The sequence below is a fragment of the Cynocephalus volans genome, chromosome 6 (assembly GCF_027409185.1).
Source record: "Cynocephalus volans isolate mCynVol1 chromosome 6, mCynVol1.pri, whole genome shotgun sequence".
In the NCBI taxonomy this organism is placed as follows: Eukaryota; Metazoa; Chordata; class Mammalia; order Dermoptera; family Cynocephalidae; genus Cynocephalus; species Cynocephalus volans.
The window spans coordinates 86,100,929-86,245,107 of NC_084465.1; the positions used below are offsets into that span (position 1 = coordinate 86,100,929).

A 144,179-nucleotide genomic window follows, 5' to 3' on the forward strand; every position below is an offset into this window, starting at 1 on the left:
CTTGTCTAGTTCCTGTTCTTAAAGGAAAAGCTTTCAGCTTTTCCCCATTCAGGATGATATTGGCAGTGGGTTTGTCATATATGGCTTTAATTATGTTGAGATACTTTCCATCTATACCTAACTTATAGAGGGTCTTTGTCATGAATGAGTGCTGAATTTTATCAAATGCTTTTTCAGCATCTATAGAGATGATCATATGGTCCTTGTGTTTGAGTTTATTAATATGGTGTATCACATTTATTGATTTGCATATGTTGAACCGACCTTGCATCCCTTGAATCCCACTTGATCGTGGTGAATAATTTTATGTATGTGTTGCTGTATTCTGTTAGCTAGTATTTTAGTGAGGATTTTTGCATCTATATTCATCAAGGATATCGGCCTGTAGTTTTCTTTTTTGGTTATATCTTTACCTGGTTTTGGTATCAGGATGATGTTTGCTTCATAGAAAGAGTTTGGGAGATTTGCGTCTGTTTCAATCTTTTGGAATAGTTTGTAAAGAATTGGTTTCAATTCCTCTTTGAATGTTTGGTAAACTTCTGCTGTGAATCCATCTGGTCCTGGGCTTTTCTTTGTTGGGAGCTTTCTGATAACAGCTTCAATCTCCTTTATTGTTATTGGTCTGTTCAGATTTTCTACGTCTTCATGGTTCAGTTTTGGGAGCTTGGGTGTGTCCAGAAATTTATCCATTTCCTCCAGATTTTCAAACTTTATAGTAGTCTCGAATGATTCCTTGTATTTCAGATGAATCAGTTGTAATATCACCTTTTTCATTTCTAATTTTTTTATTTGAATTTTCTCTCTTCTTTTTTTCTTAGCCATGCTAATGGATTGTCAGTTTTATTTATCTTTTCAAAAAACCAACTTTTTGATTCATTGATCTTTTGTATTGTTTTTTGGGTGTCAATTTCATTCAGTTCTGTTCTGATCTTAATGATTTCTTTCCATCTGCTAACTTTAGGTTTGGATTGTTCTTGTTTTTCTAGTTCTTTAAGGTGAAGTGTTAGGTTATTCACTTACCATCTTTCCATTCTTCTGAGGTGAGCATTTAATGCAATAAATTTCCCCCTTAATACTGCTTTTGCAGTATCCCACAGGTTTTGGTATGATGTATCATTATTTTCATTAGTTTCCATAAATTTTTTGATTTCCCGCTTGATTTCTTATTGGATCCATATGTCATTAAGTAGAATGCTGTTTAATTTCCATGTGTTTGTATAGCTTCCAGAATTTCGTTTGTTTTTGATTTCTAGTTTTAATCCATTGTGGTCTGAGAAGATACATGGGATAATTCCAATTTTTTTGAATTTATTGAGACTTGATTTGTGACCTAATATGTGATCTATCCTGGAGAATGATCCATGTGCTGATGAGAAGAGTGAATATTCTGAGGTTGTTGGTTGGAATGTTCTGTAGATATCTGCCAAGTCCAATTGGTCTAGAGTATTGTTTAGATCTTGTGTTTCTCTGCTGATTCTTTGCCTAGATGATCTGTCCAATATTGACAGTGGGGTGTTCAGGTCCCCTGCTATTATGGTATTAGTGTCTATTTCCTTCTTTAGGTCTAATAGAGTTTGTTTTATAAATCTGGCTGCTCCAACATTGGGTGCATACATATTTATGATTGTTATGTCTTCTTGATGGATCAGTCCTTTTCTCATTATGTAGTGTCCCTCATTGTCTCTTTTTATGGTTTTTAGTTTAAAGTCTATTTTGTCAGATATAAGAATAGCTACTCCAGCTCGTTTTTCTTTTCTGTTTGCATGGTAAATCTTTTTCCATCCTTTCACTCTTAGTCTATGTGAGTCTTTATGGGTGAGGTGGGTCTCTTGAAGGCAGCATACAGTTGGGTCCTCCTTTTTAATCCAGTCAGCCAGTCTGTGTCTTTTGATTGGGGAATTTAAGCCTTTTACATTAAGAGTTGTTATTGAAAGGTGTTGATTTATTCCTAGCATTTTATTGGTTGTTTGGTTGTCTTAGGTGTCTTTTGTTCCTTGCTTTCTGATTTACTGTTTGGTATCTGTGTTTGTTGGTTCCTTAGGTTGTAGATAGCGTTTTTGTTTGTTTGTTTTCTCTTCATCAATGCCATTTTTATTATACTAGTGGGTTTTGATTTTTCTTGGGTTTTTAGTGCAGTGGTAGTTATTTTTCAGGAACCAAACCGAGTACTCCCTTGAGAATTTCTTGTAAGGGTGGTCGTGTGGTGGTGAACTCCCACAGTTTTTGTTTGTCTGAGAAATATACTATTTGCCCTTCATTTCAGAAGAATAGCCTTGCAGTGTAGAGTATTCTTGGCTGACAATCTCTGTCTTTTAGTATTTTGAATATATCATCCCATTCCTTTCTGGCTTTTAGGGTTAGTGATGAAAAGTCTGATGTTAGCCTGATTGGGGCTCCCTTATAGGTGATTTCATGCTTTTCTCTTGCAGCTTTTAAGATTCTCTCTTTGTCTTTGAGTTTTGCCAATTTGACTATAACATGTCTTGGAGAAGACCTTTTTGGGTTGAATACATTTGGAGATCGTTGAGCTTCCTGGATCTGAAGATCTGTGATTTTTCCTATACCTGGGAAGTTTTCTGCCACTATTTTGTTGAATATGTTTTCAATGCAATCTCCTTTTTCCTCCCCTTCTGGAATACCCATGACTCGGATATTTGAGCGCTTAAGGTTATCTGATATCTCTCTCAGATTTTCTTCAATGCCTTTGATTCTTTTTTCTTTTTTTTGTTTTTGTTTTTTTTTTTTTTTTTTGTCTGCTTCTGTTATTTCAAACAGCCCATCTTCAAGTTCAGAGGTTCTGTCTTCAACTTCCACAAGCCTGCTGGTTAAACTCTCTGTTGTGTTTTTTATTTCACTGAATAACTTCTTCAGTTCAGCCAGTTCTTCTACATTTTTTTTCAGGGCATTGATTTCCTTGTACATTTCCTCTTTCAGGTCCTGTATACTTTTCCTCATTTCATCATGATGTCTAGCTGAGTTTTCTTGTATCTCATTCAGTTTCCTTAGAATTATCACTCGAAATTCTTTGTCAGTCATTTCAAGGGCTTCTTGTTCTATAGGATCTAGAGCTTGAGATTTATTATCTTTTGGTGGTGTACTTTCTTGATTTTTTGTATTTCTGGTATCTTTTCTTTGATGTTTATTCATTGTGGCAGGGGGTTTCACAGTCCACAGGTTTGACACTATTGACTGACTAAGATGTTGCTGTGGTTGCCAATTTGGTATGGCTACCTCAGTGACTCCCTGTTCCCTGCGCTCTGGCCCGGGCTTCTGGGATGCACTGAGGCACCACAGAGCGTGTGGTCTCTGCAGCGCTTCCCCTTCCCCTGCAGGATGTCTCCCTGCTCTGTGCGCACTAGGCCGGGCTTGGGATTGAGCCAGGTGGCAGCGGTGAAGCCTACCTGCTGCTGGATTGCACGGCAGCAGCGTGGACCCTGTGGATTTCCCGCCTCCCCTGCCGGACGACTCCCTGCTCTGTGTGCACTGGGCTGGGCTGGGAATGAAGCCGGGTGGCGGCGGTGAAGCCTACCTGTTGGATCAGGCAGTGGCGGCCTGCAGGGCGCGTGGTCTCTGCAGAGCTTCTGCCTCTCCCACTGGACGTCTCCCTGTCTCGGCTGCCGGTTGATTTGCTTCCAGCTCCAGGGATGGCAGGTGGGGGCGGGGGGTCAGAAGCCGCGGTCACCGTTGCAGCCTGGGGTGACACACGCCGGCTCAGGCCTCCATGTTTCCACGTCTGCAGCTGCGGCTGGGACACGGGCCGTGGCACACCAGAGGGTCGCGCGCACGGGTTGGGGGAAGATTCCCCGTTCTCGGCAGGGTAAAGACACCCTTTCGAAGCTGTTCCTTTGCGCCGATTCTGCTACAGCTGCATCTGGCACCGGCCTCAGGCTGCTTCTACTCGTGGCAGAAAAGCGGCAAGCAGCTCTCCGATTCCGCCATCTTGACCTCCACAAGGATTTTCTATATTTGTTTGTTTAATAACTTTCCTGGACTGTTACTTACAGTCTAAATTCTTTGCCATGTGTGACCACTGATGTCACTGCTCAGTTAGCTTAGTAATCATCCACTAATGTTTCGACAGAACTTTCCTCAAATGACTTAAAACAATAACTCTCCCACTCTGCCAAGGGGCTGTATGTGTGTGTTGAGTTACATCTACAAGGCTCCAGGAGGCAGTTTACAACTCTGCCTTACCTATCACTTGCTGCTTGCTCAGAGCCTCATTAGTCAACCATTGGTGAGAGTTTAAGGCCTTCCCAGGTTTTTCCTGGGTATGCACATGGCCTTCTAGATCCAAGGAATGGCATAGTTTTCAAAGCCTCCTATGTGTGATGGTTAATTTTAGGTATCAACTTGAGTGTTTTAGGGGATACTCAGATGGATGGTTTCTGGGTAGGTCTGTGAGGATGTTTCCAGAAGAAATAAGGATTTGAATCAGCAGGCTGAGTAAAGAAGATCCACCCTCATCAATATGGGCAGGTATCATCCAATCTTTTGAAGGCCCATGTAGATCAAAAAGGTGAAGGAAAGGCAAATTTGCTCTCTCTTCTGGAGCTGTGACATGCATCTTTTCTTACCCTTGGGCATCAGAACTCCAGATTCTCAGGCCTTTGAACTCTGGGACTTATACCAGTACAACCACTCCAACCTCCATCCCCACCCCCCACTCCCAGCTGCCAACCCCAAGTTTCTCAGGCCTTTGACCTCAGGCTGAGAGTTACACCATTGGCTCCCTAGTTACTAGGCCTTTAGAAACAGACTGACTTACACCACCAGCTTTTCTGGTTCTCCAGCTTGCAAACAATATGTCATGGGATGTCTTGGCCTCCATAATTGTGTGAGCCAATCCCCATAATGAATCCCCTCTTATGTATGTATGTATGTATATACGTGTGTGTCTATCAATTACCTATCTATCCTATTGGTTCTGTTTCTCTGGAAAACACCCAGTTTTTCCTTTCAAGTGTTTAAGTCAGCCTTTTGCTAGCCCCAATTGGTAATGCTGCATCAGGCAGCTGCAATATTAAACGACTGCCACTTACAGTTTTTGTCAAATGCCCTGTTGGCAGGGCTGTTTGTACAAATCAAGCTGAGTCAGGTCAGATAAAGACAAGTCCTGAGAATGGAGCTTTTCAACAAGCTGCCAGACAGGACAAATACTGAAAATTCTCTGGGGATGGACCTTTGGGGGAGCTCTTAACTGGTTCTGCTCCTCCAATGACTGCTACATTGGTAGTTTTCGCAGCTACCATAGTTGTGAGGCTGTTGGCTGTCAAGGTTATCAAAACCCTGGGGAGAAGGAGAAGATATTAGGGAATGTTAAAACACCACAAGTCTCATTTTCTTACTGAAATTCAACCATTTTTCTTGAATGAATTCTCCTTGGATTGTCGCAAGCCTTTAGTTAATTTCCGGAATTCTGAAAAAATTGGTTTTTATAATTCCCAGTGTTTTTGTTGTTTTTATGGAGGAGTAGATTTGGAGAGGTCCTTACTCTGCCATTCTGGAAGTTGAGGTTACACTTATAATTCATATGCTGTATTATAAAATATATTTCTTCCGTTTTTGACTAGAAGTCAATGGGTATCAAATCTTCTACTTACAATTATTCTTCATATCTGATGATTGGGAGAATTCTCCACAGACCAGCTTCTGGTTTGGCCAACCAACTTTGTTTCATACTTGTTTCTACTCCACTACTTACGTACTTCCAGGGCTGAGCACTGGAAGACATATTGTGACAAGATCTCTGGCCCTGCATCTTTGTGTTAAAAGACAGAGTTGGCACAGTGGGCACAGAGACTATTCCTGGAGGCCATTTTTACATTAGAAGGGCTGAAAATAGCTAAATTATGTGGAAGTAACTGTGATCTACAAAAATATATACTGCTAGACACCAGCAAAATGTATCCCCAACTCAATTTGTCCTTAGATCCCAAAAATACCCATGGCCACTTTAACATCACCTGATAGTAAAAGAAATATGATAGAAATCAGAGTGGGAAGGAGATAACAGATTCAACCTACTGTGGTTAAAATATCTTACTTTCATAAATTTTACAGAGCCAAATGAACATGTGAACACACTGCTAGGCCTGCAGCCTTGAAAGGAGCCTATTCAAGTTAGAAAGCCTGAATTTTAAGCTTAGTTAATATCACCCCTTCCCCCCCACACACATACCCCACCTGGTCTTTCCTCTGATTTCTGTATTTCTGATTTTTTTTTCCTTCTGAAGTCTCTGCAGACTGTCTTTCTCTGCTTATCTGCACACATGGTCCAAAGATGGCTTGTTGAACCCTTTGTACATATTCCTGGTAGAATTGCCACACACCAGCTCTCCAACACCCATCTGTCCAGTTTCCATACAGAACCTGATGCTTATTACCCCAGCTTATTAATTGGCTTTCTTTGGTTGAGATGTTTAACCTTGATCCAATAAGCTGAGACCAGGCAGAAGTAAAGTCCCATAGAACAAGTACAGCTTCAGGGATCTATCCTATGAGCAGACAGAGGAATGAGTAACTCATGGAAAATGGGGATGGGCTGAGTTGACACTTCAAAAGTCAGTAGATTACAGCAATGTTGAATAAATTCAAGCAATAAGTACAGCAAATCTTCTCCAAACACTTACTATGAAAATATATTTCAGGATTTTCTTTAAAATGGCATACTTTACATACTTCCCTAAGTTGTTGTAAAAGTTCTCTATCACTTGTATGATTCTGCTAAGCCAGGCAAAGTAGGTTTATCACTCACAGATAGGCAGCAAAGATAAACAGAAGCCTAAGATCCATGGTGAACCTGTCCTCCAAGGCTCAGGAAAGCTGCCCAGGGCAGATGGAATCTCATCTGTATGTGCCCCACATCCCACTGCAGCTGAGAGACCCTGAAAGCACTCTGCTCTAGGTTTTATACCATAAGCACCACTGGGATTGCTGAGACTAAGCACTGTTCTGAGAAGAACAAGACACAACCCAGATTGTTCTAAACATTGCCTCCCTATCTCAGGATGTTGCATTCTATGGTTATTATGAAAACTACATGCAGGAGTAAGAGCTGGATTGGCCCAGACCATTGAGGGATCTGTCCTCCTGCAGGTATATTCCCAGGAAACCAATTTGGGGCAGAGGGTGCTATGGTTTAAATGTCCCCCAGGTTCATGGGGGAGCTTAATTCCCAATACTGTACTTGAAAGATGGGGCCTTTAAGAGGTGATTGGATCGCGATGGCTATGTGTTCATGAATGGTTTAATCCATTTTTTGATTAATTGGTTAATGGATAAATGGTTTTCACCAGAGTGGCACTGGGGGCTTCATAGGAGAGCAAGTGAGCACATTAGAAGCACCCTTGCCCAGACCATGCCATGTGATACCCTGCGTTGCCACAGGACTCTGTAGATAGTTCCAACCAACAAGAAGGCCCTAATCAGATGTGCTCCCTGGACCCTGGACCTCCCAGTCTTCAAAATTGTAAGAAATAAATTTCATTTCTTCATAAATTACTCAGTTTCAGATATTCTGTTGTCAGTGACAGAAAACAGACTAATACAGGGGGTTAGTTCATAAGATTAGTATTTTGAGGAACATATTTTAGGAAATGCTGGATTATACTAATACTACTGATATCTAATATTGTTAACTCAGTAAAGTAATATTGTTTGTGCTGACATGAGTCTAAGCACTTTTGTAATCCTTATACCAGTTCCATATGGTAGGTTCTATTTTTACAAACAAGGAGACTAAGGTATAAAAGAAGTTAAGCAATTTGCCCAAAGTTGCACAACTAGAAAATCAGAGTGCTTGACTTTGCATCCAGACAAAGCCTAATGCTTAACTCTAGTAATCTCCATTGCTCCTTTGAGCTCTGAACCCTATAGCTCTTCCATGAACTTTGATGTTTTATATTCTGCAGAATGTGAAAGGACTGTTCCAACATCAAGTACTAAAGATGCTGTTTCTTGTTTTGTTTTGCCTTGTTACAGAAAAGCACTCTATCTCATCACCTACATTTTTGCCTTTGAATCATGGATACTTAGTGTCTCCCAAGGCCTTAGAGTTCGAATTCAGATTTCTACTTCTTTTCAATTAAAAAACGTTTTAATTATGCTTTTATTCTTCAGTGTTCTGGGTAATTTAATACATTTTTTTTCTCATTTTTAATTTCATTAACAATAAATGATTCCTATTGCCAGGGTTCACTCTAAATCCTCAAATTATCAACTAGATAAAATAAAAGACATCTGAGAGCTTCTAGTTTAAAAGAAAAAAGATAAAGTGTGCACAGGCATAAATGTCCTATTCTTTTGTAAAACCGAAGGCTTTTATGCTGCTTGCTCTTTCATTTGAGTTATACTACATTGTTTGTCCTCATCAAGATAAAGTATATTTCAATACTCTAAATTATTTTACATAAAACATGTCTCTATGTAGTCATATAGACCTAGGTAGAAAATTAAGGGGATATTTAGAAAGCTTTCAGAACATAATGCACAATTTCAAATAACCCTATTACTATATACTAGAAAGAATAAATGACAATAGTTACAAAAAGCATTTCCATGAGTGCTGTGATTGAGTTCCGTGTTCCCACAGAACACTCGCAGAAGCCTTACTGAAGATTTCTGGAGCTGACACCTGATCTCAGTTTTAAACAGAGAAAGTAGTAGGCAGGCCCTGCACACAAAGGAGACACCAACGGTACTGGCTTCTTGCTTTATGAATCCCAAGCAAATATATCTTGTGCTCCGTGTAATAAGTTTTTAATTTGATATTCTTTCATCACTTAATAAATATTTATTGAGCTTCAACAATATGCCAGGCTCCGGTACTGCAGTGAAGAAAACATCAACCCTGTTCCCATGGAGCTTACACTAATGGAAAGCACTTCAGTGTGTTCTACCACCCTATTATCCAGAAAAAAAAAACAACCTGTAATTTACACCCTAAAAATCTATCTGTCTTGGGTAGACCTAAGGGCACACACAACCTTGGCCCAGCTCCCAGGCAGACCTCAGCCCGCATCGGGAGGCAACAAGGGTACCCAAAGACAGCGGCGGCGCCCGGCTGTGACGCAAGGCCCCGCCCCCTGCTCCCTTCATAGGGTCCCCGCCCCCTTGAGCGAAGTGCGCAGGCTCGGCAGCCCGGCTCCGGTTCTTCCCGGGACGCAGCCGAGCTGACAACGCCGTCTTCCCGGGAGCTCCTGAAGGGGTCGTCAGGGCCTTGTGTTTCCGCAGTGGCCGAGCCACAGCCGCTGGCCGCCCGCTGGCGAGCTGGGCGCTGCAGCCACAGTCCCGGCCGCCGTGTTCGGTACACAGAAGCCCCAGGGTGCCTGCCGGAGAGTGCAACCCCTCGCCCGGCCCGGCGAGCCCTCGGCGTGAACCCGGCCGAGGGAAGATGGCAGCCTCCGGGGTAGAGAAGAGCATCAAGAAGAAGACTGAAAAGAAACTTGCTGCTCGAGAAGAAGCTAAATTGTTGGCGGGTTTCATGGGTGTCATGAATAACATGCGGAAACAGGTACTGCCTCTGTGGGAGTGACGGACGGCAGCGGGGAGGTGGTCTGGGACTCGGGCCCCTTGCGCCCTGGGCACAAACCCGCGCCCTGTGGTTGCGACCCTCGTCCTCTGTCCTCGCCGGTCCTTGCATTTTCGCACGCAAGTGAATCAGCAGTTAGTAGAAGGTCGCGTTAAACAGTTCTCGAGCAAAAGTGCCTGCTGGTCTGCCGATGATGTAGCTCCCAAATCAGACTCTGGGGGGACTCGTCGGGCTGGCATTGGGCGTCGGGTATTGGTTGTATAACAGCTGTGCCCTAGTTATCTCTTTGTGCGGGGAGGATCCTTCCATTGGCGAGCCGTTTTAAGGTGTCGTGAGATCTCGTGTGAGGAAGCCCATTGGCACAGCCCAATCCGAAGCTCCCAAAGGGAGAGGTGTTGCCGGCCTGCAATCAACTGCTCTTAAGTAAGGATCCCCGCCCCATCCTGTGTTACTCGGGTGGAGCTAGTTGAAGACAAATCCTCCTGTACGTGTTAATTTAGAGCAGAAACAGTCATCCATAAGTACCGTGCCGTCTTCTAAGGGCACTGTGCGCCGTGTTATTAAGAGGAGCTCTTTGTTCTGTCTTTGATGGGTGGTGCACTCATGAAAGTCTGCAGCACGTCGGCCAAAGGTGGGTTATGAAAAGAACGATTTTAACGGTGGATAAGGTAGACTAGAGAGGTTTTATTTATTCTTTTTAATTCCATAACACCTAATATACCAATAAGAATAGAAGAGTCTCTTGGATATTTATTTATTTAGTTTTTGATCCTGTAAGCTTTATTTATAGAAAATACGCATCTAAGGAAATTTGTGGGAATGTTTCTGTTTTGTTGACTGTGGTCCTGTTTTTCAAGAGGACAAAGCAGGACGTGAGTGACAGTAACTACAAAACCTAGTTCACTTATCTAGTGGTTCTGCTGGGTATATGGACAACAGTACAGGAATTGAAGATTTTTATGAAGATATTAAATTCTGGTTTCTTTAAGCAAACACTGACCGCAGGGATCTTGTCCTTGTTCACCAGCTCCTGGCACAGTGCATGCATGCAGTAGATACCTTTGGGAGTGCCTTTAAGTTTTTCCTGGCATATGCCTTAGTAGCTGTGAATGCATTCGTTATTTTATGTAACTTACTTTCGTATCTATTTTCACATTCATATTTCCTTCATGTAAACCTTTTTGTGTTTGCAATACCACTGACTTCAAGTTGCTGGTTCATTTAACTAGTATTTGCCTGGAATGGTAGTTGAACACAGTTCACCAGTGCCAAACTTGTTGAGGACTCATGCTCCCCCTTACTCCCCCAAAATTTATCTGTTTTCATCCGTGGATGATAACATTATAAAGCGTTGCCTCATTCCTTAAATAGATAGGGTACATCTGGGTTGCAGCATCAGATGTTTACTTGATGAGGAAGAGATTGTCTGAGACTAGCTCTTGGAGTTTAAAACTTGATTCAGATACATTTCTCCGACTTAGCTTTAGACTACATTAATATCTGTTTATTTACTGTTAAAATAGAAATACAGTTACTGAAACGTCAGACTTCTGTTGCAGAGCAAGTAGGAAGAGCAAAATGGATACTTGGTGAGCAACCAGGGATCTCTTCTACGATGGTTGATTGACATTCTGTCCAATTCCCCTTTCATCCGTGGCTTTGCATGTGCTTTAGACAGTTCTCCAATACACTTTTATCAATTTCAAGGAATCCTGCATCTTTTGCAAGATATGCATTTTTACTTTGCTGTTGATTTACATTATGTTTATATTGTATTGCTCTGTTTATCATTATAGCACAGGAAAGACTTCACCAAGAATGACTGACAAGGGCAGTTGATGGGAATTGGCAGAAACAGAAGCTGGTCTGAGCCAGAGGAGGAATGTTTGAGTGAGGACCAATTTTATAAATGTTCTTGCTCTCTAGTAAATATTTTTGTGTTAAGACTATTTTTGCTTCCCTTTATGACCTCATTGCCTTGGGGATCAGGATGAGTGCCTGGATGAAAAGGATCCCTCTGTATACTCCCAGAAACATTCCTTGAAGAATTTGAGACCAGTGTGAAATTAGCGTATGTCAATTCCAATCTCTGCTTTACCATTAATTTGTTTTATGACCTTAGATAACATGATTTAGGTCATTTCATCCCTCTGTAGCATAGTGGCCGATCCTATACAAAGAGGCAAAAGGGGGTTCTGCATAGCCAGCAGCTTCAGCTTCTTGTGGAGCCTTTTCCTACATTTTTTTTTTTTTTTTTTTTGTCATTTCTAGCCTTTTGTTGTAAATAAGCTTCCAATGAAGTATAGGATACACAGTAAGAGGGCAGAAATCATAAATGTGCAGCTCAATGAATTATTACAAAGTGAACACACCACCACCAAGAACAGAACATGACCAGTACACCAGAGGTCTCCCGTTATGCCCTTCTTAGTTGATACCCCCCAATGGTAACCACTGTTCTAACTTCTATCACCATAGCTTTGTTTTTTCCTGTTTTTGAACTTTTATAAATGATATTATACTCTTGTATACTCTTAATTTCTTAAAGCGAACATTATGTTTGTGAGATTCATCTGTTGTGTGTAGCACTAGTTCATCCTTGTGGTATATAGTATTCTATTGTATGAATATATCACAGTTTATATATTCTGTCATTATGGACATTTGGGTTATTTCCAGTTTGGGACTATTAAGAATAGTACCACTTTGAACATTTTTGTATGTTTTGCACATGTCTTTTGGTGTGCTCGTGTGTGCTTTTCTGTTGGGAAATAACAAGGTGGGGAGTTTTTGAGTCATAAGGTATACTGAATTCAACTTTAATAGATATTGTCATATAGTTTTCCAAAGTGATTGTACCATCTGCCAGCTGTGAGAAAGACTTTTTGCTCTACATCCTTGCTATCACTTGGTATTGTCAGTCTTTAATACTTTAGCCATTTTAATGGGTGTATAGTGGCATCTTATTTAATTGTGTTGAGTATCTTTTCATTTATCTCCTGTTTGTTCAGATTAGTTTTATTACCTGATACACTAGAGGGTGGCTCCACAGGGCAGGGTTGGATCCTAATCACTATTGCATATATGCAGTTGTTGCTGTACTTTTCTTTTGTATTAATGAAGTCCAGGAGTCCCTGAACATTTGAGGGATGTATCTTCCTGAGTACCTTCCTTCCTGAGTACTGCTGTAGTTTGCAATTTCCCCATGTTAAATGAATTAAAGCATAATTGGAATTTAAAAGTTTCAGTTAAAGTCCTTATTGAATTATGTGAGAAAACCACAAGCTGATTTGAGGATTCAACACTTGGCAGTCAATTGGGATCACTTACTAGCTAAGATGACTTTACTTCTTCACTCACCTGTCTCTGTAAATTTCTTCACGTTGTTATCTTTCGCGTCTCTTGGGAAAAATCTAAACCTTCAGTGTAAAACCCTCAATAATGGTAACACTTCTTGAGCATTTACTCTGTACTTTGTATTCTACAGACTTTGTCTCATTTAATTGTCATAAATCCTGTCTTCCAGACTTTCCTATTCTTAACTCTCTTCTGTCTTCTCTTTTTGTCTTTCCAGCTTAGGAGCTATTGTCTGTTTCTCTACTTCCTTTCCAATGCCCCAGCTTTCTTGATCCTCTGTCCTTTTTTTAATGTCCATCTGGCAAAACTTCAGCTTTGATGATTAATTACCTTCTTTATGCAAAGGCTTCCAAGCACAGCCGGAGAATATCCCATTATTGGGCAATCTTCTGCCAGGTAAGTCCTTGGCCACTGAGTTCAACTGGGTGGTCAGTATTGGTGGGCAGTCCTACTTTACGTTTATTTTACTATTCCCTTCTCTGGATCCTCGCTTTCAGCAAATAACCCCTCTTTTGACATCAGAGATAAATTCCATCAGTCTGGAACTATCTAACTTTGAACTTTCTACCACCAGATGTTTTTATTTTGTTTTGTTTTGTTTGGCAGCTGGCCACTAAGGGGATCTAAACCCTTGTCCTTGGTGTTATCAGTACTGTGTTCTTACCAACTGAGTTAACCGGACCAGCCTTCTCTCACAAAATCTATCAACCTATTTTGGCTCTTTCCCTTTTCTCTTTTTATCCTACTGCAGTGGAAAAGCTGCCTCTTTTTCTGTCTAAGGCCAGTACTTTTACCTAGGTTTTGGCTTCCTCAACTAGCTTTCTCAAAAAAGTTATACTGTTGGTTATTCCATCTTCATTGAGTATCTTTAACTTCTCCTTCCCTGCTGGATACTTGCCATCAGCATTTAAGCATGTTTTAACCTCTCCAGCTTTTGAACCAACCAACCAACAAACAAATCCATTCACCCATTCTTAGTCTCAGTGTTCTCCTCTAAGTAATACCTTTCTCCCAGCTGTTAAAACCAAGAGTTGGGTAAATTCACTGCCTTTCTTTATTTGACATTTATTTATTGTCCCATCTATTTCAGTTTGGCTTCCTAGCTCTTTCATTCAAATGAATACTTAAGAACCCACTGTGTGCAAGGTGTTTTGCTAGATTCTAGGGTTGCAATGGTAAGCAAAACCTGACAGTCCTATCCTCCTGCAGTTTATAGTCTAGTAGAAGAGTGAGACATTAGTTAAGGAACACACAAATATAAATTTAAAATTGCAACAGTGGTAGGTATTATTAAGGAGAACATGGCACAATGAGGGTATTTGGATGGGTGATTTGACCATCAGGAAGTTTTCCCTGAGGAAGTGGTAATTGAGAGCTGAAATAAGATTAGGTGTTAACTAGGGAAAGAGGAGAGGGAAGAGCAGAAGGTAAAACAAGTGCAGAGGCTCTGAGATGGAGACCTTCATTACTGTAGAATGGAAAGTTCAGGAGCCTGATTAAAGGCCAGTGTGACTACAGAACAAGACATAAAGGAGAACATGGTACAAGATGAAACTGGTAAAGTAGCTTCACCAGTGGGACCTGCCCATGCATAGCTTCCTAAATCAAGTTAGGGGGTTTGACCCTTATTCTAAAATCCTCGTGTGTGGGGGCCGAGCCCGTGGCGCACTCGGGAGAGTGCTGCACTGGGAGCGCAGCGACGCTCCTGCTGCGGGTTCGGATCCTATATGGGAATGGCCAGTGCACTCACTGGCTGAGTGCCGGTCATGAAAAAGACAAAAAAATAAAAATAAAAATAAAAATAAATAAAATAAAATAAAATCCTCGTGTGTGTGTGTGTGTGTGTGTGTAAGAGGAGAGGTGGGTGAGTAATATCTGTTTTACTTTTGAAAAAGAGGACTTACTGCTCTGTGGTGAATGAAAGAGGACTTACTGCTCTGTGGTGAATGAATGAGAGAACTCTCAGTGGTTGCTAGCAGACCAAATAGGAAATTGTTGTAATGGTTCAGAGACATGATGGTCCTTTGGACTGAGGTGGTGATGGTGGCAACAGCAATATCACTGAGGAAAAGATGACATATTCAAGATTTAGGAGGTAAAATTTAACAGGACTTGGTGATAACTACCATAAGTGGTTATGATAACTAAATTAGATTAAAAAATCAAGATAGCTTAAAACAGGACCTGATAGCGAGTAAGTTCTCAATAAATGTTAGCTATTTTTATTGCTGTTATGATGCTGGTAGTTGATTGGATGCTGAGGGATTCAATACAGGGTTTCACTTATGACCTCTAGCGTTCCGGAGTGTGTAGCTAGATGGACATTGACACTATTTACTGAGAGAGGAGGTTCTGGGAAAGGACTATAATTTGAGTTTTAGATATGTTCAGTTTGTGATGCCATTGAAGTATATATGAAGAGCTGATAGATCTGAAGAGTTGTGGGTTAGAAGTGCAAATTTGTGAGTTATCTCTATATGGAAGATAACTTCTATAGGATAAAACCTACTTGAAAAAAGTTTAAAAAAAAAAAAAAAAAAGATCTTCACTGAAGCTGTGGAGAGTCAAGAGTCTAGGATAAAGGCTAGGAAATGAGCCTGTAAAGCAGATGAAAAAGGAATGACTACAAGAGTGGGAGAAAAATGAGAGTTTTGCAAATCACAGAAGAAATTGTTTTAGAAGTAGGATGATAAATTTTGAAGCTGATAAGAGGTCAGAATAAGATTTAAACTGAAAATGCTCATAGGATGTAGCAACACAGAGGAGTTGGTTGGCTGCAGTGAGAATTATTTTGATAGGGAGACAGATGGGAATGATTGGTGTGAGCTGATGTGAGTAGGATATGAGGAAATTGAGACAGTTTTTTGTTTTTGTTTTTTAGAAATTTGGCCCTGAAGGGAGTGAGGGAGTCAAATGAAGTTTGCTTGATTTTATTTGTTTAAGTAGGAGAGATATAGTATGCTTAAAAACTAGTAGGAAGAACTCATTTGAGACATAGAGGTTGAATATATATGAGACAGAATGGGTAACTGATAGATAATTCCTGAAATGAGATACAAAGTAAATGTGATTAATCTCAGATGTGGGTGGAGAGTGGAGGGGGATAGTTCCTCTTCCCTAATAGCAAGTGGGAAGGAGGACAGGATTGGTAGGTAGGTATGTTTGGAATCAGAAGAATTAAGGAGTTTCAATCCATAGAATTCTGTTTCTTCTGAAAAATAGGAGATGAGATCCATCTGCTAAAATGAAAGAGGAAGGTGAAGCTGGAGACTGAGGAAAGTAGTCTTTGTGAAGAGTAAAAATGGTACAATGGCTGGCAGTGTTTTTGAAGATTCTTTTGAGGTTTCCTTGAATTTATAATGAACGTTTATCCTTAGCCTAGCCTTCAAAGCCCTATCTGATCTGATCCCAACCTACTTCTACAGTCATATCTCATACCACTTTTAGCCATTTCACTTCAAGCCCCTGTCTTCATTTCAGAGCCTAAAATGTTGTAGCGGTGTCTGAAATGCTCTTCCCTTACAATTCAAGCTTCAGTTCCTACCTTAAATGCCACTTCCTCCCTGACTGTCCAGGATTATGTTAAGGCCCTATGTTATATACTCTTAGAGCATTCTGTTCCTTTCCTTCATGCACTTATCTCTCTAGAAATGCTGTAATCATTTTTTAGTTTAATGTGTATCTTTGCTACTTGGTCTGAGCTCCACGAGGGCAGGGACTGTGTCTTATTCAGTGCTATATGCCAACATCTATCATATAGGTGATCAACTATTTGTTAAATAAATAGTTGATGGGGCCGAGCCCGTGGCGCACTCGGGAGAGTGTGGCACTGGGAGCGTGGCGACGCTCCCGCCGTAGGTTCGGATCCTATATAGGAATGGCCGGTGCACTCACTGGCTGAGTGCCGGTCACGAAAAAGACAAAAAATAATAATAATAATAATAATAAAATAAATAAATAAATAATAGTTGATGTACATATATGTCTAGAGGGTGAGAGCAGAGTAAGAAGAAAAGTGGACAGAGGATGAAACTCTGGGGAACATTGACATTTTAAAGGATAGGAAGTAAGGTGCATTGGAGATTAAGGAGTGAAAGGAAGAAAAAGAGGGAATAATATCATTGAGACCAAGGTATAAGTTATGAAGAAAAAGAGACAATCAGGAGTATCAAATATTATAGGGAGGTCAAAAAAAGATAAAGTGTCGACTGGATTTGAAAATTGGTGACCTTAGCAAGTAAAGTTTTAATGGAATGGTGGGGGAAAAAAGCAGATTTTCAAGGATGAAGGAGGGACAGAGTGGTAAGTACATGGAGAGTGACCTGCCTCCTGTGTTGCCTGGGCTTGCCGGGATGCAATTAATGTTCTTCCTCTACACTCCTGTAGTGTCTCGTGTGTACTGCCATCATGACACTTAGCACATGTTAAATGAATACAGAAGCATATCTTGAAGGGAGACATGATTTATTAAAATTCTTTTCTAAGGAGAATATTTATGAAGTACAAGAATCAGGGCATCCCCAAAGACCTTTCTAGCCTTTCATTAGGACACCGCGTTCATTGCAGTTCAGCTCTGCCTACAGTCCGCTTTTCTTTCAGAGTTTCAAATCCCGGGGAGAGAGGACCTGATAAGCGTAGTTTTAGTACATGTTAATCATTCGAAACAATTATCTATGGTAAGGAGAACAGGGCCATGTAGCAAAACATGATCCTGAAGGACCTATCTCATATATTGAGGCCATTTCCTGAGAAAAGGAGGATTTGTATGTCAGGTAGCTACTCCAATTAGTGTCTACTACAAAGATTTCATATCAGTGAAATAGCTGGTATATATTTTAGTACATAATAACACAATATATAATTTAGTTACATTCTATTGATCTCCTGTCAAAAATGCAGTTGAAGTAATTAATAGTTAAGAGATACATTCGAGAACATTCCATCTATTGCTATCTATCATAAATTCTACATTTTCATCAGGTTAGCATACTAGAAAATGGTGTGTTAGGATTGAATTAATTCTTAGCCCCTTCTTTTAATTGTAATTGAATTACAATTTAATACAGTATTACACTGTAAGCTTTTATGTGAAAAATTATTTAAAAGTGATTTTGTGTCTTCTATAAAACTTCTTTTAGTAATGTTGTCTTTAGCCACTCATTACTTTGGGAAGTAGCATGCTGTAGTGGAAATAACACAGACTTTGCAGTCAGACATCTGAGTTTGAATCCTAGCTCTCTTGTCTTACTAATCGGGTGACATTGGGCAAGTCACAACTTCTTCAGCCTTTTATGTTCATATTAGCACAACAATCATCATAATACTGTACTAACCTACCTCACTGATGTTGGGAATAAGTGAGATAAAGAATGTGAAAATTCTTGATAAGATTATTCAGTGGAGTCTGCTGGGATTATTGGTTACAAGCAACAGAAGCCTATTCTGCCTTAAGTAAAAGTAATTTATCATAAGGATATCTAGAGCTTACAGCATTGACCACAGGCTGGAAGATGAGCAGGCCTGGGAAATAAACAAGAACCGGGGGTTCTTTGGAAGCTGGTTGGCAAAACCCTGGAATCAAGGTCACAGTGCAGGAATAGTCTTGACCACTCGATGCTGCTGCCATAAAGATGATTTTCCTTCCATCTTTCTAATACTCAAGATTTGAAGTCAAGGAAGTTGATATCTAATTTGCTGCCTTTAGATCTTTTGCCAGATCTTGGCTCTGCACAGAGTGAGTAGAAGAAATGCCTGACTTTTGGCTTCCATACTAAGAGGCAGGCTTTGGGAATTGCTCCCTCCTCAAGAGAGTTCATAATAAGGAATTTTTTCAGAAATAGGAGCTAAGGGTACTAATAGGAAGAGGGAGTTGCAAATGTCCACTACAATCTGCCCCTTTTGCTGTCCAATAAAAACATGCATGCCTTTATTCTCATTTCTGTACTTAAGAGTGACTGGTCAAGTTTTTTTACCGTATCTAATTCAAAGTTTAGGATCACTTGCTATTATCTATTACTTCTGTAGTCATTTTAAGATCCTAAGGACTTAAGTGAGAATAGATCCTTTTTATGATTATGGAGGAGAAAGGAAACTAGTTAAAATTTATGAAAATATATGAGCAAGGATGAAAATAAAAGAAGCTATATTCACTGTTTATTATTTATTATATTTTTGTTATTCATTGTGGTATTTATGACTTATTCCTTCACTGCCTATTCCCATTCTTTGTCTTTAGCCAACTCCTCAAGGTTCTTTATCTAATGGGGTGACATAACCCTTTATACCGAGGTATTTTGAGCCTTTCATCTTGCCTGTATAGGATTACTTTAGTCTTTCATTAAGATTTGCCACTAGATTTGACAGTACCAATACTGGGTCTGAGATTTGATTATATACTACTTACCAGCTAATTAGTTAGCCTGTGGCTGTTTCATGAATGCTGGCAGAAGACACAAGACTCCTAGATTGGAGACAACAGACTCAAGTACTCACAGTTCAGCATTGTGAGCATCAGGATGTATTCCCTTTGTCCCCACTGCTATGAGGGCCACATGATGGGACCCAGATGATGTTATACACACAGTGGGTTTGTGTTGCAGCTACAGAGTGAACATTAAGCTTAAGGAATCTACTATTTTTGTTGCAAACAGGGAAACATTATCTCATCCTTTAAGGTCACTCTCTGTCAGCACAACTCTGAGAAATAACAGCCCAGGCAGGTAAAAGTGGCAGGACCTTGCATTCTTGGCATGTCCAGAAGATGTGTAGGAACTCAAGAGATTCATAGAGGACTGTCTCTCCCAACAACCCAAAGGTACCCAGGGGCATCCCTGAGTTCTAGCCATCTCCTGCCCCATGGAGTAGAGCAGTAGTTTTCTTCTTGATGGCCAGGGTTAGGCACTTAGCCAGATGTAACTCTTTTGTTCTTTTTACCTGAAGAGGAGGTAAAAATAAGGAGGCCAAGATGGCCAGGTCTCAGTTGTAGCTTCCACTCTGTGGAGACATTTTTATATCACTTAGTTGAATCATTCTTCTTTTGGGTCCTGAAATCTCTAATCTAGCAGAAAGACTAATTGCTGAGAGCAGAAACAAAATTTTTGTAAGTGAATCGTGAAACCTAATATTGAGGGGAACCTTTTCCATTTCTTGGTTGCCAGGCTGTTCATTCTGTCTGTATAAATTATATGAGATTAGATCATTTGAGAATGGATTCTCCTACTTAAAGAAGTAGTTTGAAAACCACTGATATAAAAGGCTTTTCCTTGGAAGGAGAAGAGTGTGTGTGTGTGTGTGTGTGTGTGTGTGTGTGTGTGTGTGTGTGTGTGTGTGTGTGTGTGTGTGTGTGTGTGTGTGTGTGTGTGTGTGTGTGTGTGTGTGTGTGTGTGTGTGTGTGTGTGTGTGTGTGTGTGTGTGTGTGTGTGTGTGTGTGTGTGTGTGTGTGTGTGTGTGTGTGTGTGTGTGTGTCTCTGCCCGTACGTGGTGTGGGGGCAGAGGTCAAGGGACTGAGGGAATTGGGAGAGGAGAACATTCCTGACCTTCACTTCACCCAAAAGAAAGGAAATTAGCTATCTTGAGCTCATATCTCTTTCTTCCTAACTTTGCCCAATGAGAGAGAAGCTGCTAATCTAATTAAGTTAGAATTTAAAACATTGCTGTTTTATTAATGATGAAGTTACTGTGTTGAGAGCTACATTTGTCTACTTAAGGTCTCCATTTGCTAAGCAGAACAGGTAAAGTGTGTTTTACAGTCGACTCCATAAGCTGGGTTTGGGCCCAGCCACGTCTCTTTTTTCTCCCGTAAGACACATGAATGTGCAGATTCCAAGATTTAGATGCTTGGGATATGCAAGGGTGATTAAAAGGCCTGCTTATATTATACCAGCTTCTCAAGCAAATCCTCATTTTCCAGCTTTGTTTTACTAGAGAAGCCGCTGCATATGGGGGATTACCAAGTACTTGCCCTTCAGTCAATAGTGTATTTTATTATGTCTCATTTGTCCGTGATCCTTATGTAAACTCTCTGAGTTGAGAATCTCAGAGGGCCAAATGGTAGAATTCGGGCACAAAAGCCTCACCCAAACCTCCAGCACAAGTTAGAGGATCAGCAGCTGTAAGTTCCTCTTTCCTAGTTTGCCTTGTCTTTTGGATTTTCTGTTTTCCTCCTAGCACAGGGAATGCTTTGTTCTATCTTAAATGCTTATCCAGCTGCTCTCCTTTAGCAATAGCTGCTCTTTTGTCCATCCTCCAAAGACTAGCTTAATAGGTTATCTAAATTTTTACTACAGAAAGCTTTGAAATGGGTAGATATCTATTAAATTCACTCCAGACCTGTAGATGCTGTAGGCTGGAAGTTCATTTCCATTTTCCATCACAGATTTTTCTGATCCAAGGTGTCATTCATAGTTCTCCAGATGTTCTGCAATGAACCAAATGAAATGTACTCCATCAAATTCCATACTAGCAACATGAAATCCCACAAATTTGACTGTCATGAGCCCTCTTATTATTAAATTCCCACAGTTATGCTCTCCCTCTGAATTAATATTAAAGGTAATTGAATTCCAGATATCTCTGCTCTCCCTGGTTTCTTATACTGCATAGTCTCCTCAGCCAGAAAGCATTTGCTTAAGTGTTTGGGTACAGTCAGGGTCACTGTCTTCCTTTGGAATGGATTTAGTTAGTTTAGCACCTCCAAAGTTGAATTTCTCCAATTTCAAGGTAGTTGTTGTCACTTTTTTTCAGTATGTCGAAGGGTCCCTCGGATTCTTAAGATTAGGAAAGCATCACCTCCACCCCCACAGACTTGAAAAGATACAAGCAAATCTCCTATCTCTGTACTAAACAGTGCAAACATTCACACATTATTATATAGTCCTAACCCACATTATTTTCCCTAGCCAAAAACAGAACGTCAACCTCGGTTTCTGGGGAACAGAGTAGTTTCAAAGAAAACATAAGAAAATTTTGGCTTTTGGCTTTGACATGTTGCCATTCTCTGTTGGCTGTCTGTAATCTACAGACTCTAAGACTAAACTCAGCTGGGAGGAATCATCCATCAAGAAGCTAATAGGGGCAGTATTTACCATCTGTAGAAGAGATTTCATTTGGGCATAATGATGCTTCTCTGGCATAGGATGAATACTTTATCTTGGGCAAAATGTTAGAATTTTGCCAGGGTGATGTATTCAGCCACTGAGTCTCCTAGAGTTTCCCTTCTTTCCCTATTGTTTATCCTGCACATTTAAAGCTTAATTTTAATTTCTTTTTTGAACCCTGTGTTCCTGGCAACGCAGTGCTAAAATTATTGAATTCTGTCTAGTGACAAAGCCTTCCCTCCCTTTTCAGAGAAGAGTAATCCACATCTGTAGCAGGTAGCCCTGCAGAGCACAGTTTGTGACCTTGCATTCTGTACAGTTCTGATCTGCCTGATGGTTCTACACCTTTGTGTCCCCATTATGATCCTGTCCTACTGTGAAATTCCTCATATCTATGAATCCTGTCTCTTTGGGGAGTCTTTCCTCTTCTCTCCTTTTTGTCTCAGCTGGAGAATGACCTTTAACTAGTTCCTTCAAGGCCTATACAGCATGCTCTTCAAAACCTTGCCTTTCCTCGATAGTTGAATTTTCCAGGCCTTGCAAACTCAAGGGCAGCAGACATGTTCCTTTCTGTTACCTATCTGTGCCAAATGGACTATGTCTCTAGTGTCCTGTTTTCTCCGTTGTACATTTATTCCTTTCAGGAAGCCCCAGATGACTTGTTAACCTGCTTTAAAGTAGATCTTTTCCTTTCTACATCATGTAGAGCTGACATTGCTTAGATCAGAATACCTTCTTTCTTTTTCTTTTCCTTTTGATTTTGGGCCCAGATGTTTGTTTTGCTAACATACTTCTTCCACTAATGCCTTTCTTCATGGAGTTTCCCATCCTAGAAAATAAGAGGTCTGTGAGTTCAGGATTGATTCAGTTACTGCCAGACTTCACCACTCTCAGAAAGGTAATTCCAATTATGGGAAAGTCCAGCATCTAACTTAGGCCTCTACTGTGTTTCGTTACTTGGTTTCCCTCTAATGTGATCTCGTACTCTCCCTTAGAGTCTTATTTCCACAAACTTCCGAGATATGTTTCACTATAGGATATACTATTACCTTCCCACCAATATCACCTTGAAAATTGCTTAGGAATGCAAGAAATACTCTATTGCTGATCTTCCTCCTTTTCCCTTTTCAAATCTCCCTGAACTTATTGTAGTCAGTTATAGTTGTCCCAGTCTTTAAGGGAAGTCCTCTAATTTTTAAAAATTTTTCTTTAGCTTTAAGAAGAATCTTATACAATTTTCCTAGATCCAGGCTCTTTCTGAGAGAACCATGTTAGTTCACGCCTGAGTCTTACTTCTCTTCCTCCGTTCCTCTTTGATCCATAATGCTTTCCTTGAATAAATAACAACAAAAATGGCTCTTTTTTTCTTAGTCCTGGCTTTTAAGGGGCAGTTATACCAAATTGTATTTCCTTTTCTTTCAAAGCTGTTTGGCCTGACTTGTCATGTGTTTCCATTAAGGAAGCAGATCCTGCTTTTCCTCTGGCTTAAACTAGGCATCTTCCTTTGTTTTTCTTTTACTTTACACTTGCCTTATTCTGATTATATATGTGTTTAAGTACAATCCTGTTTTTCTTTGCTTTTCTTGACAAACGTGATTCCTGGAGAGATCTTTTTAATTTTTCTCTTAGCTTTTGGGTTTGTGATGGCTTTATTGAGGCTTTTCTAATAATTCAATTCAAAAAGATGATTCACTCCTGTATAAGGGCTCCATTTCCCTTTATCTTTTAAGTGATTTAAATTCACCACCCAACTATAGTTGAGTCTGCTCAGGGATCTATACCTGGGGCCAACTTAAAATTACATTGGGAGGGACTGATTGCAGAAGCTTGTTGACAAGACACATAAATCCAAAGATTAGTCATTCCTCAGTCTCCTCCTTGGAAAATGGTGAAGAATAGAATTTGGGGCAGTTGATTACACACACACCTCCCACAAATGGCAACACGTATCGTTAAAAGCTAAAACCTCATACAGTGCTTTAAAGCTTACGTGGACCTAGCTGCCTTTCACAGTCCTGCCTGGCAAACGTGATAAAGAGCCAAAAGGTCATTGTACCAACAGATGCCTAAAATGCCTGCCTGTTTTGAGGTGAGTCTTTCCTAGAACCAAAGGACTCTACAAAAGCACCCAAAGCTGCCAAACATTAAAGCTATGCCAAAGTTTCTATCTTTCTGTAAGTGTCTGTGCGTGTGGATCTGAGAGACTCTTCACCACTGGTTCTGAACAGTTGAGAAGTATCCACAAGAGACAGAAAAATTAATGGTGAAGATGGATTAAAGAACATGGCTTTAACCAGAGCATAAAATTGGGCTTTCTGTTTTTTCTCTCCTATGCTAAACTTACCCACCCAGACTAAGGCAGAGTAGCTGATGAAGAGCAACAGTCCTCCTCTGCCAGAGGGGCAAGCCTGCCCCAGTGAGCCGTGTCCCAATATTGGGGCAGACTTAGGGAAGAAGAATGAAACCGGACGCCTGGCTGTGTGTGGTCAGTGACCTCTACTGCACTCTTGTCCATCCTGCAGTCACTCTTACACATGTGACAGGTGGAGAAAAGGACTGAAACCTCCTCCCAGAGGAAGACTGAATATATTATGAGGGAGGAATCTGATGTTTTCCCCAAACGGTTAAGTTGTCCCAATACCATTTTTTAAAATTATCCAATCTCTCACCACATTTTTATAAATTAATAGACTTTATTTTTAGAGCAGTTTTAGGTTTTTAGAAAAATTGAGCGGAAAGTACAGAAAGTTTCCATTTATTCCCTCCCCCCATACACAGATAACCCTATTATTAACATCTTGTATTAGTGTGGTACATTCGTTACAATTGATGAGTCAGTGTTGTTACATTATTAATTAAAATCCATGGTTATATTAGGGTTCACTCTTTGTGTTGTACATGTTATAGATTTTGACAAATATGTGATGATGTGTATCCACCATTATAGTATTGTACAGAATAGTTTCAGAACTAAACATTCCCTGTGTTCCACCTTCTCACCACATTTTTGAAATGGTATCTTTGTCATACACCAAATTCCCACTTAATGAAGATCCCTCATATTTCTTTGGTTTATTTCTTGATATTTAATTATTTTGTTGCTGATATGACTTGGGATTTTTTTTCTTATTTGTGTTTGTTTATGGCTTATTACTCACGTATCAGATAGCTAATTATTTTTCATATTTATCTTATTTGTGTGGCAGTCTTATTGACTTTTCATGTCAATTCTATAAGTGTTAGGTTGATTTATGGTTTTTTTCCTTACTGATTTGGCTAAAATTTCTAGAACAATATTGAATAATAGTTAAATAAATGTCAGTTAAAGAAAAAAGAGGACAGCAAAGAAACATAAATAGCATGAAAGAAGATGACATATAAGATGAAACATTTATCACAAGGATATGTATACCTCGTTTCAAACCTGAAAGAGAATGAATGCCTCTTCTGTTTCACCATTACATGTGATGTTTGCTGTTGATTTTTAATGAATGACCTTTAGCATACAGACACATCATTTTATTTATAGAGTCTCAGGAAATGAATTTTTAATTTTATCATGCATCTTATAAAGTTTTTCTACATGAGGTTTTTCTCTTTTAACTTATTGATAAATGAACTACATTAATAATAATCATTGTTCTTGAACTCTCCTTGCACTCCTAGAATAATATTTGATTAATATTCTGGATTCAGTTAGCAAATATTTGACAGATGTATAAATAAGACTCTAAAGGAAAAAAAGTATGAAGAAAATGTGATCAAAATAGCAACTGGCATTTTATCTGGCAATTAAAGAAAAAAAAGAGGACAGCAAGGAAGCATAAATAGTATAAAAGGAGATGGCATATGTAAGATGAAACATGTTATAATATGAAGGATTAAACTAAACCCTACTAAAAATAATCTTAGATGGTGAGAACCCCAGACTAATATAAAATGGCATAGTATTTGCATATAACCTATGCACTGTGTTTTGACTTACAATATTTTCAATTTAGGATGATATTATGGATTGAATTGTGTCCCCCCAAAGTTTAATGTGTTGGAAGGTTGGTCCTCACTGTGACAGTGTTAAGAGAATGGAAAATCCTATTATGGTAATTGAAAAGTGGGTGGGGCCTTGAAGACACGATTAGATTGTGAGGATCATGACCTAGTAAATGGATTAATAAGTTGACGGTTCAGTAGTGGTCATGGATGTGATTCTGAGGGCTTTAAAAGGAGAAGGAGTGAGGAATTGGCTTGCTCTCTGCTCTGCCATATTCTGCCATGTGGCACCCTGAGTTGCTGTAGACCCTCACCAGATGTGTTCCCTGGACTTTGGACTTCCTAGCCTCTGAAACTGTAAGCAATAAACAGTGTTTCTTTACAAATTACCCAGTTCCAGGTATTTTGTTATATGCAACAGAAATGGACTCATATAGATGGGTTTACTGGGACATAACCCCATCATAAGTCAAGGGGCATCTGTACTTTAAATGATCTTTAGATTACTTATAATACCTAATACAACAACTATGTTATATAAATAGTTGTTATACTATATTGATTTTTTAAATTTGTATTATTTTTATTGTTATTCCCCCCACCCCTAATATTTTCTATCCACAGTTGGTTGAATCCATGGATGTGGAACCTGCAGATATGGAGAGCGGACTATACCTCTTCCTTAGCTGATTGATAGCACTAGGACTGACAATCTCAACCCTTGTTAAAGCCTATTGTAAATGTATCATTTAGATACAAAAGACTCCTCCTACTTCACCCACACACATACAACATTAATATGCAGTTGGAGATTAATCTTAGATTAAAATTCAGTTGCCATACAGAGATCTCCATTTCTCCAGCTTTCTTCGGTGTCTATAAGTTCACTCTACTTATAGACACCCTATTCCTGAGTATGCCTTAGAAATGTTTTTGCTATATTTCAGTTTAGCCCAATGTTTTCTGGAAGCTCCCATCAGTAGTTGTAGATTCCTGTCCTAGGAGAACTCTATGATCTGATATGATATGATTTGTTTGCTGGTCTATCCGTTTTCTCATTCTCATTCTCTCTCTCTCTCTTTCTTTCTTTCTTTCTGCGTCTCCTCTCCCTCTCTTTCTCTTAAGCAACTTCATCGCTTGTTTTGGTGGTAACCAAAAATAGTTTTGTTTTGCTACTTGGTATTTTTTACTGTGTTATGTAACAAAATCACCTGCAAGCTATGTCTACTTTGTACCCCCTCCCCAAATAAAAAGAAGTAAAAATATAAAAATTCAAGACATATAGTAATAATAGCTTTAGCTAACCTACATGTAATTTCTAAGCCCTATTCTATAGGCCTTATAGAAAAAAATCTTCAGATAATCTGTAAAAGTAAAATTTTGTTCATCTTTTAGCCTTTGGGGCTCATTTCCTCTTTCATTCTAAGCATTGCTATCTTATTTGGATTTTTATTCATGAAGTAGTAAAGTAGGAAATAGTAGTTATTTATCTATCAAAAATTATATTAATACTTTTAGTAAAATTCTTAATTTTTGCAAAATTCCATGTCCTCTGTGCTACTAAGCTATTATTTAAATTTGTGAATGATAGACTTTTTTTTTTACTTTATATCTCTTATTTGCCTCATATTCCCAGTGCCTAAGACAGTGCTTAACACATTGTAGGCACCAAATTTTCTCTGAGCCTAACCCATACATTATATCTTTAGCTTCATTAAGAAATTGAAATTTTATTTGACCAAAAGGATATATTTTTTAATTTATCTATAGTGTTGCAGTAAACCTTAACTTTTTTCTTTATTCTATTTTTCCAACATTTTAATTAGGTATTTACTGTAGAGTTGCCTTCTTTCAGCAGCCTAGAGTGACACCATTTGGGGCTTGATCAAAAATCACGATGTAAAACTGGCTGCTATCCAGCTTCTGTCACACATGCATTTGAGAAAAATGTTATTTAAGGAATGATTGCTAAAGGGACATTGGGTTTATCTACTCTGTGTATTCTGAGTTGTTTCTGTTTCAAGTTAGATCTATGAAGGCTACTTTCCTGGGAAATGCAGTGTATGCTCTGGATATTATCAAGGGTAGATAATTACTTCAGAATCATATAAATACAGATTGCTGTATTTCAAAAAATTATCAAGGGCATTGCCACTATGTCATTGAATTTCCTCCAGAAAAGCTTATCATGAAAAATATCTTAGAATTTGTGTTAGGAAAATAAATCAGGCCTCCCTGAAGGATAAGTAGACTTATTTTCTCTGATTGTGAGGAACTTTTTTTTTTTTTTTCTTTTGACTTTTGAAAGTTTAGTACCAGATTTTGAAACTACATGGCAGCAGCTCTGTAAGTCCTTCCAAAGTATGTGTTGCAAACAAATTCTGTGCTGGAAAAAGACTGGATTTAAATAAAAAATAAAGAAAGCATTTGGCAAGCACCTGTTTTATATGTATTGCTGAGCTAGAACTAGTGAGCCCCTTTTGATTTTGTTTTTTTATTCTTTAATTAATTATTATTATTACTATTTTTTACATTCTAAGATGTCGAGCAGTTGTGGGAGGGGGAAAGTGGGAGAGGGAGAGGGATAGGGTGGGAAGAATTGGAAGGAGGAGACATGGTCGAGGCCTGTGGCACCCCTCTCATTCCAGCAGGGGAGCCTAGGGGGCTTCCAGCGGCAGCTCGGTCGTGGTTTGGCTGGACGCAGAAGTTGGGGGATGTGGCTGAGGCCCTCAGTCCCCCACTGCCCTGGCTCAGGGCCCTGGGGCACTTCTTGCAGCGGCCTGGAATTGTCACTGGAGCCCTTTTTGATTTTATATATTTTTCTTTTGATTAGAAAACATTGTGTGATGTGATCCTCATGGTCCAGGAAAGAAAGATACCTGCTCATCGTGTTGTCCTTGCTGCAGCCAGTCATTTTTTTAACTTAATGTTCACAAGTAAGTTATCTTAAGGTAAAATATGCTGTTATTTTTTTCTATAAGAATGAGGTGGAGTCTAAATGAAAATAGGCCATTTTTTTCTAGTTTTTAAAGCACTTAAGAACTTAAGGCCATGAAACAGTGAAGAGATTGAAAAGTAGTCAGGTCATGATTGATCAAAGGAAAAATATTCTTTCATTAGACCTAAGGGCCCACTGCCTTTATTGATGAAGATACAGCTTCTACTTAAATGCCCCGGGTTTTCTTCTTAACCTCAGGTGGAAAGGCAATAGAGCAGATAAATCTCCTGACATTTTATTTAGCAAGTTAAGTTGAAAAATAATGAAAAATGAGTACTAGAAAGAACCCTAGATTTAGAGTTGAGAACTGGGTCCAAGTCCTGGTTCCTCTAATTAGTACTATTATGAACTTGATCAGGTTATACTCATATAAATGTATCTGCCTCACATTTTCTCCATAGTGCTCCAGGTTACCAGGGTTTTTAGGAGGAATGAGAGCTTTGCAAGCTATAGAGGACTATGCATTGTTCTTGCAGGTTTGATTGTGCTACATCAGAGGCATTTTGCTCATAGCAATTTTTAAAAGTGCTACTAAATTACTTTAGGAGTTGAGGAAAAACTAAACTAACTCTAGTTTTAGGTTTGTTCACTTGGTTTTTTTTTTCTTTTAAAGAAGTACACTAAGTCACTAATTTTTTTTTTTAATTCAAATATACTAATTTCTTAGGTTAATTTAAGGCACATCTTAAGTGCAGAGAATTAATTTGCATTTATTATAGGAATGTTGGGCTTGCCGGAGTATTTTCTTCCAGAGAAATCTGTCCTGTTATTCTCCATTTTTAACATGGCCTAGAGTGCACTGGTTCCTCAGTTAAAACTGTGGCAGTACTGATGCCATTTATGTTTCTTCTCTTCATTTTAGCTAACATGCTTGAATCAAAGTCCTTTGAAGTAGAACTCAAAGATGCTGAACCTGACATTATTGAACAACTTGTGGAATTTGCTTATACTGCTAGGTGAGTTAAGAAGGATCCTTTCTGTTTTAGAGAAATAATGTTGAGCATTGTTGTAACAAATTGTTGTGCTCCATATTCTTCACAATGAAAAACTGCAAGGACGGAGGAATTTGAGGATCCTATGCCATACTAATTCAAGGGCTGAAAAGTTTAATTTTTGTTTAATTTCAAGGGCTAGTAGGATATATTCTACAGTAACATTATTTACATAATAAAACAAATTGTGGGAAATTAATGTTCACTTTAACTTATTTGCAGAATTTCAGTGAATAGCAACAATGTTCAGTCTTTGTTAGATGCAGCAAACCAGTACCAGATTGAACCTGTGAAGAAAATGTGTGTTGATTTTTTGAAAGAACAAGTTGATGCTTCAAATTGTCTTGGTAAGAAATATCAGATTCCTATTTTTTTAAAAAAAATCCTCAGTGTGTGTGTTTTAATAAAGAAAAAAAAGCAAGAAAAAAGGTTATAAGTATCCTCATTTAATCTTAAAGATATTGTCTACTAGAACATTTTCTAGTGATAAATTTTAAGAGGGACTTAGGGAGATGCATATTAACCTGGACAGCAACAACCTCATTAACTATTGTATTAACACTTTCCAAAGTATAATGGCATTTATAGTGAGTATTCATATGTCTAGAACGAGCAGTGAGGATTGCATGTGATGGTGGTATGCGTAAATAACATCAACATGATGTTTACTTTTATTTAAGCATTTATGATATGCTAAGGTCTGTTACTGATGAGAAAACGGAACTTATGGAACTTGCCCGAGGTCACATAGCTATTATAAGAAGGAGCTGGGATTGGAAGTCAAGTAATCTAATTCTTAACCACTACACCATGCTGCCTGTCCACATCGTCAAATACGTTAACTGTTTTATAGCAGAAAACATAAAAATCCTAGACAATAAATTAAGATACTAATTGAGGGACTGCTTTAGCACTCTATTTTGAAGCTATTAATGAAGTGTTTTGTATTTAATAATAGAAGCACAGAAAGTTGATCAGAGTTTTCAAGAGTGTGGTATGCTTTCCACTGTGAGATGATCCTTAGTGGCACATGAATGAACATCCAGATCTTTGCAATTACATTTTCCTACTCTTACTGTGATTCATAGGCTTTAAAGAAAGGGAGGTGGGCCAAGGTAAGAGTGCCAGGAAAGCAGGGAGGAAAGAAAGATAGAATCAAGGAAAGTAGAGAGGCCTGGAAATCCAGGTGCAGTGCTAAGGTTTCTGACCCAGAGAAAAGATGACAAGAAAGCAAAGGCTGGGGCAAAGGGCTCCTGGAGATGCTTGAGAACTTTTGCAAGCTGCCTGTGTCCCTCTTTCTAGACTTTTCTCCTGGACCCTTCAGTATTCCTTCCTGCACACACCCCCACTGTGAGTATAGAGAGAATGATCTTGGAAGGCAGGTTGGAAGGAAGCAGAATAAATTTCAAGGGGGTGTGGGGGGGTGGGATAATATAAGCCAGGTGAAGGAAATACTAGGACAAGTATCCAGAAAAAGAATTAGACTAGATGGAGCAGGAAGAATAGCTGTGTAGGTGAACATACTGATAATAGTTTTTAAAAAGGTAGCCATTGGGTCTGCATAGTGAATAGATCCCTGTATTAGGAAATAAAAGACCAGCCTCTAATCCCATCTATGTGACAAAGACACTCTGCTGATGAGTCCCTCCGTCTCTCTGGGCCGTAGTTGGGAACTCCATTCATTAATAAGATTCCTGAGATTTAAGTTCATTTCTCCTTATAAATAAATATTCTCACAGAACGTATTATAAAAAGGGAGTTACTTTAAAGAAGTTTTTGGAAGATGATGGCTTAAGTATATTTCCTAACTCCCTAGCAATCTGAATTTCCTACTGGGGTGATTCACAAAGAAAAATGGCTAAAAATCAGGTAGGGAGTAGATGGAGAGGTTCATCGAGCTTGGTTAGATTTCTGAAGAAACCATTCAGGGCTTTTAGCTCTGGATACGTTCTGTCATCATTGTTTACAAAGCTGGGAGGAAAGAAAGAAAGCGACCTAGAAAGAAGCCTGATTCTCTGGCGAAGCCTGATTCTCTGGCGAAGCCTGGGGCAAAGACAGTGGCTCAGCTAGTTGAGCTAAGTACAACTGCGTAGTAATTAGGAACTGCTTCTTCCTGCTTTCTGTTAGCCCTGAGCATGGCTCTCCCTGCAAGCCTACCACCTGTCAATTCTTTGCTGCCCAAAAGATCCCAACAATCTGACTTCCACAAGTGCTCGAGGAACCCATGGCAGCTGATGGAGTTGGGCAAAGATCAAATAAAGTTAAAGGAAACCCAGTAGTTTGAGGGATGGAAAACCAAGCTAAACAGCCAAAATGAATGGCTCCTATAGTAGGCAAATTTAATACAGGAAATGGAAGGGAACTTAAAAATGGAAAGGTTGTATTTGAAGGGAGAAAGAAACTATGATTTTCCAGTTTTTAACACTCAATTGAATTGAAAAATGGATACTCCTAAAAATCAAACTGAAGTAGAACAAACAGAGTAAATTGCTTCTCGATACAAGACAACAATGCAGAGGAATGGGGGCTGTTAGTGAAAATATAAAAACATGGGAGGAAGATACAAGAATACTAATGTGAAGTAGGAGTTCCAAAAGGAACAGTTGGAAGAAAAGCTATAATCGAAGAATAATGGAAGAAAACTTATTTGGGCTTAAAATAAATTTAGCTTTCAGACTAAGTTTTATTACCTGGCCTGATCAATAAACTACGATATTCCTCACTTTGATATACCCTAGTGATATTTTTTACGTCCAAAGACCAAGAGAAAACTTACATTTGGGGTGATGAAAATGTTGTGGAACTAGATAGTGATGATGGTGGCACCACATTGTGAACGTACTAACTGTCACTAACGGTAAGTTCTATGTTATATAAGTTTAACAGCAATAAAAAAGTTAATATACCAAGGTCAAGGGTTCAGATTCCCTTACCGGCAAACCACCAAAAACAAAAACAACAACAAAAAATAGACTTTGCTGGGCTGGCTGGTTTGCTCAGTTGGTTAGAGCACAGTGTTATGACATCAAAGTCAAGGGTTCGGATCCCTGAACTGTCCAGCCACACAAAAAAAATTCATGTAAAAATATTTACAAGCTTTCAGAGAAAAGTGATATAGTAGATAACAAACAAAATGGCCATAAATTCTTTCTATCCCTGTACCTACACTCCTTTGCAATGTGACTTTGTACCTCCTTGCATCAAGGAGTAGAGTCTGTTTTCCCCCTTGTAATCTGGGTGTGGTGGTGTAATTTGCCTTAGCCTGTGGGATATTAGTAAATGTGATGTGAGCAGAGGCTTGAAAAATGCTTGTGCATTAGGACTTGCCCTCCTTTGAAGCTGGAAACTTTTCTACTACCATGAAAAGAAGGCTAGAGACCATTTGAGACAGAGATGAGCTGTCCCAGCTGATGTCCCTAGACCAACAAGCCCCAGCCTGTTACTAGATATGTGAATGAGGCCAGCTGACAGCAGAGATTAGCCAAGCTAGCCCAGGTCAGGAGAACCTCTGCTTTAACCCATACAATTGTGAGAAATAATATGTTTTTGTTATTCTGAGCCACTGTGTTTTGGGCTTGTCTTGCAGTAATAGATAAATGATATAACAGGTTACTTAGAAAAGGAAGAGAATCAGAATGGCATTAATTTTTTTATCTGCAACCTGAAAATAATAGCACAAGGTTTGCAAATGATGGGGAGGGGGAAGAATTATATTCAAAGATGTCATTCACTTGGGATATTGTAGGGAAACAATGTAATCATCTGTGTCTGGTCTAAGAAAAGTATTGGAGGAAGTGAGAGCAGCCAAGTGAGAGCTAAAGAGCTAAGGTTAGGAATGTACTGGTTAGGTTTTTTAGTAGCATGCACACTGTCTTGTTGGTTTAAACAGAAAGGGAATTTATCGAAAGGCTAGTTGAGTAACTCATAGAATTGTCCAGAAATTTCAAAAATTAGAAAAAAATGTAGGGATTTGAATAACACAAACTTGTTTAGATACGTATCACAGACTGTTTTACCCAGTGAGGAGAGAACACAAGTTGTTTTCAAGCACTCTTGGAGTGTTTACATGTACTGATCACCAGCCACAGAAAATCAGGAGCACCTACAAGAGAAGAGACACAGGCCACATCCCCTGATTTCTGTGCAGTAAAACAGGAAATTAGCCACAAAAGGATAATTTATCCTCTCACTCCATTCTGAGCACTTGGAAATTTAACCGAGGAGTTATTTAGAAAAGTACTTTTAAAGAGGTACTAAAAATGAACTCACAGGCTCTATAGAAATATCTGACAATAATAACATAATAAACCAAAAACCTTGAGAAGTATTTCTTAGAAAATTTATAGTCTTGAAATGTTTTCCAAATAAATACATTTATTTTTTATCATTTCTTGACTTCGGTATTCACTCAAAGAAGTAGGAAAAAAAATTTTTAAACACCTAATGAACACAGAAGAAAACATTCCTTAGAACATAAATCAGTGAAGTAGAAAAATGAAATTAATAGACCATAGACTTGGCCAGAAAAACAAAGCTAATTATTTCAAAGAACAGTATAAAATAGCCACAAACTTAATAAGTCTAGTGAAGTAGAAATGATTAAAGAATAACATCAAGAATTAGAACTGTAGATGTGAAAGCAAAGGACCATGACCAAAATTATCTTAAAAAGCAGAAAACCTGAAACCAGTAACCTCAGAAACAATTGAAAAGGTAAAGATCTTTTCCCAATTAATGTTCTAGGTTTGATGGCATTATGGGTTAGTTCTACGAAGCTTTCAAGGAATAGATTAATGCGTATATAATTTAAATTGTTCTAAATCAATAGAAAGGGTAAAAAAACATCCCAGCTCATTCTACTATCGTAGGATTACCATAATGCCAAAATTGGGCAAAGAACATGTGTGTACCTGTACAAACACACATAAAACTTTAGACTAGTTTCATTTAGAAACATTGTTTTTTTTTTTTAAGTACTTAAAAATAACTCAGCAAATTAAATCCAGCAGTGAATTAATTTTAAAAAAGAATACCTTGCCCCTCGACTATAGGAGGTGATAGTGGGCAAGGGTGTGTGTGGGCAATAGGGGGTATATGCGAACTCTGTACTTTCCTCTCAGTTTTGCTCTGAACCTAAAACCATTCTCAAAAATAAAGTTTACTAATTTAAAATAATAAGAATACTTTGTGACCAGGTAGTATTTATTTAAGAAATGCCACAATGGTTCAGTGATTTCAGTGTCAAGAAATCTAGTAAAACAATTTACCATACTAACAAGCTATAGGAGAAAAATAAATACTTAAAATCATAGTAGCAAATGCTGAAGGCACTTTTGTGATTTCAGTGCCCATTCCTGATGTTTAAAAAAATAACTCTTAGGGCCGTGGCTCACTTGGAGAGTGTGGTGCTAATTTTTTTTTTTTTTTAAAGATGACCGGTAAGGGGATCTTAACCCTTGACTTGGTGTGGTCAGCACCACGCTCACCCAGTGAGCGAACTGGCCATCCGTATATGGGATCCGAACCCGGGGCCTTAGTGTTATTAGCAGAGAGTGTGGTGCTAATAACACCAAGGTCATGGGTTCGGATCCCTATATAGGGATGGCCGGTTAGCTCACTTGGGAGAGCATGGTGCTGACAACACCAAGTCAAGGGTTAAGATCCCCTTACCGGTCATCTTTAAAAAAAAAACTCTTAAACTAGAAATAGTTCTTGGTGAAAAGATCATCTCCCTGGTGGGAGCAGAAGTGTACAGATATAGCAGACTTCTCACCATGAGCATCTACATGCCATGGCCATTGGTCAGAACATTTTACAAAGAAATGGAAAAATTCCAGGTAGTCTGACAAGTTAGCAGGCATCAGTTATGAGAGCCTTTATGGTATAAATATATGAAAGCATCAAAAGTCATTAGCTAAAGACAACATGAACTTAAAACATGGAAAATGAAAGATAACGAACTGAAAAATATTCAGCTTATGACTTAGAAAAGAGGCCTGCCAAAAGATCACATACAAAAATAATCAGTGGTTTTATAGGGGGCTTGGCAAACTTTCTGTGAAGGGCCAGATAGTAAATATTTTAGGCTTAGTGGGGCATACGTGGTTATTGTCTCTCCTCCTCCTCCCTCTCCCATTTCTCCACCTTCCCCTTCTCTTCCCTTCTCCACCCCCTCACTCCTCCGCTTTTTTTTAACAATGCTTTAAAAATGTAAAAACAAGTTTTAGCTGCTGACCCTACAAAACAGGCTGTAGGCTGGATTTGGGGCATGGATAGTACTTTACAGATTCCTGATATAGAACATAAATAACCAATTGGGGGGAGACTCCCTTCAAAACAGGAAAGAAAATAGCTAGGAAAAGGCTGAATAGGAAATGTGCAGGGCTTATATGAAGAAAATTGTGTTATTTACATTGAAGATCATAAAAAACCTGAATAAACATCATGAATAAGTTTATGTCTGAACAAACTTGATATATGTCATGTTCTTAAATGGATCTCCATGTTGCAGAAGTCAGCTGTTCCCCCAAAAATCTAAAAGTTCAGTGCAATCCTTAATAAATCACATCAGGCTTTTTTTTAAGTAGAATGTGATAAACTTACTTTTTAAATTTATTTGCAAGAGACAGTGCTTAACAGTAGCCAAGAAGAGCTTGAAAAAACATTGAAGGAGGCTTGTCCTACAAAATACCAAAGTGAGCCAACATAAGACAGTATGATAATTGGGACAAGAATAAACAAACCAGTGGAATACAAAAAGACCCAGATTTATGAAATTCATTCAGTCTGATCTTCCTGAAGTCATGCCTTATCTTCAACGTGTATTTGTTTTTTTCTAAAAGTAAGTGATTTTCTGTTCTTTTTTTTGCATTTTGTGTTTAGGTATAAGTGTGCTAGCAGAGTGTCTGGACTGTCCTGAATTGAAAGCAACTGCAGATGACTTTATTCATCAGCATTTTACTGAAGTTTATAAAACTGATGAATTTCTTCAGCTTGATGTTAAGCGAGTAACACATCTTCTGAACCAGGACACACTGACTGTGAGAGCAGAGGATCAGGTGACCAAATTGCCTTCTCACATTTTTCTTAGCAAAAATATACTTATTGATTTCTTATATGTCATGTTTGGGTACATGACAAGGAGAAGAGTCATATTGGGAAAGAACATGATTTTTACATTAAACAGAATATTCCAAAGTCTGTTTCATAGGAAAAGTAAGTTTTGGGTGCTTGTAAGGGCCAGCTATTCAAGAGGTAGGCCACTCGATAGAGATAAAACTATTGGGTACTATGATAGGTAGAACAATGCTTCCTCCAAGGATGTCCACATCCTAATGTCCAGAACCTGTGAATATGTTACCTTACTTGATAAATGGAGAGGTGATCAAGTTAAGGGTTTTGAGAAGAGGAGATTATACAGGTAGATCTGATGTAGTCATTAAATGTGGAAGAGGGATACAGAAAGAGTCAGTGTCAGAGTGAGGCAATGTGAGAAAAACTTGACTGGCCATTTCTGGCTTTGAAGGTGGAAGGGGGCCACAAGCCAAGGAATGCAGGCAGCTGCTAGATGCTGGAAAAAAAAGGAAATGGTTTTTCCTATAGAGCTCCTGAGTGCCCTGCCAACACATTGATTTTAGCCCAGTGTGACCCATTTTGTACTCTGACCTCCAGAGCTGTCAGATGAACTGTCAGAGGTGTAAACTGGATGCAGGCATTTGGGAGCCAGGTGGGGGAACTCTTTAATATGCAGGCTAACTTAATCCCTATTTTTAGCCCCACATCTTACTCTGTATTTTAAGTTACTAAATTTGTGGTAATTTGCTACAGCAGCAATAGGAAACGAATATAGGTACTGTTAGATCATATGCTCTGAGTTATTTTTGTTCCAAAGATAAAAAGATAACCCTAAGCCATGTTCTTTCTTCCCGTCTTCATGGCCCAGAATGTCAGTTTGCAAGTTGACGGATTAGACCTGGAGGAGCTGAGTAGGCAAAAAGAAAAACTTAGTTCTATGATCAAATTAACCGACTTATTTGCAGCGTGGAATGAGAAGAAAAAGTAACTTTAGACTAGAGAAACCTGACAAACACTACCTACAGGTGGTCAAGGTTAACATCATCAGCTATAAGTCATGTTGAGAGCATGCATACTTGACATAATGAGAATGGCAAGTCACCTCTGTGGTTGTCCTCCCAAAAAACCATAACCCTAGTCTAATGAGTAAAACATCTGACAAACCCAAATTGAGGAACATTCTACAAAATACCTGACCAGAACTCAAAACTGTCAGTCATCACAAATAAGGAAAGTCTGAAAAACTGTCATAGTCTAGAAGAGCCTAAGGTGACTTAATGACTAAAAGTAATGTGGTATTTTTTATGGGACCATGGGTTAGAAAAATAACATTAGATAAAAACTAAAGAAGTTTTTAAAAAAGTATGGACTTCAGTTAACATATCAATATGGGTTCATTAGTCATGACAAATATATCATACTTATGTTAACACCTTAATAACTGGGTGCAGAGTATATGAGACTCCTCTGCACTATCTTTGCAACTTTCCTGTAAATCTAAAACTATTCTAAAATAAAAAGCTTATTTTTAAAAAGAGAGCAATTTCCGTTAAAAAATCAACTAATTCATAGGGAAATCAGAACTTGGGCTTTATTAACAGAAACCCAAAATTAACTAATTTAACTAGCACAAACGTGTGAGTGTATGGTAGATGTGTGTATATGAAATAATAGAGTGTGTTTAATGATTTGTAAATTAAATTATGTTAATTAACTTAGACTTCTTCAGTGCAGTTAAATAAATGCTACAGTATTATTTTAGAAAAAATTCTTAAGTAATATGAATATTCTGTAATTTATTTTTTAAGTATAGAATGTTTATACCTTAAAGTTTCTAGAAAGCAGATGTCTATCAGTTCACAATGGAGAAATATAAGATTGAAATAAAATCATGGTTGACCTTCATATCTCCTGGGATGGAAGGCTGTTGAGAAATTAATCTGTTTTCCTAGTATTAAATAAGCATATATTGAAATTATTGCTGACCAGTAGATTTTTTTCAATGATGTATATCATATCTCCTTGCAAAAAAGAAGGTATATTTTATTTTTTAAAAAAATCACAAATTCAGCATTCTCCCTGTCATTGCATTATATAGTAGTACTTAGTTCTGAAAAACCTGTTACTTGCAAGATTCAGTATAGCAGTATGTAAACTGTTTGCAAGTACAGGCAAGTGTTCAGGGCTGAAAGCAAATATCTGAATAAAATATTACAGACAAGTGGTTGTCTCCTTACAAGTTTCTCTCCTTTCAATGTGAAAGGAAACACAGGTAATTGGAAATGTTGCTGTTAAGAACTTCACTATGCTGTTTTTTTCCCCACCCCCCTTAGGTTTATGATGCTGCAGTCAGGTGGCTGAAATACGATGAACCTAATCGCCAGCCATTTATGGTTGATATCCTTGCTAAAGTCAGGTTTCCTCTTATATCAAAGAATTTCTTAAGTAAAACGGTACAAGCTGAACCACTTATTCAAGACAACCCTGAATGCCTTAAGATGGTAATAAGTAAGTTGCCTTAATATCTATTTATAACCTGATCATGTGGCCAGTTTCTCACGGGCTTAAACCCCTTTAGAATGGAGCAGCCAGGAAGAAGCATTGCAGACTTTGCTCTTCTATATAATTAATCCCTTGGGATTATCCTTTTTCTACTTTTGTATACAACAGCTTTCATACTTAAATTAACTAATTTTGTTTCTAGTGTTTCTTTTTTTTATTTTATGATCACATTTTCTTTCTAAAACAACTTTTTTTGTTTTTTTAGAACAAATAATCGCTGCTTTTTTTTTTTTTTTTTTTTTTTGCTTGCTTGGATTTTCTTGACTTGTAAGCCAAGTCTGAACCTCTCAACAGCTTTGTAAAATGCCTCTTAATAAAATTGTTTGTGCAATTAAACAATCTGTTGCTTTTATTTCTTGGGAACATTTCTGTAGAGCCTTTCTTCTGCCTGTTCCAGTACGGACTGTTTGCTCTCTAGACCTGAGGCACAAGTCTTGTCCTGGGGCTTCCCTTCTCCACCATCCCGGGAAGTCCTTTCACTCCCCTCCTATGTTAGATCCATCATTTTCCTGGATCCCTGGTCTTCCCCTATCTTAATTCTCTCTGTTTGATGGAACATACCCTCTAAAAGATTCCTGATACCAGAGAATATGATCAATAAATATTTAGAGACGACAAATCTCATATGCTTATTTTACCATAAAATATTGAAGGATAGTTAAACTGGAAATAGAATTCTGTTTAAAATCATTTTCAATTAGAATTTTGCAGGCATTGCTCTATAATCTTCTAGCTTCCCGTGTTACTTTTGAGAAATGTAGCACCAGTCTGATCCTTTTCTTTTTCTTTTTTTTAATTCCCCTCTATAAGCATTTAAGATCTTTAAAAACAACGAAAAAAAAACTGTGATATTTTGCAAGTTTGCAGTAGTGTACTTTGACATCTTTTTTTCAAGTCATTTCAGGCATTCTCTATCTTTTCATCCATAGATTTGTTAGTTCTCTATTTTTGATATTGTGATTCTTCAGCCATTGTGTCTCTAATCTTTTCTTGTCTCTCCTATTATCCATCTTTGTCTCTTGATCTTCTGAGAGATAGCCTTGATATTTTTTTTAATCCTTTCATTTCAGCTATCAATTTTAATTCCTGTGGGTTTTTACTTTTTCTAATTTCTTATTTCATGGCTGCAATATCCTGTCACTCTGAAGTAGTCAAGTGCCTTTGAAGATTTCCTGTATTGTCTGTATTTTCTGTATTACCTTTGAATTTTCTTTTTTTTTAATAACAGTCATTCAGATTTTCTTTTTAATTGAAACAGAGTTGATCGTACATATCTATGGGGTACAGAGTTGAGTATCAATATTTGTATGCAATATGTGATGCTAAAATCAGAATAATTAGTATATTCAATATTATACAATGTAATTGATTTTCATGGCCCTTTATGAATTTCATTTTCCTGATTTTATTGTTGGAAACTATTCTTAAATGTTTGGTTTTATGTCAATCATCGCTTGTAAGAGTGAGTTATTACAAAACTGATAGATCAGGCTGTACACGTGAGTGGGCTTCTCAGTTCTGGGGCTGAACTGTAGGGTAATCAAAGTAGCCAGTGAGTTTTCTAATTAGAGACCCTAAAATGTCAGTTTCTGTAAATATTTTCTCAAGGAGGTTTAAGCCAGATTCAGGCATTTGGGGACTGGGTGGGGGGATATTTTGATATGCAGACTTTTGCTTAATCCCTGTTTTCAGTCCCACCCCCTTCTCTGTGCTGTTCCTTGAGTCTGAAACATCTCTGGTTTAGTATCCCAGTGACCTACCTCCCGTCTCCCACAGTGGTGAACGTACGGTGGGTACCTGACTGTGCAGCAGGCAAAGGAGACCTGGGAGTTCAACTGTCATTTGTTCAAGCCTTTAGAGTTCTCTTGTTTTCATCCCCACCTTTACTTTTTGGGGTATTTGGTATCTGCAATTATGAGTCTTTCCATGGTTCTACAGGGTAATTTGGCTTGCTTTTCATTGATGTTTCCTTGCACTACCTCTTAGGTTTAACAGACTTTCCATCTGCTAGCTGTCTTCATTAATTGTGTTTTGGTGTTGCAGGTCTCTTAATATTATGAAAGGTAGAGTTTGTGTTGGTTTCTTGTTTCCTTGGGATGGCTTTCAAAAGAAGAGGGACAAAAAGGTCATAAAATGGCAAATCCAATCTCATGTTGTTTTTATATTTAGACTGAACCAGTCTTCTCCTTTATGATGTCTGGTTTTTGTGATGTGTTTTAAAAGGTCTTCCCTATTCCAGGACGCTTTTTTTTAATTACCCAGATTTTTCTTTTATGCATTTATGGATTTCTTCTTTTCTTTTCTTTTTTTAACCTTTAAGCCTTATATTCTACTGAAATTTATTTGATATGAAATAATTTTTTTTTCTAAATGTCTAGTAAGATGGCCCAGTACTATTATTGAATAATTCATCTCTTCCCACGGATTTGAAACATGATAAACTAAATTTGCACATATTCACACATGAAAGTACTTCAAAAAGTTCGTGGAAAAATAGAATCAAAAAATAATACAAATATTTCCACAAACTTTTTGAAGTATCCTTGTGTATATACACACACACTGTCAGTTTCTTTTCCATTTCATTCTAGTACCTTTTAATTATTATTGAACTTCACTTAAATTGTCATATGTCTCTGGGGAATTTGTAATTTTTTTCCTTACAAGTTCTGTATTCTTAAATTTATTTTAGGTGTTTTTGTTGTCGCTATTGTGAATTGTATCTTTTTCCTTACACTTATTATTTATTACATGGTTATTTTTTATGGTCTTTGTTTTGGTGGCTGGTGGGTTCGAGGATCTGAACCCTTGATCTTCATATTATTAGCACCTTGTTCTAAGCAACTGAGCTAACCAGCCAGCCCCTCAGTTCTTTCATTTCTTTAAATACTTTAAATATGGTTATTGTATGTTCTGTGTGATAATGCCTATATCAGAAGTCTCTGAAGACCTAATGCTGCTATTTGTTGGTTTTATTGACTTATTCCTGGTGGCATAATTTCTTATGTGTTTTATAATTTTGTAGTGTATGCTTATATTTGATTGATCTTAATCTCCAGGAATATTGGGAAGCTTGAGTTGTGTTCCTGCAGGTCTTCTCTATTCTCCTCAACAGTAGATAGTATTTGCTTTTGCCAGGTTACCTAGGACATGACAATCCAGGATTACATTGAATTTTTCTTGACTAATAGTTTCCTAGACTAGCAGGTAGGGTAAATTCAAGCCTCAAACTTGAATGAGGGCAGGGCTGTCATAAATTCTCAAAGGAGGGAGAGTTTACTTCCACTTGGAGCTGATGTTGAAACAGTTACTGTTTCTCCTTTTGCCAGCAGTCAAATATTTTTTCTTAGCCTATCTTTTCACTAAAAGTATAACCACCAATCCAAGCAATCCAGATTTAGGCAGAAATCTCAGTTCCAACTCCTTATCTTGAGCAGGTCCAAGACCTTGTTTTCTTCCCTTCATATAGCTAGTAAAAACAATTTCTAGGTTTCCAGTATTACCAAAAGCCTTTAGAATAGCTCCAGGTTCTCTTAATGCTTACCATTCTGATGTTTAATTCCCTCTTCATTTTTGGTTCTGTGATCTCTTGGAATCTTAGTTATGCATTTAAAAGGATGCTTGGTTTATTCTTTCTAGCATTTAGAGTTATTCTATAGCAGTAGAGTATTTCTGAAAGTCTGTCATTCTGCTGTAAAAGAAAGCCTAGATTTTTTACTTAAACAGGTGTGAAATATGTAGTGTAATGACTGATATGCTGAGTTAAGTATACTCCTGCTAACTCTCACAGGCTCTTGAATTCCCATTCATCTTAAACCAAAAACTACATGGACAGTTATCCATAAACGGAGCACTGTATAGATTTCAATTTATATGTTATGAGTAAGAATGCCTCTCTTAGAAGGTAGTTGGAACATACTTTGAATCCTTAAGTTATTTTTAGTACTTCATCTGGATGATTCATTTAAGGTGCAGCAGGTTTCAAACACAAAGTTAAGGAAACAAAAGAGAAATGAGTACTTTCACTCCTGCCTAAGATATCCTTCTTAAGAGCAGTGATAAGTTTTGAGTATTCTAATTATTAGGTCACTTGTCCCTTGATTTGGAAGTAAAATTTCCATTAGACTTAGCACACAGCTACTACTTAATAGTATTATTTGGTTTTAGGTAAGTTGACCCAACGTTGTCCCTAGATTGGAAAAATATTATGATATATCCATACAGTGAAATGCTCTATAGTTACTAAAAATATTTTATGTGAATATCTAATAATATGGAAATTTTTCATCATGGCAAAAGCATAAAATGGTATGAGGAATAGTACATTTTTATTAAATGAAAATGAAATTTAAAAAAAGACTGAACTGTGTTTGAACCCAGTTAAGGTTGTCAGCGGAAAAAAGAGAAAAGGGTGTGAGTCAAGGACATATTCTTATGAATATCTACATTTAAGGGGTGGAAGAGGAAGAAGAAAAAGAAAATCAGGAAAGAAGAATACTTGAACCAAAGGCTGGTGTCTTGAAAACTAAGGTGTAGAGAGTGTTAAGAAGTAGAGCATAGGTGATCACTAGTCTCTTTAAAAGCAGAGAAATGAAAGAAGTAAGGCAATGCCTTTAGATTAGAGCTTTCATCTTTTTGATTTCATACATGTTAACATCAGGTTTTTTGTTATGCCTCCATTCCCAAACTGTGTGTTATTTTTCTGTCCTTAGCATTTCATTGGATAGAAAGCTGTTTCCTCATACATGGGGTGAGCTGTCGAAAACAGCCAGCCAGTCTCAGTCAGTCTAGTGTTTAGTTCTAATGTGGATTCTGAATTGATTTAGAAATAGGATAGCAAGATTATTCCAGAAATTCAACCAAGTGTGAGGATTAGGTTCTTGAGCAGAAAGCTTTGTCGTTTAGTTTCTTTAACTTACCAGACTTATTATGGTTTTTTTTCCTTTTCTTTTTTCTTTTTTTTTTTAAATGAAGCACAGCAAAGTGTTCTGTAACTCCTTGAATAGGCACAGGCAGCTGACACTCTTCCAAGCTTTGAAGCCTAGGCTAAGCTAAATGGAGGAAAGAAGGGCTCCAGCCTCCCTTCTTCAGATCAGTTGTCTTCCTACCATCCGACTTACGTTGCCTTTTCAGAACAGAAGAAAAACAGAAAAGGCGATAGAAAAATAAAATGAAACTAAGCTGAAAGAATTTACATCTAAAGAAAATGAGTTACAAAATAAAAATGAAGTACACAGTCAAAGCCAACAAAGGACCAGGCGAAGTTTCTACCCCAGATGTACAAATGATAATACCTAACTTTGGAAGGAATAACTTTCCTTCCAAAGGGCTAAGCCTCAGGAGGAATGGGCTCCTCAGGGAAAGGTGCCAAAGTGTCCCCTGCCCTTTCCTGAAAGAGGAAAAAAAGCCTACCAGCGAAAGAGGCACCACTCATGCCTCTTCCCAGCTACAGCACAGGTGGTACAGTCAGCCACTTCTAGCCAGTGGCCTGTTGACTAGAAATAGTTCCTTCCTGTCTTTCCTTCTCTCCTGCCTTTCTCTGGCCGGGAGTATTGTGCTCATAGACTACACAGTCCACCTTTGGCTTGTGTAGAACCCTCCTAAAGCAGTGGCTCTCAAACTCCAGAGTTTTTGATTCAGAAGGTCTAGGCTACTGTCCAATTGATTTCCAACATGTTTCTACGTGATGCTGATGCTGCTGGTCATGGGACTGCATTGGAGAAACTCCCAAGGCTAAATCCAACCTTGATCAGAAAGTGATTTTTGCATTTGTAAAGGACTGTTAAAAACAAAGAATATTCCACAGAAACCATACATGGCCCACAAAGCTTAAAGTATTTACTATCTGACCCTTTACAGAAAAAGTTTGCCAACCCTCTGACCTAGACCATAGACCCCTGACCTAGATTTTGTGCAAGAGCCATGGCCTCTAAAATTTCCAGCTTCTTAGGCAAAAGTGCTTCTACTCAAACTCTGAAATGGAAGGAAATACTAAATATTGATAATGATTTTCATTCATTCACAAATTATTCTCCAAACATGTCTTCTCTTTACCCCTTTTATAAAGGCCCAACACAGCCTTATGTACAGAAGTTTTGTATGTGTCAAGAATTTTTTGCATTATTTTATTTTTTGATTGATAATACTATACATTAAACACAATTCAAAAAGGTATAAAAGGGTACATAGTGACAAGTAAGTGTCTCTAATACCCCTGTTCCCTACCCTCTTGGTCCCTTATGCTGGAGATTATAATTATAATGGATCCTTCCAAAGGTAGTCTTGAGACTGCATACACAGCCATTTACTTATGCATACATGGATAAATTACACATATATGTGTATATATGCATAGAAGTATACATTTTGAACACTAATGGTATTACACTCTGTATACTGTTCTATATCTTGCTTTTTAAATTCCACATTATTTCTTGGAGATCATTCCATGTGTATATATTAACCTTTCTCTTCTTAGCAGCCACATATAATATTCCATTGTATAGATATACCATAATTTTTTAACCACTTCCCTAACAGTAAATTTTAAGTTGATAAACACCTAGAAAGGCAAATTCCTGGGTTAAAGGGTGTGTACATTTGTAGTTTTTGAGGATCATGTGGTATTGCCCTCCAGGTGGTTGTACCCGTCCACACCCCCAGCAGCAACAGGAGAGGGGCTGCCTCCCCCTTCACGCCCTATCATATTCTGTGTTCTAGTTTGATCCTGGCCAATCTAAGTGAAAAAACTGTGCTTTTGATTTATATTACTCTAGAGCATTTGAGCATCTTTTCATATGTTTAAGAGTTGTTTGCAGTTATTTTTCTGTGAACTGTATTCAGATACTTCATCTAATTTCCGTTAACTTGCTGGTCTTAATCTTATTAATTAATAGAGTACCATCTTGTAATTCTGAGGGCTGGCCAGTGGGCTCAGTTGGTTAGAGCACAGCCTTATAACACCAAGGTCACAGATTCAGATCCCCGTACTGACTAGCCACCTGTCTCCCAAAAAAATACAGACCAACCATTTTATAGTTCTTTTATATTACCTATAAATATTTTCCTAGTTTGTCATTGTCTTTTGATTTCATCTTTTGTTTTGCTATGCAGTAATTTAACTTAAACAAAATTTTATATAGTTAAGTCTGAACATTTTCTCATGGTTTGTGGTTTTTGTCACTTTTAGGCTTCCTGCTTCCCCATTCTGGGCCTGTTTTTAAAAAAACTCTATTTTTCTTTTAGTGCATTATGAGGTTTTTTGCATATGCAAATTTTTATTGATTTGGAATTTAGAGTAAAATATGAGGTAGGGACACAACTTTTTCTCCATATCATTTTTAACATGGATAGATAATCTACCTTTCCCGCACTAATTTGAAATGATATCGTAAAAAAGTTTTTGATTGTTTAAAGTAGTTCTTTAAAAAATTAAGGAATTTCTGAAGGATCGTGTTAGATCACAATAGTTCTGAATCTTCATTGCATTTTTGAGTCATCTAACACAATACTTCTCAAAGTTTTATGTACATCTGAATTACCCTGGGATTTTCTTAAATACGCAGACTCTGATTTGGAAGGTCTTGGGTAGGGTCTCACAAACTCCTAGGTGCTGAAGCTGCTGGTCTTTGAACCAGATTTTGTAAGTGGCAAGGATTTAAGGAGCCCTTTAAAATACCAGTACTTAGGCCCTATTACCAGAGATTTTGATTTAATTGGTCTATTGTAGGGCCTGAATATGAATAGTTTCAGAGATTCTAATGTACAGTTAAGATTGAGAACCACTATGTTAAGAGATCGGGATTTCAGTAATTATTATTTTGGCAACTATTGCTTTAGGAGCCAGATAATTCACTGGTATATAGTCAGTGGGTGGGGCGGTCTTAGAATAATGGTGATTGCTGAGAAAAATAACTTGGTTAACACTCAGGTCATTATCCATTTCTCTTGCCGCTTCCCCTCACTTTCCTCCAATGTTATAGAAGAATGCTAAAAGAAAGTTACAGAAATAAGTGCATTACTATTATTATGTCTGGATATTTCCTTTTGAAAGTGTCGCGTTAGTGCCTTAAGTTCCTGAAGAGTTGCCATGTATTTTTTCTACAGGTGGAATGAGGTACCATCTGCTGTCTCCAGAGGATCGAGAAGAACTTGTAGATGGCACAAGGCCGAGAAGAAAGAAACATGACTACCGCATAGCCCTATTTGGAGGCTCCCAACCACAGTCTTGTAGATATTTTAACCCAAAGGTAACTGAATTTTATTCTTGTTTTTGACAGTTCTGAGCACGTAGACATTCACCTATCACAAGTAGTAATATCTCATGCCTTTAGAGATGTTAGTTTATGGTGTTCTTTCATATGCTTTATGAGATACATAGTTATCATCTTCATTTTATAGATAGGGAAATTGAGGCTTAGTCAGATTTCAAATGTTTCCATGATTGCTCTGGAGTGCTGCGCAGTAACCCCCTATCAGAAAAAAAATGGGAAGCTAGTTCTCCTATCTTATCTCTTTTTGTTAGCAACTCTTTGCATTCATTACAACTCCTTTCATTATGTACCATTTTCAATGAAAATCTGCTTCTGGGGCTGGTGTGTTTTCCTTCTTTAGTAGTTATATTTTAATGCGACATAATACGTAGTCGTTCTAGAAAATTTGGAAAACCCAGAAAAATCAGAAAGAAAAAAGATAAAATTACCTTTAATCCAACCATCTAGAAATGATTGCAAATTTTATTTTATGTATTGTGCTTTCCAATACATATTATACCAATTGGGCCAGCAGAGCCTGAGTCATAAATGTAGGAACACAATTTTTTTAATAATAGGGCATTAGTTATAACCTTGAGAGTCCACTTAAGTTTCTACTCTTTGTTTCTTAGACCTGTGTGTTTTGGCTGTGGGAGAAATAATACCATATTTGTTCTGGTACTACATCTGTTGCTGGAGCAGAGCAAATACCACAATCTTAAAAGATAACACTCCAAACTTGTGGTATCCATAACTGATGCTGAATCCAAGCATCTAATGGTCTCTTTCATCATTTTGTAAGCCCATTTTTCATTGATGGTAGATGAGACCAGAGCTTCCTGTTGATATTAGGATACTTGCCTGCTACTTCTTTCTCTGTGAAGCTTGGGTCCTTGTAGGTATTCTATGTAATAATGTGTTGGTGGTATGCAAGGCATTTATGAAAATACATATGGTGGTGTTGTCAAGGATGCAGAAAAGGTCAGTCCAAATCCAGAATAAGTGTGAATTTTTTTTTTTTTAAATAAGATGACCGGTAAGGGAATCTTAACCCTTGACTTGGTGTTGTCAGCACCACGCTCACCCAGTGAGCTAACTGGCCATCCCTATATGGAGTCCAAACCCGTGGCCTTGGTGTTATCAGCACCACACTCTCCTGAATGAGCCACAGGCCGGCCCAAGCGTGAATTCTAATGAAGGCAGAGCATTGCCCCTTCAGTGATGGAAGGGTCACAGTGTAGTTAGCCTGTTATTAGTTAACCTATCGGTTCCCTCAAAGTAAGGTAAGAAATCAAGGGCTTAGGATTGGTCAATATTGCTGACAAAATGGGCACTGGCCTGTAGTAGGCAGCCACATTGGCCTTAGGAAGGGAAAGTCCATTCACTTCTGCAACTGCTGGTTAATGCAGACTCTGTCCATGCCACCGTGGTCGCTTATAAGCCTATTGAGCAAGCATCAGGTGAACTGGGGAGGAAAGATATGGATGTAGTCCTGTCCACAAGAGGCTTTTTTATAGTTGTGGGCACTCTGATAAGAATTCATATGGGACACAGAATTCTGGAGGCCCACGTACATTGTCCTTCCTCAAATCTCCTTGTCAGCAGTCTTCCATTCCTTGCTTAATTCAAGTCTACATTCATCTGGGTAAACCATTAGCAACTGCCCAAGAATTGATAAAAACTGACCTTAGGCTTTTCCTCCTAAAAGATATAATGGGCAGTAAAATGAACTGCTTGAAATTCTGCCAAATCAGAATACTCTCCTTTTGTATTGTCCTTCAGTACAATTCCTGAAGGGGCTATAATGCTTTAGCAGTAAATTACTGGCTAATACTACCAAAAATGAACCAAGCTCGGGTCCCTCAAATTTGTCAGTTGATACATAGGGAACACCTCCATGAAGGCATAGTCCTGTTTGAGGGAGAAGACAGTGAATCAGGTGAAGGGCTACTGGATAAGGGTTGTGATTAGCCTATTTGGGTATTTTGTGCCTTCGGAACCTTCATAAGCCTAGTCTTATGGTTGCATACCACATTATTGGTGAAAGGCATGCTATATTTTTCATTAGGCAGATTGGTAAAACTGTTCAAGATGTGTTAATGATATGGTCACCTGGTTTTTCCTTGGTGTCAGACATTTGCTGTCTGTCAGAATCTAGTGGCCAGCCAGGAACTGTTCACTGAAAGAATGGTACCTGCTTAAAGGAGGTTGGGCTTGCTTCAGAATCCCAGGGGCATGCTCTGTGATCATATTGGGACATGCCTGAAGTTATATATACCTGCTGCCCCAGGATCATAGGGTAGCCTGAGTAGCTGAGTCATACTACTATAGTCTGTCCCACTTGGAAAGCTTTCTTTTGCTCTAGATTTTACTTGTAACTGACAGCTTTTTGGTTTACCCAGTAGAAATGTGAGAAAAGAACACTGCATATAGGATAATTGCCATCTCTAGTATGTGGGAGGTGCTTAGGGCAGCAAACTTTCCTTCATTTCCAAAGTGTTCTACCAATATGCTATAGATCAGGGCTTGGCAAACTTTTTCTATAAAGGGCCAGAGTAGATATTTCCAGCCTTGCAGACCATATGTTCTTTGCTGCAACTACTCAAATCTGACACTGTAGCAGGAAAGCAGCCATAAACAATTCATAAACAAATGGGCATCGCTCTGTTCCAATAAAACTTTATTTACAAAAACAGGTGGTGAGCTGCATTTGGCCTTCAGGCCATAGTTTGCCAACCTCTGTTCTAGACCTGTGACATTTAGGGACTTAGAAGTGATCAGCACTATATTCTAGGATAACTTATCTCCTGTCCTGTCAAGCACATGTCTTGCCAAGATGCACAGGACCCTTTCAATTTCCTGATCTTCAGAACTGATCAGCAGTTACGGGCATCAAGATATGAGACCGGTGTGTGATTATCTTTGGGAAGGTGAGATGGTCCAGGGTGCTGGCAGCTTAGATTATGGCATAGAGCTGGACAGTCAAGAGATCCTTGAGGTCAGACCATGACATTATTTTATTTTACCTGCCACTTGAAAAGAAATTTCATCTAATGGTCTGGGTAGGTATATGTTAGCCAAAGTGTTAGTTATATGCCAAGTTTTAGTCGTTGTATTAAATCTGGCCCAGTAAGAAGACCACATCTGGCCCAGCTGCAACAGTCAGAGTTACCAGTCTCACAGTTCCTCTAAGGCAGCAGTCCTCCTTTATTTTGGTAGAAAAGGAGACCTCCAACAGCTTCTCTTTCTTACTATCATACTTAACACCATAACCCATAGAATAAAGGATATGCTGCCAGATATCAAAAACACCTCCCCAAGGAAGGAGGATGAGGTTAGACTGGTTAATCACCACCTTATTTGGACTGTCCCTATTGGGTTGCTGTAGGCTGAGACATCTATTTCAGATCTGCTCTTCCATCTCCAGAATATAGGCTGATTTTTTTTACTAAAGACATCTGGCTTCCTTTCTTGGAAGAAAGCTGGGTGATTGGCAAGTGCCATGAGAATTCATGGCCTGTGCTATACAATCCAATAAGCACAGTGTCCTCAGTCTGCTTAAAAGGTTGATACACCTACACATCTGTTTCACACCAGGTAAGATGAAATTTCATTGGCCACTTGTGTTTTTCAATTTTTCAGGATCCTTTTGAGTCAAGAATAGGGGAATGATCAACTCTTTTTCCCAAGAAAAACTGAGATCATAGAAGTTTAAATTGCAAGTCTACAAACCACAGCTGTCAGGTGTTATTAATAATTACATCCTGTTTGTTTCCCAAAGCCTAACTGCAATGTTGATTTTGGCAGTTAAAAAGCAATTAAATCAAGTTTTAGTAGAAAATATTTTAAAATAAAGTAGATGGCTATTTTGTTGTACAAATGGGCAGGAAGAATCATGATTTCATTTAGGAGGCAGGGAGCATTATTTCTAGAGTAAGGCGAATTTGGGATGGCTCTTAGCCCTTTGTTTATTTGTAGTCTGTAGTTCTAACACTTTCCTTGATTTTTTTTTTTTATTGGACAGTTGAAAAGAAATCCATATTCTACAAGCCCCTGGAAATGAGACTAACTTCAGAATTCTCCTTTGACGTCTTACTTTGCTCTTATAAATGACCCATTCTTAATTGCACTTTTGTATACTCAACTACAAATTTTTAGACTTCCAGTGGAAAAATTCAAATAATTGAGAAATTAATGACCAATAAAAACATCCTCATTCCATCAGTTATCTCTTATTCCCTGAAGCTAGCACTATCAGAATCCTATTTCAATATTTATTAAATGTTTATTTAATTAAGTCAATATTCCTATAAACTACCTTTAGATATTCCTTGGTGACAGGGAAATATTTGTATTAATTGATGACTAAAAAATTATGGCAAACAAAATTTTAACTTTTTTTCTGAATATTAACAAAAAGAAGTCTTGGGTTGCTTAATTGAATTGAAATGGTATTTTTCTTGTTATGAAAGAAGTCTTGCGTTGCTTAATTGAATTGAAATGGTATTTTTCTTGTTATGGTCCTTCTGCTGAGCCTCTCCTTCTCCATCTTCTACCTGTTTTTAGATTTTCAAGTGCGTAGTGATTACTAAAAGAGTTACCTATATTCAGTGTTATGTCTATTTCCCTTAGTGTTGGTGTTCTCAGATTGTAGCATGGTAATTGTCTTATGATATTGATGCCTAAATAAAAGTTGACTCAATTAACCAGTTTTTATTTGGACCCTCCTGCCAGTGAAATGAACTGAGGGCCTAGAACTTTGTAAGGACCTTGGCTCACGACTTTCATATAGTGGAGAAATGGGCCCTAGGGAAAAAGGAACTCTGTATATCCCCTGCCAAAAACAAACAAGGAGTAAGACTAGCAGGGTGAGAGCCAGAGGCTTTATATTACAAAGGCAGAAAACCATGTGACACCATATTTCATGGGACAATCAGGATCAGAAGGTTTGCCCTGAGTGCATTTTCTACTTCTAATTCTGAAGTAGACTTATCACTGAGCTTAATGCCTGGCCCGTTGTGAGCGCTCAGGTTTATGAGGATGAGTGAACCAGTGTAACTTTTTTAGAATTTCACAGGAAATTTTGTCAGTTGGTTTTATAGGACTGGATCTAAATATAGATGGGCCCTAAAAAAAAAAAAAAAAATTTAAGGGAAGAAAAAGAAGTTATCTTTAACTCAAACGCATTTCCTGTGGGAAAAAAAAAATTTTTTTCTGGAAATATTGTTTATTAATGGTATCACAGTGCCTCACATTTTCACAGCCACTTTCCCTCCTAAACAGGTCTCACTTAAGGAGCAGACAGTCTCACCCTGTGATCAGGGTGGAAATCGACAGTTATACATTGTGTGTGATGTTAAATGATCATGTGCATAAAAGAAGTGTAAGCCTTAAAGGAAGATGGTTTTACATTAAAAAAACTGAGACTTTTATAAAAGTATATCACTAGTATTGGCCACCAGCAAAGAGTGTTCTAGAAGTGCACTGAGGTAAAAGCATGAGCACTGCTAAAATCATCAGAAGCATCTACAGAAGCAAAATATCCAAAATTGGCAGCAGTCATCCTAGATGGATTGGCCCTCTAGCCATGAGCTGCAGCTGCTGACATTTTCGGAATGTAAGTGTGGGTCACCATGGTAGCCCTTAAGCATGATAGGCACCCAGTGGTAAAAATCAATGTTCTCTGCAGCTTGTGCAAGGTAAGTATTCTGCCTGATTCTATGCAGGCAGTTTGGTTATACAGGTGGTCCTCACATTCATGTAAAGAAGAGATTGGAACACACACTCAGCTGAGTGCTCTGCCTTCCTAGAATGTCTTCCAAAATAGGAGTGTTGAGAGTCTGTCTATTCTTTTCAAGCTTCTGTATAACACACTGTATTGTTCTTTTGTTCTAAAAACCAACTTCACAGCCCCTTCCACTCTACCTCAGTACAGTGCCTGAAGTTTCCACCTTCAGAGATTTGTTTCTCTTTGTGTTAAGTCACTGCATCTTCAAGAAACCCCCAGTAAAAATATGACTAACCCTGGGAGGGGTGACATCAAACTTCTCCATAAACCACAACCAGACTTAACTATCATAAATTAACAGATCAGTCCCCTAAAAAGGCTCTGAGAGAGTAGAACCAGAGCTGCAGGTATTTAAGAGCTGTGAGTGGGAAGATTATGAGGAAAATAGGAATGGTATCTCTGTGGTGCTGTTTTAAGGGACTCTAGCCATGGGAACGTAGCTGGAAGGAAGTGGGCACATGAACATAGGACTAGAGGGATAAGAGTCAGGCTTAGGGTGACTAACCAGGAAAAGAGATAAACTCTCCCTATTTACTAAACCACGTCACCTGATAATTACTTTTGGCTACCTTTGGTAATTGTTCATGTGATGACCCAGAGGCACTGTAAGATCTGTCTTCTCAGCAGTATTGAATTATATTCAGTTAGCTTTGTTGTGGATTATTTTCTTTAAAAATTGGTGATCCAAGTATAAAAGGCAATTACCTTAGCTGTTACAAACAACAGAGCGTGTTGTATGGTTAGTGGGTTGTAAAAGTATAGGTTAAAGAATATTTTAGCATATATTACCAGCATCACAGTTCATCTAGAATTTGAAATTTGTGGGTTGGGCACCAGCAGGACATAACACAGACCTGTCCTCAAATTCAGAGTGCATGAGACATACACAGAAGCACAAAGCAGTTTGAGAACACAGAGGTGCCAGGCTGAACTTCACCAGTTAAATGTCCCGGTGTGTTATATACGACAGATGCTGGTGATATGAAAAGAGCTCCCTGGGTTGGATTTGTCAACTAGGTCACCTCTGTGGAAGTGTCATAGAAGTTTATTTGAGAGAGACTTATTGGTAGTTTGGATAGAAAGAAAAAGACTTCAGAGAATATTGAATCCTGAGTATGAATGCATCTTTTTGACTTGATAGGTGTGATTATTAAAAGCTCCCAAAAGTATTTTTTAACTGAATGGAGTTTAACTTACCTTTGCACTTTAAAAAAAGAAATTAGACATAGGTAGAAGAACTGAAGGACTAAGTCATTGGTCTTTTACTTTTTTTTTTTTTTTTTTTTGTCTTTTTTCTTTAAAGTAAAGCAGCTGTTTTGTAGAAAGCATTTCAAGTACAGGTATATGACCTTAGGCAAGTCAGTCATTCTAAACTTTATAAATTTTTGTTTTCTGGTCTAAAAGCAAAAAGTTTAAATTTTCCCAGGATTCGTACGAATGTTGATTATGTTCATCTGACTCCTTTTTTATTTCTTTGACCTTCATTCACTCCTTAGTCAATTTCTCCATTCCATTCTTAGGTTTTCTAATTTTCTCATATTTAAATGTAAAAAGGCTTACCACCTTCCCCACTTTGTTTTCCCCTTCACCTTCTCCAGTTCTTCCGAATCTCTTGGCATAACTCCTGTACACTGCATGTCTGAGCATAAAGAAATATTTGTTCCAGTGGTGAGAACATTTCATTAAATGAGTATGTGATTACACCCTGGGATTTGAGATAATCATTTAAAGTGTAATATGCCTTGCTGTGCCAAGACTAAAAGTTACATGTCAAAAGTTCATTTAAAAGCAGATCTTCTGTTGAGATAACTGGCAGGGTGCTAGCACAGGATACTTCCCTAATATCTTATTTTCTACTCAAAGGACAAGCATTATAGCATAATATTCATGTCAAGTTTCACTTTTGGACTGAGTTCTATTTCATACTTAAATTTCTGAGTAGTTAAGGTTTGAGTTTTGTTTTGTGGTGGTGTAGTTTTAGTCTAAGAGTAGACTGGAAAATGCCTATTTATGTTATTTGTTGCTAATTAAGCCTAATTTTACCTAGCAGCCTGTAGCAACACAATCAGCTCCCACTCCCCAACTGTGGAAGCCTTTTTCTTTAGCTACAGTGCTGTTGCTGTTGAAGAATTTAAGTTACAAGAGTATTTTTCCTAGTGGCTGATTATTAAATCTCTTTCTGGACTTTTGGAGGTTAATATGTCTCCAGCAATATTTGTGCTACCCTATTAAAAATGGGTGCATTTCAAAATATAGGTGCAGCCTGTGGAATTACTTGGCATGATCAAATGTTTACTTCTAGAAAACTAGAGTGCTCTAAAAAATGTATTATTTGGAAGGAAGGCAGAGACTGTGTCTAATCTGGCCTGTAGTTGAAATTCAGCCTCATAGTAAAATAGCTATTTATGTTTTTCAATTCTTAAAGCCTTTAAGTTAGTTTTAATTTCATTCTGTTAAAACATTTAGCACTGTTATAAGCCTCTGCTATGAAAAGCAATTGTTTTCCTTGTACCATAATTTTGGTATCATTTTCCTGGTTATATTTTACTTTTTCTTTTTAAAAAAATAATACGTGCTCATTTTAGAAAATCCAAAAACAGCAAGATAGAAGGAAAAAGCCAAAGTGCTCCCAACATCCAGTCATCGATAGTGAGTGAACATTATTCCAGTCCTCACATTTTACATATATGGGATCATGCCATATGTGCTATCTCACAAAACTTTTTTATTCTCAGCATTATATTACGGAGCTATTTTCATGTCATCCTTTTGAAAGGCTGCAGAGTATTCCATCATAAGGATTTACCATAATTTATTTAATACCTATCTTCTTCATGCACATTTGGCCTGTTTTTAGTTTTTTCCTTTTAAAATACCCCTGCAGTGAAACATCCTTATGTATGCCAGTTTTGCACACTGTCCAGTTTTTTCCTTAGGATACATTCATAGGAGAAGAATTGTTCTAGCAGTGGATAAAAATGTAAACTATTTAGATTGACCAAAAAAAGTAGATGACAGCCTGGCCCCAACCCTAGATTCTGTTGGTTGGTCACAGTCCCCCTGGTCCTCAGTGGTGCAGCCATCACAGTACCAGGAGCCATAGTGACAAAATGCCAGCTATAGTCAGCATAATTTAAAGATAGCACTGCAGTGAGGAACTGGTCCAAACTAGAAGCAGAGTGCAGCGTCTGTGATCTCTGACCTTTGCAAAGTCAAAAATGAAGGTGGCCCAGCTGGATGAGATATATTTAAATCCTAGTGTGGACTATCACCCAATAAAAACACTCCCTCGATATGCCGAGCCCTGGGCCAAATACAACATAAACAACATAGAGAAAATCTGTTCTCAGCAGTTGTGCTTTTAGTGGTTGAGCATTATGTTTATAAGAGATAAGATGTGGAGATTGTACAAGACCTCAGCAGCCGTCTGCCATCCTCCTGATTTTATAAATGAAGCTGTTGAGGTCCAGCAGTGAGTCGGTTCACATGCTCAGAATCGCTTAGCTAGACACAACCGTGACAAGAAGAACCCAGATCACTCTATTCCCAGTCCAGTGTTCTTTCTAGTAGGCCATGTAAGAAGATTTTTAGAGAAGCAGTGGCTAAGAGCACAGCTTTGGAGACAAGTAGACTTAGATTTAAATCTTGGATTCACCATTTTCCAACTATGTGGCCTTTGACAAGGTACTTAAATCTGTAAATGAGGATTTTACTTCATAGGGTTAATAAGGAAATTAAGTGAGGTAATATTTTAAGATATTTCAGCATAGTTCCTATATGCGAAGTGCTCAGTAACTAGTTAATAGTGGCTATATGGTTAGTGATACATTCTAAATCATTTGGACCTTAAGATCATTGGACTTTAGAACTCAAAGGAAGGAGACCTTAGATCATCTAGTACAGTCTTTTTACAGAAAAGGAAACTAAAGTTCCTAAGAAGTTAAGGGACCTGCTTAAGACCCACAGCTCCTCCATACAAAGCCTAGCTTGGTGCCCACATTTCCCAGCTCCTTTGAGCTGCATTCTTTGTAACCCTGTAAAATGAATGAAGCCAAAAGTGTTTTACGTATTTTTCATGAAACTACCACTAGGAATGTTCTGGCATCTGGCATAAAACTATTTTCTATATGGATTGTCACCTTAGTTTGATGATTTTTTTTTTTAATAGTGCTTAGAAACTAAGGTAAATCAGATAATGGCTTAAGAAAAAAATACTTGTAATTTGGTTATATTAAATTCGGATTGGATTGACTCCCCGTGGTTTCTCCAAGAAATCTTAAAGGTTTTTTTCATTTTGTTAATTTTGCCTTCCTTTTTTCTAAGACCCTGCCTTCCCTAATTTGGCTTGATTTCCTCTCAAAATGATCCAAAATAAAGTTCTTAAGTCTTAAAAATAAAAAGTGTTTCTTTCATTTTGGATTGTGGCAGCCTTGATTTTTAAAATCTACATCTATTGTGTTTCTGTTATTTGAGTATCCCCATATGTTTCCAGAATACATTATATAAAATCAGTGCTTACTATCAAGAAAAATAGCACACTGGTGTTTTTACCTTCAGGCATGTAGAGAACTATTTACAGCTCCTTACCTCAAAAAGCTTTTACTCTCCTGGGAGTAATAAGAACTACAGCTGGAAAACCACATAGGGCAAGACAAAACCGAGTGCTCAGTCTTTATTTCCGGACTTCAGAGGATGAGGATGCAGAAGAAGGAAATCAGGGAAGCCTACAAAAAGGAAAGGATCTTGAGCTCGAAGACAGTATAGAATGTGGCATATCACAGCAGAGGCAAGAAAGACCAACAAGGACCAAGGAAGACAGGGCTTTATACATGAATGTGTCTGCACGTGTACATGTGTATACATGTACAGGTAATGTATCAAAACCTAAGAAATCCTTCTATCCATGTCTTTTTCAGGCTTTCCAATTTTCCCATTTTCATATTTTCTCAGCACCTAAGCACAGAACCTTGCATGGAATAGATACTTAATAAAACTTAAATTATATTTTTAGGGTAACAATTCCCTGCCCACACACATACACCTCCCCAGTCTAGTGCTCTTCATCCATCTTGTTGCTAACATGAAAACTAGCTTGCCCTGTAGCCTAGGGAGCTATGAATAACCTTCCCTCACCTGCAGGCCCCAGGTCGAACTTTTTCTATCACTAGGGTAATAGGGTGAGGCCTGACGTTCATACCCACTAAGCTGACAAGCCTGACTTCCCATCTATTCTTTTCCCTTTTCTCATTGTTTCCTTAACTATGCACGTTGTCTCCTAGGTAGTGTAACCAGTTATCAAAGGGCAAACATGCAAATCACCTCTCGGTACTCTATTTTGGATAACAGGTAGTTGGGGGAATTAGGTAGACTTTACAGGGAGTACACATGCAAAAAAAAAAGCTGCCCTCACATACATACATATAATCAAAGCCTGGTATATTCAAACACAAGTGAGCCCAAATATAAAACATTAAATTTTAGCTGAAATGAAGTCTATTTTGCATTCTAGGTAGTAATTCTTGCAAAGGACATTTCACTTTCTAGCAGATCAGCTAGTGGGCATAATATTATATATAGTATTTATCACACTCAGTGTCTGGCATGTACAATAACTATTGACAGTTATTAAAATAGTCATTAAACATTTAAAAACTTGATTTCTTGAGAAACTAGAGCCCAAATTGCAAGTAGGTAGAAGTATAAGCCTCTCTCTCTCACGCGTGCGCTCTCTGTCTCTCTCTCTCACACACACACTCACACACACAGACACACACACACGCTAATCATTTTTTCCCTGGAGCTTATAGTCCTAAGAGCAATTTATTTTAATTCTCATATCTGAAACATAACCCAGCCCTATATGAGAGGTACATGAGCTGAGCACCCATTTATTCCCTACTGTAGCCCCTGAGTAGTATTAGAAAGTTTGGAATTACTCTGTTACCAAACTCTTTGGAATTATTTCATTCTTTAGAACCTCATATCCTACTGTCTAAATGTTTAAGCACCTTTGGCTAAAAGAAGTGTTTTTTCTTTTTACTCCCAGCTCCTACTTGGGCAGTTATTTTTAACTTGAAGAGTAGTAGTCTTAGATATCATTTAAAAATATATGACTAACTTTCTTATCCTAAAATTAAAGAAGAACATGGGAAGATAATGTTCTTGAGGATATCTTTAAAAATTGTGAAGTTTCCATATGGCTATCTAATAATAAATACCAAATAAATTGAATGTAAGAGTGGTAAGACTTGAGATGCACCAGGTTAATAATGTAGTTTATTAGTGAAGTTATATTTCTTTTCCAGACAGGAATAATGAGTGGATTTGAGGAATATGTAAAAGAATCATTTAGTTTACCTTGGAGAGATTGCTCCTTGTAGAATATGGTCATTAGTTTATCTCTTGCTTTCTCTCATTCTATAGTATATAGTTCGTCTAAGAGAACAGGTAAAAATATTTTCCCCCAGTTTTTCAGTATCCATTGAGTAAAACTGAAGTTTGAGAAAGATGTTATGTTTATCCAGTAGTTTTTTGTGCCTGCCTATTAACACTGAATAACCCAGGAAGACACAGATCCTAATTTGAAAATAAAGACTCTTTTCCTGGTAACGTATAAAGCAGACTGTAGGGGCTCTTCCTTTCCTGAGAGATCCCCGTGTTCCATAATACTTTGATCTAATCCAACAAATTCCTGGAACATTAGATACTAGCATGATAGGTATCAGTCAGATTTTCCTAAAGGGAGCTCAGCATTCATAATCATACATAGTACTTTGCTAGGTCAGATTGGGAATTGTTTGGATTCCTGGATGACCCTGATTATTTACAGCCAGTTTCAGAAAGCAGCAGGAACACTGAAGCCTCCTTTCTCGAAAAAGGGGAGGGCCCAAGATGCTATAACTTTGGGGACACTCCCCCGTAAGCATACATGGAAGGGCAGCACAAGCATGCTTGAGTGCTGTCAAATGCAGTGAGGGAACAGTGGTGCTGTGAACAGCCCTGACTGAGATGCTGATAGGTACTCATTTCTAGTCTTTGGGGAGAAGACCACTCAGAACAGACTACTCAAGTATTTAATAATATCACAGTTTTAAGAGTCCAGCTGACTACATCGGCTTAACTGAATATTTATAGAAAATTAATATTTCACAGGAGTCCACAAAGTACCTTCTGTCTTTAGATATCAGTAGGATAATGGCAGTTTGGGCTTCATATTATCCATTGATGCTTTATATCACTACATACATCTGGCAGGGAAGGGATGAGGATATGTACATTAGAAAAAGAGGCTTTTTAAAAATAAAATGACTTTACTTATTTTAGAATTTTCTTGTATTAAGATTTTCAGTTACAGAAGGAATACAAGACCAAGTGGTGATATATCCAAATATATTCAGGTTTATTTTAGAGCCAGAAAAGACTCAAAGCAGTCACGTGCTTTCCTCTTGCCCTCTGCCCCAACAAACTAATGTTCTGAAGAAATCACACAAGACTTAATTGGATAATAGTCTCAAGCCAGACATTTACAGTAATCTTTTTACAGAATATATTCCAACACCCCCCATGGGTGCCCGAAATCGTGGATAGTACCAACTTTATATATACTGTGTTTCTGTGATCTGATAAAGGAGAGATGGCTGCTAAGTGACTAAGGGTAGCAACTCTGGCAGGATGAAGCAGACTGGTGGAAGATTTCATCATGCTACTCAGAATGGCACACAATTCAGAATTTATGAATTGTTTATTTCTGGGATTTACCATTTAATATTTTCGGACTGTGGTTGACCTCAGGTGACTAAAACTGCTGAAAGCAGACCCACAGGTAAGGTGGGATTACTGTATATGTGTATTCTAGTAAATTAACACGTTCTTATATTTTGTATTTTCTCAACTATTATCTTTGCTTTATCCTTTTCAGTTTATTTTTCCTTACTGAAATCTTCATGTTTTTTTCCTGTTACAGGATTATAGCTGGACAGACATCCGCTGCCCCTTTGAAAAACGAAGAGATGCAGCATGTGTGTTTTGGGACAACGTAGTATACATTTTGGGTGGCTCTCAGCTTTTCCCCATAAAACGAATGGACTGCTATAATGTAGTGAAGGACAGCTGGTATTCCAAACTGGGCCCTCCAACACCTCGAGACAGCCTTGCAGCCTGCGCTGCAGAAGGCAAGATTTATACTTCTGGAGGTTCAGAAGTAGGTAAGGACTTCCTAAGTATTTTTGTTTGGAGAAAGTGCTTTAAAGCCAAGTATTGTGGCTTTCATATTTAAATAAACAACTGGTATTATTTGTCCAGATACTATTTGGTAATTTAAATATATATCTGTCACATTTTAGAGCCCATTGCCCTGAAAGTTTACCTTTTTTCCCTTATAAGTCATTAATTTGCAAGATCTTCAGCTTCCTAAATTACGTTAATTGCCCATTTTTTATCATGAGGAAGCATTAGTTGACACCATCTGAATTTTAGTTCTAGATTAGTTGCATTGGGTACATAATATTTGCTTTAAAGATTTCAAAGTTTAGCTTAACATAGACTCTGTAAGAACATTTTACTGCATTAAAGCTCTTTAAATCTGTATTATCTTTGCTTTCTTTGCATCAGAAAAAAAGTAAGAATGATCTTTTTCATTTGTTTTATTCTTTTAAGTTTTCAATCTAATGACTTGTAGTGGTATTTTATGCTTATTAATCAGTATGAGATGTGGGTATAGAAACTTTTCTTATTGATGGATAATTTGTTAGTGTCCAGTAGTGGTCTTTTTCTAAATAAATATTCTAGGTGCAGACTAGACACATAATAGCTTTTATATGCTTTCATCTTTTCAAGTAAATTCTTTAGCTAAATAATAGGCTTATAAAGAAAACTAGGAAGACCAAGCAAACCTGAGGAATGGAATTTAAATATTAAGTTATTTATTTTTCTTTGATTTTTATATTAGCCAAGAGAATGTTTTAGTTTGGGTCAGCATATTTATCTGTTTTAAGTTTTTACTCCCCACTACATGTCAAATGAATATAAGAAAAATTATAATTTCCTAAGTGTGACTTAAGAGGTGACCTTTTCCCGTCTTTAAAAGCATTCTTCACAAAATCTCATAACATAGCATATTTCAAATACAATAAATCATAAAGGTGACAGGAAGTAACTTCTGTGGTGCAGGAAATGACTTTATTTCTTCAACATTTACTCTACTAAGTCAGTTTTTTATTTAAAAAGTAGTTTCTAAAATATTTTCTATGTACTGTATATTTTCCCCTAGTGTCTACCAACTGAATCTATCATATTGTAAATGTTTAAAAAGTTAAAAAGAAGTTATTGTTGGTCATGACCATTGCTTCTGCTATTTGTTATTCTCTGATCTTTACTTTTCTTAGACGTTGGTTGCAATGGAGAATTACAAAGGTGTTGTTGTTGTTGTTGTTGTTTAAATCATTTGGCAGTAGCCCAGAAGAGTGGGAGATGAGAAATAGTTCAGTAAAGTTCTAACTTCTTTTTTCTTGGGAAGGCAAAAAGCACTTGATCTGTAATAATATCATTTCTAAAATTCTTTATTGAGCTCCTACAGTGTGTAGAAGTTGTGAAACATGATGAATGTATGTTTTTGCCTTAAAATGTCAAAATACACCAGAAACATACATTGATACCTTGAGAATATACTCAAGAATGGACCAGTGTGACCCACACATTTGCTGAAAGTAGACAGAAAATATAGTTTTGGTAATGGTGCAGTAGCTATTATAGAATATTAAATAAGCCTTAGAATATTATCATATCGTAGTTTTGAACTTTTAAAGTGTGGATTGACTATCTAAGTAGTTATGCTTTTCCATTCTTTATAACATTTGAAGTTTGGATAATTCCCATCATGCACAACTGAGCCTGAAGACATATATAATGTTTCCTATTTAATTTTTCTTTTGAAATCAAACCAATTTCTTTTTTTAAAAGAAAAGAAAAATTTATTTAATTACCAATAAATAAGTCTTTCCAACAGTTCCTTTATTGAATGTTTTCCAAGATCTGTACAACCAGGATCAGCTTTTTCTTAAACTATTCCTACATTTTGTTATTGTTTTGTTATTGAGAATAAAAATGACCCTACAACCCTAAATTCTTCCCTCCCATAACTAATGACTCAGCAGTCAGTTCACTACAAACCTATGCACATGTTAAGTTAAACATGATGGGGCCCTTTTCTTTTACAGGAAATTCAGCTCTGTATTTATTTGAGTGCTATGATACGAGAACTGAAAGCTGGCACACAAAGCCCAGCATGCTGACTCAGCGCTGCAGCCATGGGATGGTGGAAGCCAATGGCCTGATCTATGTTTGTGGTGGAAGTTTAGGGAACAATGTTTCTGGGAGAGTGCTTAATTCCTGTGAAGTTTATGATCCTGCCACAGAAACGTACGTATCAATTCGAAACTCTTATTTCACAGTTAATTGTATTCTATAAGCTCAGTGGGAGAAGATCTCAAAAGGTAGAAGGAACCCAACAGACAAATTTAGTTCTTGTATTAGAAATATACATACACTTTTGAATATACTACCATGAGTGGCATGTTTATGACCTGGGCCCTTCCTTTACACTTAAGAAATGGCTTGATCATATATCTCTTGGAGCCTCTCTCTTTCTGGTCCTACTTATGCTATAAATGCCTATGAATGAGATACATCTGATTGATTCATCAAATTCATAAAATATTTTTGTTTGATAGGTCAAGAAATGTAGGGGAAGAGGAGGGAAAAATCTTATGATCAGTGGTAAATTTGCCCTCAAGTAGAAATATTACATATTGGTTCATGGCATTAATAAATCATGCCCTCAGGTATGTCTTTTTGGGTTCATACTTCCTAAAGTATGTTTGGATTCATATTTATTAAGTAAAATTATTCTTAAATCAACTGAGAAGTAAATAACTGCTTTTAAAAAGGCAAAATGCTAAAGAAATAAATGGTTAGCCAGTTTCTCTGACCTTGCAGTTAATGATAGAACCCATTCAATGTAGCCAAAGGAAATGTGCTGATCATTCAGTCATAGGGGTGGTAGTAAGTGCAGTGATGTTAAAGCTAATGAGGAAATAAAACAGATGATGTCCTAGTCGTACCTTTGGTTGATACATCCAAAGAGCTTTGATAAGAAAAGTCACTTGTTCATGTGTCTGGATTGCCCATTGTTCTTCCTTACTGGAACAAGTCATTGGTAAATATGTTCAATTTAAACATTAGGCCAAAGAGTTGCACCAAAATTCTAGGTCTTTTTTATGTTTAGGAAATATTTCCAGACTCCAAGACATAGAAGTCTTCCACTCCAATTACTGCTTTTATTAAAATTGAGTTAAGAGCTTAATTTTAAAATATCATAAAATACCAGTCATGTGCATTTATCTATTTATGCTTCCCACCTATTTTTAAAGGACTTAAGGAAGCATAATTAACAACTCCTTTCCCAAATAAAATTGCAGTTACAATGTTCTTTTCTCATTTTTTGCTCAACTTGTTACCAATACAAGGCCTTGGTAACAAAAAAAGCAACGTGCCTTGAAATATCTTTTGCTAAAGTGTTAAGACTAGGAAATTTCTTGAGATCATCAAATGTACTGCTTCCCATTGTTTCAAAATATACCTTGTACTTGCTAGGGCATTGTGAGGTTACCCCTTGTCCTCATCCTCTCATCCATCAATTCAGCTATCTATCCCTCCTATCTTGTCCCAAACTACAGGAGGGGGATGTATACAATTGTCTTCCCTCCTATTTGAACCTCTTCCTTATCTCCTGTAAACCAATCCTCAAAAAGTGTTACAGCACACTAGTTGGAAAAATTTAGTCTGATTCATCCTGCTGCCTAATTATTTTTCATTACTAAAAAACCTCTTAAAAGTGGAAACCATAACCATATAAACTCCAGGTTTCTAAATTTTGAGATATTTATTCAGGCACTATATTGTAAAGTAAATAAATATATTTATATTATAATATATATAAAATATATATATTTATTATAAAGTAAATAAATATATTCTTGTTCATAGTTGCAGAGGAAAAGTATAAAGGAATTCTGCAACTTCAGTATTTTTTTTGAAGAAGTAGGTGAATATTCAGTTTCAGGAATATTTAAAACCTTACAAGACTTAGCATTTCTTTTGTATATATTGAGCTTATGTGTTAAATTTGAATTCTCTATGTTCTCGTTAATGCCCTTAAATTTTCATAAATGAAAAGCTAGTGTGAATGCAGTTATCAAACTCCCAAATTAAATGTTATCTTATATACTACTATGATTTCCTTTCTAAGATGAAATCTAGCCATCCAAGTTATTTTTATAAGACTTTTTCTTCCCAATTTTGACATTTTTCTTAAGTATTTTATGACTATAATGTGTTTAATTGGAAGCTAAGAGAGTAAGCCTATGAAAACACCACAACACCATTAGAGTAGTCAGAATTTTAAGAAAAGCTTCTAAACACTAAACATCAGGTTGGAGAGAGCACAGTACTAGTATATACTCTGCTGAATGAATTACAGGAGAAAGAGGGGTTTGTGAAACTTCCTTCTAAACCTTCAGGAGATGTAGATATACTTAAAAACATAAGCTCACTTTAGATCATTGACATATTTGGAGAAGAAAGAGATATATAGATTGAATTTTTCCAAGTTAATACTATGTTTAATGCATAATGACGACTCACTATATAAAGTTCATGTCATGGAGAGGCAAACGAGGCCTGGTATTCCCTGGCCGTTCCACTTCTGAGCTGTATTCATACAGGTCTTTCACCTGGAGGAGCATGTGTATTTTTCCTAAAAAACAGAAGCCATGCTGCCCAACTCACTTTACAGAGTGCTCTGAAAATGAAGGTGGTAACTGTTAAACCATTTTTAAAACAAAAAGCAGTACTTAAGTGTAAGGCACCAAAAGAATTGTTGATATTTCATAGTTAATCATTATGGCCTAATTATGTTTCATAAAGTTAAACTTATCAAATTGTTTTAAAGCAGAGGGATAAGTAACCATCTTAAAGGGTTATGCTTATGCTAGGTTTCCCTTGTTGTTTGGAGTCTTTTGGTTTATGTTAGCTGTTAAGAGCACAGGCCTGTGTGCCAGTGCCACCTTCATAGTCACAGACGTCAGGCATGGGAGGAGTGTATGCAGAGGAAGGGATTGCATCTCAAAAAAATAACTAAACACAATTACGTACGAGGGTACTTCAAAAAGTTCGTGGAAAAATGGAATTCAGAGATAACACAAATCTTTCCATGAACGTTTTGGACACCCCTCATATGTGTATGATGCTACTACCTGTGAATTAGTATCCTTCAACACTTGTGTGCACATTTATGTTCTCAATTTCATTATTTATAAGAGTGGCTATAAATGCAGCAACATGATAATGAGTAATTAAACTTGATAAAATGATAGTACTTTTTTTTTTTACCGGAGCTGGCTAAAGTTCTTAGTGTAGACTTACAGATGGACATGTGAATAGTAACAAGTACTACTAATTTGCCAATTGCCTCAGGACAGTTATGAGTTTGTGTTTTACTTACATGTATGTAAATATTAATTAAAACCTCATTTGACAGAATTAATACTTTATGTTCTCGTAAGTATCTTCCCTTTTTTTGTTGCCATTTTACAAGCTATTGTGAACCACAGGAAAAGGATTTTTTCTGAAGATGTATTAAGTTTTACCTTCTATTTCTTAAGTCCTATTGGAATTGAAAGAAATGAAATCCCTATTTGCCCCACCTATAAATAAATTACCCATAATCACTGTTAAGCTTTTGTTTTCTAGCCTTCCTGACATTTTGTGTGTCTATGTGTATGTACACATGTATGAGTAGTAAATGAGCACTTAATCAGGATAATAGACCTTTCCTATTAGTATTAGAGCACTTTTACTTCCTGTGAACAAGCACTCTAAAAACTTTCTTTTATCTTTTCAGATGGACTGAGCTGTGTCCAATGATTGAGGCCAGGAAGAATCATGGGCTGGTATTTGTAAAAGACAAGATATTTGCTGTGGGTGGTCAGAATGGTTTAGGTACATGATGTTAATTCACTGTTCAACTTTCCTGATGAGTTTGTTAATACTTCCTAATCTCAAATTATTAAAGCATTCCTTAAAATCTTGATACAAGCATTTACCACATGCATCATTATATCTGTTTTTACACTTTCTGGGAAATAACATTTTATGAAACATTGCAGGATGTTAAACATCCCTGTCTCTGAAAAGTTGGTAGTGGCCACCAGTCATTGTGACAGTGTCAGATGGCTCCCATATATTTCCAGATACCCCCTGGGGAATGGTATCACAACAGCTTAAGAACTATTGAGCAATAGAAACATTGAAGCTTTAAAAAAAATTTTTAAGACTTTCTAAATACAAGTTTTAGGGCTTATATCCAGGTTGTAAATAGCGAAGTTTCCTAAATATTTTTAAACATTGAATGAAAATATTATTTTTACTATTAAAATAACTACATTTGACCTATTTATTTTCTCAAATAATGATGTTCTAGAGAATCTTAAATAATTGTCTTAAATAATAGAGAATCTGACCTGAATCTAGAGATAATCCACAAGCTTCATTTTAGTCAGTACATTTTAAGCATTTCTTAAGTATGAGAAAGAAATAACTTCTTTCCCTCCTCCTATCCCCATCCATTACTATTTTCCATAAACTGCTAAAAAATAGAAGGAAAAAGGACATTTGAATAATTGTAATCATAGTTAATCAGAGGGGAAATCATTGACTGGTTTACTTTATGATTTTTCCAGGATAGATAGAACATTTTTAAATTTGTAGGAAAAAAAATCAATATTTCTGATTCTAAAAAATATTAAATTTCTTTTATAAAGTAAGAACAAGAATTTATCAACTAATAATAATAATAGTAAAGAATAAGAATTTAGGTGGTAGATACATGGGCATTCATTGTAAAATTCTTAAGAACTTTTCTGTGTTTGTAAATTTTCATAAAATGTTGAAAAAACACGAAAAATTATTACTTTTCGAGATCTTAGAGTCGTTCAGATAGTTTTTTCATGTTGTTCATGTTTCGTTCTTTTGAAGGTGGTCTGGACAATGTGGAATATTACGATATTAAACTGAATGAATGGAAGATGGTCTCCCCAATGCCATGGAAGGGTGTAACAGTGAAGTGTGCAGCCGTCGGCTCTATAGTTTATGTCTTGGCTGGTTTTCAAGGTGTGGGTCGATTAGGACACATCCTCGAATATAATACTGAAACAGATAAATGGGTCGCCAACTCCAAAGTCCGTGCTTTTCCAGTCACAAGTTGTTTAATTTGTGTTGTTGATACTTGTGGAGCAAATGAAGAGACCCTTGAAACATGAAAAATGACTGAACTTAAAGACTCATCAGAGACTCAAAAATATGGCCACCTGTGCTTTGTTCTGAGATTGATTACAAAGTTTTGGTTTGGTGTTTTGTTAAAGTTTCAAGTGAAGTAGATCCCTATAAAAATAGATGTTTCTTTTATATGGATTTCCTTACTTGATTCAAAGACCAAGTAGCTGGCCACATAACCAAGAACATATTTAGCAAGAAAACTTGAAAATGAATTTCTTTAATGAATTTCAAATTTGTAATTATAATTATGGTAGAGTATGGGATTGGCTCATGAGTGAAGTCTCATCTTAGCTCTAGATTCTATTTTCATACATCATAGAAGTGCTCTGTAGTTAGATCTGTTGTTTCTGTTCAGTCAAGAACTAAGAAATAATATGAATTGTAAGTCAAGATGGGCAACTCTGTGGAGCAACTTAATCTCACATAGTTCTGCTTGTCTTCATTTGTTTTATTTCGTGCCAAATGAATTCCACTTTAAAAGTAAGCCAGAGTGAGTCCAGGCATACACACACTTTCACAAAACATCACAAACAGATTTTGGGACTTTAAAATGTGCCCAGCTCCTCATGAAATATATTCAATCTTTTTAACACAAAGTGTTAAGCATAGTACCCATCATTAGTTTAGGTCACTGTTTTATCCAGTGGTTAAAAAAGGATTCTGCTTCATTAGTCCTCACTGTTAAATAAAATCCAATCATAATAAGAGTGATTAACTAGCAAAAAATAAAAGCTATTTATAGCAAATTTCTAGATCATTATAAAAGCACTGTTAGTTGTACCACAGTATCAGTGTTGACTTTGAACTTCTTATGGATTGAAAAGATACATGATTTCTTTTCCCTTAGCAGAACACGTTAGAGATACTTAACCAGTTGTCTCTAAAAGCTTTGCAAAAATTTAAGTTAAATATGTCATCTCCTATTCATTGCTTTCATGTGGTCAATAAATCTTTTACAAACCCACCTACTCATTTCTTTCCTGGTAATGTTGTGCCCTTTTCATTATGTATGGAATGAGCCATGTAAAGCTGTCACCATCAATGTTTTTATCTGATAATATTAAATATTTTTTAACTTAAAATACACTGCTGAGTTTTATCATTCCTCATTTAAATGTATTAGGTAATGATTGTTCTTAAAATTTGTGAAGCAATATTTCTACTTTAATTTTTGCTGTTTTCTTTATATGGGGATTGCAGTAGTCATAAACCCTAAACATGTTTAAATTAAAAAGGAAGTAGAATTAGAAAAAAACATAATGATAGGTGTATTTATGCTTATGTGGGATTTTTTATGTACATACAGCTTTATTGAGATATAACTCATATACCACACAATTTATCTATTTAAAGTGTTACCTACCATTCAGTGGTTTTTAATATGTCCATAAAGTTGTGCAACCATCACCACAATTTTAGAACATTTTCATTACCCCAAAAAGAAACCCTGTACTCATTAGCAAATACTCCCCATTTTCCTCCTGTATTAGTTTCCTAGGGCTTGCCATAACAAGTTACTACAAACTTGGTAGCTTATAATGACAGAAATTTATTCTCTCACAGTTCAGGAGGCCAGAAGTCTTACATCAAGGCGTCAGCAGGACTGGTTCCTTCTGGAGGCGCTGAGGCAGGAACCGCCCATGCCTTCCTCTCCCCTGGTTTCAGGTGGTTGCCAGCACTCGGCATTCCTTGGCTTGTAGCTGCATCGCCTCAGTCTCTGCCCATCTTCACGTGGCCTTTTCCCCTGTGTGTCTGTATCTTTGCATGGTGTTATAAGGACAACAGTCATTGGATTTAGCCCATCCCCCATTCCAGTAAGACCTTATCTCAACTAATTACATCTATAAAGACCCTATTTCCAAATGAGGTCACATTCTGAGGTTCTGGGTAGACATGAATTTTGGGGGGACACTAGTCAACTCAATATACCCTCCAAACACCTCAGCCCTAGGCACTTTCTGTGTCTAGATTGGACTAATCTGAATATTTTTTAAAACTTCATGTTTAAATTGAAATAAACTACACAAAATTGATTTCTGTGTTATTTCTAGATAAACCACAAAACACTTATTTTTGTAGGTTTTCCAGGCTTTGCTTATAAATATGAGCTAATGGATAGAGTTATGGAAAAAGAAGAAAATACACATCCGTTGTCAGTATCTATGGCCTCTGATTCTGCCTTGACCACGAAACAGAAGTGTTCATATACCTGCTAAAAAGCTTATGAAGTTAAGCCCCGACAAAGAAATGTAAACAGCATCAAATAGATGTGGAACAATGGCAGCCTCTTCCATTCAAATGTTAACTAACTTCTTCCTTTCAGTTCATTTGATAAAGACAAAATCTACACTGAAATCCATGTCTGGCAAGCTTACAAGCTTCTCTCTCTGGTACTTCCATAAACTATCCATTATAAATTTTTAACAATATACTTAAAACTCCTTCTAGTTAAAGGTCAATCGGGCTTCATTGTAACATTTTATGAAATGTATTTCTTCCTCCCACATCTCCTCAAAATTTAATTCTTTAAAGAATTGATAACTCAATACCCAGCAACTGGATCCACAGTGATAATAAATGTCAAAAATGACTTAATTCGAGAGTGCCATTAGTGAAATGTGACACTTTGAGTGTTATCTTCTGGAAGAACAGATAGGCCTTCAAAGCCAGGAGAGTTCAAACAGGAGCCATTTAAACAGATTATCAATGGCTAATGTATTCAATGGGAGGCCTATAGGCAAAGATAATTCCATGATTAAGTGGCTCTACATATACCTTAACTGATTTTCCTCCTAATATAAGAGAAAGCCTATTTTAAAAGTCTCATAGGTATTTTCAATGGTTTCTGAATTATCTGTAGGATGCTCTTAGTTGTACAGAGTTTGATAATATGTGTACACCAGATGCAGATCATGTTTTATATCAAAATTTGTTATGCAAAGCCAAGATGCTTGACGTTTGGTCTGTCAAAGTGCTCCTCAAGTATGCTTTGAGACACTTTTGTCCATTTTCATTGTGCTCATTCTCAACCTTCATTACAGTAAGAATAATACACAGGATCTTCGCAATGCATACACATTAGAAACAAACTTCAAGTCAGGCAGATGGAGGGCTTCATAAATGGTGAATGGAAGCTTTATATTTTTCCCTCTTTTCCACTTGATTTCCAACAATGAAGCTGGGCTGACAGCATGTCAAGATTGGGTAAGTCATTTCTGTACATGTCAGCATGATGTTGCTCTGACATACTGAATCTGAGCTATTCCCATAATTGAGGTTACCAGAGATAAGGATTTAAGAGCTTAAATTTCTGAATAATGTGCTCCACTGTTGGAACACTTAGGGTTTCTTTATGGTCACTCTTGGAGGTTAGTTGAGATTCCAAGTTACCTTGCTGAGCTCTGCAGAATTTCTAAGGGAGTTAAATTTGAATATCAAGTTTGGTTGCCAAATTTGTTGCTTCCTCAAACAAAACCTCATGATAAACTTCAATATATTTCATTGCTTGATTGAATGAATGCAGTACTGCAGTCAAGCTATTGGCTGCAAATGAAACATCAGAGGTTTACCCCTGGAGATTTTTCCCAAAATCTCGTTTACAAGGCTCTTGTAAATGATAGAACATTTTTAAGAACAACAATAGTAAGAATGAAATCAAAATCTGTTACTGTACTACGAGTACAAAAGCTCAGCCAGCTATACAGTTATTCCAACTAGCATTTGTGTCGCTATACCATCTAAGCAAGCGTAAAACAGTGCTTGCAAGAGGTCCACCAAAATTTCAAAACCATCATGCTTGCCTGTCCACTGAGAATGGCAAATTTCCTTCAGTTCTTTACCCTTTTCATCACTGTTCTAAAAAAGAACAGAGATTACATTGTCAAATTCTAGAAGCAGTTGTGATTGATGGAAAAAACACATTTTCTCTATTGTTCCTGCTGTAGACTGGATGCCCCCTCAACTTCATTGACGCTTAAGTCCCCACTGTTGAGGGTGGGAAATCCTATTATGGTAACTGAAAGGTGGAGCCTTGAAAAAGTGATTAGATTTTAGGACCATGCCATTGTGAATGGATTAAAAATCGTGGCCAGGGGCATGGTTCTGAGGACTTTAAAGAAGAGAGAGGAGTCTCAGTCTCTCTCTCTCTCTCTCTCTCTCTCTCTGCTCTCTCTGTTCCACCATTTCACAACATGATACCCTGTGTCACTGAAGTCACCACCAAGACCCTCACCAGATGTGTTCCTGGACTTTGGACGTCCCAACCTCAGAAACTGTAAGCAATAAATTTCATTTTCTTATAAATTACCCAGTTCCGTACTTTGTTATAAGCAACAGAAATGGACTAATACAGTTCCCAATGCAGCCAGCTCTCATTTTGCCAACCACATATTTAAAGCACAGGAAGAGCAGAGTGTGTAGATAGCTTGAGGATATTTCTCTAAAAGTCTAGAAGCAACAACTTTCATTTTGGAAGAAAATCTGCTGGACACATTGTAAGCCTGGCCTTGACAATAGTCCATATTTAGTTCCCACTTCTCAGTTATCATAGTGTGAAATTTCACAGCCAAAATTTCTGCATCAACTTCATAAGGCAGGAAGCTGACATTCCCCTCTCAGGTTATGATTCATCAACAAACCTCACACCAACAGGGTAGGTGCTTTTCTGCTGTTATGTCCAATATGTCGTCAGCAATAATGGAAAAAAAAGTGACTCTCACTTCCCTGAGAGTTTCTTCAAAAATACAGCTCTCACAGATCTCTAGCATCTGTTTCTGCTGCATTTTCCAACAGAACAACTTGTTAACTGCTGCTGTCTCAAAGCACTTTCCCAGGACCTCATCACTAGAATTTATCCTGAACTCCAAACAGTGCTTGAAAGTTATCAGGAGTAAGGAGACCTTCTAGGATTTCATCAGCCTCCTGTCCATCCAGAGGTATGTTTTGTTTTCCCATAAGAACCAAGATTTCAAATAGAGATTTTAAGTATTCTTTGTTTTCCTTCTCCAAGGCTTAGAAGTAAAATGTCTTCCTCCTACGTTAGGACAATGGCACAGCCATGGAGATGGGTGGGGTGCCTGTTATGCTTGGGTAACTTCTAAACGTCTTGGCTCCAAGCACCCCTGTGGCCCAGCCCCATCAGTGGTCTCCCTTCTTCTGCACTGAGGTTCTGAGTATTGCTGTTGTTGGTTCCTTTGTTTTTGTTCTTGTTGAGAAGTTTCATCCATTTTTTTCTGTTAAAGTATCCTGATAGTATCTTCACTCAATTCTTTTACTCATTTTCCGTGTCTACTATGTGGATTGTTCAAACGCCTTGTAAGGTCAAATAATGTTGGTATTGCATTATCTCCAAGAATTGTCCTACTAAGGACTAGTCTATGGATCACAGTGTCAAAGAGTTTGGCACATAATCGATAATGTTTATTTAGTTGATCAGGTGTTTTATCTTCTAAATCTCCTCTCAAAATTCTCCACCCACTTCTGGCATCTGGCTGGACCCCATGGGAACCTGAGGAAGATCAGGTCAGACTGCTCTTCCCCATGCAGTTGGGAGCAGTACAGAAGTTCAGCATCATTGCCTGCCCCTCAGGGCTGGGAATAGGAGTCCAGCAGGCCCGCCAGCCAGTGCAGCAGCACCCTATTCATTTCCTTTTTTCGCAAAGAAACCTATCTCCTATCAGGTAGGGATAGTCACCTCACCGGGTGGATTTTTTGGAGCTAAGTTCTAACCACATCTTATACAGATTTTCAACCAGTCCTTCCTTCTGTGTACCTCGTGATTCTTAATTCCTGAGGCTTTTCAGCCTACCTGGGTACTATCTCCTAGCATAATCAAAGTTGGTGTTTTTGCTTGTTTTCCCGTCTTATTTTGAGATGATTTTCAAAAGAAAGGGAGGCAGATATCACCGTTTCACCACTCTGCGATCTTGAAAAAGAAGTTCCTTCCTTCAGTCTCCTGGTTTCCACCTATACCCCCTCACCAAACTGATCACTACCACCTTCTGCAAGCCTTGGCCCTGGGCTGTCAACATCTCCCACAGCACTCTACCCACACAGTCTCAACCAGAGATTGTGCACCTCTCCACTGTCAACCTCTCCACTGTCACCAAGCACTATGCTGACCCAGGTCTTATCCCAGCAAAGTCCTTATACATGCTGGTATTTGCAGGGATAAGAAGTCAGTGTCTACAGAGAGAAATTGGTTAATCCAAGGAGATGATAAAATAAATAAATGCATTAAGGATCACTGAAGCCAAGTTTCTCACTATCAAAAAAGGGAGTTATAAATACAGGAGGAAAATAAAATAAATCCTGTGATCTTGAATTGGAAGTAGAGATTATTGATGTGAATTAATTGTTTTCTTTTTTTTTTTTTTGGTCTTTTTCGTGACCGGCACTCAGCCAGTGAGTGCACGAGCCATTCCTATATAGGATCTGAACCCGCGGCGGGAGCGTCGCTGCGCTCCCAGCGCCGCCCTCTCCCGAGTGCGCCACGGCTCGACCCGAATTAATTGTTTTCAATATTTATATAGAAATAATGTATTGCTGTAAATGTGTCTGTCTATACATGTGTATTTCTTAGCAATGTCCATGAAAGGGCCTGGGAACAAAGCCATCACAATAGCAACAAGCACACTTAGAGCTCAGATCTTGGTTACTATGTACCACCAAAAGGACCCAGGGCACCTTGGAGAAATGGCTGGTTCCAAGTCTCAGGCAGAGAAAGTGTAGAATGAGCCTGGAGCATATTTTGGGGCCAGAAAGTAAAGAAGTGCTCAAAGAAACATGGGGACGTTTTTGTCCTTTGTCAAAAGGACAAAGGAGCTTAAAGGAGTTTCCACTGGCCAAACTGGGGATGATTTAAGCATCAAATTAAATAAGGATAGTAATGGATTATAACCCACTGAATAAAATTGGAAATCATGAGTCCATACTGATAGAAATAAATGATGAACTAAAAGTTCAGTGAGAAATCAGATTTTTATATACTTTCAAATTACTTCCCCACAAAAATTCTTATTAGTAACAAATAGGAAAAGAGTAACTTTATGGTGGAGCAGTTTGGCAGACACCACCTTAACCAAGTGATCAAAGTGAACATCACAAGTAATGGGACAAACTGAAATTGTATACAACCTGATAGGTGCAATGTGAAGACCATAGCATCACTTCTGTAATATCCTGCCGAAGATGCATAATCTGAATCTAATCATGAGAAAACATCAAACAGACCTGCATCGAGGAATTTCTACAAAATAACTAGCCTGTAATCTTTAGTAGTGTCAAGGCCATGAAAATCAAGGAAAGACTGAGGAAATGTTCCAGATTCATGGAGTCTAAAGAAATATGACTAAAGCAACAGTGATTCTGACCCCTTTCCTTTAAAGAACATTATGGGACAGTTGGCAAAACACGAATGGAGTCTAAGGATTATATAGTATTAATGCGTAAATATCAACGTCCTAATTTTGGTGATTGTGTTGCAGTTATGTAGGAGAATGTCCTTGTTTGTAGGAAATATACAATAAGTATTTGGATGATGGGACATTAGGTCTGCAACATAGTCTCAAATGGTTCAGGAAAAAAGTTCTTTGTACTGTATTTGTAACTCTTCCATAAGTTTGTTTCAAAATATACGAATTACATTGATTTAAAAAAAAACTAGTTTGCACCAGTAGTTAGTTCCCAGTGCTCCTGTAGATTCCATGGTCAAAATATGAACAAAGTACTTACCCAAGAATGATGATTTGCTCCTAGCACAATCATCCTAAAACCACCAGGTACAAATCTGTAGTTCAATTAAGTCAGATTTATTGACTTATTGTAACCCATGAGACTGCACACCAGAGCAATGTGGGTCTCACCATGCAAAGTAAAAGATAGTTCTGTAGGATTTGGAGGAGAGCGGAGTTTAGGTGAAATTTAAGTAAAAGCGCTTCGATAGGCTCAAAGCAAAGCAGAGCTGTGTGTAAAAGCATCAACATCAGGTATGGATTGAGAAATGGATGTAGAGTCATGTTTTCTTGGAAACTGCAAAATTAAGAAAATACGGAATGCTGTTTTCAGAAACCCTTATCTGAAACTTTGCACCTGGGTAGAAATCGAGGCTATTTGTCTGTGTCAAAGTAACTGAGACCCTCCAGGCAAGAATGGGGTGTTTCATTCTAACTGATATAACTTAAAATAGCAACGTTTATGTGCACTTTAAAGAACAAGGTTTCTCGGTGTGTAAGAATGTAGTGCTCAAAGACAGAAGTTATGATTCTTCTCAGTTGTAGTGTGTCCTAATAAGAAACATTGTTTCCTGTTAAAGTCACAACTATCTGTTATCCATCCTGATGAATGGCTGGGCAGACTGTTACTTTCTCAACCTGAGTTAATTTTTACTTTCTCAGCAGCCACAAATGAAAAGAACGATTAGGTCTCTCAAACCACAACTAATCCACTTCTCCAGCCTCCCTGCTAAGTGCGCGGTCCTGCGCTGGAGACACACTCCTTCCTTTCTCTGCGTAATCCTTTAAGCATCCCACCCTCCCAGGACGCACTCAGCGCCTCAGGGCAGTCCCGCCCTTCTCGAACCTAATTGGCTGAAAGCCACGCCTCTCACCGCACTGGGGGCGGGACAAAAGGGAAAGGCTCCTCCCCGGGCGCGAGAAGATGATGTCACAGCAGCGGCGCTGAGTGCGTCAGTTGCTTGGGATTATACACTTCATGACTGCTGCAGCCAGAAGATCATTCCGTCGGTGACACCGTCGCAATGACCATTTGTCAGTTCTTCCTTCAAGGCCGGTGCCGCTTTGGAGACCGTTGCTGGAACGAACATCCTGGCGCCGGGGGTGCGGCCTGGGGACGGCAGCAGCCACAGCAACAGCCCTCAGGTGATGAATCCGCCGCCTCCAGCCAAGCCGGGCAAGGCCGGCCAGAGGTCCAACCGGCAGGGCCCGGGCGTAGCGCTGCGCGGGTCAGGTGACCCGGACGTGCGCGGGTCAGGTGACCCGGACGTGCCCGCGTCGCTGCCTGTCCGACCCCGCCCTCCGGGCCCAGGCTGTGTTTTTTATCCGAGGTTTTTATCCGCGTATTAGGCAAGTAGTCGGTGGTAGTTGAGCGATTGAAGACGGAGGTTTGGCTCAGAACGCCAGGCCAAATAATAAGTTTTTAAAACAGAAGCACGTATCGGAACTACTTTGGCAGTGTTTAGCAGTGTTTGGGAGAATTCGCGTGGGTCGACCTAGACATCTCCAGGCTCTACTAGCCTTACGTGTACTTGGTTTTTCCCCTTGACAACTTGAATACATTCTTTTTTCGAGGACGAGGCTAGCAACTTAGGTCAGAATCAGGACTCTTAATTTGGGGGAAGTCGCGAACTCCTTTGAAAATTAAATAAACTTTAGGGCCATACCGCGGAAAAATGCACATGTTCATAAAATTGGGGGTAACATTGGGAGGATGGAACTCCCGGTTAAGAATTCTCTGGGTTATGAGCGAAGGGGTTGTGGGGGCCACGTTGATCTCTTCCTGGGCCGATTTGTCGAAGCCGTTGTCTCTTAAGGACAAGAGGGATCAGACATGAAACCGTAGTACAATGCAAGGTTTTAAAGTTCTGATGAATAATTAGGTTATATTTTCTTAGGATTGGAACTTAATACTTTAGGGTATCACGAGGTGCTGTCTCCCTTAACTCCTCTACTTTAGGGCTCTTCATATAGGGTTTTTGTTTGTTTGTTTGTTAGTGGTTTTGTTTGGCCGCTGGCTGATACCGTGATCCGGACCCTTGCCCTTGGTGTTTTCAGCACCCTCCTCTAACCAGTTGAGCCAACCGGCCAGCCCCGGCTGTTCCTCTGACCCTTAAACCTTGTGCTGCATGGTGGTTTTATATTTGATCCCTCTTCTTGATGACAGTGTTTTTCTTTCATCCACAAGTGGTTCAGTGAAATATTCCAAACCAAAAATTAGGACTCGGGATCTTATAAATGTGAGTATATTTCCCGGGACAATAGAACGTTCATATTTGACATTCTGGGATGACTTGCTGTAACTGCAGTAATCAGAAAATAAATGTTGAATAGATAGGCTGATGGATGAAAAAAATGTGTGAATAGGGCCGGCCCCGTGGCACACTCGGGAGAGTGCAGCGCTTGGGAGCGCAGCGGCGCTTCCGCCCCGGGTTCGGATCCCATACAGGAATGGCCGGTGCGCTCACTGGCTGAGCGCGGTGCGGGCAACACCACACCAAGAGTTGCGATCCCCTTACCGGTCACAAAAAGACAAAAAAAAAAATGTGTGAATAAAATTCAGCAGATAACTGGTGCATTAAACTCCCAGCTTCTGGAATTGTAAGTATGAAGCCAAAAGCAACATTAAAAAGGGGGAAGAGAATTTCTTCAGTTGTGTAAGGATTTGGAACTTTAGAAAAGTAAGGTACCATTAAGTCCTACTTGAGTGATCTGGTCCAGCACTCTCCTCCCTTTTCTCTTTGGATTTATCAAATAATTTAGAGTTGGGGGATGGACTTTCATAACTGGGCATACCTCCCATCGTTCCAGTTTTTAGTATTTTTAATGATATAGCTCTAATTCAGTCAGGAACAAGATGAATTACCTTGACCTTGGCCCCAACTAGGAAGTGATGAGTAAATGAGATTGTGTTATTTTCCTAGAGGGAAGACTGGGACACATGATATAATCTTTTATTCATTGTCCAGTTTATTCATCATCCTCTTTAATTCATTATCCATTTTTTAGCCTTTGCTACTACATAGGGCCCAGTGAGGGACCAAAGAATGATTAAAAACAGAGCTTTTTATCTCGAGGGGGCTTACGATGCAAGCCCACTATCCACTCTGCTATCAAGCAGTTGTTTATTTAAAAAGCTTATGTCAACCGAATTTAGTCATGTATCATTATTTTCCTATGGATTTACAGTTCTCTCAATCTCATTAAACAAAAATGCAATTAGACTGTTATGTGATTTGTTGATATAACATCTAACTATATAAATCAAAAATGAAGAGACTGTCATTTAAAACGAGTGGAAATGTAGTGTTTGTTGAATCTTTGTATAATATCTAGACATAATAAGACATAATGAAGATTTTAAAAATTTAAAAGAGAAGTTGCTAGTAAAATTGTTCTTTTATTGTTTATTTTAGGTAGTAACAGACGTGGATGGAATACCACCAGCCACAGGTACTCCAGTGTCATCCAGCCAGCCACTTTCTCCAAATCCCCACCATGGGGGGGCAGCAGAGATCAAGAAAAGCCATCTTTCAGTTCTTTTGATTCTGGAACTTCAGCTAACAAGAATAGGGGCTTTGGATTGTCTCAGAACCCATTTTCTTCACTTAGCTCTGATGAGCAGAAAGATGAAAAGAAACTTCTGTAAGTGAAAACCTTCAGGAAAATTACTGCCCATTTGCTTATTTTTTTCAAAAGAAAAAGAAGTAATGCATTATTAAAAAATAAGAGTAAGCAAAAAGAAGAAAAATTACTTATGACCCTGTCACTCAAGGATAACCTCTGTTTTGCTATGTATCATCTTAGACTTTACTTAACTTAAAAATATATCATCTTTCCATATCAGTAGAGTGCCTTCTTGGGACTAATTATGCTTTTTCCACTTTGTTTTGATAACACTGTATTATGAACATCTTTCTAATGTTAGTCCTGCTTAAGTTCATAGTAAATTATGAGTTCTTTACAAGGTGTGAGATAATTTAGAACAACTTGTGATCTTGGAGGCCACTTATAGCATCTTTTATTTTTCTGTCTAAAACTTTTATTTTAATAACCCTATTCAAACTGATTCATTCATTATTGTGGAGTAGATTCATGCCATTTCTTGAAAACATTCTTGGTAAAATTTATGACTGGTGCCAAAACAATGTTTGGCTGTAATGTTCTTCAGCCCTTGGCTTCCAGGACGGAATTTAGGCATACTGGTTAGTCTTTTACTCCCCATAACTAAATTAGAACTAGTGGTAAACATTTTGAACTATGTGTCATATAAATTTTTTTTTTTTAAAGTAGAACAAACAAAACCCTCCTTCCGTTTGTTTCAGTCCTAAATTTAATTCACTATTTTCTGTGATACCTATCATTTTATTAATTGTCACATTCCGGATTGTGGGGGAAACTTTAATTTAGGGCTGAATCTATCCATAGCTTTGCTACAGATTAAAAGTATGGACATGGGTCTGTTTTCCATGTGGCATAATGTGAGAATTAGACAAAATGATCTCTGAAGTCCTATAACCCACTTTTAAAATTTTATGATTCTGTATCAATTAAGTGGTACATTGTCATTCCCAGTTAAATAATCATTGATGTTTATGATAATGAACAAAGAAAGATTAAAGTTAGTATTGTGTATTTTATTATATCTTAGTTCTTCAAAGAATGTATCTATAATAGTTCTTAAGTATAGTGGTTAATGGTTCAGTATATTAGAAGAACAAATATTATATTGCAATATTTATAACCACAAAATATAAAAAGTTTATATTTCTATTACAATTTTTATAATATTTGACATAATATTTGTAACCATGAAATATAGTTGGTATTTCTATAAGGTTCTGCTTTAAAGAACAGACTTCAGAAAAATAATGTAAAAAATCTAAAATTATGTATTTATTAGAATTTAAAATTTCAGTTGTTGACAATCATAAACAATAAATTTTCATAGTCAGGTTTAGAAAATCCTTTACTTTCTGGGTTTTTTTTTTTTTTCAGTGAAGGAATTATAAAAGATATGGAGGTTTGGGAATCATCAGGGCAGTGGATGTTTTCCGTTTATTCACCAATGAAAAAGAAAGCTAATATTTCAGGTAACTCAGAAAATGTGTGCTTTTAAAATATGTTCTAAAATCGTTACTTTCTAAAGCCAAGACCATTCCAAATAAATAAATTAACCACAAACTTAGCTACAGTTAGGAGAGTATCTGAATATCCTAGCAGAACTTCATAATTCAGAGATTGATGTTGGAGAAGATACGTAGTTCTCATGAGAAAATAGTAAAATCAGGACCCACCACAATTCCAATTCCATAAGCCCAGGAAGAGACTGTGCTTTCTTTGTTTCCTATGTGTATAACTTTACAACCTCTTAGCTTCCTGCAGTGAATAGAAGAGTCACATACTACCTGCCCTTAAGGCCTTGGCTGCCTGGTTCTGTTCTTTCTTTCTTCCCTATCTTTCCTTCTAAGAATAGGTACTTTTCATAAAGCATGTTGAGACCTATCCTTGAATAATGTTTGAAGGTGAGGAGTATTAGCTGGGCTACAGGGATAGCATTTCTTTAGAATACACCTTTCTTTCTCACTTTCTTTTGTCCATGTTCCTAAGCCCTTTCTGGGCTGAAAGCTAGACCACCAGGTTTTTCCAAGCCCAATCCTCGTGGTCCTGGGCCTCCATACTATTAAGTAAACAGCATACTATTGAGCACCTAGCAGATGGGAGCCCTTGTAATCAATGCCCCAGAACTCTGGGATCTCCACTGTGTCTCAGCTCTACCTGCAAATTCTCTGAGCATTTGTATCACAGCACTCCTTAGTTATTTATTCTCTCTGTCATTCAACAAATATTTATTGGATTTCTTTTATGCCAGGCCTTGCTAAGTGCTAGGGATATAGTGATGAGCAACATGGACGAGATCTCCCCCTTATGAACATGATTTTCTTGAGGGAGAGAGAAAGTAATGCAAATAAGTAATCTCAAATAGTAATATTTTCTATAAAAGAAAAAAGTATTAACCCTTTAATCAGTATAATATATTAATACTCAATTAGTACTTAAGTATTAAGTTTTAATCAGTTCAGAATTGGACCTAATGCCTAATGCCCTAAAGCAGTGGTTCTCAAAATGTGGAATATGGATCCCTGAGTAGGGCTGCCAGATAAAATATAGGACATCTAGTTAAATTTAAATTTCAGATACACAAAGAATAATATTTTTAGTATTTATATATCCCATGTAATATTTGGGACACACTTATACTAACAAAGTATTTGTTGTATGTCTGAAATTCAAATTTAACTGGCATTCTGTATTTTTATTTGCTAAATCTAGCAGCCCTATCTCTGAAACCCTTTTAGGGGCTATACAAGTTCAGAAATATTTTCATAATAATACTAAGATATCACTTGCCATTTTCCCTGTTGATGCAAAAGCATTGATGAATAAAACTGCTTATATTTTAGCATGGATCAAGGGAGGGGCATTAGACTACCAGTACTACTAGTCACAATAAAAAAATTTTTTTTTTTTTTTTTTTTTTTTTGTCGTTTTTTTCGTGACCGGCACTCAGCCAGTGAGTGCACCGGTCAGTCCTATGTAGGATCCGAACCCGCGGCGGGAGCGTTGCCGCGCTGCCAGCGCAGCACTCTACCAAGTGCGCCACAGGCTCGGCCCTTAAAAAAAATTTTCAATACCATTTTAACTTAAGAATTTTCTTGATGAAGAGATAAAATTTATTAATTTTGTTAAATCTTGACCCTTGAATATACACCTTTTTAATATTCTGTGTGACAAAATGGGAAGCACACATAAAGTATTTCTGCCCCATACCTAGGTATGATGGTTATATCAAGAGAAAGCACTTGTGTGATCATTTGAGTTGTGAGCTGAGCTAGCCATTTTTTTCACAGACAATTTTTATTCGAAAGAATAATTGGTTATTCAGACGTAAGTTTTTGGCAAACATTTTCTAAAATATCGCCAATGACAAAATTCAAGCTTTCAAGCAAAACTTAGAATTTTGGAAAACTCTTTTCTGTCACCATTAGCATGATGGTTTCTCAATACTTAAAATCTCTTCTGTTGAGATGCATGGCAGCATTAACAAATGTGAATTTTTTGATATTGTATTAATGACATGGGCCAATGTTTGGAAGTTCTGCATAACTCAGTGAATGAGTATTTTATAAATGACCAACGTGTGATGTTACAAAATTATGTATGGCTGAAAATCCATTCTAAGTGCAAGATAAATCAGTGGATTTGAATATAGTAGTACAAAAAGTTCATTAATATGGTTTGAGTCCACACTATAGCTGACTTTTAAGAAATTACCACTTGTCAAGTTTTGGTGTAGTATCAAAGAAGAATACCCACAATTATCTGAAAAGTCCATTCAAGTCTTTCTTTTTTAACTACATATCTGTATGAATACAGGTTTTCTTCATACACTTCAACCAGAACAACATATTGCAACAGAATGAATGCAGAAGCTTATATAAGAGTCCAGCAGTCAAACATTAAGAGAGATTTACAAACATAAAAGACTGCTATTCATCTCATTAAATTTTTATTTTTTGTTTTGGAAAATAGTTTTTTCATTTATGTGAATATGTAATTGGTTTCTTATTTTTTAATGAATTTATAAATATTTTCTAAATTGCTTAGTTTTCATTTTGAATATGGTAATTATCAGTATGTGTGACCCAGGTAAACGAAAGCTCTTTAGGATCCTTAATGATTTTTAAGAATGTAAATGAATGCTGAAACCAAAAAGTTTTGAGTACCATAGTCCTTAGGCATCCATTTTATATATAATGAATTAACTTTTTCTGTGCAGCTAGAAGGATACTGCTTTTGTGCCCTCCTTGCAAGAACTGAGAAAATATTCACTCTAATCATTTTCTGTGTTCTGTGGTTCAGATGAGGAACTCTGCTTGAGCATAGCTGCAAGGAATAGAAAGTAACTAGCGGGGACAATGTTCCTTTAGATAGAGTGGTTATCCATTCATAGGAGGCAGTATTGGAGCTGAGCCCTGAATGAAGAGAAGGTGTCAGTTATGGGAAAATTTGGGGAAAACATTCCTGGCTCTAGGACAGCTAGTGCAAAGGTCCTGAGGTGGGATTAAGGTTGGCAGTGTTTCAGGACTAGTGAGGTCTGAATCACTGGAGGAGAACAAACAAGAAAAAGAGTAATATGACAAGGCCAGAGAGGTAGCCAGGGGCCAGATCATGTTGGGCATAATTACACTGGGTGGGCTGCCACAAAGAGCTATAAGCAGGAGAAGGATATGATCAGATTAGAAAAGCTCATTCAGGCTGCTGTGTGTGGGGGGAAAGGTCTGTTAGGAGCAGTGCAAAAGTAGAGTCAGAGACAAGTTAGGAGACAATTGCTGCTGATGACTAGATTAGAGTTATTAGTGGAGACACAATTGGTCAAATTCAGGTTCTGTTTTGGAGCTAGAACTGGCAGGATACTGATTAATTAGGTATGAGGAAAGAAAGAAATCCAAGATGATTAGTAGTATTTTTTTGGCCTGAGCAGTTAAAGATGGAGAAGACATGTCGTTAGAAGGAATTCAGGGTTCTGATTTGAATACTTAGTCTTTTCTTTATTCTGAGGTAGTAAGAGGGTACTTCAAAAATTTCATGGAAAAATTGGACTAAAAGATAATGTGAATCCTTCCATGAACTTTTTGAAGACCCCTTGTAGGTGTCCTTAGAGTTCATAATAGCTGGGTTACAAGGAATTCTCAGTAGAAAACATAATGAACATTTTTTTCCTTTCTTAACAAGTTTTCCCTGTTATAAAAGTTACAGCTGTTGCTGTAGAAAACTTGGAAAGTACAGAAATATATAAATAAAATAAAAACCATCTGTTGTCACAGAAATAACAACTGCATCATTTCAGTATATTTCTTTCAAAACGTACACACAAAATATTTCTTCTTTTTGTATTTAGATATATAAATATAAATATATATAATATAAATATATATATAATTAGAATAATAATCTAGTCTTGTATTCTCTATTACCAAAAACACTGGAATGAACATCCTTATTTATAACACCCTTTACTTACATATATAATTACTTCCTGAAGTTAAATCCTAGATATTGTATTACAGGTCAGAGAGTGTGAACATTTTTAAGGCTTATGATGTTTACTGAAAATTTTCCACCCAGAAAAATTGTACCATTTTTATTCCTTTAGTAGCAATTTAGGGAGAATATCCATTCTACCACATCCTGAATAACAATAAATATTATCTATTCTTAATTTTTGCCAGTTCAATAAGTAAAGCATTTTATCTCTATTTTATAAAGTTGCACTTTTAAATTTAACTTTATTTCTGTTATTTACTGGCTATTTGAATTTTTTTGTGAATTGCCTGTTCTTTTATCTTTGTCCATGTTAACTTATTTTTCTTATTGATTTGTAAGAGCTATTTATACATTAAGGATATTAGCTCTTCTCCTGTCATATATGTTGCCATTATGGTTTTCCTAGTTTACCATTTGCCTTAAAATTATGTTTATTGTAGTGTCTGGCAGACAGGTGTTTTTAGACTGAAGTTTGAATGTGTAGGTAGTCAAATCTTTCTTCTTTGTTATTCCTTTTATTCCACTTACTTTAGAAAATTCTTCCGCATTCAAAGTTCAAATAACCAATTATATTTTATTCTTATTTTATACTTTATTAAATATTATAGTGTAGTCTTTCCTTACAATTATGAAAATTTTCTAATAACATTAGCATATTTTCTTGTCTAGCACCTCCAGCTTTACTATCAAAAATATTGGTGTTTATTTTAAAGATTCCAATTGATTCCTCACTTCAGGTTTTACAGACATTTCACCAGAGGAGTTGAGGCTTGAATACCATAACTTCTTAACCAGCAATAACTTACAGAGTTATGTAAGTTTGTTTCCTATTCATCTACCTCAATAACAGATTAGCTGTTAATTACTGTTTTCTCTGTTTGTAGTGGCTTCTTGTGTTTTGGCAAACTTGATGAGGTCTATAATTTTTTTCAGGACAAGGCTATTTTTATTTTTTAAATTATTTTCTTTGACATTGGTTGGTTATCTAAAATGAGGATAATATATTTTGACAGTAGTAATTAGGAATATCATTATTTTTATTACAAATTACTGATAAGTCAGTCCCAGAATCAAACCCTTTCATTGTTTCACAGACATTGAGCATCTGTTAGGTGCAGATCTCATGATGAATGATAGAAAACAAAGTTAAATAAGATGAAGTCTATTATATAGATTAGCATTCTCACATATCAAATATCAAAAAATTTAAAAATTTGGATTAGAATAAGTTGGATACCTGAAGGAAATGATACAAATTCTGTATTTTTCTGTTGTCCAGAGTCATGCATCTCAGCTAGGACACATGTTCACCTCCCATCCAAATATACCTAACTCTGTGCTGCCAGGTACTTGTGATTATTAACCAGGTGATACAAGGAGTTGGAGAACAGGGAGAAGGGACTAGAACTGGAGTATCTATGGCAAATATTGGCAGGTCAATGCAAATTTATAAGTTATGTCCCATAAAACTGTTATATAAACTTTTTGTGATTTTGGCCAATATGTGAAGCTGTTATTGAAGAAATTAAATTAAACACCCAATACTGAGTCATTTTTATGTCTTCTCTCTTCAGCTAAATTCTGTCCACCAGTTAATAAATCAGTGGAGGAACAGGGTAAATGAACTGAGAAGTCTAAATACATCAACTAAAGTTGCTTTGGTGAGTATCAGAGAGTTTTCTGCTGGGAAGTATCTTATCTATTGCTTTTCAGATGATATTTCACCTTGGATTTGGAGAGCAAAGCAAAAATTCTCTGTCAAGAGTTATGATACACACATTCTCAAGATATTATTATTTAGAGTCAGCATCTAGAATTGCTTTCTCTCTGTCCCTCAATCAGAAAAGCAGAGATAATTATCCTTTTTAAAACTATTTTTAGGGTAAAGTTTTTAACTTTGATAGTACTAGTTTTGAAAAGTGGATAATGTTACATAAATTCAAGTATTTAAGATTATCTATGCTTAAGAAGAAATTACTTTGAAAAATGATATGCATGCACATTCAGACTGATGTATATATATATTTTTGTGACAGAAGGACACTTACCTTAGGGTTCTTGTCTTATACAGAAATGCGTTTAGAAGATATATACCTACTTGTCTTCAAAGATACAAGGTCCTGACTGTAGCTTCTTTTATCTGTTGATAAAGTTATGATTTGTCTACCCCCATAAAAAGTTCTGAAGAACCTTATTTTAAAATAAGGTATTTACATTTAGAATTTTAATATTTACAATTTCTCAGGCAATTTAATGTTTTTACTCTCTAAAAAAGGATATGAAGATCTGGCCAGTTAGTTGATTAGAGCATGGTGCTGATAACCCAAGGTTGAGGGTTCAATCCCTGAACCAGCAGCTGCCAAAATAAATTTTATTAAATAAATAAATAAAAATTTGAAGGGATATGAGAGTAATATCTGCCTAAACTTAGTGAATGACTGACAATCCCCAAGCCCCTCCCCTTCCTTAAATATATGGTTCCTAAATAACTAAACTCTTCTACAAGCTAATTTCTCTTACCTTTCAGTTGTTGTAGTGCCATTTGGATTTAGTGGGACTTCTTGGACAAGTATTCTGTCCCTGGGCATGATGTGGCCCACCATCACTAGCGCTGAGAGCTGATGGAGAAGGGATAACTGAGTCCAAAGAACTGTGGAACTTCCCTCAGGGCTGAAAGTTCCCTGCTCTTTGCTAACTTCCTAGGACCTCTCCATAGGTGAGGATATGGGACAGCAGCCACCTACAGCTTGCCTTAGCATGTATCAAAAATACATTCCTTCTTTATGCTGAGTACTCCATTATATGGATATACCCATAATTTGTTTATCCATTTACCTGTTAATGAATATTAAGCTGAGGGAGAGAAGCCAAACCAAAATAAGAGTGCATACTGTATGATTCTATTTATATGAAACTCTGGAAAAGACAAATCTTGTCTGTAGTGATAGAAAGCAGATGAGCAGTTGCCTGGAACCAGTTGAGAAGGGGGTTGACTGAGGAGAGGGACAAAGGGAATTTTTAAGGGTGATAGAAATGTTCCGAATCTTGGTGGTGGTGGTGGTGGTGATTATAAGTTTGTCAAAAGTCATTAAAACATATACATAAAATGGGTGCATTTTATTCTATGTAAACTATACCCCAATAAAGGTGATTTTTTTTTTTTTTTTTTTTAAATGCTGTTGGGGCTTCCAAATGAGAGAAGTCATATCAGCTTCGTTTGATTAGATTTCTTGAAAAATGCAGATCTGACCTTATAATATAGACACTGAAATTCATTATTAAAAAATATTGTTTGATTGCAATATGTGCTCATTGTAGAAATTTAGAAAGTATTTTTTTAAAAAGCATAAGTAAAACTAAAATCATCTATAATTCATTGGCCAGAGACTATTACTATTAATTTATTGATGTACAATTTTTCTATGCATATTCATATTATTAGTCGAGATATACTGTTTATACAGTAGTATATCCTACTCTTTTCAACGTCATATTATGGGCATTTTTCCATGTTAAACGTTTAACTTCATATTTTTAAATTCACATTTTAAAAATTGAATTTGGCTGTAAAGTTTATAGAAAAGTACTTGAGAATTATTCATCAAGCACTTTATCGTTTGCATACTTTTTTTTAAAGCTCTCTGAAGTAAAGGATGAAGTAAATCCAGCAGCACCTACATTTGGATTTGGCAGTGGGCAAGCAATACCATTTGGGTCACCAGGTAAGTGATAAAGTAATGCAGGACTTCGCTGATTTAGAAAATAGGATTTTGTAGGTTTCAAATTGTAAAGCCTGAATCACCATTTTAAGTCATTCTCACACATTCTGCCACCTTTCATTATGAAGCCTTGAAGAATTTGGCTCATCAAGCATTTGTGAAAGGGAGGCCAGAATGGCATGTTCTTTGAACAACCTTATAGCCCAGGCTTTAGAAATACATGCTAGGAATGGGTGTTCAAGAGTTTCATGGGAATACATAGCTATGGTAGCAGCACCTTTGAGAACTTTCTTGTTACTGTATATAGCAGCATAGCATTGTCCTCAAGTGACAGCTCTAGTGAGATGGAGTGGCAAGCCAGAAGTGAAAGACCTAGTCCCTGAGGTTTCTCTGTGGGTGAAGGTAAATCATGGTAACAATGAAATCAGTAGCAGAAAAGAGAGGACAGCAGGGTTTAGTGGGTTTGTTGTAGCCTCTCATTTTCTTTTTATTTTTTTCTCTCTCTTTTTTTTCCTAATTGAATCATAATTGATTATACATATTTTGGGGGTTCAACATTGACATATGTTGATCAAATCAATATTATTAGCATATATATTATTATAAATTGTACTTATTTTTTGTGCCCCTTATCCAGTCTCTCCCCACCTCTGATAACCCTAGATTTCTTCTCTCATTCTGAAATAGTAATGGTTTCTCTGTTGATTTGTTGCCTAGATGATCTGTCCAATGCTGAGAGGTGTGTTCAGGTCCTGCACTATTGTTGGAGAGTAGATACTTTTTCTATCACTCTGGAAAGGGCTTTGTGGAGAGAGACATCCTCTTTTCTTTGGTCTCCACTGGTAACTCTACTTGTGACAATGCACTCTATAGTGGCTGGAGGGCCATCTGTATGGTGGTTGTTATGTCTAGACACTTTTGCAGCAGCTGTGGCTATTGTGGTGGCTTTAGGGGACAACCCACATGGAAGTGGTGTTTTTGGCATGCTCCTTGCCTAGATGTGGTAGGAGGGGTCAGTCCCCAGCTCCATACCTCAGGACCTTGGGTGGGCCCCACGGCAGTGGCAGCATGCCTGGTAGTGGGAGGAGGAGGGGTCAGTCCCCAGCGGCATGCCTGGTTGTGGGAGGAGGTTTCAGTCCCCAGCTCCATCTGTTTTTACTTTCTAAGTTGTTATGGAGCAGTTGGGTGGGAGGGGAGAGAGAGCAAGGGGAAAGGAAATAGGGTGGGAGGAGGAAGGGGGGGGGCCTGGTTGAGGCCCATGGCACCCCCCTCATTCCTGCTGGAGAGTCCAGGGGGCTTCCAGTGGTGGCTTGTTCATTGCTGGGCTGAATACACATGTCGAGGGGGTGTGGCTGAAGCCCTTGGCCCCCCACTGCCCTGGCTTGGGAGACCAGGGAGCTTCCAGTGGTGGTTCAATGGTCATTGCTGGGCTGGTTACAGGTGACGGGGGGATGTGGCTGAGGCCCTCAATGCCCCCCCCCCACCATCCCAGTTCGGGAGCCCAGGGTGCTTCCTGGGGTGACTCAGTGGTTGTTGCTGGGCTGGTTGTGGGTATCGGGGGGCATAGCTGAGGCCCCTGGTCCTCTCCCCTCCCTGCTTGGGAGTCCAAGGGGCTTACAGTCCTTCTAGGTTGTATAGATGTTCTTTGGTGGTGTTAGACCTTTACTAGTTAATATCAAACAATGTTATTGGTCTTTGGGCATTTTGTGTTTTCTTCAGTTCTGTGTTGGATTATTTGCTGTTCCCACCACTTAAACACTGCACTGTAACTAATTTGTTGTCCTTTGGTAACTTCTAAAATGGGGGGACTTCCTGTGGGGACCAGCACTGGAGGCCTGTAGTTGAGCTAAATTGCTGCTTTGCTGCTGATTCCCTAGGGAAGGCTTTTTGTGCAGCTCAGGTTTTAATGGTTGACTTTGTAGGTACTTCTGGGTCTCATAAGATCTAGTGCACCTGGGTTGTGCAGAAACTCTGGTCAGGGCCTGAGTGTTTTCAGCAAACTGCACCCCCCTGCAGTTCTGTATTCCTGACCAGTCTACGCTGATTGGCGGGCATATCAGCTGTCCTTGCTGTGCCCCGATGTTCCCCTGGTGGCCCATCTCCCCCACCACCCTCACTCCAAACACTTCCCATGGGACAGGGTGTGTGCTGGTCCCTTGTGATGACTCACCAGCCTCTGAGTGGCTCCTTTTTTCAGTTGTCTGTGGCTCCTCACTTCTGTGTGAGTCCGTGGGAACCCTGTTAGTGGTCCTGCTGGCCTGAGGGCCATCAAGGTCCTCCTCTCTCCTGCAGCCTCCAAGCAACCTCATACAAAGCGCACAGATGCGGCTTTTGCCAACTCTTGCTCTGTGCCCTCACCAGCTCCAGCCTTGAAGCGGCCAGGGCTTGAAATGGTGAGAGCGATCCTTTCTTTCTCTCATTGTGGCTTCCCGTGCCTTCATGAACCCCATAGGTCTCCTCCTCCTCTTCCCCTGAACTCTAGTGGCCCCAGCTTGGCTGTCGTTGCTTTTTAATAGTTGTAAATTGGTTGATTTGTAGGAGAGATTGATGCTGAGGACTGTCTATTCTGCCTTCTTGACTGGAAGCTAGCCTCTCATTTTCATTTTCATTTTTCTCTTCTCTTCCTTCCCTTAGGCATTTCAACATCCAAACATAACAGAAATAAGAGGGAAAAAGGTAGGGGGGCAGGGGCGGTAATATGACTACATTTTCTGAGTGTAATAGATTATTTTTTCTCTTTCTGCTTTTCGGAGGTTTTCCAGTGAATAACAGCAGCAGTGATAATGCTCAGAATTTCAATTTTAAAACAAGCTCTGGATTTGTCACTGCCCCTTCCGGAAGCCCTTCTGTGTTTGGGAGTCCTTCAGCATTTGGAGCTATATCCTCTGCCAGTTCTGCCATGTCTACTTCCACTCCAACTTTTGGATTTGGGAAACCTGAAATCACATCTGCTGCTTCATTTTCATTTAAAAGTCCTGTAGCTTCCAGTGTTGCCTCACCCGGGCTTTCAGGATTTCCAACTTCCTTGGCAGGAGGTCCTTTCGGAGCTCCTGTGGCCCCGGCCTTTGGAAGCGGCAGTTCTGTGGCTGGTTTTGGTGGTCCAAGCTCACATTCTCACAGTGCTTTTTCCAAGCCATCTAATAATGCTTTTGGAAATGGGAGCATATCCACCTCTCTCCAAGTCTCAAATGGCATCATCACAACAGATAACGTATTATTCACACCCAAGGATCAACTAACAGTAGGAGAACTGGAACAATTTCAGTCCAAGAAATTTACTCTGGGAAAAATTCCATTAAAGCCACCACCTGTGGAGCTTCTAAATATTTAAAAGGGCAATTTTAAATACAGAAAAATGGCTTTTGAAATTGTTTTGAGTGGTTCATATAAGAAAGCAGATATATTTATACATACATGTATATGTACATACACATATGTATATATTCATAAGGAATATAAACCTTCAATAATAACTTCAGGAGTTTTAAAACTTAACATTTTTTTTTTCTTAAGCCTAAATAAAACATAACAACATTAACAACAAAAAATACTCAGCAAGCAAAGGAATTCTTTGGTACTGTGGTTATGAATGGAACTGAAAAAAATTGTGTACACTAAATAAAGTGCTTCTCATTTTACACCACTTTACTGTCTCACCCTTTAAAGATTAACCTTTAAACATTTTTTTTAGGAAGGAGATAATTTCTGGAACTATTAAGGGAAAAATGCCAAAGTATTTTCGGTAGCAAAACTTTCCTTCATGTTAAAGATTCTCTTAAAGAGATAAATAACAGTTTTTAATCTAAAGGATTAACAAGCTTTTAATTTTAGGACCTACATTTTTCCCACATAATTTTGCTCCCCTCTCAATTTTGGAAGTCCCATAGACCACCATTTACATTTTCTTCAACAACTTTGGACTAATTTTTATCTTGGCTTAATTTTTATATAATTCTATTTATTCCCTACATTAGTCATATCAAGTGGATGAATTGTAAGAGGAATAGAAATTGTCATTCCACATGAATAGTGTGTATAGTTGGGTCAGGATTCACCAGATTCTGTTTCTAGAACTGCTATTAGAATTCTTATACATGTTTGGATCTCCCTTTGTCCTCAGAGGGAATAAGATATATATCTTGTGTGTGGATGACCCAAGAAACTAAAGGCCCATCATGTGTTGAGGCAGGTATGTGGGAAGTCTGTGCTGCTTTTTCAGGCCTCAACAATTGCACAGCTAGCAGTGCTAGTGCTAACAGGTCTGGTATTGACCTGATTTTTTTAAGTGGAAATAAAACCTTACCTAATAATAAAAGATATGCACTCCAAATGATTTTAGCATATATGCAAAGGATTTGGGCCTCAGAAGATCCAGATTCTAAGTTACACTTTTTGAAGAACTGTATGACTCTTAACAGTTCTGGAACCACAGTATTTGGGACAGACTTCAATCCCAGGGGGTATATGTTTGAAAGCATCTTTGGTATAGAGGTGGTAAGTAGACCATAAGTTCCTCCTTTTGTCTCAAGCTATAAAGACTTTTTAGTATTCCAACTTACACTTGAATCCTAGAATTTTCCTGTCCCCATGGGATGAACCCTGAACTACCTATAGATTGGTGTCTTGGTCCATTCCTGCTGCTATAACAAAATGCCTGAGATGGTAATTTATAAAGAACAGAAATTTATTTTTTTATTTTTATTTTTTTTTTTTTTACAAAAATGAGCTCTTACTTTTTTTTTTTTTATTTTTTTTTTTTAATTTTATTTTGTCGATATACATTGTAGCTGATTAATGCTCCCCATCACCAAAACCTCCCTCCCTTCTCCCTCCCCCCCTCCCCCCCAACAATGTCCTTTCTGTTTGTTTGTTGTATCAACTTCAAATAATTGTGGTTGTTATATCTTCTTCCTCCCCCCCCCCCCCGGTTTGTGTGTGTATGTGTGTATGTGTGTGTGTGAATTTATATATTAATTTTTAGCTCCCTCCAATAAGTGAGAACATGTGGTATTTCTCTTTCTGTGCCTGACTTGTTTCACTTAATATAATTCTCTCAAGGTCCATCCATGTTGTTGCAAATGGCAGTATTTCATTCGTTTTTATAGCTGAGTAGTATTCCATTGTGTAGATGTACCACATTTTCCGTATCCACTCATCTGATGATGGGCATTTGGGCTGGTTCCAACTCTTGGCTATTGTAAAGAGTGCTGCGATGAACATTGGGGAACAGGTATACCTTCAACTTGATGATTTCCATTCCTCTGGGTATATTCCCAACAGTGGGATGGCTGGGTCGTATGGTAGATCTATTTGCAATTGTTTAAGGAACCTCCATACCATTTTCCATAGAGGCTGCACCATTTTGCAGTCCCACCAACAATGTATGAGAGTTCCTTTTTCTCCGCAGCCTCGCCAGCATTTATCGTTCATAGTCTTTTGGATTTTAGCCATCCTAACTGGGGTTAGATGGTATCTCAATGTGGTTTTGATTTGCATTTCCCGGATGCTGAGTGATGTTGAGCATTTTTTCATATGTCTGTTGGCCATTTGGATATCTTCCTTAGAGAAATGCCTACTTAGCTCTTTTGCCCATTTTTTAATTGGGTTGCTTGAAGAACAGAAATTTATTTCTCATAGTTCTGGAGGCTACAAGACCAAGATCAAGGTTCTAGCAGTTTCAGTGTCCAATGAGAGTCTGGTCTCTGCTTCCAAGATGATGCCTTGGAATCTTCACATGTGGAAGGGCAAAAAGGGTAAAAGAGGCTGAAAGCTGTGTTCTCACATGGCAGAAACATGGAAGAAAACAAACCCACTCCCTCAAGCCCTTTTATAAGGGTCCTAATCCCATCCATGAGGCCTCTGCCCTCATGACTTAATCACTTCTTGAAGGCCCCCACTTCTTAATACTATCACACTGGTGGTTAAATTACAGCATAGGAGTTTCTGGGGACACGTTCTGACCACTTGGTGACAGGTTCCTTTACATCCCAATTGAACATCCCAGTGTCTTTGAAGTTCTCAGAGGATACAGGTTAAGGGCCCACTGTTTCCAAATGTGCCTGATCATAAGAATCTCCTGGGGTGCTTGTTTAATATTTCCAGATAAAATGTCCAGATTACAAGACCTATCCATTGGGCTGGCTTGGGAATCTTTGTTAAGAATTCCATGTGATCCTTCAGGCGAACTGGAGAAACAGGAAGCCTATCCAGCTGCATTTAGACTATTTAGTCATATGTGACGGGAATTTGTTTTAATTGTTGAAGTCTGTTTTCTGTGCTCACACACAGAAATGTGGTGAATTTCATGGTATCCAAAGTTGTCAAATAGTGCAAATTTGTCAAAAAGCACAAATAAATGCTATGGGTTACTTAAAAGTGTGAGAAATTAAAGCAGAGAGCCCCACAAAGTAGCATCCAGCAATAGGCACACATAATGGTGTCAGGAGTGGAGAAGACCAGGAACTCCTAGATCTAGGCTAAAGGGCAGCAGGGCATCACATAATCAGAAAGGAGTAACAGTGAGGTGGTCGTCAGGCATAAAGGCAGATTGGGTTTCCAGACTCCAAGAGGGAGGGAGTGGAAGGGAAAACGCAACCACAGCAAGAGCATGTGCCACCATCTCCTGGGTTTATCCACTGAGGCAAGAACCAATGCTAGGAGATCTGGACTAATGAAAGGCATACCCCCAAATAAGCAAAACCAGCCTCCCTTCACAGCTGCTGCATTAGCTGTCCCTTTCACCTAGGGCCTAGAGCAAGCGACAGAATTGCAAGTAAGGTGTCATGCAAGTAAACTGACTTAACTCACTTGATTATGCACAGATTAGAAGGGAGAAAAGTGTAACAGCTGAGAGCTGATTAGAAGGGGAGAGAAAGTAAGCAGATATTAAAATTATTTAAAAGGCACAAAATAATTTAACTACACAATTACTCATACAAGTGAAATAATTCAACTTAAAGCATCAAACACGGTTAATTGTGGTAGATTCATATATTGGAATACTTTTAGTATTCTAGCCCTTTCAAGTTACTTAAAAGAACATGGTATATAACTTGGAAAAGTTTTCATTCTGCAGTCAGTAGGCAACAACTTGTTATAATATAGCATGTACAATGTGATCCAATTGAAAAGAAAGTATACACTCATAGGGGAAGAAAGCCCTAAAAGTAATAGCTCAAGTTTTAATGAGCTTTTGCTGTGTGCCAGACAACATCCTAAGCACTTTACGTCTGTTAGCTAATTTCACCCTCACAACCTTATGATCTAGGTGCTATTCTCATGATCCTCATTTTCTAAATGAGAAGACCAAGATTTGGAGATGTGAAATGACCTATCTGAGGTCAATGAACTAGCAAATGGTTGAATTGAGATTCAAACACAGGACTTAGAATTCCATGCTTTTAACCACTATGCTATACTAAACACTAGACTGTGAGCACAGTTTTTTCCTCTGCTTCTCAGTATTTCCTCTAATGTACATGTATTACCTTTGAGTCATGCTTCCTCCATTTTTTCTCATGGATGTACTTTGCGAGATGAAGCCTAACATCTTCAGATGGCAAAGGCTTAATTTAAGCAGGACAATTTACTTAAGGAAAATTCTTCATTGTCCTAAGATTCAAGATAAATGAAGTACTCAAAAGATACAAACCTCTGATCTTTTCCTTTCTCCTTCCTTTCCCTCCCTAAGCTTCCAATTTCTTACTTTCAGCCAGGGAAGAGTCCATAAACAAGGCACAGCTGGATAGAGACAGGACTGCTCTCTCTCCTCTCTCCCCACCTTCCCTCCGCCCCCCCAACTTTGCTACCACTGGCTGGCTTTCTTCTTGAGAAGGCTGCGGTGGCAAGTGTGGGCACCAACAGCTCATAGCTTTTATCATTTTTACAGATAGCGATCCAAAGAAAAGAGAATAGAGCCAACAAGTCCCAGAATGGTGCTGTCTGGCACAGGTTGGGTCATGTGTCCTTCCCTGAACTGTGCCCAAAGTGACTCTGATTTGGAAGCCTAGGTGACTGGCCTAACCCTTATAATGGGAAAGGTGGAGGCCATCCTCACCAGATCCACTTCCAGAAAGAAAAAGGCAAGACCTGACAAAAGACAATAGTTGTCTACTGAGATCTCTCTGATGGAAATCTGCCATTCTCTTTATCCACCCAGTGCTTTTGAACATTTATTCCATTTGAATCTCTATCTACCACCCTCAAAAGTCAGACCTTGTTCCCAGCCTTCCTTCCTTGCAGCTGAGCACAGGCATGTAACCTAGATATCGCCAATCAGATACAATGGCAAACAACTGAACTGGAAGCTAGTGAAGCAACAAGGGAAGCAGGCTGCAGAATCCGCTCTGGCAAGGGTGAGTGAGCTGGGCCAGATCACAGGCTGATCGAGGTTTGAAGATTGGCAAGAATGAATACTTGGACTTGGCTTAAGTTACTTTCACTTCATTTCACTTCCAAACTAGAAAACTAGCAGTAAAAAGGACACAAGTGGGTGGACATGGCTCCCCATTGCCGCCTTGGTTCCTTATGGAGTTACACCCAACGTTTGGAAGTCCAGGAGCCCATGTGAAATGAGGAATCTGCCAGGGCAGAGATGTTCAGAACCAGGGACTCACCGCCTTTTATACAATTTTGTGGAAGGAGGGAAGGAGGGAGGAGAACCACAACAGCACTTAAGTGTCTCCCTCAAGGCCACCATGTCACACAATCCAGGGAGTACGATCACACTGCGGTCTGTGGAGTCCCTGGAAATCATGCTGAGCGGCAACCTTGTTGTGCCCTATCACTGTACAAGGAAATTCTTGTTGCACCACAGTTACAAATGCCTGTGTTCTCTTTCTTATCAAGCCATTGACCTACTCAAGGCTTTAGTGCAGCAGGCCTGGCCATGCCCTCCACAGTGGGCAGCTGTGGCCACCTCCCATGCTGGGAGGAGTGAGCTACCTGCCATACATCTAGTGTCCAAAGGTGGCGGTGTCAGCTCGTGCCCAGGCCAGGAGAAGAGCAGTGGCACTTCCACCACACCAGCAGTATGAGGATATTGTTCTCCTCTGCACAGTTGCCAAGCCTCATTCCTGGTCCTCCCACAGATGCTGTGTGAGAACACAACTTCCTCTAACACATTCCTTTTGGCTGTCCTAACAAGAGGGAATTCAGTTGTTAGCACCTAAGAACCGTGCCTGATAGACCCTCCTTGAAACACTCTTCTGTTGACTTCCACGTCCCTGCACCCACCTGGCTCTCTGTCCCATGAGAGCAGGTAGGCTGGCCAAGTCAGAGGCAAGAAGGCAAGGTGAGCCTACCCCATCCTCACTATGAGTTCCAATAAACTTGTTTTGGCCACCATTGCACAAATATGCTCCATATCTCTTCCAAACACAAGGGTAATGTAGGGCAGGGGGGGGGGGGTATTGTCATATTGTATGGGAAATTGAGGTCAGCAAACGCACTCCATTATAAGCAATAGAAGAGACAGGAATACCGTTCCATCTTTTGCTCCTTGGGCAGGTTCCTGGGCAGAACTTGCAAGGCTCTGAGATAACTGAGGCCTCAATTCAATGGCTCTTCAATTATTTTCACCTGTTCAGAAGGCATGGCCACTTGATCCCATTGGATTCTATTAGAAATAATAGTGTCTTTCCCTATCCCTACCTAAATTCTCCACTTACAGTGTTTATTTACAAATTAATTTTCCCCTCATGTATTCTGCTCTTTCAATAAACTTTACCGAGAAAAATAAAAACAAAAATGCCATAAACTTTACTGAGATATAATTTATGTATAGTAAATTGTACATGTTGTTATATTTACTATTTTTTAAGTTGCTAGTAGTGTGCCATTTTATGGATTTACTACAGTTTGTTCATGTGTTGAACAGCATTGAGTTGTTTCCAGTTTGGGGCATTTATAATAAAATTACCCTAACCATTTGTCTACAAGTCTTTACGTAGACACTCTTTTACAAACTTGCACCTAAGTGAAAAAGAAACTACCTTTTTACAACAACTATTCTGCTCCCTCCCTGGACTCCTTGGGTACCCCCTGCCCCTCCACAGACCCTCCCTCTCCTCTTGTCCTTGCCCTGACCACTCTCCAATTGCCTCCCACCTAAGCGTGGAACCTGCTGCTGGGACTGGGGATCAGTAGTATGGTCTTGCGGTCCTTCAGTAACAGATGTGACTTTGGAAAATGCCACCAGGATGCTGGCTGATACCACGTGGGGCCTAGGATGTGGCTGTGGCTGAGCGCAGCTCCACTTGCTGCGGAACTCCATCAACTGGGGGATCAGGGTGAAAGCAGTACTTTTTAAAATCCTCTTGTCCCATTTCCCTTGTGTTTAGTATTTCTTACATCCTGAAACTGTCCACACCTCCCCTTAACTCCCCACCAAAAAAAATCCCTCTCCTAACCCAGCTGCAGTGAACTGACTTATGTCCCCCCAAAAAACTCCCTGAAGCTTGAATTGTGTCCCCCAGGTTTTATGTATTAGAAACTTAGCCCCACCCCCTCGTGACTGTTAAGAGTGTGGGAAATTCTATTACGGTAATTGAAGGGTGGAGCCTCAAAGAGGTGATTAGATTGTAAGACCTGTAGTAGTAAATGGATTAATAATGGTGGTCAGGGGTGTGGTTCTGAGGGCTTTAAAAGAAGACTGATGAGGACGTTACACTCTCTTGCTCCCTGTGCTTCCATCATCTTGCAATATGAGACCCCTGGGTCACTGTTGTCACCAGCAGATGGACTTTGGACTTCCCAGCCTCAGAAACTATAAGCAATACATTTTGTTTTCTTTATAAATCACCCAGTGTCAAGGATTTTGCTATAAGCAACAGAAATGGACTAACATACCAGCCCTTGATTCCTTCATGGCCCATCCCCCCCCTGCCCTGGATCTGTTCTTTTCCTCTCTCACTAGCAGTTCTGTCTCCAGTGTATATCTTCTGGATCCTCCCATTTCACCTATTCCCCACCATTATGAACTTCAGTTTACATTATAAGACTCACCAACCAAATAGTCAGACCTGAACCCATCTGCATCAGTTAGGTTTGGTTGCATATAATATGAAACCCAAAGTACCAGAAGTTCAAGAGCCAGAACTTTTTTCTCTCTCCCATAGATGAAGTCCACAGGTGAGTGGTCTAGAGCTGGAACGACAGTGACCTCTTGGCCATCAGAGACCCAGGTTCCCTCTATCTCCTGTTCTGCCATCTCTGCTCACAGCATCCATCTTTAAGGGCACATTGTGATCCAAGAAAGCTACTGAAGTCCCAAAACCCTTCTTAACATCCACCTTCCAGCAAGAGGGAGAGAGAGCACAAGGGTGAGAAAGGTATGCTTCTCAGCCTAATCAGCTCCTTGAAACTGCCTTGGTGAAAGTCACTTCTCCTTATCTGTCATGTGGCAAGTAACAGCACTGCATCAAGTTGCAGGGCAGGCTGGGGAGCAAGTGGGGAAGGCGATCCCTAAACTGCGGGCATGGCTGCCCCAAAGAAAAGTAGGCTTCTGTTAGGAAGAGAGGGATGAATAACGGCAACTCTTAGCACCAACCACCCCAGAATAAGGTCGGGGTTGGGAAGGCAGATCCTGCTGAAAAAGGGGCAGAGCTGAGTGACCAAAGAGAGAATTCTCTTTGGAGAGCAAGAGAGAGAGCAAGGCATCCTAAAGACGTCAAATAGTATTTCTTGTCTTTTATGCACAAGACATTTATTTGTTTGTGTGATCATTTGTTTAATGACTGTCTCACACCCTCCTTCCACTGCTTAGCAGTCAGCCACACAGCCTGGTGTGAAGCCCAGCCCAGAGAAGACAATGCATAAATAATTTGAATGAAGAGCGGTTTCTCATTGAATAAAGTGAGCTTTCCTTATGGTTAGGGACAATCATCAAATGAATTTAGTGGGGTCCAGGCTATAAAATTACCAACTCTGAACAAATACGACTAAATCTGAAAGATGAAAAAAGTAAAATGTCTTTATTTTATTCTAATTTATTGAGCCAAATAACACTGCTAATTGGCAAATCTACAACCAAGCACATGTTGACCAGAGTTCTAAACTCATGCTACTAATTTACAGCTATCTGCTGCAAAATTTATGCTAGTGGTTTCTTTTTTGAATCCCTATTATTGAGGTATAATTTACAGGCAGTAAAATACACCTGTTCCCAGTGAGATTCAATGAGTTTTGGCAACTGTACACACCTGTGCAAACACCACCACACTCAAGATACAGAACACTTCCATCCCCCCAGAAAGTTCTCTCTTGCCCTTTGCAAGAAATTTCACCAACCCTGGTCCATGGCAATTTCTAGTCTGCTTTATATCACTATAGATTTATGCTGCCTGTTCTAGAATTTCTTATTTTGTGTCTGACTTCCTTCACTCAGCATAATGTTTTCGAGATTCATACATGTTGTTACATGTATCAATAGTTCATTCCTTTATCCTGCTGAGTGGTATTCCTATGTTTGGATACCACAGTTTGTCCATCCATTAACCTGTTAACGGGCTGTTTCTATTTCTTAGCTATTATCAATAAAGCTGCTATACACATTTGCATACACATTTGGTGACAAGTTTTCATTTCCCTCAGGTAACTTCTAAGTGGAATGGCTAGATCATATGGTCATGTGTGCTTAACATTAACCATTTTCCAAAGTGATTTTACATTCCACTGTATGATAATATTTTTAAGTTGCCAGGTTTAGCAAAAAACAAAAACAGGGCACTCAGTTAAATATGAATTTCAGATCAATGGTGAAAAATTTTTAGTATAAATTTCATGCAATATTTGGGTCATACGTTAGAAAATTATTCATTGTTGATCTGAAATTCATATTTAACTAAACATACTGTGTTTCTCCTGGCAACCCTATTTTGATTACTCAGGCAAAATCTCCAAGTTTGTTTACAACCTGGCTCTATCATATTTATTTAGTAATTCAGGTCTATAGTAATTTAAATACAGAAAAGTACATAATTAAAATTGAAGTTTTTTTCATGATGGTTGCACAACTCTGTGAAAATACTAAAAACCACCGTACTGGACACTTCAAGTGGGTAAATTGTATGGTACTGTAATATGTAACAATAAAGCAAGAAAAAAAAGCTCTTTCTTCATCCCCTTTTCTCCCTTCCCATTTGAAATCTCACTTCGCAGAGGTAATCACTTAAGTTTGGTGGGTATCCCTTCTCCTCTCAGCACGCACAGGTGGCGCTGACCTTTCTGCGGTCAATCTGCTGTCATACAAACCACCTGAGGTCGCCCAGGGGCCACCAGAACTACATTACCCAGAATCACCTTCGCCGTATGGTTCCGGGTTAGAGTTTGCCGCAGAGAGACGGTCGGTCAGTGTCCGCAAGGAGGAAGAGAAAGAGGCCTTTTTCCTCCCTAGGCAGAAACCCAAGGTAGGTGGGAGACGTGAGGTGCGAAGCAGACCCCCACAACTTTGTGGAAACCATTCGCTTTGGTCCTTCAGGCAGAGGTCATCAGCGGCAGCTTCCCTGACCTCCGCTGCCCCCGCCCTGCCGGTCACTCCGTCCAGTGAAACTCTCATCCCTGCAATACGCAGACCCTCTGCTGATGCCCTGACCGAACTCATACACAGGTCTCCCTCGGTCTTTTTAACCGCAGCATAGTATTCCAGTGCATGGACATATCATAAGTTATTTAACCTCTCCTTTATTGGTGAACATTTGGGTTTTTCTAGCAACTTACTAACACAAATAATGCCAGAGTGAACTTTCTTGCACCTTGCACAGACACATACACACAGCTCTTTTTTTATCAGCCTCATCAAGCACATGACAAGCTGAATTGTGCTTTTAAGGAACTTTCCATCACACCACCAACATGTCACGTTGTTAGGTTCTTGTGACTGCTGCAAGGAAGAGAAAGGGGAGGGGACCCTGGAGACTGCAATGTCTAGACTTTCTCTTCGTTGTCTTCAGTTCAACAAATGTAGGTCAGCTATTAACAGAGGGGCTCTTTGAAGCATACTTGAAAAGAAAAGTCTCCGAATTTCTGTGGAAGCCCCACTTGCCTTCTACTCTCTTGGTCACCTGGGGGGCAGCGGGGAGCACCTACCTCCTAGTCAGCTCTCCCTCTTTCCCTCTGCTTCCATCATAACCGTCACAAGAACCGGCAAAAAAATCTTGAAATTTCCCATTTCCCTTCTTTCGCCTTTGTCTGCCAGCTGCTATAACCCAAGCCAGAGACAGCTACTGCCACAACCCTCCAATCTCCATCCCCCAAAGGACTGAGATAGAGCCCCCAGACCCATGTCCTGGCTTCCCAACCCTTGTCTCGGTTCCTTGGCTTTGTGGTGAGTGGTCTCCCAATGCCCTTATCCTGCCAAACTGTCATCCTGAAGCCATGAATTAGCACTTCTGGCTGACTTAATGCAGCACCTCTCAGAAGTATGTCATGTGTCCTCTCTGCTTCTGATACGTTATTAAGTAATAGTAATAATCACTTTACAAACCTTTCTGGGCTATCCTCATTTTTGAAGCCTAGAGTTCAGCTCTAACATCATCCAGGTCTCCGGTTAATACCCAGCTACACTTCCCATCCTTGTTTTGTTGCTGATAAATAAACTTTCTTTTCCTTGACCTTGCAGAAAATTAGTTTTCCCAGGTTTTTTTCTTTTACCTTCATATCCCTTGTTATGCCATGACAAAATGCCACCAACTCCATTTTTCCAACCCTTAAGACAGAGGTCCTCTTCCCTTCTCAGCATGGTGTGAAAACACAGCCTGAAAATATTCTCTCCAGCCTCTTTCTGACAGGATCCCCGCCCCTCTCCATCACCTTTCTCAACTCCACAGGGGTTCCTAGTAAAAATTCCAGCCCGCATTGGAATATAGTTTCACTCAGGCTGATATTTCATAAACAAAACCTCCCTTTGCTGGTGCTTGGTAAACTGAATGAACAAATAAAATAAAAAGAGAACATGTTATTCATAAAATATAAAGAGAACATGTTATTACTGCCAGCATCTTTACAAATACTGTGCTGTTGGCATTAGTAGACATATTTGTTTTAAAGGCTCAATTTTATCAGAAAAAACCTGGAAACAGAAACCGGGATGGTGTAAAAGTTATAGTCCCTACCTTGTAATTATTTGGGTTTTCCAAAACGATTTTTTTCTAGATCTACATACCTTATCTGTTCTTTATCTTTTAAAAGATGGACTTTATGTCAGCATAGCTACCTAATTCCCATTTACTCGTGAGATTTAGAAGAGAGGAGCTCAAAAGGAAAGTTATTCAACTTGAAACAAAATTTCTTTTTTTTTTTTTTAAAGATGACTGGTAAGGGGATCTTAACCTTTGACTTGGTGTTGTCAGCACCACGCTCATCCAGTGAGCAAACCAGCCATCCCTCTATGGGATCCGAACCCGTGGCCTTGGTGTTATGAGCACCACACTCTCCTGAGTGAGCCACAGGCCGGTCCGAAACAAAATTTCTGCTAAGTAAATAACTAATGCTTGAAGCAAAAGAAAAAGCAGCTGGCCTATTTCCATTAAATAAGAAAGTGGGATCAATATACAGTGTTTACTCATTTGGTTAATTTTTTTTTCTCAATGACATTTATGTTATTCAATGATCTGTCAGTCTACAATAACATGTATATATATGTACAGACTCTTTTAAAGGACAGGTTCTCTAATCCCCCAAATCCCAATATAAACAATACCTTTCTGGATAGCCCTAAGGGACCCAGGATCAAGCTTCTCTTTGGTGTGTCCCAGAGTGTGGCACATCTACAACTGGTGATTCAGGCAGAGTTCATTTTATTGCACATCACAGATATTTTTACAAAGTGAAGGTTTGTGACAACCCTGCATCTAGTAAGGCTATTGGCCCCATTTTTTCTGACAGCATGTGCTCACTTGGTGTCTCTGTGTCACATTTTGGTAATTCTCATAATATTTAAAACTTTTTATTGTATCTGTTATGGTGATCAAAGATCAAAAGTGATCTTTGACATTACCATTGTAGTTGTTTTGGGATGCCACAAACCATGCCCATATAAGATGGCAAACTTGATTTATATATGTGTGTGCTCTGACTGCTCCACCGACCAGTCATTCCCCCCAAATCAGGCCAATTAATAACCCTACAATGGCCTACAGTGTTCAAGTGAAAGGAAGAGTCACATTTCTCTCACTTTAAATCAAAAGCTGGGAGTGATTAAGCTCAGTAAGGAAGGCATGTTGAAAGCTGAGATAGGCCCAAAGCAAGGCCTCTTGCATCAAACAGCCAAGTTGTGTGGGAGCACATAGGCTTGACAAAGAACAGGGAGTGCACAAAGGGCAAAAGTTCTAAATGCACTTATGCAGAACCTAAGTGCTGAAAACAGCAAATAGTTTCTGTTAGATTAGGTAAGAACTTTAAGGTCATTTCTTATCCATCATTACTCCCTTTCCTTTGTTTCTCAAGATGTTTTCCAGAGATTGCCCCATAGCCAATTTCTTTTCATTCCTTTGATAAATGATTAAGTTGTTTTTTCTCTTGTATTTCCTTGTCTTTACAATAAAAGCTGAAGCCAGTACCAACTTTGGGCTGTGCCTTGTTTCAACCTTCTTGTGGGTGTTGTCTTGGTGCAGTCCCTGTGGACTTCTTATTGCTCTTAGTGTTTGGGCTCTGAGTATTATTTGCATCTCCATCTCACAGTGAGAAGTGACAAAGTTGTGAATGCAAAGAAAAAGTTATTGAAGGAAATTAAAGTGCTACTCCAGTGAATACACAAATGATAAGAAAATGAAAGAGCTTTATTGCTAATAAAGAGAAAATTTTAGTGGTCTGAATGGAAGAAAAAACCAGCCACAACATTCCCTTAAGGCAAAGCCTAATCCAGAGCAAGGCCCTAACTCTCTAAAATTCTATGAAGGCTGAGAGAGGAAAGGAAGATTCAGAAGAAAAGTTAGAAGCTAGCAGAGGTTGGTTCGTGATGTTTAAGGAAAGAAGCCGTCTCCTCAACATAAAAGTGCAAGGGGAAGCAGTAGGTGCTGATGGAGAAGCTGCAGCAAGTCATCCAGAAGATCTAGCGAATATCATTGATGGAGGCTACACAAAACAACAGATTTTCAGTGTAAACAAAACAGACTTCTATTAGAAGAAGCAGCTACCTAGGCCTTTCATAGCTAGAGAGGAGAAGTCAATGCCTGGCTTCAAAGCTTCAAAGGATAGACTGACTCTCTTGTTAGGGGCTAATGCAGCTAGTGACTTTAAGTTGAATCCAATTCTCATTTACCATTCCAAAAATTTTAGGGCCCTTAAGAATTATGTTAAATCTACTCTGCCTGTACTCTATAAATGGAACAATAAAGCCTGGGTGACAACACATCTGTTTCCAGCATACTTTACTGAATATTTTAAGCCCACTGTTGAGACCTACTGCTTAGAAAAAAAAGATTTCCTTCAAAATATTACTGCACATTGACAATGCACCTGGTCACCCAAAAGCTCTGATGGAGATGTACAAGGAGATTAAGGCTGTTTTTATGCATGTTAACACAACATCCATTCTGCAGCATACAGTTTAAAGAGTTTTGACTTTAAAGTCTTATTATTTGAGAAATATGTTTTGTAAGGTTATAGCTGCCATAAATAGTGATTCCTCTGATGGGTCTGGGCAAAGTAAATTGAAAACCTCCTGGAAAGGATTCCTCATTCTCAATGCCATTAAGAACATTTGTGATTCATGGGAGGAGGTCAAAATATCAACATTAACAAGTTTGGAAGAAGTTGATTTCAACCCTCATAGATGACTTTGAGGGGGTCAGCACTTCAGCAGAGGAAGTAACTGCAGACGTGGTGGAAATAGCAAGAGAACTAGATTTAGAAGTGGAGCCTGAACGTGTGACTGAATTGCTTCAATCTCATGAAAAACTTGAATGAATAAGGAGTGGCTTCTTATGGATGAGCAAAGAAAGTGGTTTCTTGAGATGGAATCTACTCCTGGTGAAGATGCTGTGCACATTGTTGAAATGACAAAGGATTTAGAATATCATATAAACTTAGCTGATAAAGCAGCAGCAGGATTTAAGAGGATTGACTACAATTTTGAAAGAAGTTCTACTGTGGGTAAAATGCTATCAAACAGTATCACATGCTATAGGGACATTTTTCATGAAAGGGACAGTCAATGATGCTGCAAACTTCATTGCTGTCTTATTATGAGAAGTCGCCACAGCCACCCCAACCTTTAGCAACCACCACCCTGGCGGTCAACAGCCATCAACATGGAGGCAAGACCCTTCACCAGCAAGTGAAGGCTCAGATGAGTGTTAGCATTTCTTAGCATTAAAGTATTTTTTTAAAATAAGGCATGTATTTTCTTAGACATAATGCTATTGCACACTTACTAGACTACAATATAGTGTAAACATAACTTTTATATGCATTGGCAAACCAAAAAAATTCGTGTGACATTCACATTATTGTGGTGTTCAGGAACCAAACCTGCAATATCTTTAAGGTACGCCTGTACATAGATGACTTTTGGAGGTACTGGAACAATTTTTTAAAATTTTATAGGTATTTTATAGTAGATTAGAAAAAACGTGACTAGCATATCAAAATTATAATTTTAAGGGTACTGTTGCTTAGGATGAGGTTAAAGCACATAACTAGTGGATTCAAAGATAAGTATTAGTGCAAAATATTATAAATGGTAGACAGATATAACAAAAATCATGAAAGTAGTATAAGAATGACTGAAGTTGAGAAGACCCTGCTCTGTCATGCTGCCTAAGACATCTTGGTTAAATCATGTGATGCCTGACCCTCGTCCATCCTTCCTCCCACAGTATTTCAAACAATCAGCTACAGGCACAGCAAGTTAACTTAGTGCCTGGTTTTTTGTGCTTTCCTGTTTCCTCTGGAGCTGGAGCAGCAAGGTGGAACCCACCTGCTGAACTACTTGAACTGCGTTTGGGTATCAGAAAAAGCCATTGGGTATTTATCTGTCCAGAGGCCAGTGAGTTGATTTCAATTTGTTTTGGTTTTGAGAAATAGGAAGAGGGTGGTAGAAATCTCTCCAGGAGCCCTGGGCAGTTTGTATCATGGGGGGACTGGGGGGAGGGAGGGCTTGCTGGCCTGGAAACATTTCAACACCAGGCTCAGGCCCCTGCTGAGCAAATCCCATGACTCCATGAGACTGCCCCAGTCACTGTTGTGCCAGAATTCTGTTGTGAGAAATACTGCTTAAGTAAGCAGCTCCTAAAACATCTTTGTATTTTATAGGGATTTGGGGGGAAGAAGGGCTTAATCTTGCAGGATTTGATTTATTTAGTAATTATTGATGGATTTATAATTTTTGCTAGAAAGGATATGATATGGCTTATAAAAATACAACAATAATATAAAATTTTAGACAAGTGGATGAGAAAACAGGGGCAAGAGGAAAGTGAGGACAGGAAAGACAAAATGAGGATAAGAATGAATGTATGCCCTGCCTGTGCTAGTGGTGGAGGCGGAATTGGCTCTCAGCTTTTTAACAGCAAGATAATGAAGAAACTAATGGCTTATGTGGCTCACGGTGTTTCTAGCATTTTTTTCTAAAAAGAGAACACATGTAATGACTTCACCAGAGTCCTTGATCATTTCCCTGGATGTACAACAGTGGCTTCCCAGGACTGTTTCAGTGTTGTCTGGCAGAGGCGAGGGCTTCAGGCTAAAGTGATCATCAGAAATCAGTTCTGCTGGGAACCAAAATTATGCCCTTTGGGGACACATCTCAGCTGGTTACTTTAACCCCTGAGTGGGTTTTGGAGGTTCTGTTGGGGCAGCTCCACAGCCATTATTTCTAAGCAAGCTCTTCCAACTCTGTAGCATCAGGGAGTTCTGGGAAACATGGCTGTTCCAGGCTGCAGTGCCGTGCCCTTTAAAGTGTTCAGCTGGAGACAGGATCAGGACTGGCTACATAATTTGTGGGGCCTAGTGTAAAATAAAAATGTAGGGTCCCTTGTTCAAAATTTAAAAATTTCAAGACAGTTACAGCAGAGCATTAAACCAACCACAGGTCCTTTCTAAGGATGGGGTCCTGTGGGACTACACAAGTCACACAACTGTGAAGGACACACACACCTGAGCCGGATAGATGTCCTTATGAAAATTGAAGAACGTAGTGAGGACACAGCCTAAAAAGCCAATGCTGCTGACCCCCAGATTGGAAATGTGCATGATTCCTCAAGTTCTGCAGAGGATGTGCATCTCAAGCTGCAAACTCAGGTTGGAAGAAATATTACTTTATTTTTTCATAACAGGTTAATTTTTGACTCCACACCTCACATTACAAGACTGACAGACAGATAAATGAATAAACAAACACCAATAGCAACCTTAAAGCTCAGTCTTTCCTAGGGTTTTTGGAAAAAGAAAGAAAAAGAAAGCTGCATTATTTGAGTTTTTCAGGGTGGTTCTCCACAGTAATTTCCTGCAGGAAATATTGAGGGGTAAAGGGACAGTGATATGTGTCTCCACATGGCCTAACAGAGTAATTTAATGAAAGCTAGAGGAGGAAGGTAGGTCTCTAAGTGATAGGGAAGAGATGGCAGGAGGATCCAGTCTCAGTAGATCTGCCGTGCCACCCCAGCCGAGTTGCAGGCTCAACTCTGCATCCTGAGCTAGATGTTACCAGGCTCCAAGGCTCAGGACATTCACAAGACATTTAGGGCAGGAACCACCAAAGAAGAATTTGAACTGTTCATTTATTAAATGCATATTTATTGAACACCTACTAGGTCAGGTGCAGTTCTTGGGGCTGAGGAGATAGTTGTGAACAAAACAGACCAAACTCCCCACTCTTATGGAGTTTGTATACTACTTGTGGGAGACAAATGTTTCTAAATGAGTAAATTATATTGCACACAGAAAAATGAAAAGTACTATGTAAAAAAAAAGGAGGGGTGAGGATATCATTATCATAAATTGGGTGGCCAAGGAAGAGTTCACTGGAAAGGGGCATTTGGGTTAATTATGAAAGAGGAGAGGGAGTGAGCTCGGAAGCACCTGGGGGGACAGCCAGTGCCCAGGCCCTGAGGCCAGAGTGTGCCCTAAGAGTCTGAGGTACAGCAAGGAGGCCTGCAGCCTCGAGCACAGGGGTGCATTGTGATGGGGGGTGTAGAGCCAGGGCTGGGTCTGGAGCTCACAGACCCCTCGAGCCCGTTGTCCAGACTGGGTCACAAACCCTTCACATGCAGGTCTACGAGCTAGGTAAGAGGAAAAAGGTCCTTGGAGCTGTAGGTGAAGAAAGAATAGTCTTTATTCAGCACACATACATCTAAGAGCTAGGCAGTCCAAAGAGAAACTCAGAAACACAACTGCTACCAGCAAAGTCCAAAGAAAAACTGAGCAGTTGCCAGCAAAGTAAACATGCTCTATTTTTAGACACAAGCTCTCTGCCCACCAGCAGTTCAGAGCTGCGGCTTCACACACTGAAAAACACACACTAGCAACAAACTAAAAAGATACATGAGCATGCATCCACACTAACTCCACCCACACACAACTTATTTACAAAGAATGTGCTCCACCACCCCCAGCCAGACCCAAGGCAAGGGGGCCTGACTAAACTATTCTATTTTCCTCATAGTGGGTGAGGTCAGGGAGGCAGCAGGGGCCCAAGCAGGGGGTCTTCAGAAGAATTTGAGCAGAAGAGGTCCATGATCTTATTGTTTTTTGTTCTGTTGTTTTGGTTTTAAAAGAATTACTCTGGCTGCCATGTAGAGAATAGATGGTGGGGAAACCCGTTAGAAGGCGATTGCATAAAGCAGTTGAGGGAAGATGGCGGCATGGACTAGTGTGATGGCAGTGGTGATGCTGGGCAGTGGTCAGATACTGCATGCATTTTTTAATAGCTCTATTGATAACTCATATATCGTGCAATACACCGATGTAAAGGGCACGATTTAATGGTTTTTATCATACAATTGTCCCTCAGTGTCAGTGGGGCACTGGCTCTAGGACCCCACACCCACCCCCGCGCAGATACCAAAATCCCTGCATGCTCTAGTCTGATATAAAATGGCATAGTATTTGCATATAACGTACACACATCCTCCTGTATACTTTAAATCATCTCTAGATTACTTACTATACCTAGAATAATGCAAATTATATGTAAATAGTTGTTATACTATATTGTTTTTTAATCTGTATTATTTTTTATTGTATTTTTTCCCTCCGTTACCCCCAAGATTTTTCACTCTGCACTTGGTTGAATGCTCAGATGTAGAGGACCTACTGTATTAACAGAGTTGGGCAGTCATCACCACAGTCAATTTTAGAATGTTCCCGTTACCCCCAAAAGAAATCCCGTACCCATTAGCAATCATTCCCCATTTTCTCCCAACTCCCACAGCCCTAGGCAACCACTAACCTACTTTCTGCCTATATGGATTTGTCTGTTCTGAACATTTCATATAAATGAAATCATACAATATGTGGCCTTTTGTGTCTTTTCTTTCACTTAGCATAATGTTTTCAGGGTTCATCCACATTATAGCATCTATTAGTCTAGATGTATTTTGCAAGTAAACATCAGGACATGCCGAAAAATTAAGTGGGTTTTTAGAGACAGAAAGAAAGGAAGATTGGAGTTTAATCTTGGACATTTTGTTTGAGATGCCTGTTATACATCCAAGTGACACAGGGATAGATTATCCATATGGAACAAATAGGCATCAATCTTTACCTTACACCATACACAGACGTTACCTCTAAATAAATCATAGACCTGCATGGAACTAAATGTAAAAGCTAAGATCACTATAAAAACCCCTAGATGAAAATCTTTGTGACTTAGTAGTAGGGAAGGATTTCCTATATAGAAAAGAAGAAAGCATGGAATTTTTGTAATAAATTGATAAATTGGACTTTATCAACACTTAAATTTCTGTTCTTTGAAAGACACCATTATAAAAACAAAAAGGCAAACCACAAAATGGAAAAAAATATTCATACCAAAAAAAAAAACCTTTCAACTCCATAATAAGACAAATTACCTAATTTTTTAAATGAGCCAAATATTTGAACAGACACTCACAGAAGGATGTATAAAAATAGCTAATAAGCACATGAAAAGAATGCCAATATTGTCATCTGGAAAATGCAACTTAAACCCACAATGTGATACCATTACACTCCATTAGAATGGCTAAAATTTAAAAACTTGGCAATACCAAGTATTTTTTTTTACATATGTAGAATGAAAACATGTCAAACATTTATTTAACTGAATATTGAGAGAACCAGCGGGATAGTAAAGTTAGTTCCAAGGATAGATGGAGGTTGTACAGTTTATCAGAACAGCATACTGAAAGGTTTGCTGTATTAGAGACAAACTAGCTAATGCCTGTGGAGAAATAAAACCATAACTTTTGTGGGGGTTTTTTGTTTGTTTGTTTGTTTGTTTTTCTACTAGACAGGGATAATTTCTATCTCTACTGGACAAAACTCTGTAAGTTAACATGTAGTTTCATAGTCTGGGCCCTAACCTATAGTAAATAGCAGTCAAAGGAATATTCCTGTAGGTAGTTAAGTCATCCTTGGATTGGCCTGTTCCAGGGTGACAGACAATACCAAGTATTGATGAGGATGTGAAATCTCCATTGTTGGTTAGAAATGCAAATGGTACAGCTACTTTGTAAAACAGTTTGGAGATTTCTTAAAAAGTTAAACATGCATCTACCTACCCTAAGACTCAACCATTCCTAGGTATTTATCCAAGAGAAATGAAAGTATATATCCACTCAAAGATGTGTACTGAAATGTCTACACCAGATTTATTTGTAATAGCCAAAACCTGGGGGGCAGGAGGGGATCCATTAACGGGAATAGATAAACAGATGTATACCCATCCAATGGGATATTATTTAGCAATATGAAAGAACAAACTATTGATACAATCAACAACATGGATGAATCTCACAATCATTATGCTGAGATAAAGAAGCCAGACAAAAGCACATATAATTCTCGAGTTGATAAGAAAAAACAAAACTTAAAAAAAAACAGTCAATTCTGTAGGCCCCTTTTCTGACCTTATTGGGGAGTACAATCCAAGGGATGCAAGAGTGGTGGAAAAGGAGGGACAGGCAGGGAAGGAGGGAGATCAAATTCCAGGGGACGTATTATCAGGTCAGAAAAGGGGCCTACAGTGCTCGCTTCGGCAGCACATATACTAGAAAAGGGGCCTACATAATTAACTATTTTTTTCCCCTTTCACTCCAGGCTTTTCTCTAATAGGCTAACGAGACCATAGATAAAGTTGTCCTTTTGGATCCAAAAAGGGGTGTGATAAGCTGAACGGTGGCTCTCAAGTGGTGGGCTTTTTTTTTTAGTACATCTATGAACGTTCTACTACAAGATCTGAGAGGGTTGTATCCTAGCCCTAGAAAACAGCCTAAGGCAGAAGCTTACACACTGTGCCTTCTTGGAGCATACAAGCCAAGGGAAACAAGAGTGGTGGAAAAGGAGGGACAGTCAGGGAAGGAGGGAGATCAAATTCCAGGGGATGCATTATCGAGCTGCCATAGCTTGCAACAAACAGAAGGTTGCTGATGGTCACAGGGCATCTCAAGAGAGGCCGCAGAGCACTCCTGCATTTGAAACAGTCTTGTTGGGGAGGAAAGGTGAGTCATCTGCAGGCCCCTTCCCTTCTCCTCTCTCTCACTGACCAACATCCCCATGGGGCGTTAACCCGCCAGTACTTCCACTTGTGAGCAGGTGCAGGCCTCCCTCCATCAGTTGGCTGAGCACATAGGCACGCCTTGGTCTAAGGTAGCTGAGTCTGTGTTCAGGGCTTCACAACAGTGCGAGGAGAGGTAGCCTTCACTGTGACCACTTGGGCTGGGAGGGCAGGTAATTATGGTCAGCTGGTCTGGAAGGGCGCTGGCCTGGCAGTTAGGTGCCTGCAGTTAGGCGCCTGCAGTCTGTGCACAGAAAGCTCCCCATATCTGGGTGAGTCTGCAGTTTCCAAAAGGTGGCAGGGACCAGAGAAATGGGGGTCACTGCTGTGGTGGTGTTTGCAGACCCAGCAACACTGACAAGAGTAGGTGAACTAATTAAAAACAACTTGACCCTTGTTGGGGTGTTACCAACTACACTGGGATGAGTAGGGGCCCCCAAAATTCATGTTTACCCAGCAGCCTGTGAATGTGATCTTATTGGGAAAAAGGGTCTTTGCAGAGGCAATCACATAAAGATGAAGTCATACCAGATTAGGGTGGGCCCTAAATCCAATGATTGGGGTTATTATAAGAAGAGGGAAGTTTGGATGGACACAGAGACATAGGGGAGAAGGCCCTGTGAAGACATGGGCAGATATTGCAGTGGCACATCTACAAGCCAAGGAACACTAAGGATTACCTGCAGCCTCCAGAAGCTAGAAGAGGCAGGGAAGAATTCTTCCCTGGGGCCTCCAGAAGGAGCATGGCCCTGCCAATGCCTTGATTTCAGACTTCCAGCCTCCAGAACTGGTAGAGAATAAGTTTCTGTTGTTTTAATCCACCAGTCTGTGGCACTTTGTTACAGCAGCTCAAGGGGAATAATGCATCTCTCACTACTGTTGGTGTCACAGCCTGGTGCACTGGCTTATGTCATTAAATAGAAGCCAGGCAACTCCCACAAGCTTCAGCCTGCAGACCCCAACAGGAAGTGTAAGGAACTAAGGATGGATAATCTTTACTTTTGGGATTCCTGTCACTGAAGAACTGGAAAGCGGTTTAAGGAGAAGCAGAGCTGGGAGAAATGTTCTCCCTTCCTGAGTGGGATGGAGCTGTGCTTGAGAGGAGCAGCAATGGAGACATGACAGAGTGACAGAGTGCTCGACATCAGGGATTTTTGCTGTCAGAAGTCAGCGACTCAAGGGGCAGACTCAAAAAAAGCAGAGTCTCAGATTACACACTCTGAAAGAAAGCAAGCAATGTTGGGGCGTGTGTGGCTTACAGGACCCTGAACAAGTGACTGCAATTGAGTGTTGCACCGTGGCAACAGAATTCAGGACACGGACACCAGGAAGAGCCAGCGATTCACAGGACCAGAGCCTCCATGTGAGTGGACACCACCAGAGGGCTCAGCAGAGAAGGGGATGGAGACAACAGCCCTCCATGGCCTGGGATAGCTTTGCCAGGCAGAGAGGCTGCTTCAGGGGCAGGCAGAGAAGGTGGTCTGGGTTGAGGATTATTCAGGAGTAATTTGGTTGATATAATTGTTCAGGGGAGAACTTAGGAGGTGCACAGAGAGTGGACTTCTTAAAGGATGCCTCTCCTTAGGAGGGAAGCATCACTTCTGAAGTTCATGTCACATATGTACATGGGAAATATTTTCTTCCTATAAGCAGTGAGTGCAAAGCTAGAAAAGATTCCCACCTACACCCTCTGGCCCCATCCTGCCCATTTCTGAGAACACACGCTATTTTCAGGGCTCAGTAATATTACAAAGATTTTGTCAACAAGTAAAACAGCATCACTAAACCTCTCAGCAACATGTCAAAAGCATCCAGCTATGGGGGCCTCCCATACTCTAGAGGGTGGCCAGGAGCAGCCAGGAGCAGCCATGTGCAGGGGAGGACTGGGGAGCCTCCAGCTGCAGGTGTTCCTTCAGCAAAGAGGAGGAGTCTGCAGGGGGCCAGTGTCTCCATCTGGGCATCATAGGCAGCATGCTTTGGGCCTGTGAGTTTGTCAAGGGTCTTTAAAAATATCAAAAATCTGGAAAAAATATAGAGAGGCTTCAAAATACAGAGACAACTAAATAATAGAAATTAGTAAATGTTTGATGAATATTTTCAAAATTCATCATTGTTAAATTTAGCATTTATAAAAATTTCCTTTCATTTGAGGCCAGTGGTAGGTGGGAAAGAAGGAGTCCCACCTGGGTGTGTGTGTGGCTGTCTCCAGAGGCCTGAGTCCTGCCCAGGAACAGTGACCAATCTATATAAGTGATGGACAGTGGACCTGTGCTCAGGATGCTGCAGTGACCCTTCCTGGGCTGTGATAGGAGGTGACACCAACTCAGCAACCATGCCCTGTGGTGCTGTGGGCTTTACCACTCCCTGGGGAGGGAGGGAGGGCAGAGCTAAGCACAGTCCAGTTTTTCTGGCCTGAGGTGGCCCAGTGTTCAAGCAAAAGAGACATCTCTACTGGTACATTTAGCCAAAGATATTGCTCATTAAAACTACCTATTCAGATATTATCCAGACCAGCAATCCCTCGGAATTAGAATTCATGATTATTTTGTCTTCCAGAATAAGCCATTTGGCCTAGGGCAGGGTTATGAGCTGGGTGTGTCTCCCCAAGAATTCATATGATGAAGTCCTACCCTCCAGTACCCCAGAATGTGACTGTATTTAAAGGTAGGGTCTTTAAAGAGCTAATTAAGATAAAATCGGGTCATATGGGTGGGCTCTAACCCAGCGTGATTGGTGTGCTTACAGAAGAGGAGAATAAGACACAGAAAAGTATACATACAGAGAGGAGACCATGTAAGGACACAGCAAGAAGTCAGCCATCTGCAAGCCAATGAAAGAGGTCTCAGAAGAAACCAAACCTGCCAACACCTTGATCTTGGACATCGGCTTCAAGAGCTGTGAGAAATAAGTTTCTGTTTGTTAAGCTCCCCAGTCTGAGGTTCTGTGTTATGACAGACCTAGCAAACTAGTACAGGCAGCATACTGGTGGCAAGAGAGCAATTCAGTGGGGAGGCAGGATCAGAATTTGCACTAAGACCCCACTGTGCAGCATGGAAGACCCCGCCGTGTGGTCTGTGGCAGCTCCCCACAACAGGCATCAGGAAACCATCCCATTTCACCTGACCGACAATTGGTGCACTCAAGATCGCCTCTCATATGGCCCTGTGATCCATCAGCCCCTCTGTACTCACTGCACATGGGGGTGGGGGCCACCCTACACTGAGAGTCGTGGGCTTCTGGCTGAATGACATGGTCTGTCCCTTTACCCCTTTTATCCTTCCCCATCCTCTCCCTTATCTACTGGTGGGTGAGTGTCTTTCAGTACAATATCCTATAAAAGGTAACCGGTATTAGGAAGAAAGAGGTTTGTTGATGTTGAAGCTGCTCCAGCCTGAAAAATGGGACAGTCTGCCATAGTCACCGGCCTTGGACACAGGTCACAGAAGAGAGCCAGCATCATATGAGGCAGAAGATGGAGCCTGGGGGAGGACCGAAGGGAGGGACATGCAGGCATCTGGCAGACACAGACTCTGTCTCTATGGATTCACCTCTTCTGGATATTTCATGTGAATGGAATCATACAATGTGTGTCACAGTGCGTGCCTACCTTCTTTCACTCAGTGCAATGTTTTCAAGGTTCATCCATGCAGGAGCAGGAGCATGTGTGAGTGTTTCATTCCCTTTTATGACAGGAACATATTCCACTGTACGGACACGCCACATTTTGTTTATCCATTCATCAGTTGATAGACATTTGGGTTGTTTCTACCTTTTGGCTACTATAATGGCACTGCTATGAACATTCATGTACAAGTTTTTATTCAAACACCTATTTTCAATTCTTTTGGGTATAGGAGTGGAATTTCTGGGTCATATGGTAATTTCACATTTCACTTTTTTAGAATCAGTCAAACTGTTTTCCATTGGGGCCGCACCACTTTGCCTTTGCACCACCGACATAGGAGGGTTCCAGTTTTTCCACATCTTTGCTGATAATGGTTACTTTCCTTTTTTTAAAAAAAAATTATTTATAGTCACTCTAGTAGGTGTGAAATGGGATCTCAGTATCCCATTGTGGTTTTGATTTACATTTCCCTGATAATTAATGATGCTGAGCATCTTTCATGTGCTTTTTGTCCATTTGCATATCTTCTTTAGAAACATGTATTCCAATCACAGGTAACCTTTGAACTGAGCATTTTGATTATTTGAGGGTATCTCAAATAGTTCATGGAAAGACTCTATTGAATTCTATTTTTACACAAACTTTTTGAAGTATCCTCATATACCCTTAGACCATGGACAAAAAAAAAGAAGGGACTGTAAACAGATATTCATCTTAGTTAGCAAGTTTTTTTCTGATTTAGGGTTAGCAATTTTGAAACAACTTTCTCTATATAATAAGTAATTATATTGAAGGTAATGAGAGCCAGGTTTCTCACTCTTGAAGAATTAAGTTAGAAAGATGGAAAGGGGTAAGATTAGAACAAACCCTGTGGTGTTAGATTGGAATTGGAGGTATTGGTGTGAACTCAAGATTTTACATATGTATGTATATTTTGTGTGTGTGTGTGTGTCTGTGTGTGTCTCCATCAGGAGGACCTACAAGTAATAACACCTGTGGTAATGAGCACATGTAGTACCAAGGCCCCATTTTTAACTATCACACTTCACTAAGAAGAATCAAGGGTCCTTAGAGAATATCTGACTCCTGGTCTAGAGGAGGGAAAATACAAGGTAAGCCTAGATGATCTCACGGCAAAAAGTAAGAAAGAGCCAAATAAATTATGAGGACATGTCAAAAGAATGCAGGAGCTAACTTGAAGGGGATTCCACCAGCTAAATATGGAACAATTTGAGAATTAAATAATTGTAGTAATTGATTTTATTTTATTTATTTTTTGTTGTTGTTGTTGTTGTTGTTGCTTTTAACAATTTTTATATTTTTTTTTATTTATTTATTTTTTAAATTTTATTTTGTCGATATACATTGTGACTGATTATTGCTCCCCATCACCAAAACCTCCCTCCCTTCTCCCTCCCCCCCTCCCCCCCAATAATGTCCTTTCTGTTTGATTGTCGTATCAACTTCAATTAATTGTGGTTGTTATATCTTCTTCCCCACCCCCCCGGTTTTGTGTGCGTGAGTGTGTGTGTGTGTGTCTGTGTGTGTGTGTGAATTTATATATTAATTTTTAGCTCCCACCAATAAGTGAGAACATGTGGTATTTCTCTTTCTGTGCCTGACTTGTTTCACTTAATATGATTCTCTTGAGGTCCATCCATGTTGTTGCAAATGGCAGTATTTCATTCGTTTTTATAGCTGAGTAGTATTCCATTGTGTAGATGTACCACATTTTCCGTATCCACTCATCTGATGATGGGCATTTGGGCTGGTTCCAACTCTTGGCTATTGTAAAGAGTGCTGCGATGAACATTGGGGAACAGGTATACCTTCGACTTGATGATTTCCATTCCTCTGGGTATATTCCCAACAGTGGGATAGCTGGGTCGTATGGTAGATCTATCTGCAATTGTTTGAGGAACCTCCATACCATTTTCCATAGAGGCTGCACCATTTTGCAGTCCCACCAACAATGTATGAGAGTTCCTTTTTCTCCGCAACCTCGCCAGCATTTACCGTTCAGAGTCTTTTGGATTTTAGCCATCCTAACTGGGGTTAGATGCTATCTCAGTGTGGTTTTGATTTGCATTTCCCAGATGCTGAGTGATGTTGAGCATTTTTTCATATGTCTGTTGGCCATTTGTATATCTTCCTTAGAGAAATGCCTACTTAGCTCTTTTGCCCATTTTTTAATTGGGTTGCTTGTTTTCTTCTTGTAAAGTTGTTTGAGTTCCTTATATATTCTGGATATTAATCCTTTGTCAGATGTATATTTTGCAAATATTTTCTCCCACTCTGTTGGTTGTCTTTTAACTCTGTTAATTGTTTCTTTTGCTGTGCAGAAGCTTTTTAGTTTGATATAATCCCATTTGTTTATTTTTCCTTTGGTTGCCCTTGCTTTTGGGGTCGTATTCATGAAGTTTGTGCCCAGTCCTATTTCCTAAAGTGTTTTTCCTATGTTTTCTTTAAGAAGTTTTATTGTTTCAGGGGTATATTTAAATCCTTAATCCATTTTGAGTTGATTTTAGTATACGGTGAGAGGTATGGATCTAGTTTCATTCTCCTGCATATGGATATCCAGTTATCCCAGCACCATTTGCTGAAGAGGCAGTCCCTTCCCCAGTGAATAGGCTTGGTGCCTTTGTCAAAGATCAGATGGCAGTAAGTGTGTGGGTTGATTTCTGGATTCTCTATTCTATTCCATTGGTCAGTGTGTCTGTTTTTATGCCAGTACCATACTGTTTTGGTTATTATAGTATAGCTTTTTTTTTTTTTTTTTTTTTTTTATTTTTTATTATTTTTTTTTTTTTAATTTTATTTTGTCGATATACATTGTAGCTGATTAATGCTCCCCATCACCAAAACCTCCCTCCCTTCTCCCTCCCCCCCTCCCCCCCAACAATGTCCTTTCTGTTTGTTTGTTGTATCAACTTCAAATAATTGTGGTTGTTATATCTTCTTCCCCCCCCCCCCCGGTTTGTGAGTGTATGTGTGTATGTGTGTGTGTGAATTTATATATTAATTTTTAGCTCCCTCCAATAAGTGAGAACATGTGGTATTTCTCTTTCTGTGCCTGACTTGTTTCACTTAATATAATTCTCTCAAGGTCCATCCATGTTGTTGCAAATGGCAGTATTTCATTCGTTTTTATAGCTGAGTAGTATTCCATTGTGTAGATGTACCACATTTTCCGTATCCACTCATCTGATGATGGGCATTTGGGCTGGTTCCAACTCTTGGCTATTGTAAAGAGTGCTGCGATGAACATTGGGGAACAGGTATACCTTCGACTTGATGATTTCCATTCCTCTGGGTATATTCCCAACAGTGGGATGGCTGGGTCGTATGGTAGATCTATTTGCAATTGTTTAAGGAACCTCCATACCATTTTCCATAGAGGCTGCACCATTTTGCAGTCCCACCAACAATGTATGAGAGTTCCTTTTTCTCCGCAGCCTCGCCAGCATTTATCGTTCATAGTCTTTTGGATTTTAGCCATCCTAAGTGGGGTTAGATGGTATCTCAATGTGGTTTTGATTTGCATTTCCCGGATGCTGAGTGATGTTGAGCATTTTTTCATATGTCTGTTGGCCATTTGGATATCTTCCTTAGAGAAATGCCTACTTAGCTCTTTTGCCCATTTTTTAATTGGGTTGCTTGTTTTCTTCTTGTAAAGTTGTTTGAGTTCCTTATATATTCTGGATATTAATCCTTTGTCAGATGTATATTTTGCAAATATTTTCTCCCACTCTGTTGGTTGTCTTTTAACTCTTTTAATTGTTTCTTTTGCTGTGCAGAAGCTTTTTAGTTTGATATAATCCCATTTGTTTATTTTTCCTTTGGTTGCCCGTGCTTTTGGGGTCGTATTCATGAAGTCTGTGCCCAGTCCAATTTCCTGAAGTGTTTCCCCTATGTTTTCTTTAAGAAGTTTTATTGTCTCAGGGTGTATATTTAAATCCTTAATCCATTTTGAGTTGATTTTAGTATACGGTGAGAGGTATGGATCTAGTTTCATTCTCCTGCATATCGATATCCAGTTATCCCAGCACCACTTGCTGAAGAGGCAGTCCCTTCCCCAGTGAATAGGTTTGGTGCCTTTGTCAAAGATCAGATGGCAGTAAGTGTGTGGGTTGATTTCTGGATTCTCTATTCTATTCCATTGGTCAGTGTGTCTGTTTTTATGCCAGTACCATACTGTTTTGGTTATTATAGCTTTGTAGTATAGCTTAAAGTCAGGTAGTGTTATGCCTCCAGCTTTATTTTTTTTGCTGAGCATTGCTTTGGCTATTCGTGGTCTTTTATTGTTCCATATAAATGTCTGAATAGTTTTTTCCATTTCTGAGAAAAATGTCTTTGGAATTTTGATGGGGATTGCATTGAATTTGTATATCACTTTGGGTAGTATGGACATTTTCACTATGTTGATTCTTCCAATCCAAGAGCATGGAATATCTTTCCATCTTCTTGTATCCTCTCTAATTTCTCTCAGCAGTGGTTTGTAGTTCTCATTATAGAGATTTTTCACCTCCTTGGTTAACTCAATTCCTAAGTATTTTATTTTTTTGGTGGCTATTGTAAATGGGCAGGCTTTCTTGATTTCTCATTCTGCATGTTCACTATTGGAGAAAAGAAATGCTACTGATTTTTATGTGTTGATTTTGTATCCTGCTACTGTGCTGAAATAATTTATCAATTCCAAGAGTTTTTTTGTAGAGGTTTTAGGCTGTTCGATATATAGGATCATGTCATCTGCAAACAGGGACAGTTTGACTTCCTCTTTTCCAATCTGGATGCCCTTTATTTCCTTCTCTTCTCTGATTGCTCTGGCTAGTACTTCCAACACTACGTTGAATAGGAGTGGTGAGAGTGGGCATCCTTGTCTAGTTCCTGTTCTTAAAGGAAAAGCTTTCAGCTTTTCCCCATTCAGGATGATATTGGCAGTGGGTCTGGCATATATGGCTTTAATTATGTTGAGATACTTTCCCTCTATACCTAACTTATAGAGGGTCTTTGTCATGAATGAGTGCTGAACTTTATCAAATGCTTTTTCAGCATCTATAGAGATGATCATATGGTCCTTGTGTTTGAGTTTATTAATATGGTGTATCATGTTTATTGATTTGCATATGCTGAACCAACCTTGCATCCCTGGGATGAATCCCACTTGATCGTGATGGATAATTTTTCGTATGTGTTGCTGTATTCTGTTTGCTAGTATTTTAGTGAGGATTTTTGCATCTATATTCATCAAGGATATCGGCCTGTAGTTTTCTTTTTTGGTTATATCTTTACCTGGTTTTGGTATCAGGATGATGTTTGCTTCACAGAATGAGTTTGGGAGATTTGCGTCCGTTTCAATCTTTTGGAATAGTTTGTAAAGAATCGGTGTCAATTCCTCTTTGAATGTTTGGTAAAATTCTGCTGTGAATCCATCTTGTCCTGGGCTTTTCTTTGTTGGCAGCCTTCTGATAACAGCTTCAATCTCCTTTATTGTTATTGGTCTGTTCAAATTTTCTACGTCTTCATGGTTCAGTATTGGGAGCTTGTGTGTGTCCAGAAATTTATCCATTTCCTCCAGATTTTCAAATTTGTTGGCGTATAGTTGTTTACAGTAGTCTCGAATGATTCCTTGTATTTCAGATGAATCAGTTGTAATATCGCCTTTTTCATTTCTAATTTTGGTTATTTGAGTCTTCTCTCTTCTTTTTTTTTTGTTAGCCATGCTAATGGTTTGTCTATTTTATTTATCTTTTCAAAAAACCAACTTTTTGATTCGTTGATCTTTTGAATTGTTTTTTGGTTTTCAATTTCATTCAGTTCTGCTCTGATCTTAATGATTTCTTTCCGTCTGCTAACTTTAGGTTTGGATTGTTCTTGTTTTTCTAGTTCTTTAAGGTGAAGTGTTAGGTTGTTCACTTGCCATCTTTCCATTCTTCTGAAGTGAGCGTTTAATGCAATAAATTTCCCCCTCAATACTGCTTTTGCAGTATCCCACAGGTTTTGGTATAATGTATCATTGTTTTCATTAGTTTCAGTAAATTTTTTGATTTCCTGCTTGATTTCTTCTTGGACCCATATGTCATTAAGTAGAATGCTGTTTAATTTCCATGTATTTCGTTTGTTATTAATTTCTAGTTTTAATCCATTGTGGTCTGAGAAGATACATGGGATAATTCCAATTTTTTTGAATTTATTGAGACTTGATTTGTGACCTAATATGTGATCTATCCTGGAGAATGATCCATGTGCTGGTGAGAAGAATGAATATTCTGAGGTTGTTGGGTGGAATGTTCTGTAGATATCTGCCAATTCCAATTGGTCTAGAGTCTTGTTTAGATCTTGTGTTTCTCTACTGATTCTTTGCCTAGATGATCTGTCTAATGTTGACAGTGGGGTGTTCAGGTCCCCTGCTATTATGGTATTAGTGTCTATTTCCTTCTTTAGGTCTAATAGAGTTTGTTTTATAAATCTGGCTGCTCCAACATTGGGTGCGTACATATTTATGATTGTTATGTCTTCTTGATGGATCAGTCCTTTTATCATTAAGTAGTGTCCCTCATTGTCTCTCTTTATGGTTTTTAGTTTAAAGTCTATTTTGTCAGATATAAGAATAGGTACTCCAGCTCGTTTTTCTTTTCTGTTTGCATGGTAAATCTTTTTCCATCCTTTCACTCTTAGTCTGTGTGATTCTTTATGGGTGAGGTGGGTCTCTTGTAGGCAGCATATAGTTGGGTCCTCCTTTTTGATCCAGTCAGCCAGTCTGTGTCTTTTGATTGGGGAATTTAAGCCTTTTACATTAAGAGTTGTTATTGAAAGGTGTTGATTTATTCCTAGCATTTTATTGGTTGTTTGGTTGTCTTAGGTGTCTTTTGTTCCTTGCTTTCTGATTTACTGTTTGGTTTCTGTGTTTGTTGGTTCCTTAGGTTGTAGATAGCGTTTTTGTTTGCTTGTTTTCTCTTCATGAATGCCATTTTTATTATACTAGTGGGTATTGATTTTTCTTGGGTTTTTATGGCAGTGGTAGTTATTTTTCAGGAACCAAACCCAGTACTGCCTTGAGGATTTCTTGTAAGGGTGGTCGTGTGGTAGTGAACTCCTGCAGTTTTTGTTTGTCTGAGAAATATACTATTTGCCCTTCATTTCGGAAGGATAGCCTTGCAGGGTAGAGTATTCTTGGCTGGCAATGTTTGTCTTTTAGTATTTTGAAAATATCATCCCATTCCTTTCTAGCTTTTAGGGTTTGTGATGAAAAGTCTGATGTTAGCCAGATTGGGGCTCCCTTATAGGTGATTTGACGCTTCTCTCTTGCAGCTTTTAAGATTCTCTCTTTGTCTCTGAGTTTTGCCAATTTGACTATGACATGTCTTGGAGAAGGCCTTTTTGGGTTGAATACGTTTGGAGATCGTTGAGCTTCCTGGATCTGAAGATCTGTGACTTTTCCTATACCTGGGAAGTTTTCTGCCACTAGTTTGTTGAATATGTTTTCAATGGAATCTCCATTTTCCTCCCCTTCTGGAATACTCATGCCTCGGATATTTGAGCGCTTAAGGTTGTCTGATATCTCTCTCAGATTTTCTTCAATGTCCTTGATTCTTTTTTCTTTCTTTTTGTCTGCTTGTGTTATTTCAAACAGCCCATCTTCAAGTTCAGAGGTTCTCTCTTCAACTTCGACAAGCCTGCTGGTTAAACTCTCCGTTGTGTTTTTTTATTTCGCTGAATAACTTCTTCAGTTCAGCAAGTTCTGCTACATTTTTTTTTTCAGGACATTGATTTCTTTGTACATTTCCTCTTTCAGATCCTGTATACTTTTCCTCATTTCATCATGATGTCTAGCTGAGTTTTCTTGTATCTCATTCAGTTTCCTTAGAATTATCACTCGAAATTCCTTGTCAGTCATTTCAAGGGCTTCTTGTTCTATAGGATCTAGAGTTTGAGATTTATTAACTTTTGGTGGTGTACTTTCTTGATTTTTTGCATTTCTGGTATCTTTTTTTTGATGTTTATTCATTGTGGCAGGGGGTTTCACAGTCCACCGGTTTGAGACTAATGACTAACTAGGATGTTGCTGTGGTTGCCAATTTCGTATGGCTCCCTCCGTGACTGCTCAATTGGCCTCTAGTGCCTTGTGTGTGTGGTTGCCTCGGGTCTTGGGCTTCTCCGGGGAGCCACCTTTCTGGTCAGCTTGGACTCTGCTGGGCTGGTGGATCACGTACAACAGGGTGTGTGATCACTGTTGAGCTTTCACTTCCCGTGCAGGACTTCTCCTTGTTCCTGTGCTCTGGCCCAGGCTGTTGGATCGTGCAGTGGCGACCCCACAGGGTGTGTGGTTTCTGTCGAGTCTCCGCCTCCTTGGCCGCAGGTCTCCCCACTCTGTGCGCACTGTGCTGGGCTGGGGCATGTCTTCTGCATCCCTCGTCTATCAGCTGGGCCTTCAAGACCCTGCTCGGCACTGCCTCGCCCAGGAAGTCTACCAGGTTTCTGCTAGGCACAGACGACCGGTCGCTCTGGGTGCCTTTGTAGCACTGTGTAGATCTTTCTCGGGACTTGTTCACCTTTGTATCCCCCCGGTATAAACCGAGTCTAGCGCCCGCCTGCAGCCAGCTCTCCGGCAGGTTCAAGCGGACCTGGGAACTCTCCTACCACACTATTCCCAACCAGAGCTTGGTTAGGCTTTTTTCCGAACTGGTGGCCACAGAGATGGTATCTGCCTCCCAGTAACAGGAAGTTTACCGGGGGCCGGAGTCCAGGGTGTGGTGGCATGACAGTCGGCCCGCTCGTACTTCCTTGCCCTCCCGACACTGGCCGGGGATGCCCCACGCCACCAACCCACCAGAGAACCGCGGAGGGAGTGGGAGGGGAGGCCGGCCCGCAGGCTCCGGAAAGCCCTGCGCCGGGCCAAGCAAGTGGGAAGGCTCAGTGAGGCCAAGCCGGGCAGAGCTGCTAGCACCTGGGAAAATGGAGGCAGCCCTGGGGCGGTGAGTGGCCTGGTGATGCAGGCCGGAGCCATGTGGGCGTCAGCCCCCAAACAGGGCTGGGCCAGGGGTCACTCACAGGGTTGTGCCAGGTCGGGTGCTCACTCTCTGCCTCTGGTTTGCCGCCTTCCCCATTCTTGGCCGCTGCCGCCTCAGGCTGTTCAGTCGCGGCGCAGCTCGGGCGCTCCCAGGAATCTTCTTTAATGCGGGCCTGAAACCTCGAATCCTGAATAGGGCAGCTGGCCGCCTTCAGCGCGGCCCCGGCCTCCGGGATCCTGTCTGCATCCACAGCAGCCCTGGCGCCATGTTCCCTGTTTCGAGACTCGCTTTTGCAGCTAAGAAACAGGTCTTTTCCTGCTCCACACTTCCAAGCTGTTGCCAGTAAATGAGGCAGCCTCTCCTGCCGAGGGCAAAGTGGCGGTCACCCCCCACGACCGGCCACCAGCAGCGGTCCTCCCTTAAGAGATGGCAAGAGGAAGGTCCACAAGTTTCCCGGCCGCCTGAGGCCCAGTGGCCGCCTTTTCCACCTCAGCTACTCCGCGCCAACCGCCGCAGCCACCGCCATCTTGAAAACCCCATAGTAATTGATTTTAATCCATCAAATAAGAATCTCTCAGTCTGAAAAAGACAAAGTCTGTGTCTAAAATTTAGGGGAAAAGACTGGGCTGACGATGGACGTTTGGGAGTCATCCGCATACAGCAGGCTTTCATAGCCATGAGACTGGATGAGCTCACCTAAGGAGTGCGTGTAGGTAGAGGAGAGAGATTGGCGCCCTGTGACATCCAAGGTCAAGAACATGAGAAAGAACCAGCAGAGAGACTAGGAAGGAGGGACCAAATGAGTATGGGTCCTGGAATCCAAGAAAAGACAGTGTTTCAAAGAGCTCGGTGATCAGCTGTGTCTGATGTGCTGTTAAGTGAAACAAGATGAAAACTGAGAAGGAACTAACAGATTTGACAATATGGAGGTCATGGTGACATTGGCAAGAGCTGTCCAGTGGATGGTGGGATAGAAACCCTGACGGAAATGGTTTCAAAAGAGGATGGGGGGAGGGCGTCGAGGCAGCAAGTGCAGGCATTCTTTTGAGGAGCTACGCTGCAAAGAGCTTCAGAGAACTGGGGGAGTAGCTGGCCAGCCAGAAAATGGGAACCTCAGTCCTACAACGTCAAGAAGCTGCACTCTGCTAACAACACATGAGCTGGCAACAAGACCCTGGCATCTAGAAAAGAACACAGCCCTGCTGATGCCTTAATCACAGCCCGTGTGACCCTGGGCTAAGCTGTGCTCAGACTCCTGATAAGCAGAGACTGTTGTAATAATGAATTTGTGCTGTTGCAAGCCACTAAATTTGTGATAATTTGTTATGCAGCAACAGATAACTAATACAGTGGACTAAGTATAAAGTGATAATATTAAGAAATTGCTGTTAACATAACTTATAATTTGGAATTATAAAAAATGTCCTTTTTTTTAGTGATGCACACTGAAGTATTCAGGAAGTATCTGGGACTTGTTTTAAAATAATGGCAAAGAAACAAGTAGATGAAAAATATGTGAAGAAAATATGGCAACATGTTAGTAATTATTAAATCCAGATGATGGATATACAGAGAATTATTGTACTGTTTTTATGTGTCTGAAATATTTCATATATGTGAATGTATATACACACATATAGATATGATATATACATTTTCTAAATATAGACACATACATGTAAATATATACACATATAAATATGTGTGTGGAGAGATAGAGAGTCCAGTCTTAAAGCCCCTTTCCCCTCCTCCTCCTTCTGCCATTGTTTCCTGGTTGCACTTTTAATTTATCTCCCTTACTGAGTGTCCCCTTTTGCCTGCTGTCTTTCTGAAGAATGTACCTGTTAAAGCATATTTTCATAATCCTCTCCTCTTAAAAATTGGATTAAGCCTTTAAACACCAGGCATGTGTGTCATGGAATCAGGCATGAGCTGACCCAGAAAGACAACCACCTCCTCTCAGTAGGACTGGGGGCTGACGTGTCATTGGACAGTGGCCCTCATTTGCAGCAGGGCTACCGTTCAGGGGGCCTGGTGTGCTCTCCTGGTGCCAGCACCAGCTGGCTTTCTCACCGTTCTGAGCTCTCTGCCGCCTCAGCCGGGGCCTTCATTTTTTCTCAGAAGCCCAATTCCTTCAGCAGAAGCCACATGTTCCACTCAGGCCCCATCTGACAGCTGTGGCCCCTGGCCCAGCCCCACAGACGGTCAGTGTTCCCTTTCACAGGCTCCGTGTGTTGCTGCCAGAAAAGTCCGCTTCCTTTAGGATCCTCTTTTTCATGGTGTCACTTTTTTTTGGCCTTGTGTGTCATGCCAATTCCTTGCACACCCGATGAAAGGATTCGGGAGAAGAGAATTTGAATCAATGGGGTCTTTCTGGTTTTGAACATCAGTAAACAGCACAATCAGTTCAATGAGCCTCCCCTTGGTTATTTTCATGCTTATTGCAGCCCCTCCCTGGCATTAAACCCCACTGAAAACACCCCTTGTTATTGCCAACTAGTGAAGAATGTTGCTCTTTTTTCTTGGTTTGAACACACTCCAAAACGTTAGACTGAAAGATCAATTTGACATTGGAGAGCTCTGAATGCAAAAGTCTTTAACTTTCCCTTTGGAACAGTTCATTGACATTATTCTAATCATCTTCTCACTGGCAGCATTTGCTCTATTTGGTGTGCAAAGTGCAATCCTGTATTTCTGAGACTTAGAAAGACAGGCCAAAATCTTCTCCATTCATTAAGTTACAGGTAATGTAATCAGAGATTAAAAGGTTCAGTTAACCTGTTCACTTGTCATAATTGTACCTCTATCCAAATGGCTCCTTGTCACCTTATTTTTGTCACTCTCAATATCCAGGCCCAGGAGCGTCAATTCACAGTAGTTTAGTGGCGCTAGCAAAGAACATGGCTTTCCACATTTTTCACTACAAATGCAGAAGGTCCCCAACTTACAATGTTTTGACCTACGGTTTTTCAACTTTACGACGGCGCAAAAGCGATGGGCACTTAGTAGCAACGGCACTTTCAGTCCCCAGACAAGCACTGTTTTTCACTTTCAGTACAGTGTTCAATAAATGACATGAGATATTCAACACTTCATTATAAGATAGGCTTGTGTTAGATGATTTTGCCCAGCTATAGGCTAACATGAAAGTTCTGAGCATGTTTAAGGTAGGCGAGGCTAAGCTGTGATGTTTGGTAGGTCAGGTGTGTTACATGCATTTTCAACTTAGGATATTTTCAACTTAGACGGGTTTATTGGGACATCACTCCATTGTAAGTTGAGGAGGATCTGTAGTCAGGTACATTAATCTCTTGAGAAATAAAACCACAGAAAAAATATTCCTGAAAAAAGGATCTGAGACCAAAAGAAAAAATGTGTATATTGTGCCCTGTAGTACTGAATGCCTCATATTTTTTAAAAACTAAGGTTTTGATGTCATTTGATACCAACGGCATAAGTTAAGTGGTGAAGGTGACATACCTGCACCGGATAATACTAACACCTAGTGGAACCCTCAGCACAGTAAGAGGGTTTTCAATGGCAAATTCTGGAACCAGACAGCAGGGGTTGAAATCCCAGTTTCCGTACTTACTAGCAGTGTGATATTGGGCAAATTACTTAACCTCTCTGTGCCCTAGTCTCCTCATCTGTAAAATCAAGACAATTAGAGTACCTACCCCAGAGGGTTGGAGGGAGCACATAAAGCACTGAGATTACTGTGCAGCATATAAAAAGCAATCATCATTGTCATCATTGCTGTCATCCAGGGTAGATGACACTCTCTTGGGTGCAGCCTTCATGACACTACCAGAATGGTGTTCCTCAAATGCTGCTCCAATCGGTTCTCATATTCCTGCTCCCTCACACCTGCCTGCACCTGGACAAAGCCTCTGGCATTTTTAACTTATCAAGTGGTCTGCCACTCCCCGTAGGAGGAAGTCACCTTGGTGTGACATGATCAACTACCAAGCTTTCACTCAGAAGGCAGCAGGAAATCCCCAGGTCGCAACATGAAACAGAGCTGGTTTTTCAAGATACTCTTTAACTGTTTGTTGTTGTCGTCGCTGTTAACATAGGTGAAGAGAGCTGAGTTAATTTTATTCCTCCATTCACCGCACCTACTCCTCATTCGTCCACGTAAGTCCCTCCCCTTGCTTTATATTTAGTTTATTCCCTTTTATTCACTTTCATTAGTCCACGGCCCCACCCAGCTTTCTGTGTCCAGGAGCTTGAGGACCCACGCTGCTGCGAGGACGTGTGGTCTCTCTTCTCACTGCTGTGCATCCTTACATTTGGCTATCCCCTTCCCCAGGTGACGAACACCCAGGTTGCCTCCAGTCACCCTCTACAACAAACCAGGGAAAAGAGGGATTCTCAGAAAATGGTGTTGGGAAATCCTGCTACTATGTGCATAAAAATAAAACTGGATCCTCAACTATACAAAGTGAACTCTAGATCAATTACAGACCAAAATATGAAAGGTAAACATGAGATGAATAGAAGCAGACAAAGCAAATGTCTCAGTGACCGAGGGGCTTAAACAAAACTGTAGAAGCATAAAATTCCCTGAACATTTCTTCTATTCAGATTGGTTTCCTGTCCTCTCTCACCTCTTGGTCAGCCCTTCTCAGCTGCTGAGGGACCATTTTTGTTTAAGAACAAGAGTGGAAGAAAAGCAATACTTTACAGCTTGTCTTTTTCCTACTTTCCATTTTCCCTTCCTGTATATTAAAAGGGTAGTATTTTTTCCCTAGGCTCCTCCTTTGCCCAGAACAGGGGTGAGCAAACTATGGTCTTGAGCCAAATCCAGCCCACTGCATATTTTCTTACAGCCTAATAAGAAAGGTTTTACAACTTTATCTGGTTAAGTAAAATAATAATAATGGTATTTTGTGATGCGTGAACATTTTAGAAAATACAAATTTTGGTGTCCATAAATAAAGTTTTGTTGGAACACAGACATGCTCTTTCATTTACTTATTATCGATGGCTGCTTTCTCAGAGTTGAGTAGTTATGATAGAGACCATATGGCCCACAAAACTGTGAATATATACTATCTGGCCCTTCACAGAAAAAATTTTCCAACTCTTGCACTAGACTGTGTGCCATAAGAGTGGGAGTCACATCCAATACATTCAGCCCTCCATTTATCCACAGGTTCTGCACCCAGGGATTCAACCAATCGACCATCAAAAATATTCAGAAAAAGTAAATTAAAAATAACAATACAACAATAAGAAATAATATAATATAGCAGCTATTTACATAGCATTTACATTGAATTAAGCATCATAAGTAATCTAGAGATGATTTAAAGTATATGGATGGGCCGGCCCCATGGCTCACTCAGGAGAGTGTGGCGCTGGTAGTGCCGAGGCTGCGGGTTCGGTCCTATATAGGGATGACCAGTGCGCTCACTGGCTGAGTGTGGTGCAGACAACACTGTGCCAAGGGTTGCAATCCCCTTACCAGTCAGAAAAAATAAATAAATAAAGTATATGGATGATGTGCATAGATTCTATGCAAATATTATGTTGTTTTATATCAAGGACTTGAACATTTTCAGATATCAGTATCTGAGGGAGGTCCTGTAACCAATCACCTGCAGGTACCAAGGGCTGGCTGTGTATCTTTTATTTCCCTGATTGCTTAGCACAGGGCTTTGCCAGTAATAAATGCTATTTATATCACCTAGGACTACTTATGGCTTCAAGTAACAGAATATCCCACTGAAAAGGTTTTAATTCTCACATAACAAGAAATCTAGAGAGAGGACTGGCATTGATTCAAGCTTGATGATGTCAGATCAAGGCCTTGGGTCAATGTCTCTTCCCCACGACCTAGTGGTTTCAAGATGGCCACAGCAGCTCCTTGGGTCATTTCCTTACATGACCATGTTCAAAGACAGAAAACTGGTAGCGACATGGGCAAAGAACTTGACCTACTATACATCCCTCTCATAGGGAGGAAAATAATACCTGGAGCTCCCCAGCAGACCTCTTCATGACGTTAGCCAGAAGTGGACCCCATGCCCTCTTAGGCTAGGGGCTGGACCCCTCCTCTGGAGAACTAGAGATCTCCACCCCAAACTCCAACAGCATCAGGGAATGAGGAATAAGTGAATGACTTTGGGATAAAACAATGAAAAGTGTCTGCCCCAAGGCTGACTAATAGGGAGGCTGATTTTTTATGTTAGCAAGGCAACCCAGAAAATCAGAACTATTTTTATTTAATTATTTTTAATTGAAATGTAATTGATTATACATATTTGTGGGGTACAGAGTTGAATATCATGCCTCTGTACAATGAACTATTTTTTATGTGCAGAACCAAACAATAGCTTAATTCTAACCTTTCCTAAGTTATTCTTTTTTTTTTTTTTAATTTTATTTTGTCGATATACATTGTGGCTGATTATTGCTCCCCATCACCAAAACCTCCCTCCCTTCTCCCTCCTCCCCTCCCCCCCAACAATGTCCTTTCTGTTTGCTTGTCGTATCAACTTCAAATAATTGTGGTTGTTATATCTTCTCCCCCCCCCCGGTTTGTGTGTGTGTGTGTGTGTGTGTGTGTGTGTGTGAATTTATATATTAATTTTTAGCTCCCTCCAATAAGTGAGAACATGTGGTATTTCTCTTTCTGTGCCTGACTTGTTTCACTTAATATAATTCTCTCAAGGTCCATCCATGTTGTTGCAAATGGCAGTATTTCATTCGTTTTTATAGCTGAGTAGTATTCCATTGTGTAGATGTACCACATTTTCCGTATCCACTCATCTGATGATGGGCATTTGGGCTGGTTCCAACTCTTGGCTATTGTAAAGAGTGCTGCGATGAACATTGGGGAACAGGTATACCTTCGACTTGATGATTTCCATTCCTCTGGGTATATTCCCAACAGTGGGATAGCTGGGTCGTATGGTAGATCTATTTGCAATTGTTTGAGGAACCTCCATACCATTTTCCATAGAGGCTGCACCATTTTGCAGTCCCACCAACAATGTATGAGAGTTCCTTTTTCTCCGCAGCCTCGCCAGCATTTATCGTTCATAGTCTTTTGGATTTTAGCCATCCTAACTGGGGTTAGATGGTATCTCAATGTGGTTTTGATTTGCATTTCCCGGATGCTGAGTGATGTTGAGCATTTTTTCATATGTCTGTTGGCCATTTGTATATCTTCCTTAGAGAAATGCCTGCGTAGCTCTTTTGCCCATTTTTTAATTGGGTTGCTTGTTTTCTTCTTGTAAAGTTGTTTGAGTTCCTTATATATTCTGGATATTAATCCTTTGTCAGATGTATATTTTGCAAATATTTTCTCCCACTCTGTTGGTTGTCTTTTAACTCTTTTAATTGTTTCTTTTGCTGTGCAGAAGCTTTTTAGTTTGATATAATCCCATTTGTTTATTTTTCCTTTGGTTGCCCGTGCTTTTGGGGTCGTATTCATGAAGTCTGTGTCCAGTCCTATTTCCTGAAGTGTTTCTCCTATGTTTTCTTTAAGAAGTTTTATTGTCTCAGGGTGTATATTTAAATCCTTAATCCATTTTGAGTTGATTTTAGTATACGGTGAGAGGTATGGATCTAGTTTCATTCTCCTGCATATCGATATCCAGTTATCCCAGCACCACTTGCTGAAGAGGCAGTCCCTTCCCCAGTGAATAGGCTTGGTGCCTTTGTCAAAGATCAGATGGCAGTAAGTGTGTGGGTTGATTTCTGGATTCTCTATTCTATTCCATTGTTCAGTGTGTCTGTTTTTATGCCAGTACCATACTGTTTTGGTTATTATAGCTTTGTAGTATAGCTTAAAGTCAGGCAGTGTTATGCCTCCAGCTTTATTTTTTTTGCTGAGCATTGCTTTGGCTATTCGTGGTCTTTTGTTGTTCCATATAAATGTCTGAATAGTTTTTTCCATTTCTGAGAAAAATGTCTTTGGAATTTTGATGGGGATTGCATTGAATTTGTATATCACTTTGGGTAGTATGGACATTTTCACTATGTTGATTCTTCCAATCCAAGAGCCTGGAATATCTTTCCATCTTCTTGTATCCTCTCTAATTTCTCTCAGCAGTGGTTTGTAGTTCTCATTATAGAGGTTTTTCACATCCTTGGTTAACTCAATTCCTAAGTATTTTATTTTTTTGGTGGCTATTGTAAATGGGCAGGCTTTCTTGATTTCTCCTTCTGCATGTTCACTATTGGAGAAAAGAAATGCTACTGATTTTTGTGTGTTGATTTTGTATCCTGCTACTGTGCTGAAATCATTTATCAATTCCAACAGTTTTTTTGTAGAGGTTTTAGGCTGTTCGATATATAGGATCATGTCATCTGCAAACAGGGACAGTTTGACTTCATCTTTTCCAATCTGGATGCCCTTTATTTCCTTCTCTTCTCTGATTGCTCTGGCTAGTACTTCCAACACTAAGTTGAATAGGAGTGGTGAGAGTGGGCATCCTATTCTTTTAAAAAAGAATAATTTTTCCAAATAGTTTCAGATGGTTTTCAAACCATGCATACACAAAAGTGAGCTGAGTAGCTTTTACAAGTTCTGCTTGACCTTTTCTAATGAAATGTAATGTTCTGCAGTCAGGAACTTCTGCTGCTGGGCAGAGTCACATGGTGCAAGGCCATGCGTTTACTGGGGTCCCACAGGCCTTGTGTAACCAAAGCTCTTATATTCATAAGGGTTGGCTCATCGAGATCACCAGAGTGATCTCTCGCAAGAGTTAAGCAAGCAATCAAACCCAACTGTAGTAATGGTTTATAACCAAAGTACATGCTGAGCAAGAAATAAAAGACTGGGATGTGAACACACAAGTTCCAGGGAAACAGGGAGCCAGAGCTCGGCATGTGAACCTGCTCTGGTGAGTCAGAGTGCAGCAGCAGCGTGCCCTGACAGAGGCTGCTTTGATGCTCCAACTCACGTGCTCCACATTCCGTTTACCAACCTCTGCAGAGGAGACAGCAGCTGAGCAAATGCAGGCACAACCGGCAAGAACTAATAAGACAAGCACTAGAACTTTTAAAATTAGAAACCTCAAAATGCCAACTTTATAAAGACACAGTTACGACATGGTGGTTCTTATACACTTTTTAAAAATTGGATGGCTCTGCCTGTTCCATACCAGTGTTTCTCAACTTGTTTTCAGTCTGTGAGTTTGGTGGATCTGTCCCCACACTCTCTCCCTGTCCTGTTCTGACTGTCCCACCTGCCGTTAAGACCCAGACATGAACACAGATGAGTCAATCCACACAGTCCTCCCCAGAGGAGCTTGGAGGAAGAAAGGGCCATGGTGACAAATTACAGACTTACGCGAAGCAAATAAAACTCTGCTTTCACAAAGACAATTGCCTTGACCGCTCAAGTGCATAGCCCTGACTTCATAGATATTTCCTGAATGTCAGAAGATGATAAAGAGTTACCCAAAAGAACAATAAAACATATCTATATGTTTAAACTTTAAAGCATTGACTACTGCCATGAACCACAGTCTATCTAAACTTCTCCCAGAAATTCAAATATAGCTAAGGGGTGCCCTCTTCATCATTCAAACATTATACTTTTTGTGACCCCTTATTATCTGCCCCAACACACACACACACACACACACACACACACACACACACACACCCTTCATAGAATTTCCATTCCATAAAGAATGGTTCCAAGAGAACTCGTGGAAGCTTCCAGTGATATCCCTTTCCCCACCCTGATCTGCAGGTCCCTGGGAAGAGAAAGGGGGAGGCCAGAGATGCTGGGCCCTAAATCTAACTCTGCTCAGAGGTCTCGCCTCTGGAGCACCCTCCTGTTTCATTTTATACAGCTAGGGACACTCTTCACTGAACTGCATTTCTTTTGCCTCTATTTCCATATTTAACCTTAAGTTAGAAGTATTGAGCAAAACTCCCATTTCATTCTCAGTCATTCCATATAGGAGCAGTTGAAAACATACCATTTAGCAATAAATATCTGTCAGCTTTAGAATTCACGTGACTAATAAAAGGAAGGTAAATAAATATGCAGGAAGGTTACTGTCCAGACCTAGTGAACTAACTAAACAAATGCTGAAGGTTGAGGACAAGGTAGAAAACTTCTAGAATGTAGCTTCTTATAAAAACTGATCTGCTCTAACCAGAAAGAGCATGTTATTATGTATGTGAGCTGAGGTATATCTCATTACATTTATGTAAATATTTTCTATGAAGTCATGTTCTAAACATTTTCAGAATACATACTAAAATTGGAACAAGCTTGCTGCTTTTTATGTGCATGAAACTTTAATTTGCTTTATAAATTTCATGTGAAAATTATCATAGCCCTCTCTTATTGACATAAGCCCCCAAACCTCAAACAAATCAACAAGAAAGTTCCAGAGTTTACTCTTCTGCTTAAATCATATCATCTTTAATGAAAATTTAAAAAATTTAAAAAGTGTTATAGAAAGTGTTCGAAAGTTTTAGGAAGATGTGATGGACTGCAAAAGAAGTGATATAACTTATGTGGTATTCCAGCCCAAAATGCATAACCTGAATTTAGGCATCAGACAATTCTGAAATGAGGGGTGTTCTATAAAAAAACTGGCCTATACTCTTCAAAAAATATTAATGTCATGAAGTGTAAAAGGAGATAAAGAGACATGACAACTAAATACAAAGCATGATCCTGGACTGGATCCTGAATTGGGGGAAATTGCTATGAACGATATTACTGGGATAATTGACAACATTCAGGAATTAGATAGTAGTATTGTACTGATGTTAAATTTCCTGATTTGGGTAACTGCACTGTACTTATGTTAGAGAACGTCCTTGATCTTAGGAAATAGCAGCTGAAGAACATAGGTCTAAAGGAGCATGATGTCTGCATTTTACAGTTCATGAAAAACATAATAATGAAATGTGTCTATATATGTATATACATAAACATTATAGGTATAAACTTACATACATGTAAGTTAGATATTGTGCAAATGTGGCAAAATGTTAAAGTGGATAAATCTAGGTAAAGTGTACGTGAGAGTTCCTGTACTATTCTTGTAACTCTTCATTATGTTTGAAATTATTTCAAAATAAAATTAAAATTTTAAGAAGTGATGGGTACATGCCTTACACTTTTCCTGAAATCGATTGCCTTGGGAGATTTTACTCCTGGCTAACACTGAAACATTATCTTGAGCAAGGTACTGATGACTAAGTTGAGATCAAAAAATTTTATGACCGAATTTTGCAAGATTAATTTCCACTTTGAAAAGAACGCTGGAGACGGACTGTCGGGTGTGGGAGTAGTCATTAAATCAGTTATGTATATGGGGCCTCGGCCTCTATGTTGCCTCTTCTTTATCTCCACTACTGGGAAATTGATCAGAGACAAAAATACCAGATGTGCATGAAAACATCCTCCCTATCACACTCACTTTCCATGAAAATCAGGCTGGGCCCTCCAACCTGGATGAACGGTGAGCACATCACCCTCACGGCTTGTAGACCTCAGCGCCCCTCTGGGCCGTGCCTCCCATGACTTTCTCTGCCTAAAGCAGCTCAAGCCACAGCCCCTGGGGAAGCCTTCCGTGTCCTTCCAGAACTGCGCTGTCCAATACAGTAGCCACCAGCACATGAGACTGTCCAGCACTTGCCATGTGCTGTCCAAATCGACATGTGGTGTCAGTGTAAAACACATCAGTGTAAAACACACTGGGTTTCAAAGTCTTTGCATGAAAACAAGAATGTACAGTATATCATTAAAATGCTATATATTCATTATATATTGAAATGATAATGTTTTAGATATATTGAGGTAAACAAAGTACATTATTAAAACAAATTTAACTGTTTTTTTTGGGGGGGGGGTTACTTTTTAAATGTGGCTACCAGGAAATTTTAAGTTACACATGTGGCTCACGTTGTGTTTGTATTAGAGAGCACTACCCAGAGGGAATGGAACAGCCCCTACTTCGCGCCCCTGCTGTGCACCCTGACGTGTTTCTATCAGAGCATCTGCAGGTGCTTCTTCACCTGGCCCGTGTGGCTGCTGGACGGTAGGCTCTGGAAAGGCCTACTCTCCTTTCCACCCTCGGTTTCCAGCATCGCACTTGCCACACCTCATCAAGAGTGTTATTGAGTCAATTAGTAATGTTTATTTTTTTTATCAAAGTGAAATTTGTATAACAGCATTAACCATTTTAAAGTGAAGAATTTAGTGGCATCTTGTACATTCACAAAGTTGTGCAACCCCCACCTCTGTGTAGTTCCCAAACATTTTCATCACTCCAAAATAAAATCCCATACCCATTAACCAGTCACGCCCCATTTCCTCCTCCCCACAGCCCCTGGCAATCACCAATTTGCTTTCTGTTTCTACAGATTTGCCTATTCTGGATATTTCATATAAACAGAATTATACAATATGTGGCCTTCTGTATCTGTTTTTTTTTTTTCTTATCATAACATTATTGAGTTTCATCCCCATTGTAGCATGTTATCAGTATTTTATTCCTTTTTAAAAATGTTCTTCTATTCATATAATTTCCTCCCACCTGGAATGCTCTCTCCCATGCCTCTTTTGTGTTTAGCCAATTTAACTCATCATTCGAGAACTAAGTCAATTCATACTTTCTCCATAAAGACTTCTCTGCATCCTCCATCTTCTCGGGACCCCTATAGCTCTAGCTACATGACTTAGTTTAAATGCCACATACCAGTGATGTTTAGGATTAGTTTTAGAATAATCCAGCAGATAACAGTATGGGAAGCTGGGGTGGATGAAATAAGATTGGCCATGTATTGATGATCACTGAAGCAGGTGATGGGTACATGGCGGTTCATTGTTTATTCTCTCTATTTTTGTGTATGTTTAGAAGTTTCCATAATAAGAAAACTCAAAAAATGTCTCATACTATTACCTGGTTTATGGGTTAATGTCTCATCCTCCCAAAGAGATCCTGTGCTCCTATGATTGCTGTTCATGCCTTGGTGGATGAGGGCTCCTATAGAAAGGTAGACCTCCACCAGTGCTTGCTGAATTAAATTCTATCTGAGGTGTTTAAAAAATTCCATTGACAGAAAGCTAGATTAAAGTGTGAAAATAAAGATCCACATTGCTATTTTATCTTTAGTTTCATGGCCTGTCTTCCACAGTCGACCTCCTTTTTGATTTCTGCTCTAGCTTCTCTCTTGGACCTATAACCCATCTCCAATGAGTGAGTGCAATGCCCCTACTTCAGCATTCTGAGACGTTTCTGGATAATCCACACTTATCGTAACACTGGAAGCCAAATTTGCATTCTGATTCCTATTCTGTCCCTTCTCTTCTTTCTCTCTCCATAGATCCCATCCTGCTTCTCTCTTCTTTGGGTACTAAAGGTAGGAAAAAAAGAGCACATTCACCATCGTTCCCACATCCACACAATGAGTGTTCGTGTCTTTCTCTCCTTCTCCACTAATTCAGAGAAAGTACTCTAAAAACGAAACTAGGACTTAAATAATGTGATGATTCACATTCTTCTATACCCACTGCTCTTTCTAAGTTCAAACGGGGCCAGTAACTCCATGAGAAGTGTCGTGTCAAAAGTGTTTGCAGCCAGCACTGCAAGAAGAGAACCCCTTTGCCTGCATCTAGTGTTCAATGCCTTCAGGTGGAAATTAGGCTAAACATAGAGCAGTCACTGCCACTCTGTCGTTACAGAGGTGACTGAAAAGGATGCACTAAACTTTATGATTCATTTTTCTCCTCTTTCCCTGAAAAGCTAGAGAAAAACATTTTGGCAAGAGAGCAATTTCAAAGCTTAGTAAACCTAGAAACAAGGGACTTTAATTACTCATTCATGCGGGGAGCACACAGACAGGAGAGACCGATGAACTAGACACAAAACCGAAGCCTCTGAGTCATTCGCTAATGCTGAAATCTAAAAACCGTGACTCTGATTATGACACGTTGAGAAGCCCACACGAGGACAGGGCAGTCACATGAACTGTCTCTCTCTTTGATCTGATTCCCTTCCCTTTAGTTTGGTCTCGCCTTTCCACTCTGCCAAATATCAAGGCTTTGTTTCAACAGGTCTGTACTTTTGGGAGGTACTTTCTATCACTGCTCTCATCAGATGGTTTTCTTCACAAATAGAATTTTCTGTAAAGTCACCTCCTGTATAAATGGGGTAGGCAGAATAATGGCCCCCAAAGATGTGCACATCCTAACCCCCAGGGCCTGTGAATGCACTATACACCAAGGGGGAACGAACTGTGGAGATGGAATTAAGGTTGCTAATCAACTGACCGTGAGACAAGGAGATGGGGATTATCCAGATGGGCCCAGTGTAATCACAAGGGTCCTTGTAAGTGAAAGAGGGAACCAGGAGACTCAAGGTCAGAGGGAGGCGAGGTGAGAAAGACTCAACTGGCCACGGCTGGCTTTGGAGGTGGACACCGGGTAACACGGGCAGCGCCTGGAAGCTGAAAAAGTCAAAGAAACAGATTCTTCACTAGAGCCACCCTGCTGACACTTTGATTTTAGCCCAGTGAGACCCATTTCAGACTTTTTACTTACAAAATAGTAAAATAATAAATTTGTGTTGTCTTAAGCCTCCAACCTTCTGGCAATTTGTTACAGCAGCAATCGGGAACTGACACATAGCTGTTTACAAGAGATAGGGGGAGACCTTAGCTAATTTTATAATCTCTCTTAAAAACACCAATTCAAACCATTTTGAGCTATTCCTAAAATTAAGGAACTTAAATTCCTCCACACCCTGCTGTGATTCCTGCCATGGCCAGTGCTACTGCCTGCCACTCCACATGTCCCCCTTTGGGTGGCTGCTACAGTCATCACATCCCAGGACTACTCCTGGTCAGGAGTGTGGCCACCAGGAGGGGTGTCAGAAACCAAGATGCTTAGAGGCAATCAGGGACATTTCTCAAAAGTTGATTATTACTTGCTTTCCTCAACATCATTTGTAAACAGAATAATTGTACCTATAATATCAAATAACTGAGATGTTTCTTTTCTTGCAATGAATTGTTTCGAACCTTTTTCATAGTGTAATTTTATTTTAAAAAGTAAAAGACAAGCTTGAGAATATTTTTTTCTCCAAAATAGCCTTGTCTCCAGGTACTACACTACTTTATATATTGTCAATTGTTGATTATCAAGAGACAGATTATCCACCCTGTAGTTCTCTGGAATCAAGAACCTCTACTTCCTTTTCTCCTCCGTCCAGCTGCCAACCTTTTGACTACAGCCGAGTCATTGCCATCGCTCCTTCACAGGACAGGGAAGGAGAGAAGACACAAAAGATGATTTGATCATGGTGTCTCCCTAAACAAAACTAAGGTTTTGTTACAGAAGAGTTTAACACTTCCAATTTATTTAGAGACAGATGTGACTAATCTGGCCAAAAATGCAAACCAGAACTGTGACAGCAACAAACATCAATGATGCTTTAAAAAATGTTAATAGTAAGTTTTTCCTAAATTGAAAAGCTTTTTTTTAAGTGATAAAGTTACACATTTGTTGTAAAAAGCAAATGGAACTATATAGATTATTCCTTTTACACTACATAAAACTAATGCATATTTCCATTATTTATTTTCCTCATCTGTACTTGAAAACTGCTTTATTTCAGTTGTGAATAACACGTTCCTTTCACTGTCTTTCCCTTCACATTTGCTTCAAAGACTGCAAAAGGAGCTCTAAAGAGCTAAAATCTGTGTGGTCTCAGGGTAGGAAGTTGGCCACTTCTGCTCTATGGATTTCAGTTTCACAGGCTATGTATTTCTATTTCTCATTAGAACAACTGAAACATAAATCAATACTCCAAGTTTTACCCTCACTCCCTACAAAGATTTGTAATGCACCTAAAATGGTCAGGCAGATGTGCCTTGGAGAAAGATCACATGCAGTAAAGTGTGCATGTTGCCACATTTCCTGCATATTCTATAATCAAAAATAATTTGACTATAAAATTTATGTTCCAGGCAAGCTTGTTTTTAAGTTTAATACCTGCTTTCCATAACACACAATAAAGATATAGTATGTTTTATGCAATTGGCCTTGAGTGATACAACACATAAATGGTGTAAGACCAATTACCAAAAATCATGCAGGTTGTTACAGAAGTCATATGGAATATCCTAAATGTGCTTTTGAGTAAATTTCTCAGCTACCAGAGGCCTGTGCAGCTGTTTCCAACACATTCTGGCACAATACATGTGTTATTATCCACATATGTATCCCACAATTTCAAATGGTTGAAGAGACACCTTCCTCTTTGGGAGGAAGGGAATGTACAAGCATTCACTAGCACTGGGGGACCTGGTCATCTGAGTTATAAAAAAAGATGCATAATTGTGACATCGAAACATAAGCTGGGTGAGTGAAACAGGAAAGGAACCACAGTATGCTGATCATCCATGAGGTTGGAGGACTGAAATTTTATTTGGTGAAGAATATTAAAATAGGGTTCACAGGAAAGGAAGTTCCCTTGAAACTAGTAAATGTGGAATCACAACATTGAAACAGTGTGCATCTGGAAAGTGAATAAACAGATGCCAGAGGGGAGTGAGTCACAAGCACGAGTTCTAAGAAGTTGAACTTGAGAGACCAGATCAGGCATCGCTGCTTAATACCATCACATGATCTGCCTGGAGGCCTTGTATTTAATTAAAATGAAGAGTGGGGTGTAGCGGGGACCAGAAGAACACTGGTGCTCTTCGTGGATGGGGCCAGAGGAGTTAAAAGTTAAACTCTGATCGCCTGGGTCTGTGAGAATTCAGCATGGAATGTCTCTACTGTTTCCTGGGATTTCTGCTTCTGGCTGCAAGGTTGCCACTTGCTGCAGCCAAACGTGAGTAACTCTTTGTTTAACCCATTCTCTGGCTATTGTCTGAAGCCATGGGTAATAATGTCCTCTGAGCCAGAAGCTGGACTGAAGCTCCTTAAGAAGCACTCACGGCCTCACTCACTGCTTCTGCAAACTGCAGGGAATGCTGGAACTACAGCAAAATGCCTCCAGCTCCATTCTTTGCTTCAGGCTCATAGAAAGCAAGAACCATACAACCCCTCTCTTGAGGAGCTTTTTTTCCATCCCATTTGCCACCCACTCTTGACAGGCAGTGGTTGGGAAAGGGGAAACAGTCTCTGGCTGGATAACAAAGCAACCCTACAAAGTAAATTTTGTCTGGTGGAGACCTCAGATGAAATGGGGTCCCAAGTATGGAGACAGGCTTTCTAGAAACCCCAACCCAGAAGCTGTTGCTAATTCTGCTGATATTTCT

At 39.1% G+C, this 144,179-nt stretch overlaps 3 protein-coding genes across 7 annotated transcripts in view; all 3 read left to right on the forward strand.

The window, feature by feature from the left end:
* The first annotated feature begins 9,160 nt into the window (after positions 1-9,160).
* Positions 9,161-70,112, forward strand: KLHL7 (kelch like family member 7). 3 transcript variants are annotated; one of them, XM_063099217.1, is made up of 12 exons: positions 9,978-10,163; positions 13,107-13,285; positions 28,808-28,910; positions 29,835-29,928; positions 30,187-30,311; positions 36,847-37,022; positions 39,372-39,546; positions 47,707-47,849; positions 61,604-61,844; positions 63,855-64,056; positions 67,598-67,695; positions 68,731-70,112. In XM_063099217.1, exons 2-12 carry the CDS (start codon positions 13,208-13,210, stop codon positions 69,012-69,014), a joined length of 1,719 nt encoding a protein of 572 aa, XP_062955287.1. In that variant the 5' UTR covers positions 9,978-10,163; positions 13,107-13,207; the 3' UTR covers positions 69,015-70,112. The 3 variants fall into 3 exon arrangements, with proteins under 3 accessions (XP_062955286.1, XP_062955287.1, XP_062955288.1); XM_063099216.1 differs by lacking the exons at positions 9,978-10,163; positions 13,107-13,285 and adding an exon at positions 9,161-9,514; XM_063099218.1 differs by lacking the exon at positions 13,107-13,285.
* Positions 70,113-77,693: 7,581 nt separating this feature from the next.
* NUP42 (nucleoporin 42) lies at positions 77,694-92,979 on the forward strand. 3 transcript variants are annotated; one of them, XM_063100503.1, is made up of 7 exons: positions 77,694-77,906; positions 80,177-80,405; positions 81,759-81,853; positions 86,606-86,682; positions 87,443-87,529; positions 89,506-89,590; positions 92,341-92,979. In XM_063100503.1, exons 1-7 carry the CDS (start codon positions 77,786-77,788, stop codon positions 92,916-92,918), a joined length of 1,272 nt encoding a protein of 423 aa, XP_062956573.1. In that variant the 5' UTR covers positions 77,694-77,785; the 3' UTR covers positions 92,919-92,979. The 3 variants fall into 3 exon arrangements, with proteins under 3 accessions (XP_062956573.1, XP_062956574.1, XP_062956575.1); XM_063100504.1 differs by having other exon boundaries at positions 92,350-92,979; XM_063100505.1 differs by lacking the exons at positions 81,759-81,853; positions 86,606-86,682 and having other exon boundaries at positions 77,820-77,906; positions 80,177-80,213.
* A 50,613-nt stretch (positions 92,980-143,592) lies between these two features.
* Positions 143,593-144,179, forward strand: part of GPNMB (glycoprotein nmb) — a 24,932-nt gene continuing 24,345 nt past the window's right edge. Inside the window, exon 1 of the mRNA XM_063100253.1 lies at positions 143,593-143,749. Within this exon, the coding sequence (XP_062956323.1) occupies positions 143,680-143,749 (70 nt within the window). The 5' untranslated portion in view covers positions 143,593-143,679. The remainder of the gene's footprint in view (positions 143,750-144,179) is intronic.

What these genes read in the sequence shown, in the direction of transcription:
- KLHL7 (XM_063099216.1), top strand. Translation starts at nt 9,395, where the DNA reads ATGGCAGCCTCCGGGGTAGAGAAGAGCATCAAGAAGAAGACTGAAAAG. An exon ending in TGATGCTTCAAATTGTCTTG is followed by an intron (nt 30,312 to 36,846) that starts GTAAGAAATATC and finishes TTTTGTGTTTAG; the next exon opens with GTATAAGTGTGCTAGCAGAG. An exon ending in TATGATCCTGCCACAGAAAC is followed by an intron (nt 64,057 to 67,597) that starts GTACGTATCAAT and finishes TTATCTTTTCAG; the next exon opens with ATGGACTGAGCTGTGTCCAA.
- NUP42 (XM_063100503.1), top strand. Translation starts at nt 77,786, where the DNA reads ATGACCATTTGTCAGTTCTTCCTTCAAGGCCGGTGCCGCTTTGGAGAC. An exon ending in AAAGATGAAAAGAAACTTCT is followed by an intron (nt 80,406 to 81,758) that starts GTAAGTGAAAAC and finishes TTTTTTTTTCAG; the next exon opens with TGAAGGAATTATAAAAGATA. An exon ending in AAAGAAAGCTAATATTTCAG is followed by an intron (nt 81,854 to 86,605) that starts GTAACTCAGAAA and finishes TCCTCACTTCAG; the next exon opens with GTTTTACAGACATTTCACCA.